This window comes from Felis catus, chromosome D4 (assembly GCF_018350175.1).
Source record: "Felis catus isolate Fca126 chromosome D4, F.catus_Fca126_mat1.0, whole genome shotgun sequence".
NCBI classification, from domain to species: Eukaryota; Metazoa; Chordata; class Mammalia; order Carnivora; family Felidae; genus Felis; species Felis catus.
In genome coordinates, this window is record NC_058380.1 from 25,164,588 (window position 1) to 25,308,766 (window position 144,179).

General features: G+C 39.0%; 2 protein-coding genes, 1 non-coding gene and 1 pseudogene across 16 annotated transcripts; 1 reads left to right on the forward strand and 3 right to left on the reverse strand.

Moving 5' to 3' along the window:
- Window positions 1-461: 461 nt before the first annotated feature.
- On the reverse strand, window positions 462-12,032 carry HNRNPK (heterogeneous nuclear ribonucleoprotein K). 10 transcript variants are annotated; one of them, XM_011288260.4, is made up of 17 exons: window positions 11,894-11,959; window positions 9,829-9,905; window positions 9,637-9,721; window positions 9,100-9,197; window positions 8,381-8,437; window positions 6,883-6,926; window positions 5,931-6,003; window positions 5,337-5,408; window positions 4,724-4,837; window positions 4,221-4,349; window positions 3,296-3,603; window positions 3,129-3,183; window positions 2,733-2,816; window positions 2,453-2,468; window positions 2,293-2,375; window positions 1,719-1,888; window positions 462-1,003 (listed from the first exon to the last, which is right to left on the reverse strand). In XM_011288260.4, the coding sequence occupies exons 3-17, from the start codon at window positions 9,692-9,694 to the stop codon at window positions 970-972; spliced, it is 1,395 nt and encodes a 464-aa protein (XP_011286562.1). In that variant the 5' UTR covers window positions 9,695-9,721; window positions 9,829-9,905; window positions 11,894-11,959; the 3' UTR covers window positions 462-969. The 10 variants fall into 10 exon arrangements, with proteins under 10 accessions (XP_011286562.1, XP_044898944.1, XP_011286563.1 ...); XM_045043009.1 differs by lacking the exon at window positions 11,894-11,959 and adding an exon at window positions 11,536-11,653 and having other exon boundaries at window positions 462-943; XM_011288261.4 differs by lacking the exon at window positions 11,894-11,959 and adding an exon at window positions 11,536-11,653.
- Window positions 12,033-12,134: 102 nt separating this feature from the next.
- Window positions 12,135-66,726, forward strand: RMI1 (RecQ mediated genome instability 1). Of its 5 annotated transcripts, none has more exons than XM_023242216.2 (4): window positions 12,135-12,278; window positions 17,858-17,918; window positions 29,319-29,410; window positions 30,466-33,083. In XM_023242216.2, exon 4 carries the CDS (start codon window positions 30,473-30,475, stop codon window positions 32,378-32,380), a length of 1,908 nt encoding a protein of 635 aa, XP_023097984.2. In that variant the 5' UTR covers window positions 12,135-12,278; window positions 17,858-17,918; window positions 29,319-29,410; window positions 30,466-30,472; the 3' UTR covers window positions 32,381-33,083. The 5 variants fall into 5 exon arrangements, 3 of the variants coding, with proteins under 3 accessions (XP_023097984.2, XP_044898942.1, XP_023097985.2); XR_006588696.1 differs by lacking the exon at window positions 30,466-33,083 and adding an exon at window positions 66,479-66,726; XR_002148124.3 differs by lacking the exon at window positions 30,466-33,083 and adding an exon at window positions 41,610-41,761.
- LOC111557646 lies at window positions 24,086-24,188 on the reverse strand. Its single transcript, XR_002737882.1, has one exon. It is a non-coding gene; the product is annotated as a U6 spliceosomal RNA (small nuclear RNA).
- On the reverse strand, window positions 65,511-65,821 carry LOC109493765 (annotated as a pseudogene).
- Window positions 66,727-144,179: the final 77,453 nt, after the last annotated feature.

The window sequence follows — 144,179 nt, forward strand, 5'->3', positions numbered from 1 at the left end:
TATCTAATAAAAAATAATAAGAATTTATTTAGCATCAGTCACTTCCATAACCAAGTATTATTCTGATTAATAAAACTTGTTGCCATTAGGCTTCTGGCATATATTTAAACCATTACTGAATTTGTAGTATTGCTCCCCACCTCGGTTCTCCTTCACAATTACTAACATAGAAAACTGTTGCAGAGTAGGGGCAAGCATTTGCAAAAACAAACAAAAAATCCCCAGCTTATTATAAGCATGAATGTGTATGACAAAATTTCTTTCCAAGCAATGGACTTTCAAATCATCAAGAAATCACCAGAATGGAATTTGCCAAGATATTATGCCTAAGTCCAAGAAGAGATGCATTTATTTATATCCAACAGAGGAGCTGAAAATCAAACTTAGTGTTTAGTTTGGGGTGGGTTTGGGAATCCAGCCATTTGAAAAATGACTGTCTTAAAAAAAATGACCACCAAAAATAGGTTCACTAAATTTATTTTAAAAATCATAAAACGTTTCTTACAAAAGAGCATTACATTCTGCACACTGCTCTGAATAGATGCCAGGGACATATGGACTATTATTGTTACTTTTCCTCCCTGTCCCACCCCCCAAAATGTTACAGTGACCACAAAGCAAAGTGTTCACAATAATTACATGGGGGGAATATTTTTCCTTTAAACCACCAACAATGAACAAAAATTAAAATTCACTCACTCTGCTGCTGTTTCAAAATTTCAATGTTAGTTTTTGCACGCCCTTCCCCCCCCCACCCTGTTTGTAAGGAACTAAAACATTACATCTGGTGAACAGCAAAGATTTCACTACACCTCAAATGCAGAACACCTATGAAGCAGAGGAATGTTGGCTTTTTAAACAGAAGCAGATAAAAAAAAAAAGATGCAGGACTCCTTCAGTTCTTCACTAGTCTTAGAAAAACTTTCCAGAATACTGCTTCACACTATAAAAAAGAAAAAATATCTTGCATTAGAATCCTTCAACATCTGCATACTGCTTCACACTATAAAAGAAAAGAAAAAAAAGTACGAATTAGAATTTTTGTTCGTAACATCTTAATCAACATTAAGACAATTTCAATGCTAAATTAAAATGATAAACATGTCCATTACAATTAGAAGAATTAAAACATTAGCAATTACAAAATTAGAGCAATGTAAAATTCAAGAAAAATGATTAATAGTAAATCAGACATTAGTAGAGCAGAATTAGGAAAATGAAATTAAAAGTTGTTAATATTTGGTAGAGAAGACAAAGAAATGCCAGTAAGGTGTGAAATGCTGCGTTTTACAGCACCAATCATTTGTCCTGTAGAGGCATGGCCTGTGCCATATGGCAGACTGTGATTTGTTGTCGATTTAGTTATCTAAAAACAACAAAATCACTAGTCTTCCACACAGAACTAGACCAACATCCACTGAATCTTCTACATTTTCTACAGGCTCTGTATAATTTATAACAAGTGGTTTTGGCAGCAGTTTTCACCAGAGAAATGAGAAGTTTGCTTGGTTAAGGCTTCTTCCAGCAAGATTAGTATTGAATGTCTTCGTTTTTAGTAAGAAAGCAGAAGAAAATTAAAGCAAAGCTATTAGAATGTTTAGAAGTTAGGTCCCCAAAAGGTTGAGACACCATGGCTTCTAAAAGAAAAATCGATTGAGAAGAAGACTTTTTCAAGTTTTAGTATGTATAGGCTAGCACAAAGCTAAACTCAAACTGACCTGTTCTGCAGCAAATACTGTGCATTCTGTATCTGGTCCTGTGTTCCTGTAATGGTAATGATCCGATCTTCGGACCCTTCTAAAGGTTCATCAATTTTGATCGAAGCTCCTGACTCATGACGGATTTGTTTAATCCGCTGACCACCTTTGCCAATAATAGATCCAGCCAACTGAAAAGATTTTAAAAACAAGTGTTTATGATATACTTTCAAAGTAACCATATTACCTGTATTTTCAATGAATATCAAGAGTACTAACTTTGCACAGTTTATTCTAAGATTACTTAAGGCCCTCTAACCAATCAAGGTTTGAATTATAATGTTATTTACACAGCACACATCAACACTTCCTTTAATAAACAAATCAAGGGCTTCAAAACCCTCAGCTTTTAAAAACAGTGCAAGACTCAAGCCGGAGAAAAACACCTCACTAAAGTCTGTAAAACACAATTTTAATCCTAAAATACAGTATTTTTATTAAGACCTTTTATTAAAAGTCAGGACACTAAAGAAAAAGACTCATTAAACGTTCCTTGTTAACATTACAAGAATGTAAGAATTCAAAGAATACTCACATCTTTGGGAATAGTTACTTGTGTAGTAATAATAGGTCCACCAAGATCACCATATGAGCCACGACCCCCTGCATAGGAATAATCTGATTTAAATAATGAGCATTAAGTTCATTTAGAAAGCATGAAATAATGTTTTGATTTCACAAAGGAAAAAACTTACCATATCCGGAGCCACCCTAAAAATGGAAAGAAAAAATAAAAAATTACTTTGCCTTCAAAACTACCCTTCAGGTATTTTAATATTCCTAAAATCTTAGTTTAGGAAACTAGAGTCCTCCCATATTCTCCCTAGGTTTTAGAAGACAATCCTTGGGGAAGAAAACACTTCAGGTACATAGCACAAAAACAAACACATTACAGGAGGGAAAAACACTTACTGGCAAGGAGGTAAACATTTTAAGTTATTATTGACATGAATGCAAACACCCATGATACTCAACCTGTGGTTCATATGCCATTTGCCATTCTGATGGGCTCCATGTATCTATCGCAGAGTCCCAAGTTTCATCAGCACTGAAACCAACCTGTGTCAGAGATAGAACTTGTTAACATAACCTGGACTATATATTTCAGCCATTTTATAAGGTTCATTTCTATTTCACTTCACTCAAATATTTATTAGCACCAATCATACATTGTGGGGAAACAAAAATGGCTCAAAAAAGTCTTAATATTTCAACAAACAACTGACAATGATTTAACTAGTTATCTACCAAGTCCACTGATAAAGCAAGCTTTTCAATTAACAATCATCTTCAACAAACTGTCAACTACTTGACTTTAAAACCCTTTACAGGCCCTCACATATACATTGATGATAAATGAAGAGTTCTTACCATGCCGTCATAGCGGTCTCCAGGTCTTCCTCTTCTGTCATAGGCCATTAGATCTCTGCAAGCACAGTACGTGTTGTAATCTCAGTACATGTCACACACAACAAAAATCTATCTACCCATCAAATGTAGCCGGTTGTAAGTTAACTGCGTAGATGTAATAAACTTACCCTCCTCTAGGTGGTGGTGGAGGAGGAAGAGGAAGATTCCGAGCTCTGCTACCACCCCGGCCACCTCGTCCAGGAGGCGGTGGAGGAGGTCCTCGACGAGGGCTCATGTCGTCATAATCTCTTCTAGATGGAGGCATAGGACGCCCACCCCGACCAGGAGGCATTCTATCAAAACCGCCTCTCCCCCGCATGGGAAATCCCACAGGACGTCCACGGCGGTCATCAAACATCATTGTAAAACCACCATAATCGTAGGTTTCATCGTAAAAATTGGGATCGTAAGGCTGTGCACGTCCTTTGATGGGAGACTAAAACAAAAATGTAGCAACGTTAGAGAAAAGAACAAGGAAAAGAGACTTGTTTCATACTAAGTGTTAACAAGCCAAACATTTCAAGTCCCTTATTTCTCCGGGGAGGTACTTGGGACAGGAGAAAGCAATCAGGCAAAAGGTTAATAGGAGGAAAGAAAGTATTTAAAAAAAAAGCAGTATTTTTGGTGAGTCTGAAAATTTTACTGGCTTGTGGGGGAAGAAGCAGCAGCCTTTTACCCTCAGATCTCAAGGAAGAGAACACAAAACCCCACCCACACATTTCACAATGGGGGTCTTTAAAGGAAAAAAAAATCTCAAGTGCTGAAGGGATCAGTATCCTGGGTAAGCCTCTAACTCATGCTGAAGGACGTCAGTTGGGAAGCTATGCAACGCAGTACTAGTACTATTAAAACTACTTGAAGGACCAAAAATTATTAAAATTCTCACCAATAATCAAATAACCACCATCTCAAAAAACTTTTAAATTAAAATATCCAAAAAACAAGAAAACCCCAACGGGTAAAGGCATAAGACAAAAAAGCCATTTGTCTAAACATTGTGACACTACTTTAGAATAAAAATTTGTTGCACAGAATTGAATGTAAATGAAGTACCTCCGAAATAAGATCAAGGATGATCTTGATGCACTCTACAACCCTATCAGGTTTTCCTCCAATAAGAACGACTCTGTCAGTGGAATGAGGACAGCATTCCTGGAAAAGCTTGATTGTTGTCTGTGTGTTCTGTAATAAGTATATAGTAAAGGGAAGCATTAATTAGAAGACATTTAAAAATACATGAAATACACACACACACACAAAAATCCTAGGTTCAAAGAAATTTACATTCATATTCAGTACCCCCCCCCCCCACCTGACCATATAAAAACCCTGTCAAATAGCTCTAGGACCTTGCCAGTGTATAAAAATTTTGGCAAAAAACTCGCCCAAGCATGTCCAGGCTGTTGTATTTTAAAAGCAAACTACATGAACAAAGAAGTGATAAGGAATCTTAGGGAGGGAGGTCAAGTGGGGGAAGGAGAGAAGTCCATTGATCCAACTGTGTATGAACAACTATTCTCTAGTATACAGTAGAAGAAAACAAACAGTGCCTTTACCTCTCGAAGTTCTTTGATTTTAGCACCTTTGACCCCAATAATGCCTCCTGCCAGACTCTGATGAATCAACAGTCTCAACTCGCAGTCAAAGTCGCTTCCTTTATAGTGTTGGTACTGCAGAGGGAGAGTTATAAGATTTTAGTCCCAAATCAAAGAATCCCCAATACACACTTATCTGCTATAAGCATGACAATATACTGTTGCAGTGAGCAACCTGAATTTATATTTCAATAACTTTACCAGTTATGTGCTTATTATCCTCAATAGCCAGGCCCAAAAAGGACATTCTGCACCACCTTAAAAAACTATTTTATTTTCAGGTCCTGCAACACCATACCCACACTGCAGCCATTTAGCATGTCGCTGTTACCACAAAATTATTATTAACATTCAAATAACACCATAATAAAAATGACTGCAAAGCACTTTGCAAATGTAGTTAATTCCCACTGCAGCATGGAGCAGGGTCAACAGTGAGTTGTAAGACCATTCATTTCTCTTGTTTTTAAGCCTTTTTCTATAGAGACGGGATAAGTACACTATGTTAAAAATAAAATTGATCCTATGGGCCAGGCTCCATACTTCAGTGGGGTTCAATGGCACTATGACATACATTTAAGCATTCCACAGCATCAGATTCGAGCGGGAGCTGGCTGGTTGCAGTGGGTGATGGCAACTGCAGGCCCTGAAAGTAGAAAAATAAGAGTAATAGGTTAAGTGTCTAGTGTGATCAGGCTATTGTCGCATATATTGGTAAAGCTACTACAACATATTTCATATCTATACCATTAAATTCTTAAGAATCAAAGAATTACTTTTTTTCTATATATCCAATAAACAAACACATGAATATATAAAATCAAAAAAATCTAACAGAGTCCTTTCCAACACAGTCCCCACAATCAATATTCTACCTTAAAAAACACCTCTTCTAGGACTAGAGCCCATAAAATATATGCTACACCCATATGCAAGACCACAGGTAGTTCGTATTTACTCTGGAGTGGCCAGACTACATTTTTTTTTCCAGATTACATTTTAAAACACATACATGGAGTAGTAACCATGCACATTATGTAGCAGTTTATATGTCGCTGCTACAAACTGTCACAGCCACTGTCTCTCCACCTCCCCTATTAAGCCCCAATAAAACATTTTAAATATTCCCCCCTCAATTGCCAAATACATTAAAAAAAAGAGAGCCTACCTCTTCCAAGGTAGGGATGATTTTCTTCAGAATTTCTCCAATTGTTTCAATATCAGCACTGATACTCAATATGCTGTCAAACATCACAAATACCAGATAGTACAAAAAAGGTGGAAAAGAAAAAATGAGTTTTGTGTTCATCATCAGTAGTCATACAAACTTTCACAGAGAAGTAACATACAATTATTTAATCTCCCCATTTAAAGTAGCCTATTTATAGGTTTTTCACATGCATTTTGTTTTATGCCCAATACAGACATGATAACAATATTAGGAGACTTGCAGAGAGACAGAGAGAATGGGCTCTTGGAAGGGCTCAGATTAAGTGGGCAATAAATTGACCAGAACTGAAGCAGAGTTGAATATTTATGTTCCCCGCCACCACTAAGTTAATTAAGGATACCCTCGCTGTTACATTGGTAAAACTGGCACACCTTCTCTTAGGCAAAAGTGGGGGAATATGCAAGTGGTGAACATTATATCTGGAGTAAGGTTATGGATACCAGTTAGAAATTAGATCACTAATGGGCTCTGCAAGAAAACAAATACAAATGCGAGACAAAACAAAGACAACACAAATGAGAAGTGAAGGAAAGTGAACCAGAGTTAGCATTTCATCAGAAAAAATTATGAACAGGCAATGTTGGGAAGCAAGGTGGGCCACAAAGACAGAGCGAGAGACTATTTTGGTAACAATTTGATTTACAATGCAGCAAATATGCAACACTTGAAGCTGTGCTCCTTCCATCGAAATAAAATTAGTGGATCGTTTGGGTGGGCAACTCACGGTAAAAGTTCAGTGACAAAAAGACTTAATGGGGAAAATAAGACAGAAACTTGAAAAACAATACACCGTCTAAAGGGGATACTATTTAATTATATAAAAGGCAGGTAATAAAATACATTTCTCTCTTTCTAATCAGGCAGTGAGGCATAAACTGTTGGGACATACCGCTCGGGGCCACTGCTGTCTGGGACTGAAACACTGGCATTGTACTGCATTGGTCATTGGCGTTCGTGGATGTTGGCATTGGGCATGGGCATTCAATCAGAAGTTGTCAAGTATGGTACCCGTTTGGCAACGAGCACATTTTTGGGCATAGCCAACCAGGGTTTTCACATGGGCGTTCAGGGGCGGATGGGCCAACGTCATGGTGGGCAACGCAGGGGTAAGTCGATCCAGTACATGGGCAACGGAGATATATGGCCAAAAAAACAAGGAGAGGGAAAAGGGGGAAAAGCAATAAATTTTAATTTAATACAAACTATACTCATACTCTCAATTAATGAAACAAGCTTAAGTTGTTCTGAAGACTAACACAATAATGGACTTCTCTAAATCTGACTGTGGCTTAACATTTAAGGACCTTAAATGATGGTACTAGCTATTTTTTTTTTCTTTTTAACAAACGATGTTTCAGTAGCAGGCTGGCTCATGAGGGTAGACACAAAACCTGTCATGACTCAGTTTACTAAAATTCTTGAGGAAATGGGGAAATTGATAACCCAGATAATTATATAGAACATCTGGATTAAGAGGAGAGAGGTTTGTAAAAGACAAAACAAAAATTCCCACACCACCAAAAACCCTATCTCTTAAAAGACCAGTTTGGTTTCCTGGAGGTTTAAAACGCATTCCTAGATCCTAGCAGGCAAGTTTGTAAAATTTAAAACAAATTTTCAAGTTCAGTTTACAGGAGGAACATACAAAGATCTGCGACCAAGAGAGAAATGAAAATACTATCAAATAAGTATTCAACACAAAGTTATTATTTGCCTCAACTTTAGCAAAGAAACATTAAGAGTGTGTACACTATGAGAAAAAAATTTAGGAATTTTGGTGTAGCCAAGTCCTATAAATATGCTCGCTTCTGGTGATACCAACATTTAATGTGTCTAATCACAAGAGTCAACCCACTATAAAATATGAAGACTCAAACAAATCATTGGCATTGACAAATGGTTTCCCAATTATAAGATTAAGCGTCTATTCTTTACCCATATTTAAATCATGCAACCTCAACATTAATCTCTTTGTGCTCCATGTGCAAGCTGTTAAACAGATGGACGATTAAAAAATAAAAATTTCGGAGTTTAATCAGCCACCTGCAATGGTTTTTGTAATACTGTAATTGATTCACACACGGTAACTAGTGCAATTAAGGGTTTTTACACTGTCGTTATTTCTAATTAAAATGTTATCTTGAAGTGAATAATTTGGTGTAAAGTTATCAGAAAGGGAAGAGGTTTAATACAGATCCCCCCCCTCCCCAAACTCAATCTGTGCTTTGTTAAATCAGGAATGGCAAACCTTGAAATCAACTATGTATTCAATTATTACAAATGGCTTGTATCTAGACTATTGAATGATTTCTATGATGCAAATCTTTAAATTCCTACAAACACATAAATTGAAGCTGCTTGTGTAGTTTAAACTCTTTAATACTTACGTCTGTACGGAGAGCCTTAATATTCTTGCCTCCTTTTCCAATCACTGCCCCAGCATTCTGGAGAAGATATAAACACAAGAAATTTACTTTCCCTTATATCAACAGGTCTTCCTATGCTTTTAAAACTGCAACCAAACCCTTCCACCCCCCCAAAAAACAAAAACCCTAACAAAACTCTAACCTCCCCTTTTTGGTTATAGAGCTGAAAATCTATCTGGGTATCAAAATCAAAATCATGAAGTTAAAAAAAAAAAAAAAATCGAGTCTATTGAGTTTTGGGGATGAAAACACCAAGACAGCTTTGCAATATTAAGCATGCCAAAAATACAGAGCGTGAAAATTATGTACTGATTAACTTTATGGTATCATTCCGAAAAAGGTAATTTAAATACACTAAGTACCTTCACATTGTGATGTGATAATGCCCATCAAGTCAACTGCCAGCTAGGATATTTTCCCCACAATGCAATCAAGGTATAATCTTTAATCCATTAATGCTTTAATCATCACCTATACCCTTTCTCCTACTTTTACTCATAGCGTCCCTGTATTAAGGGCTTTCATTTTAATTCTCATCCAAATAACACGGTTTACCACACATCTTTTACATTCCTTAATCTGTAAGGCTCAGGATGCTTCCCAGAGGGCCAAACCAGAACTTATTTTAATTTCTACTTTAGTAAGAACTACTTTAAGATTTTCAAGAGTAAAATTTATACCTTGCTCTGAAGCAGAATGCGTAGTTCAACCATCTCATCAGTGTTTCTAGATCTTTTAAAAGCTTGCTCCTCTTCCATATCTTCTGCAGGGCGTTTACCTAGAAATTAACAGTTCAGATGTCAAAAAAAGCACCAGTTATCAACAAGAAAAAGCCCCTTTAATTCAAGTACATTTTAGTTTTAACCCACAGGACAGAGAAAGCAACTCCGTTCTGTTTGGAGATTTGTTGCTAACTGAAAAGGCCAAAGCCGCTCAGATTCTAACTTTTAATTATGAATCAAAGCACGTTCCCTTCCAAAAAACTCTTTCTAAACACAAAACAATGAAAGGGACAAAATGATTCAAGGGATTAAAAGTTGTAAAACGCAAAGAAAAATATTTTTTGTTGTCTTTATCTTAAGTTTACCGTCAACAACACAAAAGACAGTTGCATATAGTTCCTAAGTAGAAGAAAACTGACAGGGATGTCACACTAAACCGTTCTAAATAATGGAACAGAATAGAAAACACAAAAATTGCTAAAAATGTGTTCTCACCAAATTCACCATTGGTTTCAGTGTTGGGGAAGGTTTCCTCTGGCTGTTCAGTTTCCATTTTCTTGAATTAAATGGACACACCAATCTGTTGAAAAATAAAGAGGCTAGTACATTTGGTTTATTGGAAAATAAGCTTTGTGTCTCGCTAAATAAAAGAAAAGGCAAAGAAATGACTCTGCTTCTAGAACGTACCAGGTATTATATATCCTTGCAGAGCAGAACTGAAGTGTTCTGGGCGGGACCAACTGACACCCTAGTGCTGCAGTAGCCTATAAAAACCAACATAAATCAGTTTTGCTTTTTGGTTGCTCATTACTAAATACTAATGAACAGTGATCTGAATACAAATAAACTAAAGAGCTCTTTCTATAACTTGTTTTAGGGTCTTACACTCTCAAGTGAGTGTAAGCCTTAGGAAAAAAAAGTAACCAAAGGACTCTGATTTTTTTGCAAAAGGGAAACCACGAATTTTTAGCCATTGGACTGAGTCCCACCACGGCAACTAATGGTTTTATACAATAAATACAGAAACGACAAAGACCTGTAATAAGCTCAGAGTCTCAATTTTGTCCCCAAAGGTATAAATTTATAGGTACACAAAATTGATTATACTGGAATTTTAAATTGCTCGTGGGTCTCTTCCCATTGCTGACTTGAAAGGCCATTCTCTGAACTCTCTAAAGTTTACAAGCGAAGGCAAATTCAAGCTATATCCAACAATCAGGTCAAAGTACCGGAAAATTAAATCTTAAAAAAAAAAAACCTTATAGGGAGCAGACCCAAACCGCCAGCACTGCTCTATTACTCAAATACAGCTAATGGAATCCCAGAACGCTAATACTGGCCCCATAGAAATAATTGAAGTTAGGTTAAAACTCTCTGCATCGTAACAATTATTTCTTTAATGTCAGCGTGATAGGACCGCAAGTCGCCTTTCACCAGCCCTCACAGGACTAGCAGAAAAGAAATAGTCAAGTGGCTTCTGCCAGACAGCCTAAAGCTAAAACTCGAGGATACGTTTTATGCCTTTCATTCTTTCATAACATTTGTCGATAAGCTTCTCTTTTAACGACTAACTGAAACGCTATCCTTACGGCCCATCCTTCAGCTAAGCGTTGGAGTATGCTGGAAAATTTAGATAAAAACGTTGCCGCGGTTCATCGTTCAAGTCTTTCAGTCACCGTTCCTCAGACCGTGAAAACCACTAATTACGGGCGCGACTAGCCGAACGCAAACATGCACCCCCCCGCCGCCCCGCACGATACCGGGGATCCGCAACGGCCGAGTAACAGGAGTTGAATAAGCCGAAGGCGAGACCAGAAGCGCCGCGCCGCTCCTCACCCGGACCCGACAGGAAATGGCGGCCCGCGTAATGGCGACTACGTGCTACTAGGCGGAGCCGAGCGCGGACCCCCTCCCCCACCCACCACGCGGTCCCGAGATCTCATCCCCCGCACCCTCCCCCCACCGCGGGAGAGACAAAGCAACGGAGGCAGCCTCGACCGTTCCATCTCCCCCGCTCCAGCTCCAAGCCTGGGGCCGGGAGGGCCGGAGTGCGGGGGGCCCACACAAAGAGAGCGGCGGCATTCTCCACCGCCCTCAGGTCCCGCCCGCCGGCCGCCTCTTCCTACACAAGATGCCTGATTTCAAGCCTGCAAAACTACAGATCATCCTACAGGCAGTTGCCTCGCAATTCCCCCCCGCAGCCTCTAGCACCACGACGCGGACTGCGGATACACGCTCAGGGAAATGGCGGAGGTGGGGGGGAGGGGAAAGCGGGCAACGTTCCCTTCTGAGAAGCGGCCAACCACCAAGCAGCCCCCAAACGCCTCCCTCAAGCGGCAAACTTGGTCTCCGACCCTCGCCCCCACGCACCGTTCGCCCTGCCCCGTTCCTCACCGCGCGAGGCCGCCGTCCCTGTGCCGCCGCGCCGCCTCAGCCGGTCACAGCTAGACAGAGAACGAGCGCAGGCCCCCGCCGCCTTCCCCCGCCTCCCCGCGCTCTCCTACCCCGCCGCCGAGCCCAATTGGTTGCCCGGGCTTCAGCGGTGGCGCGAGGGCAAAGCGATTGGCTCAAGGCCGCGTCAATCAAGGCGCCGAAGGAGGCGACGCCACGCCTCGCGCCGGCGCCTCCCTTCAGGTTGTGAGGCCGCTAAGGGCCCGAGAAAAGCCGGGCTTGGGAGAAGTCAACGCAATCTTTAGGGAGGCCAAACCCCTGCCTGAATCTATAATACCCTAGCGCCGAAAACCCCAATTACCTATAGGCCGCAAAAAAGCGGGACGTAGGCAAGACGTCGAGGTTGCAGCAGCAGAGAAACAGGGAATAATGGCGTCTGCAGTGCTTTCGCCTGGAGCGCCCTCCTCCTTTCTCGTTCGCGCACTCACTAGAGGCAGAGGAGAGGGAGGGGGGAAAACCTCTCGCGAGAACTGAAGGCTACCTCGTTCACGCGCACAGGGAGGGGGCGGGGAAGGGGCGTTTTCGGGGCCTACGGAGTCTTTTAGGTTTGGAGGAGGGGTGTGAGCGCGCGGCAAATCGGGCGGGAAGAGGCAAAAAAGGATTAGGGCGCGCGCCGTAGCGGTTCCTGTTCTCACAGTCGTGCGGCCCAGGGACCGCTGTTGCGCGAGAGGAAGGCGGACGCCCAGGTCGGTGCTAGGCCCAGACGAATGCCCCCGTTTCCACAGTCCACACTCGCGTCTCCCTCCCACCCAGCACCCCCGTTCTCGCCCGGGCTGCGGGCTGCCGGGCGGGCTGCGCGGCGGTGAGTGCAGCCCGCCCGCCGCCGGCCCCCGCGGCGGAAACCCGCTGTTTGTAACGGGCCGGAGCGGCCCGGGTCGGGGGCCTGCTGGCGGTTCGCGGCCCGCTGTCGGCTCGGACGGGAACCCAGGAAACGCGTGCCGGTCCGCTTGCCTGCGGCCGGGCGGCCTCGGAGTCCCGGAGAACTGGTCCTCCTTGCTTCCGACTCCCCGCCAGCGCTCCCGGAGATCCCAGGCGTCTTCACAGGCTTTCTGACGAGACCATTCTTTTTTCCCCGCTCTGTTCTTCCTTTCCCCCCCATTTTTGTTAAATGGGACCTGTGAGAAAAGTATTCGGTAGTGTCGTCGCTGCAGTTTATCTGTGGAAAATTTGCTGGAAGTATTACATTCTATCCCCTAAAATGAATGCGATTGGCACAATAAGTTGTAGACGTCCGCGTTCTGTTTCTTGCAGCTGTTTAAAGCTCCGACCGAGTGAGTGGCGGTGTTCCGCAGTGATTAAAACCCCCCAAACCTCCTCCTCAAATATGTCACAGATCTGGCGTATTCAAGTTTGCGCTTGCTTTGTGTTCGGTTACTTCTAAGGCCCTTGTGCCAAGCTTTGATGACTGCTTTTGTTAAGGCTCTTAAGGTCATTTCGAATCGGTGACGACCCTGGGAAATCGCCTGGCCTGGTAGTAGCCAGTCGCCACATCCTCACTCTTCTACTCTCCAGCCTTCACCCACAACCCCAAATAGGCGTCGAAGCATAAAGATGTTGTGATTTACATATAATTTTAACTCCACCATTTGCAGAATACATATATGTGTATTTTGTCGTGATGAAATGTGCCGTTCCATCTTACTGTAACTTGATTTCCCTCTTGAATAATTTGCAGAATGGATGTAACCAGCACCTTTTTTGGTATGATTGCATTCATCCATGATCTTTCACTCGCCTAATGAGGAAGAAACTCTTGCTGGAGGAGCCGAGGACTTCATGAAACCTGAACATTTACTGGCTAGGAGGATAGTTAAATACTGTTAAAAGCATAGTGTCTGCGATTGTGGAGTTTATAGAGAAGGTCTCTTTCAGTGGCCATGTAATTTTTTTAAACGCCTTCCTCCATGATGAATGTATCTTCACGAAGAGCCTTGTTGGGAGGGTAAAACTTAGTTCACATTTTGGTTTTATATTATATGGTTCACATCTTTATTAAATATTCAACCATGAATTGATGCATGTATGTAGGGGTTGAGAACACTTGTTTTATAGAGATTTCATCTGCCAGTCAGAATTTGCAGTATTTAATTGACTGCCTTAAAACCTGGGACATTTCACTAACACTTAAAGGGACATATAGGGGTACTGTACTAACGATACTTTCTTTCAAGCTAGTATTTCTGGTGTAATTATCAGTTTCTACCCTGATAACGTGAAGAGTGGTGAGCAGGAATGCAAATTAAACAGCCCTATCTAAGAACTTCCTTCTCCCAGTTTCACTGTCTTCTGACTGGACCTTAACTGGTGAAAGCTGTTACTTATCTTTCCTAGATAGTATTGCCCGAAAGGAGTTTTTTTCTTCTTTTTCCATGTGTTTCCTCTTTATCTGTTTTAACTATTAGTTTGCTCTTGAACAGGAAAGTCTCTTTCCACCAGTTTTTCATCCTCTATTGTTTTCAACCAAACTACTGTGTTGTACTTTTGCTCATTAAAGGACTTTAGCAAGTCCTTGCCAAAGTACCCATCAAGTTGGATACATCACTGGCCCCTATCTTGTATAATTTTATGGTCATTTTGAACTCCCAGTGAATTCAGAGCTAGTATTACTTAGCCTTGGGGTTTACTTTAGATGAACTCATATAATTCAGATTGTACACTAGCCAGCTGGATGATTATTTAAAATATAAGTACTATTTCCTAAGGTTCCCAACTATGTGCCCTACCTTGTGCTGGCAGTTTAAAGCTTACTACAGTCCTGCGAGTAAGTTGTGGTTATCTGTTTTATGGATAAGAAAACTTAAGACTGAGAAGTTAAGGAATATGTCTGAGGTCACATAGCAGAGGTGGAATTCTCTTTTCCTATTCTCTTTTCCTTACAGTAGGTTATGGAAGATCCACAAACAGCTCCACTGATAACTTCTTCTGATTTCAGTCATTAAATATAATTTCCCCCCCTAATTTTCAGAGAATATCTTCTCAGAATTTTAAAGTTACCCTTAATGAGTTTTAAGACACTTTTATTTTTTAGATGAAGCTAGTGTAAACATGGAGTAGTTATGATTTCAACATTTGTTAGTGCTTGTAAGTCTGAGCTGTTGGTTAAATGCCACATGTGTCCAAAAGGATGGTACTTCTGCCGTTTGTTATCTTTTTTTAAAAAAGGGGAATAGGTGAGGCTGACTGAAAATTAACTTATACATCAAAGATGCCTAAGTCTTTGTGATGTATGATAGGATTTTCCTACTCTGTTCTTTCCTGGTCAGTTCCTGCAGTCAAGAACTTGAATGTAGATTATTGTGTTTAGTCAAGTTCAGAGAGTATAAAGTCAGCTTTTTAGAAAACATTTTTTCATGATTATAAAATTAACAGGGATTAAGATATATATATATGTGTGTATGTATATATATATATATATAATTTTATATCTGGCCTTTTTCTTAATAAAATATGAACATATTTTCATGTTATTAAACAGACCTGTAGAAATTTTTTTAAAGACTATAACCTATTTCATGGATCCAGTGTAGTGTATTTAATCCCTGCTTCTCCCCCCCCCCAATGTTGAACATTTAGATTATTTCTGTTTTTTTCCACCCTATACAAATACAATGAATGATAAACACTCTAGCACTTAAGTCTGTCCTTTCTGATTGCTTTCTTAAGATTCATTTTGGAGAGAAAAAGAAGTGATCATATGGTATGCACATTCTTAATGTACAATTTAAGAAACATACCTTTCCATGTTTTTCTTTTCTTGGACAGTGATGTTCATGAGGATCACGGGCTGTTCTTTTGTGTCTGAGTGGTTGGGAAATTGTGCTCCCTAGCTCACACCTCCCCTCTAAGTTGTTTCTACCTGCAGTGACTGTGATTACTCAATTTCTCCAGAGAGGAAGGAAAACCTTAAGAATTTTCTAAAGAAGCAGATGCAAGTAATACAATTTATTAAATTATGAAGAGGCTCAGTTATTGAAACCCAGTGTAAACTTCATCATGTAGATTCCACATGATAATACTTTTTCCATTTAATTAAATTTTTAAATAAAAATTTCTAACATGTAGGAAAAAATCCTATTATATATAGAATCCTCTTCTTATTACAATTATGATAATATGCATTTGGGGGGGGGGAAACTACATCCATGTTTCTGATTAGTATACCTTACACTTACTTTGCTTTTAAATGAATTCTGTGTAACAAATGTTTATTTAGCAGTCAGTTTTTCCCCAAAGTTCTTGACTTTTTGGTAAAATATTGGAATTTAGCTATGTTTGAATGCTTGCACAGGGTTAAGTATCTCATCACATTTACTTGCGTTTTATATATGTCTTGGTTATCTTTTAGGGTTTTAATCAGAATTTTTTTCTTTGCCTAGTATGGTAACATTATTATAAAATTATAGTATGTCAATTAGCTTGAGAAGTGGAGATTTAAATCCTAGAGGATAGTACTTGGAGAGAATTATTAATTAGGACTGTCACACATTAATAGAACAATTTAGTTGTGGTTCACTGAGCTGTGTTTCGCAGAATTTGTCCCAACTGTCATTTAAAAGGAGTTTGTCGCTTGCCATGTTCAACAACACTAACAAGGAGGTACATGTTTGAAATAAGGAAAAAAATGAAAAAAATAAATGGATACATAAGACTTAAAATATCAGTTTGTAATTTTAAAAATTTTGAAATTGTTTTATGTGGTATTTTAGTAGTTATAGCAAAGGAAAAGTATTACTTAACCATGGCACTGTTGTTTTAAAGCTGTCATAAAGATAGATGCAGTGGGTGATGTTAAGTTTTTCTTTCACTTGACTTTGTACGTGAAATAATTTATAATGCACTAGAGGAACTTATACTTAAATGCGATCTGAAAAAAGTCTGTTCATTATAACAGCAGTATAGTGCTCTTATAGAATGACTTTTTTATGTGTTTTATTTGTAAGTGGGATTTTGTATATAAATGAGGGACTGGCTATACTTTCCCTTTTCACATAAATCAACAGGGTCTAGCAAAAGGCATAAGAACGGAAATTAGAAGAACTTATGTTCTAGTTCTGGGCCTGCTTTGATACATGATCTTAATATGTCTTAATCTTCAAGCTTCAGTTTTATTCACTTAAGTAGATGACAGAACTTACTCTATCATGTTATTTTGAGGTTTAGGTAATACTACAGATGTAAAAGTATTTTGAAAAAAGCTAAACCTCTTACAGATAGGTTTTAACTTTTATTTTCAGCAAACCTTTATCTTTATCTCTGTTTATATAGTTGTACCTACTGAGATCCAGGATTGATGTCTCTGAAATTCATCCTTGTTCATTTCATTTCCTGTCCAGCCTTGACCTTTTCAATTCACAGCCAGGCCATCTTTCTTCCTTTCCCATTTTTTCCTTCCTTCTCCTAGAAGTAGCCATAAAATTATCTCCTGTTATTTAACAGGTTCAGCTAGAACGTGCCATTTGTGTTATATGGCTGCACGTACTGTAATAATTTTAGGGATGTATACTGTACCCAGAGTGATTTATAGTACAAAACATTCTGCAAACAACTTAATTGTAATTGTGGCATTTATGCTTGATAATTCACTTAATTTATAACTCAACTGAAAGTACTCTTTGTCCTGATTTCCGTTTACTTAATGACTATCATTACATTAATACAACACCTTTGCAAATTATACTAGGCCCATCTGCCAGTGCTGTCGTGTTTAAATTTTAGTGGAGGAAATAGGTAACTTACTGAATGAGCATACCTAAGACCCATGGATCTGGCTTAATTTTTGAGGTTAAAAAATATGACAACAGATGCAATCAAATGGCACTTTGGAATCAGGTTATGTAAGTACAATTGACTCCTGAACAGAGCTGGGATTAGGGATGCTGACCCCCACCTAGTTGAAAATCTGCTTGTAACTTTTGACTCCCCTATAATTAGCTACCATTAACTTACTGCTGACCACAAGCTTTGCCAATAACAGAAGTAGTCAGTTAGCACATATTTTGTGTACTGTATATACTGTATTTTTATAGTAAAGGAAGCTGGAGAAAATATTAAGAAAGTTTAAGAGAAAATACATTTACAGTTCTATAATTATTGGAAGAAATCTGCATAAAAATGGGCCTGCGTAGTTGGAACCTGTGTTCAAGGGTCAGCTGTACAGATCTCTCTGTCTTGAAGATGTCCCTAAGCTATGGCTTCATGAAATCATGCTTGGTTTTAACATGCCTTTATTTTAATTAATTTTATATTCGATGTTATTTTGTTTTAGGTCTGTCTTTTAAGCATACAACTGGATTTGGCTTATTCATTTTGAGAGTATCTTTTAACAGGTGAGTTCATCTATATTCGTTACGATTGCTGGTATATTTAGACATGTTTCTACCATTTTATTGTTTCTATTTATGGTGGTTGGCTGTTTGTGCCTTCTGTTAGTTTTCTTTGTTTTCCTCAGCTTGTTTGAAAGTTGTATTTCTAGTTTTTTGGTATTTACCTTCAGTTTTTCTTATTGAGGTAAGTTAAAAAAATTTTTTTTAATGTTTATTCTTAGAGAAAGAGAACGCGAGTGGGGGAGGGGCAGAGAGAGAGAGAGAGAGAGAGACAGACAGACAGACAGACAGAGACACGCACAGAATCTGAAGCAGGTTTCAGGCTCCGAGCTATCAGCACAGAGCCCAATATGGGGTTCAAACTTATGGAACTGCGAGATCATGACCCGAGCTGAAGTCAGACGCTTAACTGACTGAGCCACCCAGGCACCCTGAGATAATTTACATACAGTAACATTTATGTTTTTCTTGGGGTGTATCTCTGTGTGTTTTAACAAACATAGGCATATCACCATCACTACCAAGATCATGATATAGAACAGCTTCATCACCGCCCACATTTCTTTATGCCCTTGTAGTCAGTCTTGGGCAACCATTGAACTGTTTTTTATTGCTAGTGTTGCTTTTTCCAGAATGCCATATAAATGGAATTGTACAGTCTTTGTCTGGCTTCTTTCACTTCACATACTGCATTTGACATTTGTCCTAGTCTGTTCAGGCTGCTCTAACAAAAATACCATAAACTGGGTGGCTTGGAAACAACAGAAATTTACTTCTGTGGAGGCTGGGAAGTAAGTCCAAGATCAAGGTGTCAGCAGTTTTGGTGTCTGGTGAGGACGCACTTCTGTGTTCATGGACAGCCATCTTTTCGCTGTAACTTCCCATGGTGAAAGGGGCAAGGTAGCTCTGTGGTGGTGATAGGGTGGGGAGCTCTTATAAAAGCCATAATCTCTTTCATGAGTGTTCTATCCTATGACCTAAATGCATCTCAAAGGCCCTATGCCTAATACCTTCACATTGGGCATTAGAGTTTCAGCATATGAGTTTTGGTGGGGACACAGTCTATAAATAGCAACATTTGTCCATGATAGTGCATCTATTAGTAGCTTATTCATTTTTATTACTGAATAGTATTCCATTGCAATTATGTACCATAATTTATTGATCCATTCACCAGTTGAAGGACATGTGGGTTTTAAAGCTACTATGCAGTCACATATGCTACCGTTGGGCCATGAGGCCATAAAGCTACTGTGAACATTCACATAGAGATTTTTAATTAATGTAAGTTTTCATTGCTCTTGAGTAGATACCTAATAATGTGATTGTTGGGTTATATGGTAAGTGTGTGTTTTTGTAAGAAATTGCTTATCTGTTTCCCAAAGTGGCTGTGCTATTTTGTATTCCCACTGGCAATGTATGGAAATTTCTAATTTTTGGTATGCTCAGTTATTTTTTACTTTAGCATTGCTAATAGATGTGTAGTATCAGCTGTGATTTTACTTTTCCATTTCCCTAATGTCTAATAATATTGAGCATCTTTTAATGTGTTTATTTGCTATCTGCATATTTTCTTTGGTGAAGTGTCTATTCAGATGTTTTATTCATGTTTGTTTTCTTTTTATTCTTTTTTTTTAATGTTTAATTTTGAGAGAGAGAGAGTGCATGAGTGCATACGCATGAGCAGGGGAGGGACAGAGAGAGTGGGGGACAGAGTTTCTGAAGTGGGCTCTGTGCTGACTCAGCAGAGAGCCTGCTGCAGGGCTCAAACTAACAAACCATGAGATCATGACCTGAGCCAAAGTTGGAAATGTAACTGACTGAGCCACCCAGATGCCCCAAATAAGTTTGTTTTCTTGCTAAATTTTAAGTATAAGTTCTTCTGTATTCTGGGTACAACTCTTTTGTCAGTTATTTCTCTCAGTCTGTGGTTTGTCGCATGTGTGTGGCTTTATATTCTTTTTTTTTTTTAATTTCTTATTTTTTAAAATTTACATCCAAATTAGTTAGCATATAGTGCAACAATGATTTCAGGAGTAGATTCCTTAATGCCCCTTCCCCATTTAGCCCATAACCCCCTCCCACAGCCCTTCCAGTAACCCTCAATTTGTTCTCCATATTTATGAGTCTCTTCTGTTTTGTCCCCCTCCCTGTTTTTATATTATTTTTGTTTCTCTTCCTTTTTGTTCAACTGTTTTGTCTCTTAAAGTCCTCATATGAGTGAATTCATATGATTTTTGTCTTTTTCTGACTGATTACTTTCACTTAGCATAATACCCTCCGGTTCCATCCACGTAGTTGCAAACGGCAAGATTTCATTCTTTTTGATCGCAGAGTAATACTCTATATATCGATATATATATATATATATATATATATATCACCATATCTTCTTTATCCATTCATCCATCAATGGACATTTGGGCTCTTTCCATACTTTGGCTATTGTCGATAGTGCTGCTATAAACATGGGGGTGCATGTGTCCCTTCGAAACAGCACACCTGTATCCCTGTGGATAAATGCCTAGTAGTGCAATTGCTGGGTTGTAGGGTAGTTCTATTTTTAGTTTTTTGAGGAACCTCCATACTGTTTTCCAGAGTGGCTGCACCAGCTTGCATTCCCACCAGCAATGCAAAAGAGATCCTCTTTCTCCGCATCCTCGCCAACATCTGTTGTTGCCTGAGTTGTTAATGTTAGCCATTCTGACAGGTGTAAGGTGGTATCTCATTGTAGTTTTGATTTGTATTTTCCTGATGATGAGTGATGTGAGCATTTTTTCATGTGTTGGTTGGCCATCTGGATGTCTTTGGAGAAGTGTCTATTCATGTCTTTTGCCCATTTCTTCACTGGATTATTTGTTTTTTGGGTATTGAGTTTGATAAGGCTTTTTATTCCTTTTTTTATTAAAAAATTTTTTTAAATGTTTTTATTTATTTTTGAAGGAGAGAGAGAGAGACAGAGCATGAGTGGGGGAGGAGTAGAGAGAGAGGGAGACACAGAATCCAAAGCAGGCTCCAGGCTCTGAGCTGTCAGCACAGAGCCCAATGTGGGGCTTGAACTCATGAACCATGAGATCATGACCTGAGCTGAAGTCAGATGCTCAATCGGCTGAGCCACCCAGGTACCCCGATAAGGCTTTATATTCCTTACGGTGTTTTTCACAGAGCAGAATTTTAAAATTTTGATAAAGCCCAATTCATTAATTTCTTTTATGAATTATAGTTTTGTTGTCCCCAAGAAAACTTTTTTAAAAGTTTACTTATTTACTCTAAGAAAGAGAGCACAAGTGGGGAAGGGGCAGAAAGAGAGGTAAAGAGAATCCCAAGCAGGCTCTGCACTGACAGTGCAAAGCCCAATGCGGGGCTTGAACTCACAAGTCGTGAGATCATGACCTGTGCAGAAGACACTTGCTTAACTGACTGAGCCACCCAGCCACCCCTCCCTAAGAAAACTTCTAAGAAACCAAGGTCACAAAGATTTTGTCTTAACTTTTCTCATAGCTTTTCTATAGTTTTAGTTTTCATATTTAGGTCAATGATTCATTTAGAGTTAATTTTTATATATAGTGTGAGGTGTTGGTTGAGGTTCATATTTTTGCATATGAATTGTCCAGTTGTTTCATCACCAGTTGTTCAAAAGACTATCCTGTTTCCATTGAATTGTCACTGCAACTTTGTAGAAAACCAATTGACCATATTATGTGTGGGTCTATATCTAGACTGTCTTGTCTTTCCATTAATTTCTGTGTTAATCCTTTTGTGAATACCTTCCTGTCTTGATTATGAAGTTTTATACCGAGTCTTGAGATCAGATAGTGCGAGTCCTTCAACTTCGTTTTTTGTTTTCAAAATTATCTTGACTATTCCAGTTCCTTTGCCTTTCCTTAGGAATTTTAGACTTAGCTTGTCATTTTTTACAAAAAACAGATGTTGGGATTTTGAATGGAATTGCACTGAATCAATCTCTAGATCAGTTGGGGAGAACTGAAACCTTAAGATAGAGTCTTCAACACAGCTGGTCTCTTCATTTGTTTTGGTCGTCTTTGATTTCTTTCATCAGTAATTTGTAGTTTTCAGGGTAAATATCCTACATGTATTTTTGTTAGATTCATTTTTTTCCATATGACACATTGCAGCTTTGATGCATTTATGAACACTAGACAGCACTTCAGCACTATGCTGGGGACCATTTTAAACAGTGAAATCGTCAACAAAAAGCACAAAAGTGTGAAAAATGGAGCAGGAAAAAGATGTATCTTGCTAACTCATTTATTAGGCGATGTAGCTATTTTGTAGATTCTTTGGTGCTTTCTTGATAAATATTCATATTATCTTTATTTTAGGAGTAATTTTCTTTTTTTCCTCTTCCTTCTTGATTTCCCTCTCTTTTTCTTATTGTGGAAAACACCTACCCTCTAAGCAATTAAAAAAAATTTTTAACATTTATTTTTGAGAGAGAGAGAGTGGGGGGAGGGGCGGAGAGAGAGGGAGACACAGAATCCAAAGCAGGCTCCAGGTCCAAGCTGTCAGCACAGAGCCTGACGTGGGGCTCGAACTCATGAACTGTGAGATCATGACTTGAGCCAAAGTTGGGCGCTTAACTGACTGAGCCACCCAGGCGCCCCATCCTCTAAGCAATTTTTATTTTAACAATTATGATATTGTTAACTATATACACGTTGTTGTACAACAGATCTCTGTAACTTTTTCATCTTGCATGAATGAGATCCCATATCCATTTTTCCTTCCCCTGTCTCTGGCAGCCACAGTTCTACTTTCTATTTTTATGAGTTTGATTACGTTAGATACTTCATGTAAGTGGAGTCTTGCAGTATTTGTCCCTTGTGATTAGATTATTTCACTTAGCATAATTCCCTTAAGGTTAATGTACGTTATTCAATATGACATGATTTTCTTCCTTTTTCTTAAAGGCTAGATAATATTCCTTCTTATCTATATACCACGTTTTCTTTACCCATTCATCCGTTGTTGAACAATTAGATTGTTTCTATACCTTGTCAGTTGTGAATAATGCCACGGTGAATGTGAGTATGCAAATATCTATTTAAGATTATTTTTGATTCTTTTGGATATATACCTGGAAGTGGGATTGCTGGACATATGGTAGTTCTATTTTTCGTTTTTTGAGGTACCTCCATACTGTTTTCCATAGCTGCTGTGCCATTTTTCAATCCCACCAATAGTGGGTAAGTGTTCCAATTTGTCCACATCTTCACCAACGCTTGTTATTTTCTGTGGTTTTATTTTGGCTAGTTGCCATTCTGAGGTGTGTGATGTGATATCTCATTGCAGTTTTGATTTGCATTTCCCTTATGATGGTGTGCATCTTTTTATATGCTTGTTGGCCATTTGTATATCTTTGGGAAAATGTGTTTTTTGCCCATTTAAATTTTTTTTTGTTATTGTTATTGGCTTCTTTATATATTCTGGGTATTAACCCCTTATCAGATCATGGTTTCCAAATGTTTCTCCTATTCTGTAGCTTGCTTTTTTATTCTATTGTTTCTCTTGCTGCACAGGTTTTGAGTTTGATGTAGTCCTATTTGTCTGTTTTTGATTTTACTTGTTCTTTTAGTGATATATCCAAGAAATCATTGCCTGTTCCAGTGTCTTGAAGTTTTTCCTCCAATATTTTCTCTAATAGTTTTATAATTTTACGTCTTATGTTTGATCTCCATTTTACCTCTGTGCTGACAGTTCAGAGCCTGGAGCCTGCTGTGAATTGTGTTTTGCTGTCTGTCTGCCCCTCCACTATTCATACTCTGTCTCTTTCAAAAATAAACATTAGATCTCCATTTTAATTTTTGACTATGGTATAAGGGTCCATTTTTATTCTTTTGCATGTGTATATTCAGTTTTTCCAGCACCATTTACTGAGGACCTTATCCTTTCTTTGTTGTGTAATCTTGGCACCCTTGTTGAAGATTATTTGACTGTATTTATGAGAGTTTATTTCTGGGTTCTGTATTCTGTTCTATTGGTCTGTATGTCTTTCTGCATGCTATTTTTTTTTTTCTGTTTTAACTTATAAACCTTTTATTTCTTTATTGCACTCACATGGGCCTCCTGTAAATGTTAAAATGTTGAGAGTAGACATCTGCGTGTGTGTATTGTTGTTTAGTTTTTATTTCATAAAATTTACATTTATTTCATAAAATTTACATTTCACAAATTTACATGTCATACTTGCACAGAGGCCCCTGCTAATATTCTGTATCATTCCAATTTTATTATATGTGCTGAAGTGAGTTCGATGTCTGCCTTCTTCTTCTTCTTTTTTTAATGTTTATTTATTTATTTTGAGAGAGAGTGTACAAGCAGGGTCAGAGAGAGAGGGAGAAAGAGAATCCCAAGCAGGCTCTGTGCTGTTAACGCAGAGCCTGGTGTAGGGCTTGATCCTATGAACCGTGAGATTGTGACCTGAGCTGGAATCAAGAGTCGGACACTTAACTGACTGAGCCACTCAGGTGCCCCCATCTGCTTTATTCTTGATCTCAGGGGGACAGTATTTTGTCTTTCATACCATTAGTTTTTTTTCTGTTTTAATTTGAGTATAGTTGACACACAATATTATATTAGTTTCAGGTGTACAACACCTCTCTCTGCCCCTCTTCTGCTTATGCTTGCTCGCTCTCTCAAAATAAATAAATAAATAAACTTTTTAAAAAAATTAAAAAAATCTGTATAGCTAAGTTAAAATTTTTGTCAGGTTAGTATTTAGAGGGTCTGTTATGAACACATACGTTATTTATAACTAAGCTTAGTAGTATACTAGTACTGCTTTATCTTTCCAGTACAACATTTTCTTTTCTCTTGAATGGCCTTGTTTTGTTTTCTCTATATTTTTATCAGTTTAACCCCTAACTCCTACAGTTACTTTTATCTCTCCCCTATATTGAGATATACTGATGCTCTAAGAGAAGTGTAAACCAAGAAAAAGACATGAGATCCTGTAAATAGTGGTCTTACAGGATTTATCTTCTTGAAAAATAATTTCTCTTTGGACCTTCTGGGCTGTTTGCCTTTACATCGCGCACATACTTTTTGCTATAATGCCTTTCCTCTCATTTCTTCCTCTTTCTTGGTTTATTTCTGTTATAATAGTGCAGTGCACATCCTCCTTTACAAAAATTGTTTTAGACAATGCTGATCTGTAAATGTTTAATTTCACTGTCATACTTGATTGATAGTCTGCCTAGGTAGAAGGTTGGAAATAATTTTCATTAAGAAATTTGAAGGAATTGCTCATTTACCTTCTAGCTTCTATTGAGAAATCTAAAACCATTTGCTTTCATTGATATTTGTCATCCTTTTCTGGACGCTTGCAGCATCTTTGTCCCTGTCTAAAATTTCATAAAGATAATGCCTTGTTACGTGTCTGTTTTATTCACTGTATTGGGCTCTTTCCATCTGGAAGCTCTTTTCTTTAAGTCCTGGAAATTGTAAATTTATTTCTTTGATTAATCCTTCCTTCTCCCTCCTTTGTTTTCTCTTTTTCTTCTTTCTAGAACTTCTAGTCTGTTAGACTTACGGGACTTTTTTTTTTTTTTTCCTTGTGTTTCGTTGATTTCTTTGGAAATCAGTGGTTTACTTTTGGAAGAGATTTTATTAACTTTATCTTCCATTCAGTGTACTGTGTTTCATTTCTGCTATCATTTTAAATTTCTAAGAGTTGTTTTTGTCCTATGAATATTTCTTGTTACAGAATCCGATTTTTATTACCTGGATATTATTATCTTTCTGATGATATTAAAAATAGCTTTTTTGGAGTTTTTGTCTCTCTTCATAGTCATTTCATTGCATTTTTTATTTAATGTGCCTATTGTTACAAGATTGTTCTAGAGGGGCGCCTCAATGGCTCAGTCTGTTAAGTGTTCCACTTTGGCTCAGGTCATGATCTCACAGCTCCTGAGTTCGAGCCCTGTGTCAGGCTCTGTGCTGAAGCTCAGAGCCTGGAGCCTGCTTCAAATTTTGTGTCTCTCTCTCTCTCTCTCTCTCTCTCTCTTTATCTGCCCCTCCCCCACTCACACTCTGTGTCTCTCTCTCAAAAAAAAACCAAATATTAAAAAAAAAAAAAGAAATGCTTAAAAAAGATTGTCTCAGATGTCTTGTTGCAGTTAAGGGAAGGGAACTAGAAGGCTGGTTGGAACTCTGAGTCTGGGGGTACCTGGGTGGCTCAGTTTGTTAAGCGTCCAACTCTTGATTTCGGCTTAGGTCATGATCTCATGGTTTGTGGGTTTGAGCCCCACATTGGCCTCTGTTATGACAGTGGGGTGCCTGCTTGAGATTCTCTCTCTCTTTGCCCCCTTTCCCTGCTTGCACTCTCTCCCTCTCTCTCAAAAATAAATAAACACTAAAAAAAAAGAAAAGAAACTCTGAGTCTGTAGATGCATTCTCAAAATGGGCTGTTTAATTGGAGAACATTTAGGTCTTTTCTTTTAGGGTAGTAAGATTGCCCAGAGAAAGATTTTCTAGTCTTTCTAGGAGAGTATAGTTGCTGGTATTTCTGGGTGCTTTGTAGGGTAGAGAGTAGTGTGTGTTCAGTATTTAGGATTTAAGAATTTATTTGTCCCCCTTATTTTCAGCATGGTTCCTCCACTTCAGAGGTACTCTGGTGTCCCTCAGCCCAGAGGTACTCATGGTTCCTCCACCAGAGGTACTCTGGTGTCCCTCAGCCCAGAAGCAGTCTCTGTGACTTATGATAAGGATACCATAGTTTTTTCTTTTTTCTTTTATATATATATATATATATATATATATATATATATATATATAAATGTTTGTTTATTTTTGGGAGAGAGAGAGAGAGCATGAGCAGGGGAGGGGCAGAGAGAGAGGGAGACACAGAATCTGAAGCAGGCTCCAGGCTCTGAGCTGTCAGCACAGAGCCTGACGAGGGGCTCGAACTCACTGCGAAATCATGACCTGAGCCAAAGTCGGATGCTTAACGGACTGAGCCACCCAGGAGCCCCGGGGATGCCATAGTCTTAAATATCTTTATTAAAGAGTCTTCTAATCAGTCTTTACATGGTCTATTTTTATCACAATAATTAAAAAAATATGTATATATTCTCATTTTCTTCACTGTAAAGATTCACTAGTTCTGTAATGATAATGACCTTTTTTAGCTCCTTCTCTAAAATGTTATTTATGTAATCCTCACAACTATAACTCCTTTAAATTTTAACCATTTGCTAATAACATGACGACTTGTTTAGGGTCACAGAGTTTATAAGTGTAATTTGGCTCCAGAGTTGTATTCTGAACCACTAGATTATATAGTGGCTCTTCCATCTGTTTTGTTTTGTTTTGTTTATTTATTTATTTTGCACGATAGTCTTTACTTTTAAATGATTATCAGCATACCAAGAAATAACGGGTAGCCAGTTCTTGAATTCTGTCGTCTAGTAATTTTGATTAAGAGAAACTAAAAGCAGCCCAAACAATTATGCTAGTATTTATTGTTCTAACTCTTAGGTGGAAAAGACTATTTTTTTTTTAATTTTTTTTTTTCAACGTTTTTATTTATTTTTGGCACAGAGAGAGACAGAGCATGAACGGGGGAGGGGCAGAGAGAGAGGGAGACACAGAATCGGAAACAGGCTCCAGGCTCTGAGCCATCAGCCCAGAGCCTGACGTGGGGCTCGAACTCACGGACCGCGAGATCGTGACCTGGCTGAAGTCGGACGCTTAACCGACTGCGCCACCCAGGCGCCACAAGGAAAAGACTATTTTAAGGCTGTCTGCTGCTTAACACAGGTTACAAATAACTATTTACTACTTTCTCATAGATAAAGCCCCTGACCCTTAAGAAAAACTTTTGGGGGAAAAAACATTAAACCCTTTTCTTTTTTAAAAACATTTTTTTTAAAACTACATCTAATAAAGAACAAGTCAGTATTGATATATGTTGCTTAAGCTAAAAGACATAGGGGACCAGACAATGTATACTCATTAAATTTCTAAGAGACATGAGGTAAAAAAATGAAGTCTTTCAGTAAGCTTTTGTGGTGTCTTTTAAAAATTGAAGTGTAATTGATACAAACATTGTATTAGTTTCAATGGTTCAACAATGATTTGATATTTGTGTACATTGCAAAATGATCACCATAGTAAGTCTAGTTAATAGTTAGCATTCATCACCTTATATAGTTACAGATTTTTTTTTTTTTCTTGTCATGAGAACTTTTAAGATTTACTTTCTTGGGGCGCCTGGGTGGCTCAGTCGGTTGAGCTTCCAACTTCGGCTCAGGTCATGATCTCACAGTTTGTGAGTTCGAGCCCTGCATCGGGCTCTGTGCTGACAGCTCGGAGCCTGGAGCCTGCTTCAGATTCTGTGTCTCCCTCTCTCTGACCCTTCCCTGTTCATGCTCTAACTCTCTGTCTCAAAAATAAATAAACATTAAAAAAATAAAAAAAAAAAAGATTTACTCTCTTAGCAGCTTTCGAATACAGATAGTATTATTAGCTATAGTCACCATGTTGTACATTAGGGTAAGCTTTAAGTTCACATAAAGAAGCTAGATTTGTTATTCTCCAAAAACTGAAAGGACCTACTGTATAATATACAGAAATAATTTAATGCCTTTTCATGAGAATATAATTCAAGCTTTGCTAAAATTTCATATTCCATGAAGGCATGTAAAATTCCAATCTTTTGAATAGGCACTTCTTTCTTATTCTCCTGTCCATTTATGTGGTAGTTTTCATGGATTTCTGCTTGATGTCTTAAAGTCTAAGAGGTTATCTAGGACTTCATCCCTGTTTTGCTGGAATTAGGTCTAGAGGATGGTCATCATCTCCTGGGCCGTCTCCACTGCTGCAACTACCATGGGATCCCAGAGCCTCGGCCTTGGACACTTTTCTCTCTCTGTAGGCTGTACTGTTCTGTTTCAGCTTGAGTTGGTTTTGCCTGCTTCAGCTTTCATTTCTTTTGCATGTGGACCTTGGACACTTTCTGGGCACCCACTTCTCAGCCTACAGAAGCTGCTGTAAACCCTGTGACTGACAGGTCATGGTGGTAGGGATGCGGAGTTCAGCTGGATCTTCCCTTTGGGTCAGTTGACCCAGCTGCCTAAGATACGTGCCTGTGCCAGTGCCCTGTGGGCCATCCTCTCCTATCTTTAATTTTTACAGTAGCCCTGTGAGGTTAAGCATATAGATAAAGAAATACACTAAGAGGGAGTGTGTAAATTTCTCATAGTCACTTGCTTCTATTTAGCTCACTCAAAATCTCATGTTTTTATTATTTTACCTCTACTCTGCCCTGATTGATAATAGGAACCCCCAAAACCATACCACCAAACTCTTAACACTCATACAGATAGACCAGTGATTCTTTCTGTGGCTTTGCCTTATAACCCTTACCACTTCTTGTCCCAGGGCCATTTCTGAACAGTAGAGGTTACAATTACTCCACTGAACAACCAGTTCCAAATCCTATCATCAAATCCTATATGTTCCTGTTCCAAATGGTAAGTTTTCTTGTGGACATGTTGAAACTTTTATAAATTTTAACTCTTAGATATTTTGATCTGTGGGAGAAAAATATACTTTTGTGAACAGTGTTAATTGGTGTTTAATAGTGTTTTGCTACTGCTTTTATATTGAGAAATCAGAAGTACGTTTATCTGTTTATCGTGTATCTCGTAGGAAGGACCGTTGAGTTTTATTTAGTGAAACAAATAAGATACTTTACATCAGCACAGAGTCTATTGTTACTATATTTTTATGCATAGACCACATATTTAAGTGCTAAATGGGCAAACAGAATGGTAAAGTGTTTTTTTTTTTTAATTTTTAAAAAATGTTTATTTATTTTTGAGAGAGGGAGATAGATTGTGAGCAGGGGAGGGGCAGAGAGAGAGGGAGACACAGAATCTGAAGCAGGCTCCAGGCTCTGAGCTGTTATTACAGAGCCTGACGCAGTCTTGATTGAACTCACAAACTCTGAGATCATGTTCTGAACCGAAGTTGGGTGCTTGACTGACTGAGCCACCCAGGCACCCTAATGGTAAACATTTTAATAGAACATGAATTATACATAGGAAAACAACCTTAGCGACTATTGTTTCTTGACTAAATTTTAAATGATTAGAATCTGGTTATTAATATAATAACTACCATTTACTGAGTGTCTTTCATAGGTCTGACATTATGCTTTACAAATGTTAATTGTATAATCTTCACAACAACCCTGGAAGATAAATGGTGGTATTGACATTTTACAGATGAAAAAACTGGGTTAGAGAAGTTAAGAAATTTGTATTAGGCCACAGAACTTGTAACTTGACAGACCTAGCTTTCAAATCGGAATATATCTGTCTCAAACCTTTTGCTTTTCTCATTATATAATCGGATTACTTGTGGTATTTGAATTTTGGCCGTGTAGAAAGTCATCAAAGAATTTTAAGATGTTGAAGAGAGAAAAATCTAAAGGGTGTGGTTATACCTGTGCATTGTAGAGAATTGTAGAAACTGTATGTAAATATACTGAATTATCATAATTTTTTTTGTTTTTTGTTTTCAGGTAATACATGCATAATATTTCTTTTATTTTAAAAGAAATGAGTGTAACTAATATTGCATTAAGAGTTGAAACCTGGCTTTTAGCTACGTGGCATGTTAAAGTACCTCTAATGTGGTTGGAAGCTTGTATTAACTGGATCCAAGAAGAAAACGATAATGTTAATTTGAGTCAGGCACAAATGAATAAACAAGTGTTTGAGCAGTGGCTCCTTACTGACCTGAGAGATTTGGAACATCCTGTTTTACCTGACGGCATTTTAGAAGTTCCAAAAGGAGAACTGAATGGATTTTTTGCTTTGCAGATTAATTCATTGGTTGATGTAAGTCAACCTGCATATTCCCAGATACAAAAGTTGAGAGGAAAGAATACAACGAATGACTTAGTTACAGCTGAAACACAAGTAACCCTAAAACCTTGGGAAGCAAAGCCTTCACGAATGTTGATGTTACAACTAACTGATGGAGTTGTACAAATGCAGGGAATGGAATATCAGTCTATTCCAGCTCTTCATAGTGATCTTGCCCCAGGTACAAAAATTTTGATTTATGGAAACATTGCTTTCCGTCTTGGTGTTCTTTTATTGAAACCAGAAAATGTGAAGATTTTGGGAGGAGAAGTAGATGCCCTTTCAGAGGAATATGCCCAAGAAAAAGTACTTGCAAGATTAATTGGGGAACCTGATCCTGTAGTTTCAGTCATACCAAATAATTGTAACCAGACCATCCCTGGAATTACAGATGTTCTGGATCCTGCATTAGGACCTTCTGATGAAGAACTCTTGGCAAGTCTTGATGAAAATGAGCTTGCAGCAAATAATGACACCTCCTTAGAAAGAAGATGCTTCAGCACAGGTAGTTCCTCAAATACTGTTCCCACAAGACAGTCAAGTTTTGAATCACGACATATTATTTCTCCAAAACCAAAGGAGAAACAACCAAATCAACCTATGCATTTCACTGATGGGGAATTAGATGACTTTTCATTGGAGGAGGCCTTGCTTTTAGAAGAAACTGTCCAGAAAGAACAAATGAAGACTAAAGAATTACAGCCATTGACTTTGAACAGAACCCCAGATGAAAGCATAGAGAGATTTTTACATAAACCTAATACTCCAAATAATTTTTCTTTGATTTACAAAAGTGGAAACCGTAATTGGAATGAAAAAAATGTATCCGAACAAGTGACTAATGAAGACAAATTATTTAGTTGTCCATCTGTTGAAGACAAAAACAGTAGCGTTTTTTCAGTTCATAGTAATGTACCCCTACCCTATGATTTTACAAATAAAGATAAGGACTCAGAGACAGGTAATAAAGTAAAACAAACCTTCAGCAGTGCAGATGGACATTCCTTAAATAAAATATCAAAGGGAGAGCTGGTAAATTATGTACCAAAAAGGAGTTCACACATTTCTAATGAAAATGATCATCATTTACAGTCTTGTTCTTTAAGACCATCAGAGAACAACACTAATCTTTCTATTGCCATGGATTTGTATTCTCCGCCCTTTATCTATTTGTCTGTCCTAATGGCCAGCAAACCAAAGGAAGTTACAACAGTGAAGGTCAAAGCATTTATTGTAACCTTAACTGGAAATCTTTCAAGTTCTGGTGGCATTTGGAGTATAACAGCAAAGATTTCTGATGGTACTGGATATCTAGATGTAGACTTTGTGGATGAGATACTTACTAGTCTGATAGGGTTTTCAGTACCAGAAATGAAACAGTTAAAAAAGGATCCTCTTCAATACCAAAAGTTCCTGGAAGGTTTGCAGAAGTGTCAGAGAGATTTAATAGATTTGTGTTGTCTAATGACGATTTCATTTAATCCCTCCTTGTCTAAAGCAATAGTACTGGCATTACAGGATGTTGAAATGGAACACCTTGAGAACCTAAAGAAGCGGCTGAATAAATAATTTACTAAGATAGTATCAGAAAACAATTCCAAAAAAAAAAAAAAAAAGAAATATTTAACATTAAATTTAACCTTTTATGTTTGAGACTTTGTTTTGTAAAAGAGAAAAAGGAAATTTTATAACATTTTAGTTTAATTTTAAAATGTTTAATCATGAATGTGTATTTAGGTTTCTTAAATAAATTTTTTTTATAATAACTGTTAGACGAAAGAATTTGGTGACCCATCGTTATTGAGAGTTTTGTTTCTCACTTGTCATTTCACATAATGATTGCTAAAGTATTGTGTTGGTGTTTACTGATGTGTCATATTGTTGGAAGTTGGCAATTATAAATAGATAGTTGTACTTCTAATGTGTTGAGTACCCAAAGAGATTTTTTTATATTACTATACTTAGGAAACAATGTTAATCCAGTGGATTAGAATGTCAGGCTCTCAGATACAAAAATACTTCTGCTGGTTTTTATTTTGTAAATATTTGTCTGGTATACTTAAGGCAAATATTATATTAACTAGGTACACTTGCAGAGATTATGTTGCATGGTTTAAACATCTTATTTTCAAGGATAATTTATTTCGAATTGTATATGGAAAACTTGAATATAAGATTCAGTAAATACTTTTTTTGGGGGGGGTTAAAATAAGGTGGTTGTCCATGTCTTTATGTACTATCTGAATTAGCTCAACATGTAAGCTTACCTTTAGTTTTGTTGGGAGTATTGTTTTTTTGTTTGTTTTGTTTTGTTTTTTTAATGGAGACGGTTTACCACTTTTCTATTTTGCTGTTAAAAAGTCACATTTGAGGGGTGCCTGGGTGGCTCAGTCGATTGAGCATCCAACTTCGGCTCAGGTCATGATCTCGCAGTTCGTGAGTTCAAGCCCCTCGTGGGGCTGTGTGCTGACGGCTCGGAGCCTGGGAGCCTGCTCCGGATTCTGTGTCTCCTTCTGTCTGCCCCTTCCTGCTCATCATGCTCTGTCTCTCTCTGTCTCTCAAAAATGAATAAACATTAAAAAAAAAATTTTAAAGTCACATTTGAAAGGTAAAGTTACTTTTATTAATCTTTTGTCTTTGCAAACTTAAAACATTCTCAGTTTTTTTCTTTTAAATGTTTTTTCTGAGAGAGAGAGAGCATGAGCTGGTCAGGGGCACAGACAGAGGATCGGAAGCAGGCTCCATGTTGACAATAGAGCCTGATATGGGGTTAGAACTCATGAACCACAAGGTCATGACCTGGCCAAAGTCAGATTCTTAACTGAGCCACCCAGGTGCCCCAGTTTTTGTTTTGTTTTGTTTTGTTTTGTTTTGTTTTGTTTTGTTTTGTTTTGTTTTGTTTTGTTTTAAATAAGATCTACACCCAGTGTAGGGCTTGGGCTCCCTACCTTGAGATCAAGAATTGCATGCTTTACCAACTGAGCCAAATAAGTACCCCTAAAGTGTCTTGAGTTTTAAAACCTTAATCAAATACTTAAGAGAAAACATGGTTTTGTTTTAATTAAAATAACATAATAGGAAAATATCTAGAAGTTAAGGTAAATACTTATATGTAAATATGGTATAGATGTAATAAAAAATATTTTAAAAATCTTTGCCATTATATTTGAAGGATGATAATCAGAGTTCAAGGTACAACACAGATTTTACTGATATGTGCTCTAATAGTAACCTCTTCTGTATACTTGCATAGCCTTTTTACTAGAAGAGATCTAAATGAGATGGCATTATCCTACACTATCTTTCTTCTAAATGTTCTGTGGTACTCTTATCTCTGACTAGTGCTTGAAAGCTGGGATTAGACCTTATTTCCTTTTCATATTCAGTCCCTGAAGACTGGGTACAGTACTTTACCATATTAGTCCATCCTTCTGTATTGGTGCTGTGATTCTGGCTCTGGTCTTCTCTGGCTTTGATATTCCAGTAGATTTACTAATTGATTTGTGCCTTATTTTGTCCTCATACCTTTTCCCATAAGTCTGCCTGAATGACCTTTCTAGAATAAATTTACCATTTTTTTCTTTGTTAACCTTATAGGGTGAGGTATAAACTCTTCATCTAGTATGTAAGGTCTTCTGTGATCTGGCCCTTGCCTTCTTTTTAGTCTTCCTCCATTATTCTCCACCTACCTAGTCTGCCCCTAAATTTTAGTCATATCAATTTCTAATTCCCCAAACATGTGGGGGAATATACTTCATGTTTTCATACTCAAGCTCAGAGTGATCTCCCTTCTCAAACTGTTTCATACGATTTCCAACTTAACTTAAGCTTTAGGTGTCCATTGAAGTGTTAATTCCCCTGCCTACTTTCATGCCATCCTGTACATTGTACAGACTAATATTATGTATGTTTTGCTGTACTTATTGCTTCTCTCTTATTCTGTTAAATTCTGGATAAAATTCAGTATAGAATTAGGAATTTAAAAAATAAAAACAAAGCTAAAATTAAGAATTTAGTGAGCGAGTTTAACACCAGATGAAATATAGCTGAAGGAATTGTGAATTAAGTTTGGTCAGAAGAAAAAAAAATCAGAATAATGTATAGAGAGTCCAAAGGATGGGAGAGAACCAGAAAAGAATATAACACAGAGATGGGCCAACATTAATGTAATTGTAGTTCCAGAAAGACAAGAAACAATATTTGAAGTTAATTCTTTTTTAAAAAAAAATTTTTTTTTTTCAACATTTATTTATTTTTGGGACAGAGAGAGACAGAGCATGAACGGGGGAGGGGCAGAGAGAGAGGGAGACACAGAATCGGAAACAGGCTCCAGGCTCTGAGCCATCAGCCCAGAGCCCGACGCGGGGCTTGAACTCACGGGCCGCGAGATCGTGACCTGGCTGAAGTCGGACGCTTAACCAACTGCGCCAGCCAGGCGCCCCTGAAGTTAATTCTTAAGAAACCTTTAAATTTTATGAAAATCATCAAGCTGTAGTGTTGCGACCGGCACAACAAACACCGAGATCAGGGTCCTGAGGGTAGGGGAATGTAAGAAAAAAAAAAGAGAAGAGAAGCCAGTTTGGGAATAGGAGGGTCCCCTGGGCTGATGGCCCAAGTGACGGCTTTATTGTTGCTGTACACAATCTTTTATAAGACTCTTATGGATCAGGTCATTCTAAGAACAGGTTTCATATGATCGCTGCCAGCCAAACCATTTAGTTCTGTGTACCTTGTGAACTTTCTAAACGGGTCACAACAAGACCTTGTTGATAGATTGCTAGCAAAACACAGTTCCCATGTTTGTTTCTATTTGACCTGGGGTAGAAAAGGGGGGTAACATTACTGCCAACACCCACAGACCACAGGCTTCAGGAATTAACTTTCTCAGCCTTGACAAGGCTTTCGTATGCCTTTGCAAATGGGGGAATGGGAGGGGGAACCACCAGGTTGGTTGAGTCAACAGGGAGCTGTTGTTCCACCCGGTCTCAGCCTGGCACCGGGGTCCGGCCTCCTACACTGTAGGTTCTGGAAGTGCCACAAGCCTCAAGCAAGATACATTCAGGGAAAGTCATAATTATGTAAATATTACCATTTTTTTTTTTAATTTTTATTTTTGGGACAGAGAGACAGAGCATGAACGGGGGAGGGGCAGAGAGAGAGGGAGACACAGAATCGGAAACAGGCTCCAGGCTCTGAGCCATCAGCCCAGAGCCCGACGCGGGGCTCGAACTCACAGACCGCAAGATCCTGACCTGGCTGAAGTCGGACGCTTAACCGACTGCGCCACGCAGGCGCCCCAAAATATTACCATTTTTAAGAACTAGGGAAAAAAGTCTAGAGCAGTGGAAGAAATGAGGCATGTTCCAAAGGAGCAAATATATGATAACAGACTGTAAAACCAGTGGCAATCAGAAGACAATGGAATGGCATCTTCAAAGTGATGGAATTAAAATAACTGCAAATCTAGATTTCTATACCAAGCAAAAGTGTTAATAATAAGAGTGTGAAAGGTAAAATTAATATTCCTACTCTCCGCACTGAGCATGGAGCCCACTTGAGATTCTCTCTCTCTCTCTCTCTCTCTCTCTCTCTCTCTCTCTCTCTCTCTGTCTCTGTCTGTCTCCCTCCTCCCCATCTCCTGCTTGCATGCATGCTCTTTTTCTCTAAAATTAAAAAAATAACATATCACACAAAAAGTGAGAAATTTTTCCTAACCACAAAAATGATGTCATTAAGTAGAAGGAAAATGATGCCAGATAGAAGATTGGAGATGAAAAAAGGAATGAGGAATAACAGAAAGGGTAAATATGGGGGTTTAAGTTAATAGTGATTTTAAAACGGGCGCCTGGGTGGCTCAGGTGTTGATCCATGCAGAGCATGGAGCTTAAAATTCGTTTTCCCTCTGCCCCTCCCCAACTTTCATGCATTCTCTTTTTCTCTTAAAAAAAATTTTTTATATATATATATAGTGATATTAAACCTAAAGTAGTATCTTTAGCATTAAAAAGAAAATAGGACTAAAGTACATGAAAACAATGTTATGTAAATTGAGAGGAGGATAAATGGAAAAGTTTTAAAGTCATTATGTCTGAGGAAAGGTTTAAGCCATCATTTTATATTAGACTTGAATATTCAGAGTTGCATGTTGTAATATTTAGGGTAACCACATTAAAAGATTTGTAAAGGTATATTACTATATACTAGTGGGATAAAATAGAACAACGGGAAAAAAAAGTACTCAACCTAAAAAGAAAGCAAGACTGAAAACCCGGGAAAAGTGACAAGGAAAACAATTGTTAAGGTGGTATGTTTAAATCCCAATATATCAGAAATTGCAGTAAGTGTAAATGGAGTAAAATCCTCCAGTTACAGACATTTTCAGATAACGATACAACCCAGTTATATACAAAAGCGACCCAAAATGTCTACAGAAAGGTGAAAAGTGAAAGGATGTAGACATATAAACACTAAATGGAAGCTGCTGTGGCTATATTAATATCATAATTTCAGGCAAAAAACTCAGAAACTGTTGATCATGCGAGGACTAATTCGCCAGAATGGTTTAGCAATTTTAAATTTATAGAATTCAATAGCTTCTAAATTTATCACAAGAAATAAGAGAAATCCACAGTCATAGATTACACAGTCATAGAAAAAAGGTTGGCATGGTTATAGAAAATACAGGAGCCCTAACCACCATGTGTAGGCTACTGTATTTGACAAATGTATAATACATGTTTTTTTCATGTACATGTGGGACATTTACAAAAGTTGACCACCTGCTTAACAGAAGGGAAGTCTAAAGAATCAAAAAATTATCAATCTTAGTACATTCTCTGACCATAAATAAAATAAGGAGGAGACACCTGGCTGACTCAGTCAGTGAAACATGCAACTCCTGATCTCAGGGTCGTGAGCCTCATGTGGTCATAAGGATTACTTAAAAAAGGAAAATGAGCTAGGGGGAAAAAGGCTAGAAAATACCATATTTAGAAACGACAAAACATACTCCAAAATCATCTTGAGTTAAGGAAAAAATCACAGAAGTTAGAAAAATTTTTACTATAAAAATAAAACATCAACATTCATGATGTATAGATGAAGCTGTGCTTAGAGGGGACTATTTATTACAAGGGAATAAAAGCTAAAAGTCAATGAATGGCTTCAAGTTATTAAAAACTAAAGCACAAAGAGGGAAGAAGGAGCTTAATTTATTGGAATAGAAAGTGAACATATTAGAATTAACAAAGTTGAGTCATGTTGAGAAGATATCCACAGCAAGACAAATGAGAAAAGTGTGAAGGAACAAATATCAGAAATGAAATGGAGGGGTGCTGGCTGACTCAGAAGAACATGTGACTCTTGATCTTGGGGTTGTGTTGAGTATAGAGATTACTTAAATAAAACTTAAAAAAAAATGAAATGGAGACATCACTCACTGCTTCTGCATTCATTAAAAATCTTTCAAGAAGGTATGAATAAATGCATGTTGCTGCATTTAAAATTTTAGATGAAGTGGTCAAGTACCTGAAAAAATACAGATAAGAAAATCTAGGGGGTGCCTGGCTGGTTCAGTCAGAAGAGTATGTGACTTGATCTCAGGGTTGTGAGTTCAAATCCCACTCTGTGTATGGAGATTTCTTTCTTTCTTCCTTTTTTTAAAAAAAAAAAATTAAAAAAAAAGTTTTATGTATTTATTTTGAGAGAGAACACGTGAGCAGGAGAGGGAGAGAGAGAATGCCAGGCAGGCTCTGCACCATCAGCGCAGAGTCCAATGTGGGGCTCAAACTCACGAACCGTGAGATCATGACCTGCGCCAAAACCAGGAGTCGGACAGTTAACTGAGCCACCCAGGTGCCCCTGTGTGTAGACATTTCTAAAAAAATAAAAATCTGAATAGCTCTGTATTTGTTAAAATAGTTGAATCTATTTGATGAACAGAACTAATAGTCTTTTCAACAAATGATGTTGAGACAACTGCATAGCCTTATGCCAGGGAATGAAGTTGAATCTCTCCCTCACACTATCCCAAAATTAACTCAAAATGCATCAGATACCTAAATTTAAATGCTATAACTATAGAACTCTTTGGTAGAAAACATAGCTGTCTCTGTGACCTTGCATGAGGCAGTCATTTCTTACATATGTGAAGCACAAGCAACCAAATGAAAAATAGATAAATTGGACTTCATCAAAATTAAAGAACACTGTGCTTTAAAAGACACTCAAGAAAGTCAAAAGACAACTCCTAGAATGTGAGAATGAAAGAATGGAGCAATGGGAGCAAATCACATATTTGTAAGAGACTAATATCTAGAATATATGAACAATTCTGCAACTCAACAGTAAAAAGACAACTCAGTAAAAATGGGCAAAGTATATGAATAGATATCTTTCCAAAGAAGATAATAAATTGCCAATAAATACGTGAGATGATGCTCAACATCATTAGTCATTAGGGAGATCTAAATGAAACCACAATGAGACACTATTTCATACCTACTAGGATAGCTATAATTGAAAAGACAGGCAACAATTGAAAAGACAGGCAACGGCAGTTGTTGGCAAGGATGTGGGGAAACTGGAACCCTCCTATGTTGCTGATGGGCTATAAAATGGTACAGTCACTTTGTAAAACAGTCTGGCAGTTCTTCAGAAAGTTAAACATAGTTGCCATATGACTTAGCAATCTTCCATTCTTACCCAAGAAAATTGAAAGCATATCCTCACACAAAAACTTGCATGTCAGTGTTCATAACAGCATTAGTAATAACCCCCAAATTGAAACAAGCCATATGTATATCAACTGATGAATGGATAAACAAAATGTATGTATGTATGATGGAATGGTATTCATTCATCCAACAACATGGATGAATCTTGAAAAACATTATTCTAAGTAGAAGCAATGTAAAAGACTTCGTAGAGTATGGTCCCACTTATATGAAATAATTCATAATAGTTCACTCCAGCAGGAGGGAGGATGATTGGTGAGTGACTGCTAATGGATGTGGAGTTTCTTTTTGGGATGATTTAACTGCTCTGGACTTAGTGGTGATGATTGCACAATTTAATGAATACACTAAGTGCCACTCAATTTTATACTTTAAAAGGGTGAGTTTTATGGTATGTAAATATATACCTAAATAAAAAAGTAATCATATCTGTTACTTAAAATCTTCCCACCAATTCCAGGCCTTGATGGCATCCCCACTGAATTCTTTCAAATATTATATCAAGTCTACATAAATTCTGGGGATTAGACAATGAGAGAACATTTCCGAACTTTTTTTACCAAGCTGACATATCTTTGAACATACGTAGGAGATTAAAAGAAAGAATTACAGACAACTCTTTCATGAATATAATTCCAAAATACAAGTTCAACCTAAGTACAATATTAGCAAATTAAATATTAAAATATGAAAAAGAGAATACATGACAAAGTGGGTTTCTTTTTTTTCAGGAATGCAGAGATAATTTAACCAATGTACTTCACATTGAAAAAAACTGTAAGGTCATTTCAATAGGTGCAGAAAAAGCATTTGATATTCATATTAAAAACTCACCAAACTAGGAAGAGGGAACCTTCTTTTTTTAATGTTTGTTTATTTTGAGAGTTAGCATGAGTGGGGGAGGGGCAGAGGGCAAGACAGGGAGAGAGAAGCCCAAGCAGGCTCCACCTGTCTGCCCAGAGCCCAACCTGGGGCTTGATCTTAAGAACAGTGAGATCATGACCTGAGCTGAAATTGAGTAAGACACTTAACCAACTGAGCCACCCAGGTGTCCCAAGAGGGAACTTTCTTATTTTGATAAAAAATATTGAGGCACCTGGGTGGCTCAGTTGCTTAAACTTCTGACTCTTGATTTTGGCTCAAGTCATGATCTTATGGTTTGTGACACGAAGCCCTGCCTCAGGCTCTGTGCTGACAAGCGGAGCCTGCTTGGGATTCTCTCCCTCTCTCTCTGCCCCTCTCCTGCTCACGTGCACATGCTTGCTCTCTCAAAATAAATAAACATAAAAAAAAAGATCTCTGTAAAATCTACAGCAGACATCATACTTGAGATTGGGAATAAGATGAGGATGTCTGTTATTCAACATTGTTCTGAAGGTCCTAGTCATAGTAATAAGGCAAGAAAAAACAAAAACAAAAAACGTGTCGGAGAGGAAGAAATAAGCCTCATTATTTGTAAATGACAGAGTGTGTATGTAGAAAATCCAAAATCTATAAACTATTAGAAGTAGTAAGTGTACTTGGCAAGGTTCCTATTACATATAGAACAATATTAAAAAAATGTTTTAAAAAAGTTCTATTTTCATATGCCAACATAAAAAAGAAACGAGAAATTGTTATTTATAGCAGCATAAAAAATCTGAATCTTTGGAATAGATATAGGGAGAGCTATGCAAGACTTGTCCACTAAAAACTACAAAATACTGAAAAACGCTAAAGAAGATCAAAGCAAATTCAGTTATTAACTGAATACTCAATTGGAGTACTTAATATTTTAGAGATATCCACTCTCTTCAAATTGATCTATGGACTGAATGCAATATCATCCTCAGCAGGATTATTTTAGTGTGCATCAAGCTGATTCTAAAATTTATATGGGAATGCAAATTCAAGTCATATTACCTCCAAAGAGTTGAGCAACACTTCCCATAAACAGTTATAATAAATGAATATAATCAGAGTAGCACCATCAAATTCAGGAAATATTATGTTACTACCATCTAACTCTTAGACTTCATTCCAGTTTTTCCAGATGTTTCAATAATTTTTTTTTTTTTTTATAGCAAATGGATCCATCCCTATTTAAGCCCAGAGACAAGCCCTGGCTAGCACCTTGATTGTAGTCTTGCCACCCCAAGTATGGAACCCCCTAATCTGCGCCTGACTCTTCACCCGCAGAAATTGTGGCATAATAAATGTGTGTTGTTTTAAGCTACTAAGTTTGGGTTAATTTGTTACACAATAGAAAATTAATACTCATCCCTTTCCAATTGCTTTTAGTTGGGTTATTTCTTTTTAAGTGTATGTATGTATGTATGTATGTATGTATGTATGTATCTCCTACACCCAACGTCTGGTTCAAACTCATAACCCTGAGATCAAGAGTTGCGTGCCCTTCCAACGGAGCCAGCTGGGCACTCTGATTTTAGTTGGGTTGTTACCTCCTGTCTCGATCCCTCTAGCCCTAGAGGTTAGCACCTTCCTGCTTTCTTTGCTCATCTCTGCATTGTCTCATGATTCCCTCAGGCTTGTCAGTATTTTCAACTCCTTTGTAACTAGTTCTCCATATTAATTATATTAATACTTGTGGTTAAGAATTGCTATTCTCGGGGCGCCTGGTTGGCTCAGTCAGTTAAGCGTCCGACTTCGGCTCAGGTCATGATCTCGCGGTCCATGAGTTCGAGCCCCGCGTCGGGCTCTGTGCTGACCACTCAGAGCCTGGACCCTGTTTCAGATTCTGTGTCTCCCTCTCTCTTTGACCTCCCCCGTTCATGCTCTGTCTCTCTCTGTCTCAAAAATAAATTAAAAAAAAAAAGTAAAAAAATTAAAAAAAAGAATTGCTATTCTCTTACCACATTAAAAAATTTTTAAAGCGGGAGGGGAGGGAAGAATAGCTATTATCTATATATCTATAGCAGTGGTTTGATAATAGGCAATATTCTTTAAGTATTACCTCCAGAACATAGCTCCAATATATTTACTCTTCCCCATCACATTGGAATTTTTAAGTTTATTATTTTGAGAGAGAGAGAGAGTTAGCATGAGCAGGGGAGGGGCAAAGAGAAAGGGAAAGAGAGGATCCCAAGCAGACTCCCTGCTGTCAGCATGCAGCCTGAAGCGAGGCTCAAAACCACAAACTGAGATCATGATCTGAGCCAAAATCCAGAGTTGGGTGCTTAACCAACTGAGCCACCCAGGTGCCTCCATGTTGGGATCATTCTAACCATAAGCCACCTTTATCTCTTGATTAAGGATGCTCAGGTAATAGGTTTTCTAACAGATTTTCTCTTTCCCTTGCCCTTTGTGCCTCTTGATAGTAGCATGGAAGTAGTTGGAGAGATAGATGCAGAATTTTAGATATTCTGTGTTGGATATGCTTCATTTAATGCAGAGTTACTGGTATAGACCTATCTTTCTATAATAGGTTAAAATACTTTTTGACTTTGTTGCTAAACAGTGCATTTCAATTATCTAGTGAGTATGAACTATAATATCAATGGATTTCCAAGATCAATTGTAGCTCAGAGAAGAAATTAAAGTAGGATACAGACTGAACTGTATCCTAAAGAGGTAAAAGAATGAGTAAGGACAACCTGTGATTCTATTCTCCAGTGTTGATTACCTTAAGTCATTTTCAGTTAGCTCTTTCTAGGGCTTATTTAGTTATATGTTTGTTGTGGATATGAATCTTTATAAACTCAGAGATATGAGAAATCTTACATTTATTACCTTCTGTGAAAAGATACTTTTATTTATTTATTTATTTAATTTTTTTTTTTCAACGTTTATTTATTTTTGGGACAGAGAGAGACAGCATGAACGGGGGAGGGGCAGAGAGAGAGGGAGACACGGAATCGGGAAACAGGCTCCAGGCTCTGAGCCATCAGCCTAGAGCCCGACGCGGGGCTCGAACTCACGGACCGCGAGATCGTGACCTGGCTGAAGTCAGACGCTTAACCGACTGCGCCACCCAGGCGCCCCAAGATACTTTTAAAAAAAGTAAATTCATGGGTACCTGAATGGCTCAGTTGGTTTAGCCTCTGACTTTGGCTCAGGTCATGATCTCGCAGTTCGTGGGTTCGAGCCCCGTGTCGGGCTCTGTGCTGACAGCTTGGAGCCTAGAGCCTGCTTTGGATTCTGTGTCTCCCTCTCTCTCTCTGCCCCTCCCCTGTTGTGCTCTGTCTCTCTCTTGCTCTCTCAAAAATAAATACACATTAAAGAAAAATTTTAAAATAAAAAATAAAAAAGTAAATTCAGGCTCTCAGGTATAAAATTGAACAAACTTTATAGATGTTATTTAACTTAAGCAACGAAGGAACAGGCAGATGTTATAACTGGTTGAGAGGAAATACTTAAAAAAACCCCACAAATGTTTATGTAGTAAAGGAATGTTGAAATTAATGTATAAATGGAGGCAAAACTTGTCTTTGCACAGTGGCGGGATGGGTGAATGCATCTGTCAGATAGGGCAGAATTCGCATGTCTGTAGACAAGAATTATTTTGCACTATCAGTTATCTACAATTTACAGACTTGTAAAACAGCTCCCATATGATCATTATAACCAGGAGGGGTGTTCTCTAGACAAGACAATTTTCTGTTGCAGCACACATTTTCTCCTATATTTTTAATTTGACTGGACTGATAGAAAACTCAACCACAGATAATAGTTTGCTTTCCATTCCTTAAATTCATGTGACACTCCCAGAGGGCTTTGGAAAGAGTTGAACGCTTGGTGAGGCCCCACTGATCCCTCACACTGTTTACCTGCTGATATATTTATGGCATTAGCCCCAAATGATTCTTTTTGTGCTATGCGAGGTACATCCAGGTTTGCCAAGGATAGAAGCTCTAGAAATAGCCTAGGGAGTATAAATGGTGCAGGAAGATGAAGAATAATGTAGTGTTTTTTTGTTCTCACTGGAATTTTCAAAGACTTGCTTCTTTTCAGCTTTCCCATAAATTGGCCGTAAGGCTGTTTGACTCCCTTTACTCTGGTTTCTTTAGGTGTTTGATCCCTGACTGCAGTGTCAAGCCTAAGTTTCCTGGGTGCATCCGGCAGCCATTCCTTTTGAGTCCTGTCACCTCTTGGGGCACTGGCAGGAAGGGGGACATGGGTCTCATTCTGTGGGGTCCCATACCCCACCGTTTGCTTGGGGGAATTCTCCTCCTCCCCTTTCCGGTTTCTTATCTTTCTCCTCTACCTCCCTCTAGCCTAATTCCTTGAATGCTTTCAGGCACACTCTTAACAAAAACTAGGAAGGGAAGCTGAAGCAAGGGAAGGCTTTCCTGGGTACTTAGGGGATTTAAAAGGGGAAAAATCCAGAGAACAAAAAATGCTTATGTCATTTATTTTTTGTTCTTTTACACTGTAAACAAATTAATGTTTCATTAAATGTTCTTGCTACTGTATTTCCTCATTCATTCTCTCAAACATTTAACATTTATTCAGGATTTCTGGTATTAGGAGCTGGAATTATAACAAATTCTTCATCTCCAGGATCTTATAGTCAGGGAGATAGTCAAAGGAGTAATCAAAATGACAGCACAATATTTTAAAATAAACAGAGCAAGATCATCGTAAGGAAATTTAGCTCTTTAAGAGTTAAAAAGTGTAATTACAACATTACAAAGTCAGTTTGTATCACAGAATCTCCGCTCTCTTGGTAGGTTATAAATAAGTTCAAACCTGATTCCGAAGACCAATTTGTCATTTAAGTGACAACCCAAATTCTAGTTTTGTATTAATATAATTTCGGACAAAACTCCTACTTGTTGCAGGTATGAATCTTAGTTCACACACTTGAAGGTGTGAGAAATGTTACTTTTTTTGTGTGTTCTTAAAATCAAATTAAATTTGGCTATGAACCTAGCAAAGTCACCTATATGGGTGTGTGACCTGTGTCGTCTTGGCTGCATACCCAGCAGGGCTCCCTTCACTTGGTTCAATGCTCTATGTTGCTGTCTTGAAATTCTTGATAATTTTATCTTTGTTTGGACTTGTGTTTGTAATTGAAGTCCAATAGGACTGCAGAGTATGCACTTGAACACAGGGAAAAGGCACCATATGTGTATCTGATGCTGTTTCTTCCTACCCTGCTGGCATGTAGCATTTGAGGTTCCCTGTGATTTCAGAGTTCCAGTGGACACACAATGCATGAGTCAGCAAGTCTCAAAGGAGTACAAAGTTAGAGTGTTAAGTCTATCACTGAGTAAGGTGGAGCCATGCTCTCTTTTTGAACCAGAACTTCCTTTGCAGAAAGAAGGCAATGACCTATTAAACAACCAAGGAATGCTATCATATTCTTTCTTACTTGTGTTACTTCCCTGTGTTAGCCAACCACTTACCCTGAAAATGGTGACACAGACGGAGAGGCAATGATAGTGCAACCCATAGATCTTTTTTCCATCCTTTCTTCCTTATTCATCAGTAAGCTAAAGGTAGAGTATTAATAGAATGTGTGCATATTAAGTGAAATAAAAACAGTTGGCTTTTGCACAGTGTTTTCACTGTTCTGGTAAGAATAAGATACATAAACATGTATGAGCTACAAAATAAGAATTAGGTAATTTTGGTGATTCCACATAAAGCTACATGTTCTTGTATTTGCATTTAAGACCGTCATTGCACAATATAAAGGTGAATGGTAAAATCCATGCTAATAGTTTAAATTTTTTCTTTACTTGCAATGACATTAAGTGGCTCAGGTGGTTGAGTGTTCGACTCTTGATTTCAGCTCAGGTCACGATCTTGAGGTTTGTGAGATCGAGCCCTGACTTGGGCTCTGTGCTGACAGCACAGAGCCTGCTTGAGATTCTCTCTCTCTCTCTCTCTCTCTCTCTCTCTCTCTCTCGGCCTCTTCCCTGCTTGTGCACACTTTCTCTTTCTCAAAATAAATAAGTAAATAAACTTAAAAAGAAGGACAAGTAAAAAATACCATGACAAGTTTAGAGATAGGAAACAGCTTTGTATTTTAGTACCTTTAACAGTATTTAAAAGCATTTAAGTAGTGCTCAGTAACTTTACCAGTATTTAAAAGTGAACAGCACTTTTTCTCCTGCATTTTCATTTCTTACTAAGCCCCAGTGAAAGGTCCTGAGAAGTCTTACTTTGAGCAGACTAGTTGGACATCTGGTCAACTAGTACACTCTATTGTCCCGACCTGGAAGTAGGTAGGCTTTGAAGATTTTGTGCCATACATAGATGAATAATATGTACATACAAGAATCTTTGCCTAAGTGTAAGCTCCTTGCTGAATGCCAGGCACTGTGCTAAAATGCTTTACAAAGATTATTACGTTAAAAGCTTTTCAGAACATTACCAAGTCTTTTATCAAGGTAGCACATAAATATATTTAACAAAATTGCATGGTATGGAACGACCCATAATGAAAAGTAGCAGTCCTCTTTCCATTCTTTTCCAACCCTGCACCCTTCTACTCCCTAACTCCTAACTCCTACACTTTGTTTTTAGTGTATCTGTTGATTTTTCCCTACTGTCTAATTAATTTGAGAATTTCCATTATTTAGATACCTGTCTATGAAGTTCCAGCCCTGATAAAGTTTTTTAGCTTATTTGATTTCCCCATCTCTCTTGCTCTCCCTACGCTCTGGGTAATTATATCACTCTTTTTAGTTTCTCTATTTGTCATAGGAGGAGAGGAAAAACTTCTCCCCTCCTAGGTTATGTGGTTGGGCCGCAGAATTAAACTGATGTAAGACAGATAAACAGGAGAAAAGCATACAAATTTTGTATAAAATTTTTAGGTTGCACACAGGAGTCTTCAAAAGGAAGACTTTTAAAACAAAGATTAATGAATTGTGAGGAGGTGACAAGACAGGGACTTGGGCTAGGGGCTAGTAAATTGTGGAACAGTGACTAGGAAATATATGGGAGAAAGTAATGGAAAGTAAGGGTTATTTTAGTAGGTTTGTTTGTGCAGGTCCATTTTGGAGTTGACTGTCATGGTGTTAACAAAGTACTCTTCCTGGTACAGGGAGGGCACCTTTCTTGTGGGAAATTTCAAGACTTGCTTTTAGGTAAAAAAGGGGAGTTAGGGAATCTTTCCTGCATCTCCTGTTTCTCAAATGCTTTCAGGTCAAAATAATATGCCAAAGTGGCATATTTTGGGGTGACATGTTCTGAATCCCTTTGTTATCCTTAAAACGTGAAACAATGGGGTGCTTGGGTGGCTCAGTTGGTTAAGCGTTGGACTCTTGCTTTTGGCTCAGGTCATGATCTCACAGTTTCGTGAATTTGAGCCCCCATGTCAGGCTCTGTGCTGGCAGTGCAGAGCCTGCTTGGGATTCTCTCTCCCTCTCTCCCTGCCCTTTCCCCACTTGTACTGTCTCTGTCTCTCTCAAATAAATAAATAAATTAAAAAAAAAAAGAAATGATGAACTTACTCCTTGATTTCTTCTATCAACTATAAAATTTTTTTTATGTTTATTCATTTTTGAGAGAGAGAGAGAGAGAGAGAGAGAGAGAGAGAGAGAGAGAGAGAGAGAATGAGTTGGGGAGGGGCAGAGAGAGAGGGAGACACAGAATCCAAAGCAGGCCCCAGGCTCTGAGCTGTCAACACAGAGCCCAATGCGGCGCTCCAACCACAAGCCTCAGATCAGTTGGACGTTCAACCGACTGAGCCACTCAGGCGCCCCTCTTCTTTCAACTATAGACCATTTCTTCTAACTGCCCATTACGCAGGAGGATCATTAGTAGTCATAACTTTCCCTTCCATTCATATCTCCCCATTGCACCTCTCAGCTTTGTGCAGTTATACTTTTACTTAACATTATCATACCATTACCATTTGCATTCTGTTAATCAGATTTATGACATCTGTTTTTTTCTATAAGCTTACTATAAAACTTGAAAATGAGCAGTGATCACATTGTTACAACTATTTAAGTATTGTCATTGCATGAGTATATGTAGTATATTGGGATTGCCAATCTTTTTATAGAGTGTGTGTGTGTGTGTGTGTGTGTGTGTGTGTGTGTGTGTGTTTAGGAGAGTTTTAATTGTCTTTCCACTTTTAGGGAAGTTTTCCACCTTTATTTCATTATTAACTTCTTCCAACTTATTAGGGACACTGTCTAATCTTTTGAATCTCCCCCTTTCCTAGATACCTCTTTTTTTTTAATAATAAACATTTTAGATTTACAGAAGAATTGAGAAGATAGTACAGAGTTCTTAAACATCTTACACTCAGTGTCCCCTATTATTAACCTCTTACATTATTAGTATGATAAATTTGTTACAATTAATGGAACAATATTATTACATTTTATTAACTAAAATCCATATTTTATTCAGACTTTTCAGTTTTACCTTACATCTTTCCTCCTCCAGAATGCCACATTACATTTAGTTGTCATGTCTCCTTAGGCGTTCCTTGATTTCTTCCTTCCTTCCTTTCTTTCTTTCTTTCTTTCTTTCTTTCTTTCTTTCTTTCTTTCTTTCTTTCTTATTAAAACTTTTTAAAAATGTTTTTTTTATTTTTGAGAGAGAGGGAGAGACAAGAGCACGAGTGGGGGAGGGGCAGAGAGAGAGGGAGACACAGAATCCGAAGCAGGTTCCAGGCTCTGAGCTGTCATCACAGAGCCTGACAGGGGGCTCAAACCCATAAACCATGAGATCATGACCTGAACCACCCAGGTGCCCCTAGGCTTTCCTTGATTGTAAGTTTCTCATACTTTCCTTGTTTTTGATGACTTTGACAGTTTTGCTGAGTGTTGCTCAAGTGTTTTGTAGGATGATCTTCTGTTGGAGTTTTTGTAATGTTTTTTTTTTTTTTTTTTTTTTTTTTTGCCTGATTATACTGAGCCTCTGGGTGTTGGGGAGAAAGACCATAGAGGTAAATGACATTTTCAACACATCATATTAAGGATACACACTGTCAGCATGATTCATCACTGCTCACATTCACCTTGATCATCTGGCTGAGATAAAATTTGTCTGCTTCTCCACTGTAAAGGTACTCTTCCACTCTCCCCACAACTTTCCATACTGTATGCTTTGGAGAGAAGTCCACTATGTGTAACCTACACTTAAGGAGTGGGGATTTATGACCCTACTCTGCATAAATTATTCAGAATTCTTCTGCATGAAGATTTATCTCTTCTCTCTCGTTCATTAATTTATTCAATCATATCAATATGAACTCATGGATATTCATTTTATACTGTGGGTTATAATTCAACATTATTTTGTTGTTCAAATTGTTCCAGCTTTGGCTATTAGGAACTCTTTGTCTTGACTCCTGTGACATTTTGACACATCCTTTTTTTTTTTTTAAACACTTCTTTACTTTCTGGTGCTGTGAGATGCTCTATAGTTCCTGCTAGAGCATAGGGTCAGCCATTTCTCAAAAAGCCCAGTTTCCTTTTATTAGAGAATGGTATTAGAAACAAAGATCTAGATACGTGTTAGATAGCTCTTTTGAGAGTCATTACTTCAATTTACTCAGTATTTTCTAAGCCTGCCTTTCAGCTTTCATCCTAGATTATTGGCCTTTTTTCTTCTGACTTGGATCTGTAGTTTCTGAGATTTGGTTTTATATGCTCTAATTTTTGTGGGAGTGAATCCTCAAGTAACTTTCTAAAAATGGGGCATTGGAGGTAAATTTTCTAAGTCTGGCATGTTTTAAAACTTCTTTATTCTACACTTACAATTGATGGAAAGTATGGCTGCCTAGATTGAAATAATTTTCCTTCAGACCTTTGGTGCTGCTCTGACTTCTAGCATTTAGTGTGATTGATGAGAAACATGCTGTCTTTGTAAATGACCTGCATTTTTCTCTCTGGAAGGTTTTAGAATTTTATCTTTATCCTTGGTGTTCTAGTATTTCACTTTGTTGAATCTAGGTGTAGTTATTTCTTCATTCATTAAGCTAGTCTTTTCATTCATTAGTAGTTGTTTTCATTCTGAAGACTCATTCAGTTCTGGAAATTTCTCTGGTATAATGTATTTAAAGATTTTTTCCTTTCCTTTTTCTTAAAACAGCCTACTAGTTGAATATTAGCGTCCTAGATTGGCCTTAGTTAGTGCCTATTAACTTTCTCTTGAGATTGTCTGTTTTTCTTTTTTCTTTTTTTTTTCTTTTTGTCTTTTGGTTCCTTCTGAAAAATATTCTTGAACTTCTAACTTTATGCATGTGGTTTTTTTGTTTTTTTGTTTTTTTGGTGGTCTAATTGTTTATCTACAAAACTCTTTCTTGTTGTTTAAGTGAATTTTTACTTTATTTCCTAGCAGTCTATTGTTGTTTTATAAATGTGGTGTGTCCCATGTATCTCTGGTAATATCTACTAGTATTTTAAAAATAGTTTTCTTATATTTTCTGAATTGTCTTATGTCTTTGTTTCTCTTAATTCATTTCCCTGTTTACTTTTATATTTCTCATTCACATTACAGATTTTCTTCAAAAGTCTAGCAATCCTTGAGCCCATTTACTTTTAAGAATGAGGCGGTAGAGGGGCACCTGGGTGGCTCAGTCGGCTAAGCATCCAACTCTTGGTTTTGGCTCAGGTTATGACTCATGGTTCGTGGGTTTAAACCCTGAATCCAACTATGTGCTGACAGTGCTGAGCCTGCTTGTGATTCTTTCTTTCTCCCTCCCTCTCTGTGCCTCCCTGCTTCTCTCTCTCTGTAAATAAATAAATAAACTTAAAAAAAAAGCTTAAAAAAAAAAAAGAATGAGGCAGTGGAAAGACTTTGAACTTGGTATACCTGGGTGGACTTCTAGGGCAACAATGCCCAGTTTAGTTGCCCTAATTCTTCTTAGATGGTCTGATACATTTCTTTATAGAAACTGCTTGTTAATTTATTATCCTTTTTTCCCCTAGAAGATAGCCACCTGCCTGATAAATATTTTGCTCTCTGGATTTTGAGGGGAGAGTGAGTGCTTTCTATATGCAGGCTTTAAATAATACTGCTGCTTTCAGACCCAGCTCTCACTTGTGTTGTCCCTCCTAACTGGAGTTTCCTAGTTCTAAGGAGTTTGGGATTCTCTGGATAAGATTGCTGCCCTCCCCCATGGCCATCTTCTGTACTCAGAATGTACTGTAAGTAGTGGCTCCTCCTGCCCTCCTCATCAGTCATTACTTCTCCATCCTCTTTCCGTTTCCCAGAAATTTGTTAAAATCAGTTTGCTGATGGCTTTCCTTCCTCTCTCTTCAATGTTGTGGATTTATATCCCAAACCTAACCTTTTCTATTATTTAAATACAGTCTTAGGAGGGACTAGTAAGCACATAGTTCATCATCTTGGAAAGGAACAAATTATCTAATTCTTAGAACAATCCTATACCCTTCTATTTTACAGATTTGGAAACATTGGTACGGGAGGTTAAATACATTTCTCTCAACCAAATAAGCTGTTTAGTGATGGATTGGGGATTAAATCCCAGGAGATCCACTCCAAAACTTCCTGTTCTTGTTTTCTCTTGAAATTTACTACAGTGAAATCCTAAGGCATTTGGTAATATCCTAGGAAATAACAGAAATATTGTATTTTGGACTGTTTCATTTTCAAAGACCCAGAAGATATCTGGTTAAGTATATGACTCCTAATTAATTAAGTTTGGCAGAGAATTCTAAAATGAATCAGGTTATCTTTGCTCTGGATTATTCCACTTTGTATCCATCATTAATTGCTACATATTACTTGATTTATTTAGGAACTGTTTTTTATCTGTTTTAAAAATGTTTTTAATCATGGAAGTGTAATGGAAAAGAACAGAATATCATTTGGAGAAAAAAACAATAACAGGAAAGTGAGGTGATTCTAAGTGCCATCATAAAATATAAGTTTGTTCTTATATCCTTTCCCCTGGCAGGATTATTCTTAAGGGACTTCTATAAAACAGAATGCATCAGATGGCAATGCTGAGAGCTGATTAACACTTTCCGGCAAATACTTCTTTGTAAACTCTAGCAGAGACCTGTATGTTTGAATATAGTAATCTATATATTGAATACCAGAAACCTGATTTTGAATATTCAGTATATATCCCGGCAAATGACCACTGAGTAAACTCCTTGATTTTCTCCTCAGTTTTGCCACTGAAAACGAGCAAGTCATGTTTCTCAGAACCTCAGTTTCCTTATTTTATACGGTGAAGAGGCTGGACCAGATGATCTCAAACAGCTTATCCTTCCATGAAATTTTGGTTTATCATCCAGCCCTTCTTATTTTTTTCTAGTAGTTCTTAATATGCCTTTTAATCAATATTTTATTGCTATGTAACTTACATATGGTTAAAGACACAAATTTTAAATATATTGCTTATGACAACCCAGCTTTTTTGAGATATAATTATCATACCATGAAATTCACCTGTTAATGTGTATAATTCAATGTTTCTTGTCTATTTACAGATTTTGTAACTGTTAACCATAATCCAGTTTTAGAAAATTTCCATCCTCCCCCCAAAAGAAACCTTATATCTATTAGCAGCCACTCCCCGTTCTCTTCCTCCCTCCTTCCCTCTCAGCCCTTGACAACCACTAGTCTACTTTCTATCTTTATGTATTTGTTTATTCTGGATGTTTTATATAAATGGAATCTCACAATATGTAGTCTTTTGTGACTGGCTTTTTTCATGTAGTACAATGTTTTTGAGGTTCAGACATGTTATAGAAAGTGCCAACACTTTATTCAATACTTTATTCCTTTTTGTTGCCAAATAGTATTCCATATATTTTTTATTTTTTAACCCATTCATTAGTTGATGGGCATTTAGGCTGATTCCATTTTTAGTTATTATGAATAATGCTGCCATGAAAATTTATGAAGACGTGTTTATATTTTTCTTGGGTAGATACCTAAAAATTGGAGTGTCATAATGGTAGGTTTGTTTAACATTTTGAGGCATTGTCAAACTATTTTCCAAAGTAGTTGTAGTATTTTGCATTTCCACCAGCAATGTATGAGGGTTTACAGTTCTCTACTTCTTTGCTAATAACACTTAGTGTATTTTTAATCCATTTTTATTATTTATTTATTTATTTATTTATTTATTTATTTATTTGAGAGAGAGAGTGCACACCAGCTGAGGGGAGGGGCAGGGAGAGGGAGAGAGAATCTTAAGCAGGTTCCACATTCAGCACAGAGCCCGCTGAGGAACTTGATCTCATTACCCTGAGATCATGACCTGAACCAAAATCAAGAGTTGGACGCTTAACCTACTGGGCCACTCCGGACTCCTTATTAATGCATTTTTTAAAATGTTTACTTAAAATGAGCACAAGTTGGGTCGGCTTTAGCTCAAGCAGTTACTTCGCATGTGGTTACTTAAAATGAGCACAAGTGGAAGTGGGGCAGAGAGAGAGGGAGACAGACTCCCAAGCAGGCTCCACGCTGTCAGTGTAGAACCTGACATGGGGCTCCATCTCAAAAATCTCATGAACTGTGAGATCATGACCTGAGCTGAAATCAAGAGTCAGATGCTTAACCAACTGAGCCACCCAGGTACTCCCTTTAAAAAAAGAAAATGTTTATTTATTTATTTTGAGAGAGAGTGAGAGAGACAGAGCCATTTTGGAGTATATTCTTCTTGTCTTTTTAAATACCTATATGGTTTTTAATAAAAGTTATACTATATACACTACTGTATATCTAGCTTTTCCCGCTTAACATGGGACTAGCTTTTTATTTTAATAAGTATAGAGTTATACCGTCATTTAAAATAGCTGAATAGTGTTCTGTTGCCTAGGTGCACAGTGCACCGAAACTAGCCATTTAGCTGTTTTTGAACCTTTAGTTTGTTTCCACTTGTCCTTTTTGTGATTAATTAATATTACAGTGGACATCATTGTACAGATATAATTATATATTTATTTATTTGTGATAAACTCTAGGGATAATTGCTGGCTCAAAAAAATAAATTTTAAAGACTTCTGATATTTGTTGCCAAATTGCATTCTAGCTCTGTTTTTTGTTTGTTTGTTTTACTAGCTTTGTGTCCTTGGGCATGTTACATAACCTTTTTGAGTCTCAGTTTCCTCATTCATTAAATTGAGATAATGTGAAAATATATTATTAAAAATTTTTTTTTAATATTTATTCACTTTTGAGAGACAGAGTGCAAGTGGGGGAAGGTCAGAGGGAGAGGGAGACACAGAATCTGAAGCAGGCTCCAGGCTCTGAGCTGTCAGCGCAGAGCCCGATATGGGGCTCAAACCCACAAACCCTGAGATCATGACCAGAGCCGAAGCTGGACGCTGAACTGACTGAGCCACTCAGGTGCCCCCAAAATATATTATCTTAAAGCATTTAGTACAGTGCCTAACAACACATGGTAATGACTCAGTGGTAGCTATTATTAACTTAAAAAAAAAAAGTTCTTCCAGTTAGTATTCCTGCCTGGAGTGTTTAAGAGTTCGTGGCTTCTCAACCTCTCAAATACTTATATTAAAAAAAGTCCTTTGCCAGGGTGCCTGGGTGGCTCAGTCAGTTAAGCATCTGACTTTGGGTCAGGTCTTGATCTCACAGTTCGTGGGTTTGATCTCTGCATTGGGCTCCTTGCTGACAGCTCGGAGCCTGGTGTGACTCCCTCTGTGTCCCTGTCTCTCCCTAGCTTGTGCTCTTTTTCTCTTTCTCTCTCAAATATAAATAACTAGGGGCGCCTGGGTGGCTCAGTTGTGTCTGACTTCAACTCAGGTCATGATCTCGTGGTTCGTGGGTTCAAGCCCGGTGTCCAGGTCTGTGCTGACAGCTCGGAGCATGGAGCCTGCTTCAGATTCTCTCTCTCCCTCTCTCTCTGCCCCTCTAACCACTCATGCTCTCTCTCTGTCTCTCAAAATTTTGAATTTAATTTTTAATTTAATTTTTAATTTTGAATTAATTTAATTTTAATTTTTTAAAGGCGCTTATATCATTAAGTACAAAAAGATGGATGACATCATTTCTTGGTAGATAGTATTTTCAAATTATTATGCTATGGCTCTTTTTGTTATGCTTAATGCTTCTTGCTTTGCATTTTATTTTGTCTGACATTAATAGTGCTATATCTGCTTTCTCTTTGGTAGTATTTTATTCTCTAATCCCTTGAAAACATTTATTTTGAAATATTTTTGGACTTACAGATAAGTTGTAAAAATAGTGCAGAAAATTCCCATACAGTTGGCCCTTGAACAATAATGGGTTTGAACTGCTTTGGTCCACTTACATGTGACTTCTAAAAAAATATATATACAGTACACTACTGTAAATGTATTTTCTCTTCTCTATGATTTTCTTAATAATATTTTCTTTTCTATAGCTTACTTTATTATAAGAATACAGTATATAACACGTATAATGTACAAAACACATATAATGTGTTAATCAACTGCTTATGTTATTGGTGAGGTCTGGTCAACACAGGCTATTAGTAGTTAAGTCTTTGGGGAGTCAAAAGTTATACATGGATTTTCAACTACACAGGGGGGGTCAGTGACCCTAACCCCTGAGTTGTTCAAGAGTCAACTGTATACTCTTTACCCAGCATCCTCAACTGTTAGCATTTTACCATTGCTTAATCATTGTATGTGTGGGATAAAGATAAACACTTTTTCCCCCCTGAAATTTGAAAGAGTTAAGTTCCACAACTTAACTGACATGATGCCCTTTTATTCCTAAATCATTCTATATTTCTTTCTTTTTTTTTTTTTTCAACGTTTATTTATTTTTGGGACAGAGAGAGACAGAGTATGAACGGGGGAGGGGCAGAGAGAGAGGGAGACACAGAATCGGAAACAGGCTCCAGGCTCTGAGCCATCAGCCCAGAGCCTGACGCGGGGCTCGAACTCATGGACTGCGAGATCGTGACCTGGCTGAAGTCGGACGCTTAACCGACTGCGCCACCCAGGCGCCCCTATATTTATTTCTTAAAAACAAAGGCAAAAAGTATCAAAATTAGGAAATTAGTATTGAGATAAAATTATTCTCTAATCTACAGATTTTATTGAAGTCTTGCCAGTGTTTCCACTAATGTTATTTAGCAAAGAAAAATAATGTTTTCTCTGGTGACAGATTAGTTTAGGATCACATGCTATAGTCGGTTGTCATTTCCATTCCTTTTTGTCTTTTTATATGATTTTATTTTAGGTGTGTCTCCTGTGAATAGAGTATAGCTGGATTGATTTTTTTTTAACTCACCCTAAAATTCCTTGAATTTTATTAAGGTAATCTAGCCCATTCATATTATTGTTATTACTAATTGATTTAGAGTTTCCTCTGTCATCATTTATATTTTCTGCTTATTTAATGTTATCTCATTGTTTCTTCTTTTCCTCTCTCTCTTTTTTAATAATCGCTTCTTAAAAATGTCTATTTATTGAGAGAGAGAGAAAGAGAGAGAGAGAGAGAGAGAGAGAGAGAGAGAGAGAGAACAAGTAGGGAAGGGGCAGAGAGAGGGAGAGAGGAATCCCAAGCAGGTTCCGCACCCATCACAGAGCCCAATGTGGGGCTCGATTCCAAGAACCGCAAGATCATGACCTGAGCCAATATCAAGAAATCAAGAGTCAGGTGCTCAACTGACTGAGCCACCCTGATAGCTCCCGCCGCTTTTTTTCTTTTTGTCTCTTATTAAGTTAATGTGTTTTCTTTGTTTATTTATTTATTTTTTTTAGTGCCTTGAAGATTGAACATTCTATTTCTATTCTTATAATGGTTAGTTACTCTTAATTCTTTAACATACATACTTAAGTATTTTTTTTCTTGAAATCCAGGATTAATAATTATCTACATTTCTCCTTTAATAAGATAATAGTCTTAGCAAGCTCTATCTTGCTTTTCCTACCCTTTTGGCTAGGTCTGATATTGAATTCACTTAAGATTTTTAGTTCCAGATTGTCATTTAAGAAGCAATTAATAATAAATCAGTAAGTTTATACTTTTTAATATTTTTACTTTTTTTTTCTTTTGGTCACCATTGTTTCACATATACATCTTTGTATTTTTCATTTTGTTAGATGAGATCTATAATTCATTCTGAAATAATCTGATGTAGTTAACTTTCTAAGTTCCTGAATATGTGAAAATAGTTCTCATTTCCCCTTATATTGAATGCTAATTTTGTTGGATATATAATTTTAGAGTAAAAATCTAAAGAAGTCTATCTTCTAGCATCCAGATTGCTAATGAGAGGTCTGACTTCATTCTGATTCTTCCTCCTTTGTAAGTGAAATATTTTTTTTTCTCTTTTCATTGGTGTTATAAAATTTCACCATAATGAGTTTGAATATGGGTCTTAAAGAAATCATCTTGTTGGGCATTTGTCAGTTTCAGTTTCAAGACTCATATCTCTTTAATTCAAGCCATCATGAATTTCCTTTTAGTTAGAATATCATAAATATGTAGTCTTCTAACTAGTTTCTCTCAATCTCTTTATGTCCTTCTCAAATCTATTCTCCACAAAACAGCTACACTGCCTTTGAAAAAACTCTTTATTATGGAAAATTTCAAACACATAAAAGTGGAGAGAATGGTATAATCAACCCCTATGATCCCATTATCCAGTTTCAACAGTTATCAACTCAGAATGGTTTTCTTTCACCTTTACCTTCCCTACTTACCCATCTGATTATTGTGAAGCAAATCCCAGATATCACATCATTTCATCTGTAAATATTTCTGTTTTGAAAAACATAATCAGAATGCCATTAATACATTTAAAAACAATATAATAAGATATCCAGCTAGTAGTTAAATTTTTCTCATTGTCTCATTTTAGAATATGTATTCAAATCAGGATCCAAAGAAGAGCCATACTTAACAAATGATCAATATGTCCCTTTGTTTTCTTTAATCTATATGACTGGATCCCCTCCTCCCCAATTTTTTTGCAGTTTGTTTATTGAATGAACCAGGTTATTTATTATGTAGAGTGTCCTATAGAATATGTCTGTATTTAATGATAATTGTAGATCCATTAATTAATTAGGAGTTGCAAAAATGATATATTAATTTTATAATTCCTCTTTATTTGTTAGCCAGAGATTTCTGTAAGAGGAACTTATTTTGCTCATTAACTATTTAGTTACCTGAGATACAAATTTTATAGGAAAGACAGGATAAATGATTGATTTTTCCCTTTTATTTTTCTATCAGTTTCAAAATAATGAGCTTCCTAGCATCTTTCAGTAACCAGTGAGTTATTTTCACTTTTAAATTATTTTTTGTTATCATTATAAACTTATGGATTTGAAATGTGCAATGTAATTTCAATCCATGGTAGTTATTCTTATTGAAACTCAAATTGTTCCATCTTTGACCAAAACCCTTCGTTTCACAATGGTTCTTGAGCCCTTTTAATAGGACTCTGTTCGTCTTTGAAAACAGGATATTCCAGGCTTGTCTTGTACATTTATTGCTCTAGACATGGATAACCATTATTACCAGAAGCCCTTGCTTCTTGTAGTGGAAAATGGTATTTAGAGACTATAATCTGGGTATCAGGGATACTCTGCTATAGGGATTATTATTTTTACAGGTATTTTCTTTTTTTTTTTTTAATTTTTTTTCAACGTTTATTTATTTTTGGGACAGAGAGAGACAGAGCATGAACGGGGGAGGGTCAGAGAGAGAGGGAGACACAGAATCGGAAACAGGCTCCAGGCTCTGAGCCATCAGCCCAGAGCCTGACGCTGGGCTCAAACTCACGGACCATGAGATCGTGACCTGGCTGAAGTTGGACACTTAACCAACTGCGCCACCCAGGCGCCCCAATTTTTACAGGTATTTTCAAATTCAAGAGCAAGAACATTTAATATCTTTTTTTGTAATATAAAATACATTGTGAGATTATGCTGATGTTTCCAATTTAAATTTAGGACACAGGCTTTTAATTAATCTCATGTGGTTTACTTTCGTATATATTTTCTCCCATGCCAAAAAATCTCAGTTCTCATTGGCACCACACCAACATAATAATTCAGTTACTTTATTCCACAACATACACACATTAGTATTAATGTAACAATACCAAAAACTATCACTAATGAAATGATTACTGAAAACAGTTTAAGATTTTTAATTTTAATTCTGTTTTTCTTAGGGTATATTACACTAATGATATACAGTCAAAATAATATTTAAAAGCACTTGAAAACATTCTTTTCTGTGTGGTCATGCCCCAAACTTAGCACACAGATAAATTTATTTTACTTTGCTTTCTTTTTTTTATTTAAAACAATTTTTTTTTTCTTAATGTTTTTATTTATTTTTGAGACAGAGAGAGACAGAGCATGAGCAGGGAAGGGGCAGAGAGAGAGGGAGACACAGAATCGGAAGCAGGCTCCAGGCTCTGAGCCATCAGCACAGAGCCTGATGTGGGGCTCTAACTCACAGACTGTGAGATCATGACCTGAGCCGAAGTCGGAGGCACAACCGACTGAGCCACCCAGGTGCCCCTATTTTACTTTCAATTTTTAGAGATTGAGAGAGAGAGAGAGACAGACAGAGAGACAGAGTGTGAATGGGGGAGGGTGAGAGAGAGTGAGGAAGGCAAAGAATCCAAAGTAGGCTCCAAGCTGTCAGCACAGAGCCCAACACGGGTTTTGAACTTACTAACTGCGACATCATGACCTGAGTCGAAGTTGAATGCTTGACCACTTGAGTCACCCAGGTGCCCCTGTTTTTTTTTTTTTTTTTTTTTTAATGTTTATTTTGAGAGAGCACCAGTGGGGGAGAGGCAGAGAGAGAGAGAGAGAGAGAGAGATAGAGAGGAAGAGAGAGAGAGAATCCAAGCAGGCTCCATGCTCTCAGCACACAGCCCAATGTGGGGCTCAATCTCATGAACCATGAGATCATGACCTGAATGGAAATCCAGAGCCAAAAACTTAACCGACTGAGCCACCCAGGCGTCCTAGAGATTTTTTAAAATTAATTTTACTTTATAGTTATGAAATACATTTACACAATATTTAGTTTAAATTAATAAAATGAGTTGTATTTAAAAAGTCTTAGTTTCGGGGCACCTGGGTGGCTCAGTTGGTTAAGCGTCCGACTTCGGCTCAGGTCATGATCTCACGGTCCATGAGTTCGAGCCCCGCGTTAGGCTCTGTGCTGACAACTCAGAGCCTGGAGCCTGCTTTGGATTCTGTGTCTCCCTCTCTCTCTGACCCTCCCCCATTCATGCTCTGTCTCTCTCTGTCTCAAAAATAAATAAACATTAAAAAAATTAAAAATAAATAAATAAATAAAAAGTATTAGTTTCTAAACTTGTTTCCTCTATCACACTGTTCTCTTCCTCTCCATGTAGTTAACCATTTTTTAAAATTTATACTTCCCTTAAAAAATAAATATGTATTATATACATTTAGCTTCACAATAATATGTATACTGACACATATATGTATATATGCATGTGTGTGTGTGTATACAGATAAGATTTCTAGGTTCATCTATTAGATAAGTAGTAACATATATACACATACATTGATCTTCTAAAAGTGTCAATAGAGTCATGATATAGTCCTTGGTCTAGAACTTTTCAATAAATTTCCATTGTTCTTAGGATTAAAAAAAATCTTGTAATGGTCTTTGTGGCCTGGCCTCTGTCTACTTGTCTATTTTATTTTATTTATTTATTTAACTTTATTTATTTATTTATTTATTTATTTATTTATTTAGTGAGAGAGAGTGAGTGAGCAAGCTGGGGAGGGGCAGAGAGAGGGAGAGAGAGTCCTAAGCAGGCTCCACACTGCCAAATCAGAACCTGATACAGGGCTTGAACCCAGGAACCGTGAGATCATGATCTGAACCAAAATCAAGAGACCAATGCTCAACTGACTAAGCCACCCAGGCGGCCCTTGACTATTTCATTTTAAACCAAGCAAATCTCTTTTACCCTGTAAACTGCAGCCACTTAAGACTTCTTTCAATTCCTTGAAAATTCTCTGTTCCTTTCTACATTGGTATGTTTTCACATGCTGTTCCCCTTGTTTAGAAGGCTTTCTCCTCTCATTCAAGTTAGATAATTTCTACTTATTTTTCAGTTTTAAACTTAAAAGTCACTTTCTCAGAGGAACTTTTGATGCCTCATCAGATTAGGTTAGGTATTCATTGCTATAAATTTTCTTAATATTTCATACTTTCTCACAGTATTTATCATAATTATAATTTAAATGTCTTAATGGAAAATTTCAAACTTAGAAAAATGTTGAGAGAATAGTATAATAAATCCCTGCATTTCTTTTTTTTAATGTTTATTTTTGAGAGAGAGAGCATGAATAGTGAGTGGCAGAGAGAGAGGGAGACAGAAAAATCCGAAGCAGGCTCCACGCTGTCAGCACGAAGCCGCACATGGGGCTTGAACTCACGAATCGTGAGATCATGACCTGAGATGAAGTTGGATGCTCAATTGACTGAGCCACCCAGGCTCCCCTAAATCCCTGCATTTCTATCACCCAATTTTATTTTATTTTTATTTTTTTATTTTTTATTTATTTTTTTTCAACGTTTATTTATTTTTGGAACAGAGAGAGACAGAGCATGAACGGGGGAGGGGCAGAGAGAGAGGGAGACACAGAATCGGAAACAGGCTCCAGGCTCTGAGCCATCAGCCCAGAGACCGACGCAGGGCTCGAACTCACGGACCGTGAGATCGTGACCTGGCTGAAGTCGGACGCTTAACCGACTGCGCCACCCAGGCGCCCTTCTATCACCCAATTTTAACAAAGAACTCAATTTCAGTCTTATTTGAACTATATACTGTCTCTCCTCTGATTATTTTGATGGAAATCTTAGACATCATATAATTTGATTACTAGTATTTTGGTATTATAATTATTATTTGATAATTAATTGTGAACTCTATTGTTCACTGACTATTTCTACTGCAGAACGTAAATTCCCTGAGCTCAGGGATTTGGCTGTTTATTCTAGCTCAGTGCTGTGAATGAATGGAATGTTACAGATTACTGGAGAAAACAGGAATATGCATTTAGCATACATAGCACTCAGCACAGCATTTGTCATGTTCTCCTATAGAATGGTATGGTCTAGAGTTAAAAACAATTAAAGGGATCCATTTCTTGTTGATTGATTGCAGCCAAATGGATTAATGAGATTGTAGTTTTTAGTGGTGTGTCAGAGGATTCTCCCCATGGTCTACTCTTGTTCTGTATATATATATCTTTAAAATCAGTGACTTGGTTAGTAGAGAGGACAATTTTCTCAAATATGGGAGGCATTTTTCAATATTGGAAGATTGGAAGACAGAATCAGAACTTAGAGATGATTTTGACAGCTTGAGGTGACAGAAACCAGTAAGATAAATTTAATAATAACTTAAAAGTCTTATACTTGGAGCCAAAAGACACAATTGCAGGAGTTTATAATGGGGGGACACGTGGCCTAGCAGCAGCATGTATTTAAAATTACATGGTGTCCATAATGTAGTCACTTCAGTGAGAAGATAATTCAAACTGGATTTTCAGCATTATAAGGGTAGTGTGACAATTCCAGCCTTCCTATTTCCGCTGGGTGCTGTGCTGACATTGCCTGGGACCTTGTAAAGTGGCTAGGTCCCCATCTGGCTCAGCAAATCAATGCTCTTGTTACTCTTGCTTTATTTTTTAACCGCCCCCCCCCCCCAAAACAGGACAATCAAATGATGAGTTGAAGGCCCATAAAAATTAGATCCCATTTGTTGAGTACAGTACTAAACGCTGTATACACATTCTGCATGATCATGAAAATGAAAGGAAATGAAGGGCTTTAACATTTTATTTATTTTATTATTTATTTATTTAATTTATTTATTCTTTTGAGAGAGAGTGTGTGAGCAGGGGAGAGGGGTAAAGGAAGAGAGGGAGGGAGGGAGGGAGGGAGAGAGAGAGAGAGAGAGAGAGAGAGAGAGAGAGAATTTTAAGCAGACTCCAGGCTAAATAGAGAGCCAATGTAGGGCTTGATCTCATGGCTGTGAGATCATGACCTGAGCTGAAATCAGAATCAGAACATACAACATATATTTATATATGCTTGCAAATGCATAGGATATTTCTGGATAGATATATAGCAAACTGACAACACTCGTAGCTTCTGAGAAAGGGAACTGTAGGTGTAGTCAGGGATGGGAGGATAAACTACCTTTTGCTGTATATAATATACTATTTTGTATTTTTGGATTCTTTTTACTGTGTGCATTACTTTAGAAAAAATGCATTAATTTTGAAAAAAAAATTTTAAACAAAATAAGTCCTATTAGATATTACACCTCCCATGATTAATATTTGGTTTCTGTAGCATTGGACCTTTGCAAATTTAACTTGTGACTTTTTTCCCCACAATGATCGAGAGGATAGTAATTACAATATAGTAAATGGATATGGATGAAAAGGAAAGATGATTACATTTTGAGCATACTGAGTTTGGGATGTCAGTAGGACACTCAGATGGGAATGTCCACGAGGCAGTTGGAAATGTGGACTGGTGCACGTCAGGACTGAAGATTGGTAGAAAAGATTAGTAAAATTCCCAAAGGAGAGAGGGTAGAGAGAAGTAAGCAGTGGGCATAACCAAAGGGAGTCCTTACGTTTGGGGTCAGAAGGAGAAAGAGAACCAGAGAATGAGAGGTGGATGTGAGAGTGAACAACATTGTAAAACATCAAGGGAGAAGGTCATATGAAGCAATAGGAGTTGTTGATAGTGGCTTGCTGCAGAAGGGCTGAGGGGGATGGAAAGTGAGAAAAGGCTGTTAGACATGCAGGCTGTGAGAAAGAAACTCGATAGTGAAGAGAAGGAGGGAGGAACAGGAATGTAGTTCAAGGAGTAGCCTGGTGAGTGGAGGTGGGGCATATGTGATGTATTTTAAGATGAGAAGCACCTCACAACATTTATTTCATTGGCAGGAAGCAGTCACCTAAGAAAGAATGAATATGTAATGGAATGTCATCAGGTTTGGGGGAAATTATTGATGGAGTAAGGCCCTGGAGAATGGATGAGAATGAGGGCCACAAAGGGAAACAGAGAACGGTCACCTCTTTTTTTTTTTTTTTTTTATACCAATCACTTTTATCTATTTCAAGACATAAGATACTATTTAGACTCATAGATGGTATTAAATTACAACCCTGTGTAAATATCTATAGGATATTTTATTTTTCAAAGATAAGTTCTAAAAATCATAAAACTGGACAGATTAATAATATAACACATATCAAACAGACTTAAATGTAGGTCTTGGCTTTCATTCACTCAGTCCTACTGTTAGAGATGTTACAAAGATGTTTTTCTCTTGAGAAAGCTCTATTCAAGTAGATAAGAAGTACCTCAATAATTGTAGACATAACTGTTATCCACAGGATCTTTCACTGATTTTAGCAAAGAGGAACAGTCCAAATTTTATTTTTTTTGACTACTGACATGATTTAACTATATCATTTTAGCACATAGTCTTACTATTTCTCCTGCTATGGCAAGTTCTAGTTTTCTCAAGTCTTTTGCCTCAATTTTTCTGGAAATAAAGCTTAAATATCATATATTTTAAACCTTCAAACTAAAATGTTATCTTTATTTATTCATGTATTAGGTTGATATATTTGCATATATCCTTTCCAATTTCAAGCTAAACAAAGACATGCATTTAGAGCTATATTAATGTATCATAGGAAAGGACAACCCAAGTTAATATCAAAAGAAATTGTGACCCCCATTGTAATGTTTAATAGAAAAAGCATAGATTTTTTAAAAAAGTTTATTTTTGAGAGGGGTTAGGGGCAGAAAGAGAGGGGGACAGAGAATCTGAAGTGGGCTCTGTGCTGACAGCAGCAAGCCTGATATGGGGCTCAAACTCATGAACTGTGAGATCATGACCCAAGCCAAAGTTGGATACTCAACCTACTGAGCCACTCAGGCACCCCAAGAAAACATTGATTTTGAACCATTATTTTATTTTATTCAAATAGTGGTCTGGTCACACCCGGTTCAAGAACACTCAAATAATAAATCATGTATAATCAGATGTTCATGATTGGGCTTCAAACATTATAGCCAATGATGCCAAGAATGCCTATGATCTTGCCAACATAAAACCACATCCATACCTCAGAGGCCACCAAACCAGTCAGCACAGCTTCCTTAACTGTGAACTGTTTGAAGCTGCCAGTTTGAGCACTAGTGACTATTTTTTACAGGTCTAAATATTCATAGGGATCTCAGTAGAAATTGGAGGAACCAGAGTAACCCTAGTCTAGTGCCAAAATATGGCCAGTGTAGGCTTCAAGAGAGTCACAGCAGCTTTTCCCAGGGATGGAGGCTTCTCCATGAGGTAATGGACAAATTGGATCATGGTTCCAGGATGGCAAATTTGTCACCTGGAACCGGAGGGTTACTTCTCTCTGTGTGACTATAGTGAAGGAAGGGAGGATGGGGAAGAGACAAAGAAGTGATGTTAATGAGGAATCACCTCTTCTTTTAGTAAAAGAATGCGATCATCTGCAGGGGATAAGACAATGGAATGGAAGGGGTTTTACATTTATAGAACAGTCTTGTAAATTTTTATAATTAGAATAGATACAGGAGGGTTCTTCTTAAATTAGCAAAGCAGGTGGTGTGCAGCAGCATGATGTAATGGAAAGAACATTAATTTTGTGGCCAGAAAGACCTGAGTTTGAGTCCTGGCTTTATTCCTTCTTAACCTGTTACCAAACTTTTCTTTCTCAGTTTCTTCATAGTAAAATGGGGACAAGAGTACTTACTTTGTCAGGTGGTTATACACGTTCAATGATGGGACATGTAAGTTGATTTCAGTTCCAACATACATTTATTGATCTTTTATTATATGCCAATATTCCATTATATCTTTATTCTCAAGGAGTTTGATGTCTAGGAAGGAATTATCTTCTCCTTCGTTCTCTTTTGGGACAATAAACTGCCCCCCAAACACCCAACTTTTGCAGAATTGTAAGAGGACTTGCTGACTACTTTCCTGTCTGTGTGCTTTTAGATACTAGACCAGATCTCATGTGCAAATGTTATTCCGGTCTGCCTGGATTTAGCCACTAATGCTGGGCGAGCCACTTCTCCAAGGCAGTGTGCCACGATTGTGACCTCTTGACCACTGGCCAGTAGGCTTGGCAGAGGGAACCCTTCGCAGCTGCCAGTCATGAGGCATGAGTGGCCTTGGACTCCTGACTCCAACAGTGATTCAGCCTGTCTCATCCTTATCTCTGTAATAAACTTGATGTGTGTTTATTTTCAGTCTTCTTTTTGTTATTATTGTTTTAGCAGCTAAACATAGGGTTGTTTAGCTTTCAAATAGTCTCTCAGAGGGAAATGGTCCAAGACCGATGACCTGAGAGCCACTGACCACAATCATGAACTGTAATGACATTCATCTGTTTATTACCTCCATTACTTTTAGGGAGAATAAGTAAAGACATGCATCCTTGATTAGGGAGATTGGAATTAATTATAATGACTGGACTTGGAGTGTGAGTCTAGAGAAATATTAAATTAAATTCTAACAGAAATGCTTTGGCAGAAAGATTATAAATTAAAGCTTTAATGTGTGTATTCTAGTTGCTTAAGTGATTGTAACATCATCTAAGCATTTAACGGCAGTGAAATTGTTCCAATGTCATCTACGATTTGTGATGAAGATCAGCACGTCCAGATCAGAATTGGGTTAATTGAAGCTCATCACCAAGGAAAGGACAAAACATTCTGACCAATACCTGAATTGTGTAATAGACCTCATTCCCTTCTTCAGTCTTTTTTCTTTTTTTTCTTTTTTTTATTAAAAAAAATTTTTTTAATGTTTATTTATTTTTGAGACAGAGAGAGACAGAGCATTAACGGGGGAGGGTCAGAGAGAGAGGGAGACACAGAATCGGAAGCAGGCTCCAGGCTACAAGCTGTCAGCACAGAGCCCGACGCGGGGCTCGAACTCACGGACCGTGAGATCATGACCTGAGCCGAAGTCGGACGCTCAACCGACTGAGCCACCCAGGTGCCCCTTCAGTCTTTTTTCAATGCAGCAGAACATTTAGAAGGACTGACAGGGATCATTAGGTTGGCTCCATTTTTAGGACCCCATAAATATGAACCTTTCAAAGTTGGTGATTGACAGTTTACAGATTTATCTATTTCATACATGTGACCTCTCAGTTTTCCAGGCAGGCCTGTCTGTTTTCTGCAGGACTGATCTACTTGTTCTCGTTGTCGGCCTTGCATGAGAATTATCACAGTGTCACAGGCATCCATAGAATGTTGCAGCTGACCTCAGTTAGGCCTTTGAGAAAAGATGGAAAACAAAAACAAAACAAAAACTGACAAGTGCCAAGGTACCTTCAGTGATTAACAATTTTCTTTAAACACTTTGTGATTCTGTTAAAATAGAAGCAGAACGGAGAATGGCTTGCTTTGAGTGAGATAAGGCATGAAAGAAAGGCACTCGCTGAGCACAGGACCAGTGCTTAATAAAATGCAAACTCTTAATACCATTCTCTTTACTATTTGGAATGAATGTTGCCTAATCCCGTGCCTTCTCCCACTTTGGTCCTCACAAGCATCTTCCCTTTTCCTCTGAACTCCAGTGGTGTGAAGGTAAAAAACATTTATTTTCTTTCTAAGGACATGCTGCCCTGGTGTTGAAGGTGATAGGACAGTCAGTGACTCTGGTAGCCCTACTCTAGATTCCAGGTAATTTTGCTGGGTCAGCACAGCCTGCAAACTGGCAGCTCCCTGGAAGATTGAGGTCATGTTCTCCATTGGCTGACACAGGGGAATTGCTGTGTATAGCCAACAGTCTTCCCTGTCAGTAAGGAGTGAAGAGCAGCCCTGGACCCCACTTCACAGCATTCCTTTAAATGATACACCCATAAACCAGCACTCAAATGCTGTACTAACAGGGGAACCAGGTTTTGGAGAGTCAAAGGCATTCTGTCATAGAATCATTATTCAGGCCAAGCTAGAATTGCTATATATATGGTTCTGTTCAACTCACTTTATAGACAGAAGAGGAGAATTTGGAACGTCTATAGCTTCTGAAGCAACTTTTATTTCAATGCAGATGGCTCCTTGTCCTAAATAATATCCTTTATATTCTATGCTTCAGACTTGACATTTGTAACTTTTTAATTTTATTTTTATTTATTTATTCAATTTTTTTTAAATGTTTATTTACTTTTGAGAGAGAGAGAGAAACAGAGCACAAGCAGGAGAGAGGCAGAGAGAGAGAGGGAGACATAGAATCTGGAGCAGGTTCCAGGCTCTGAGCTGTCAGCACAGAGCCTGACGTGGGGCTCGAACTCACTGCGAGATCATGACCTGAGCTGAAGTCGGATGCTTAACCGACTGAGCCACCCAGGTGCCCCAGAGATGCCATAGCCTTAAATGTTTTTATTAAAGAGACTTCTAATCTAGCTATGTGACCTTAGATAAAGACTTTGTTTTTCTCATCTGAAACATATGATAAGGCTTACTGTAATGTTTAAATGAGCACATAGATCATGAAACAGAGACTATTGTTTTTATTTAAAAATTTTTATTAAAATTTTTTTTTGCGTGTTTATTTATTTTTGAGAGATAGAGAGACAGAGTGTGAGCAGGGGAGGGAGACACAGAATCCGAAGCAGGCTCCAGGCTCTGAGCTGTCAGCACAGAGCCCAATTCAGGGCTTGAACTCATGAACTGTGAGATCAGGACCTAAGCTGAAATCAGGCCCTTAACTGACAGAGTCACCCAGGTACCCTCTATTTAAAACTTTTCAAATGAGGAAACTGAACCATGAGGGAGGTGAAACACCTTGTTCAAGCATAGCCAGGGCTGAGCTCCCCAGTAGTCCATCCCCATCCATGCTTTTCATTGTGACTCTCTCCCTATTGCCTCCTGGAAGTGGGGACCTGTGGTCTGGGGAGACGGTAGGACCTCAGAGGGCAATGGCTTCATACATCTGCAAGACTGGATCCTGGGTACTAAGGACCCTGGAATCTTTTTTTTTTTTTTAACGGTTTATTTTTAAAATTATTTTTAAAAATATAATTTATTGACAAGTTGGTTTCCGTACAACACCCAGTGCTCATCCCCACAAGTGCCCTCCTCAGTGCCCATCACCCACTTTCGCCTCTCCCCCAACCCCATCAACACTCAGTTTGTTCTCAGTATTGAAGAATCTCTTATGGTTTGCCTCCCTCCCTCTCTGTAACTTTTTTTTTCCTGCCTTCCCCTCCCCCATGGTCTCCTGTTAAATATTTCAAGATCCACATTGGGTGAAAACATATGGTATCTGTCTTTCTCTGACTGACTTATTTCACTTATTTTACCTTCCAGTTCCATCCACATTGCTGCAAATGGCCAGGTTTCATTCTTTCTCATTGCCAAGTAGCATTCCATTGTATATATAAACCACAGCTTCTTCATCCATTCGTAAGGACCCCAGAATATAGTGTCCCAAGACTAGCATGCAAGCTGTTCATCTTTGAGCAGCTGGACCTGGAGCTATAAACAAATGACCCCAATGGACTGAAGGTGAGGCCTGTTCATGTTTTCTTGGCATCTCATAGGTCTCTATGATCTTTGGGTGACCCAAGAAAAAGAGTCTAGGATCGATGGAGATTGCATTTTCTAGCACATGGGTTCTCACTGAAATTGAGTTAAAGAAAATAAGGAAATCGGTGTTTGCTTTATACTTTAGTTTGTCACTGTAGCATCATTTCTACTACACATAGAAAAAGAGCCTGAAAGGCATACACAATAGGTTTTTTTGGTTGTTGTTGTTTTCTCTCTTATTTTTTTCTTTTCTTTCTAAAAAATTTTTTTTTGAATGTTTACTTATTTTTGAAAGAGAGAGAGAGACAGACAGAGCTTGAGCAGGGGAGGGGCAGAGAGAGAGTGGGAGACACAGAATCCGAAGCAACCAGGTGCCCCTCTCTTAGCTTTTTCCTTTGGAGAAGTTTGGAGTTGGATCGGAGGAGCTCATACATTTTAACTTCATACACTTACTCATCTTTTTGGCCTGATAATAGTGGGTTGTTACGGACTAAATTGTATCTCACCATCCCCCCCCCCCCCCCCCCATATGTTGAAGCCTCAACCCCTGGTAATCTCAGAATGTGACTGTTGGAGACAAGGCCTTTAAAGAGGTAATTAAGTTAAATGGGGTCCTTTGGGCGGGCAGACCCTAATCCCATATCCTTTAAGAATCGGAGATAAGAAAAAAAAAAAGAAGCGATAAGGACCCAGAGAAGAATGACCATTTGAAGACACAGGAGAAGATGGCCCTCTCTAAGCCAAGGAGAGAGGCTTCAGAAGAAACCAATGCTGCCGACACTTTGATCTCAGACTTCTTGACTCCAGAACTGTGAGAAGACAAATTTCTGTAGTTCAGGCCCCCCAGTTTGTGGTACTTTGCTATGGCAGTCTGAGCTAATACATGGGCATTAGCTTAGGTTAGGTTTCCCCAGAAGCATAGAGGGATTTACACACCAGTAGCTTATTTGCGAGGTGATTGCAGGAAGCCGCGAATGGGAGACAGGACATGAGAAGAAAGGGAAGGAAACCCATCCAGAGCTGCTGGGGACAAGTGGGGCTAAGTTCCACGGCAGGCCTCTGAAGACTGTGGAGAACATACCTCAGATTGTGCCCCAGGAGGCCTCAGGATCTGGGTTGTTCGCTCCCTGTTTGGGGCTGTGGTTGGCTGACTCCCTGGCAGCTCTGGCCTGCCTAATGCAGAGAAGCCCCAAGGCAGAGGTCTGGAGGAGTTTGAAACAGGAAGCTGCAGGCATGCGCAGTGAGTGCACACTTTATTTGCTTTTGCAATAAAAATCAAGATTTAAAAAACAGGAAAGTGGTTGTATGAGTTGGAGAAGTTGTATTTAATTTTAACATTATAATGAAGCAAGTGCCAAGTCCAGAGTCTGGAACTTGGCCTTGAGAGAAGAGTTGCCTTCTCCAGGCAGGGTGTGAAATGTAACATGAACCATCTGCTTTTAGTGCCCCGTGGCATCATTCATCAGGCCACAGTGCCAGCCTTGCTGTCATTCCTGAATTCCTAGGAATTGAGCTTTGTTGGTGCTAATGGTCTCTGTATGGTTCCTTTAAATCAGTGACATACTGATTGAAATAAGCAGTCAGACTCTCCCTTTCTTACTTAAGCTAGCTGAAGGCAAACAGCAAAAATTTTTTTCTTGTCTCAAAGTCAAAACAGTGCTCAGTGTCCTGTGCCATCTAGAAATTGGAACTTCCTACCTTTCCCTCAGGAACTTCCTACCTTTTCCCATTGGTAAAAGAGATAGTAACTACTCAGTACCTTCACCTGTGAGGACTAAAATCAGTAATGCAGGTCAAGTTCTCAGCAAAGGGTCTGGCTAATAACCACAAACATCAAAGCAAATTGATAACACTGGTAATTTGTGGATACATGTCTGGTAGCCAGAAATCTCTGTGTTACATTAAAAAAACCAAACAAACAAGAAAGAAACCTGGCACTCAGATGCTATTTCACGTGTGACTGGGGCAGAATTATGACTGTGGATCTTTTGTCCTCACTTAACTATCTCCAGGTTGAATTTTGGGAAGCTTTTAGTTAAAATGGACTACCTGGGGATCCTGGCTGGCTCAGTTGGTAGTGTGTGTGACCCTTGGTCTTGGGGTTGTGAGTTTGAGCCCCATGTTGGGTGTAGAGATTACTTAAAGATAAAATCTTAAAAAAAAAATTCTAGGACTGGCCCTGGAGGAATGGAGAGGAAGAGGGAGGGGGAAGCAGGCAGCCAGGTCCCCAGCCAGGGGTTGGGAGGGGCTGGCTGCCTCCCTCCTTGCGTCACTTTCCCCAAGTCCCCCTCCCACACTCTGCCAATTGTCCTAGTGACTTTGACAGATTGGTGAGGCAAATATAAATGACTAATGATATGACAAAAGTTGCTTGCCCTCATTATAAGGCAGAACATGGGAATTGAAGCAATAGATAATTGACTGGGGGCCTTAAGTAGGGGAAGGATATGGTTAGAAAACTTTATAAATGAATGCTTCATGACTGGAGGCATTATATGCAGCATATAATTCTTTGGATAAATCTCCAAATGAGATTTCAGATTAGGAAAAAACACTAAAATAACTTTATAGCAATAGAATGTGTTTCAGGCCAAAAAAAGAGAACTTAGTGTATAATGCTAAAAACCCGTGATATAGCCCAATGTCTGGCACAAGCCACATAGTTCATAGGTGTTAGTGACAATTATGATTATTGCCACTTCCAATAGGCATCTTTCCCGTGCAGTGTATCACCCTGCACTGCAGAAAATTCAACCAGCGTGGGAGGGTAATGAGTGGTGGAGACTCTGAAGCGAAGCGGGGATTGTGGTCAGGCTCACAACACACACCCACATCAAATGACTCCAGTTACCTGGTGGACAAGTGTGTTCTCCAAAAGCCCTTTCTCTTCCAGGCTCTCTCTGGCTCTCCACTTCTGTTCTGCAAACATAACTTTGCTGTCGCCTGGCTTAGGGTTTTCCCCCTGTGCCCTCTTTAAATTCCTTTCTGTGAAGACCACAAACATTCACCTCAGCCCATTACAGTGTAGCAGAGGAGATATAAACAAAAATTCATTGGGTTATAAGAGGTCGGTCACTGTGATATACCAGAGGTATGAACAACAGGGGTTCGGGGGGGGGGGGCAGGGGATGGCCTCCTGGGGGAGTGGTGTAGGCACTGGCCTTAAAGGGTGGATTGGATTTTGACTGAGAGCAATGGAAAAGGATTTTCTTGTTGGAAGAACAACTTGAACAAAGTCACAAATGTGGCCCAGCCCCAGCTCTGATCCTCTCAGCTAAGGAAAGTAGTGGGCTAGGGAGTTGGGGGTGCTGATCCAGATTTAGAGGATCTTGAATACCAAACTAAGGGATTTAGGCTTTATTCCATAGGTCATATTTTTGAGCAGCTCATCCAGGCAGCACTCTATTAGTCTTAGAGTGGTTGCCGTGAGTAGATGGAAAAGGGTAGAGACTGAAGGCAGGAAGTCGATGAAGGGGGTCTTCCCACCAGTCTTCAGCTCTCAGGTAATCAGATATAAACGTGATTCTTGTCACCTCAGAAACCTTTACTGCTTTTCCACTGCCCACAAAGTAATGAACAAACCTCTAAAAGTGGCCTTCAAGTCCTCTGTGTTAGCCAGCTTAGGCTGCCATGACAAAATCGACAGGGTGTCTTAAATAACAGAAATCTGTTTTCTTACAATTCTGAAGTCTGGAAGACCAAGTTCAAGGTTGTAGCCGGTTCAGTTTCTGGCAAGCGCTCTCCTGCTTGCTTGCAGATAGCCACCTTCTCTCTTTGTCCTAACATGGCCTCTCCTTGGTGCAGAGGAGTGGGCAAGTTCTTCAGTGCCTCCTCTTATAAGGACTCTCATTCTGTCAGATTAGGGACCCACACTTTTTTTTTAAATGTTTTTATTTATTTTTGAGAGACCAAGAGAGAGCGTGAGTAGAGGAGGGGCAGCGAGAGAGAGAGGGAGACACAGAATCTGAAACAGGCTATAGGCTCTGAGCTGTCAGTGCAGAGCCCAACATGGGGCTCGAACCCATGAACTGTGAGGTCATGACCTGACCTGAAGTCAGATGCTTAACCAACTGAGCCACCCAGGCACCCCAGGACCACACTTTTGACAGCATTTAATCTTAATTACTTCTTTAAAAGCCCATCTCCAAACATAGCAGCATTGCATGTTAGAGCTTTACCATATGAATCTTCGGGGTTTACAAATATTCAGTCCATAACAGTCTCCTATGATAACAATAACTACCGTCCATGAAGTGCCTGCTATATTGGAGGTTGTGCAAAGTCTCTACATGTATTATTTCATTTAATCCTCATGAAAACTGTGTGAAGTAGATGTTTTGTTGTCTATATCTTACAAATGAGGAAACCGAGTCTCAGGGAAGATAAATAATTTGTTCATGGCCACATGACCTTTAGGAGTGGAGGCAGAATTTGAAGAAGAGCTATGTGACACCCCTGCTCTTGCCTCTTGAAAGACCTCCTCACCCTCTCCATCCCCCAGTGCTTCCATCTTTAGCTGCTGCTCTGTCCTTCCCACCCCATCCTCCAGTCCCACAGGGCAGCTCATTGTGCTCCCCACGTGACGTATGTCCTAATCCCTTGCATTTGCTCGTGCTGTTTTCTCAGATGAAAATGCATTTTTTCTTTCTTTCTTTTTTTATTCATTGTTTAAGTTTCACCTCAAGAGCCAATGCCTCCATGAAACCTTCCTGTATATCTTATTTTTTTGTTGAATCATATATGTGTGAAGCCTTCCTATATATTCTATTCTGTGTCATTTCATTGCATTCTAGTTACCTTCTAAATGTCTGTATTTCCCTACCCTGCTACCAGATGATAAATATTTGGAGTATTTTGCAGTATTACACATGTCTGTATTTTCCACCATGCCCAGCACATAGTGGCTGCTTTAACAAACACTGAGTGTCCATATGAGAGGTAATGAGGGCATGAACTAGAGAAGTGACAATGGAAATGTAAAGGGGAGGATAGATGTGGGGACTGAGGGAGGGCAAGAGGCAGGGATATCTTGAAGTTTGTATGTATGTATGTATGTATGTATGTATGTATGTATGTATTTATTTTAGAGATAGAAAGTGCGAGTGGGGGAGAGGGGCAGAGGAAGAGAGAGAAAATCTTAAGCAGGTTCCGTGCTCAGTGTAGAGCCTGAGGTGGGGCTTGATCCCACAACGCTGGGATCACGTCCTGAGCCGAAATCAAGAGTCAGACACTCAACAAACTGAGCTCCTTCAAGTTAGTTTCAGGAAGAACGGCATTGTGATTATTGTAGCCAGGAGGTGTTGCTACTTGTGGGGAGAGAGAGCGTTCTAGGGGCAGTAGTATTTTTGTGTGTGTAGTGCTCCTCACAGGTACGTTTATACATGCCACAAAGGCAACAGCACATCTGCAGGTGCACAGCGACACTCCATGTTCCCATCTAACAGCTGGCTGAAACTTACAGCCAGACTGACGGCCCATCTGATGTGTACTCCAGGTAAAGCTGGTTAATGATGACCATGAACAGGTGTCGGACTCGAAGATTTCCAAACTTTACTTCTTTTATCAGCACAACTGACTGAACGATTTGGGGTTCCACATGATTGTGTTTTAAGATTTTATATCCCCGAAGGCATTAATTAGGCATAGAGTAGAAGAAGCAATAGAATGGCTTGGGGTAGAAATGTGAGGAGAAGCTATAGCAGATTGCAGCAAGCAGTGAGGGGAGAGTTAGGGGATAGGTTTTTTCCAAAAAGGTAATAGATTGGACCTGTTCATTCTGACAATGGAGTGGGAGAAGGGAGGATTGTGTATATTAATATTATATTCCTGTGATATGAAGAGAGGTAACAGATTTCTACCACTTTACCATGATCACTAGGTCAGTATCAAAGGGATTTCATAAGTGCTCAGAACGACTTAGCACGGGTAAAGGCGGTACAACAATAGAACATGGCAGATTTTTAAAGAATAGGGTAAATGGAAGGCCGTGTTTCCTAGATTGCATGGTGAATTTTCTTTTAGCTTTGTGACTTTATCGAAGGTGTGGATGTTCTTAGGTTAACACGTGTCAGTCCCATGTTCAGAAGAAGATAGGTTTAACTTCTGTATTGGAGAATAATTTACCCTTTCCCCCCATCTAAAGTGAAATGTAAGTTTTCAAAAATATCCTGCCCTGCAGTTGTTATAGCATTTTGATGTGCTTTTATATTTTAATACTTTTCAATGTAGTATATTCATTTTGATTATAAATGTTCCCACACACATGCCCACTGGTGGTAATATTATATGTTTACCTTCTCATTTGTACAGTTTTTGGAATGCATTCTGATAACTTATTAGGATACATGGCTGGAAAATTCTCATTTTAAAGTAGAATAGTTGTTAAGCAACATTAAAATTTAATTAGAACTGTTCACTGCATTTCATTATGAGGTTAGTCTGTAATTACTAAGCAAGTCCTGGTGTTTACTAATACAGAAGTGACAGCACATAATACTGCTAAATTATTGCCACATCGCTAGAGAAGACAACTGGAAAATGAGGAACAGATAAAGGCATTGTTTAAAGAGCCCCAGGAGGAAAAATACAGCCTCAGAGCATAATCCTTATTTCTTTTCAACTACCTTTTCCCTTGTCCATCTAGGCCAACATATGCATGTACTCCTCTTCTATCATAGATTAAGTAGCCTACATATCATGCCTCTAGTCACAATTTTCACGTTGTGCACAAAACCTTTGTCTTGCAAGAGTAGGTATGAAGTGGGGCTTGGTAGATATAGTTCTAAACCACTCAGATGCATTATTTGTGGGGAGAAAATAAATCTCCAAATAACTGCCATCAACTGAGGTTTCTAAGAAGGTTTATACTTTTTTAAATAATCACATTTTATTCCTCATTAGCTAAGACATAAATATTACATTATGACCAGAGTAATGGTGTTAGAAAGTTCCATCAAGTGTAACCTGACCCTCTACAACATGGCCAGGGATGTGTGGGTTGCAGTTTTCATATATGGGCACATGGAAAAATTTTTTTGAATTTTCCTTTGTGCAGACCTCATAATCTTTATTTATTTATTTATTAAAATTTTTTTTTTCAACGTTTATTTATTTTTGGGACAGAGAGAGACAGAGCATGAACGGGGGAGGGGCAAAGAGAGAGGGAGACACAGAATCGGAAACAGGCTCCAGGATCCGAGCCATCAGCCCAGAGCCTGATGCAGGTCTTGAACTCCCGGACCGCGAGATCGTGACCTGGCTGAAGTCGGACGCTTAACCGACTGCGCCACCCAGGCGCCCTAGCAGACCTCATAATCTTGCTGTTAATTTGGTTCCCTGCTTTCTTCCTTCCTTATGCCCAATACTGTCTCTTTACATTTAAAGAGAGTTGAGGCAACTATTTTGATAATTTGGATGAAAATTAGTTTTAATGAAGACATTTAGGTAATAGGTATGACTTGTGTGTGTGTGTGTAAGTGAGGTTCGTGTTGGAGTTGGTCTGGTGCTGAGTACTGAGGTGAGGGGATGAGATAACATCTACGGAATGGATTATCTTTATAAATTACTGAACTGTCCTCTTTGTGTGCCTTTTCACACTAGAATGAGAGAGCAGACATTGTTGCCATGTTTTTGACCTTGGAATGGGGGTGGTCAAGCACTCAGTCTTTCACCCTTAACGATGATGTTAGCTGTAGTTACCTATATTATTTTGTAGGTATTTGTATCAGTTTGCTAGGGTCACCATGACAAAGTACCATAGACTTTGTGGCTTAAACAACAGAAATTTATTTCTCACACTTCTGGAAGCTGGAAGAGGGAGATGAAGGTGTCAGCTGGATGGTTTCTTGTGAAGCCTCACCCTTTGGCTCGTACGCATTGACCTTCTTCTCCGTGTCCTTATGTGTTTTTTCTCCCCTGTGTGCATATCCCTAGTGTCTCTCTGTATGTCCAAATTTTCTCTTCCTATAAGGACACCATTACAATTGGATTAGAGTCCATGCTTATGGCCTCATTTTAATTTAATCACCTTCATTTTATGCATGTATGTATGTACGTATGTATGTATGTATGTATGTATGTATGTATGTATGTATTTATTTATTTAGAAAGAGAATGTGCACTCCAAAAAGAGAGAGAGGGGAGGGGCAGAGAGAGAGAGAGAGAGAACGCGCGTGAATCCCCAGCAGGCTCCACACTGTCATAGTGCGGCAAGACTATCCCACAAACTGTGGGATCATGACTTGAACTGAAATCAAAAGTTGGTCACTTAACTGACTGAGCCACCAAGGTGCCCCAATTTAATCACCATTATAAAGGGCCCTATCTCCAAATACAGTTACGGCATCAACATAAGAATTTGCGGGGGAACACAATTCAGCTCATAATAGTAACTTTTATCAGGTTAAGGAAGTTCTATTTCAGTTTGTGGAGACTTTCTTGTAATGAATGAGTACTGAATTTTATCAAGTGATTTTTTTGTACATAGATTGATAGGTTTGTGTGTGTGTGTGTGTGTGTGTGTGTGTTTTCTTTTACTTTAGACTGTTATCATGATTACCCTTATTTTTGTATATTGAACTAGTTGTAGTATATTATTCTTTTTATATATTGCTGGATTTTATTTTGTAATGTTTTATAGTTTTGAAAAAATACTTATTAAGGAATATTGTTTTCTTTTCTTGTAATGTTTTTGTCTGGCTTTGATATCAGGGCAATACTGACCTCATAAATGAGCTGAGAAGTATTCCCTCTCTTTTCTGCAAAAAATTGTGTGGAATTTCTGTTATTTCCTCTTCAATTGTTTGGTAGAATTCATCAGCGAAATACTCCGAGCTTGGAGATTTATTTTTCAGAAGGTTTTTAACTACAAATTCAATTTCTTTTAATAGTTATAGGATTATTCAGGTTATCTATTTTACCTTGAGTGGATTTTGGTAGTTTATGGTTTTTGCAGAAGTGCTCATTTCATCTAAATTATTGAATATATGTGTGTAGAGTTGTTTGTAGTCTCTTATTATACTTCTGATTTTTCCAGTTTGTAGTAATATCCCCTTTCTCATTCCTGATATTGGTAATTTGTAAATTCTTTTTTCTTTGTTGATATTATTGGAGATTTATCAATTTTACTGATCTTTTAAAAGAACCACCTTTGTTTCATTGATTTCCCTTATTGTTTTTCTGTTTTATATTTCATTGATTACTGCCCTTATATTTATTATTTCCTTCCCTGTGCTTACATTGGATTTATTTTTCTCCAGGGGGAAGCTTAGATTACTAATTAGAGACTTCTTTTCTAATTTGAGTATGGAACCCTTTAAATTTTTAAGTACTGCTTTAGCTTCATCTCACAGTGTTTGATGTCTTTTCATTCAGTTGAAAATATTTTTAAATTTCCTTTGAGGCTTCCTCTTCCACCTATGGATTATTTAGAAGCGTATTGTTTCATTTCCAAGTGTTTGTAGATTTTACTGTTATCTTTGTTATTGATTTCTGGCATAATTCCATTATGATCAGAGAACATATTTTGTATAATTCAATTCTTTGAAATTTATTAAGGTTTGTTTTATGATCCAGGATATGCTCTATCTTGATAAATGTTCAATAAGTATGTGCATGGAATTATAATCTGTTTAGGATGGAGTGTTCCATAAATGTCAGTTAGATTTAGTTGTTTGATGTTGTTGCTCACTTCTTTTATATCCTTGCTGATTTTCTGTCTACTAGTTCTATTGATTACTGAGAGAGTAGTGTTGAAGTCTCCAACTATAATTTTGGATTTGTCTATTTCTCCTTTCAATTCATTCGTTTTTGTTTCATGAAGTACTATTCGGTACATACATATTTATTACTATTATGTGTTCTTGGTGAATTGATCTTTTTATCATTGTGTAATGTCTCTCTTTATCCCTGGTAATTTTCTTTGTTCTGAAGTTTACTTTCTTATTAATATAGCTATGCTAGCTTTCTTTTGATTAGTGTTTGCATGGTATAGTCTTTCTATCCCTTTACTTTATCCTGTCTATATCATTGTATTTGAGGTGAATTTGTTGTAGACAGCATGTACTCTCATGGTTTGATTATTTCTAAATCCATTTATATCCTTCTAGAAATCTCTGTCTTTTAATTGGTATATTTAGAACATTTGTGCTTATTGTAATTATTGATACATTTGGATTTGGGCCTGCCATTTTATTATTTGTGTTCTGTGTTTTCCCTCTGATTTTATTTCTCCGTTTCCCCTTCCCTTCTTCTTTTGGGTTAATTGAACATATTTTAGTATTCTTTGTAATTTACACATTGTGTTTCTCACTATGTATTTTATGTAATTGATCTCAGAATAATAAAACATATACATAACCTGCCACATCAGACATTATTATAGTTTTTGATTTTGGCTGTCATACATATTTTTTTTATCTTTTTAAAAATGTTTTAATTTACTTTTAAGAGAGAGAGAGAGAGGGAGAGACAGAAAATGAGTGGAGGAGGGGCAGAGAGAGAGGGAGACAGAGAATCCGAAGCAGGCTCTGTGCTGACAGCTGAGAGCCTGATACAGGGCTTGAACTCATGAACTATAAGATCATGACCTGAGCCGAAGCTGGATGCTTAACTGACTGAGCCCCCAGGTGCCCCTGGCTGTGATACATATTTTAAAGAACTCAAGAGAAGAATTATCTATATTTGCTTTGCTCTTTCTTCATTCTTACTATGTAAATTTTTTTTCTGGTATCATTCCCCTTTGGGAACTTCTTTTAACAATTCTTCTAGAGTAGGTCTGTTGACAATGAATTCTCATAATTTTTTTTATCTAAGGTATCTTTTTATTTATTTTTTATTTATTTTTATTTTTGTTTAACTTTATTTTTTAAATTTACATCCAAATTACTTAGCATATAATGCAACAATGATTTCAGGAGTAGATTCCTTAGTGCCCCTTCCCCATTTAGCCCATCCCCCCTCCCACAACCCCTCCAGTAACCCTCAGTTTGTTCTCCATATTTATGAGTCTCTTATGTTTTGCCCCCCTCCCTGTTTTTATATTATTTTTGCTTCCCTTCCCTTATGTTCATCTGTTCTGTGTCTTAAAGTCCTCATATGAGTGAAGTCATATGATATTTGTCTTTCTCTGACTGACTAATTTCGCTTAGCATAATACCCTCTAGCTCCATCCACATACTTGCAAATGGCAAGATCTCATTCTTTTTGATTGCCGAATAATACTCCATTGTGTATATATATACCACATCTTCTTTATCCATTCACCCATCGATGAACATACTTTGGCTGTTGTTGATAGTGTTGCTATAAACATTGGGGTGCATGTGTCCCTTTGAAACAGTGTAATGAGGTGTCTTTTTAAAAACAAATTATATGTTGTTTGCCAAATTTGGGAGGTTGTTAGCCACTATATGTTTTTAAGTTTATTTATTTATTTTGAGAGAAAGAGAGAGAGAGGCAGAAAGAGGGAGAGAGAGAATCCCAAGCAGGCTCCCAACTGTCAGTGCAGAGCCTCACAAGGGGCTTGAACCCACAAACTGTGAGATCATGACCTGAGCTGAAACCAAGAGTCAGATGCTCAACTGACTGAGCCACACAGGTGCCCCTAGCTACTATTTTTTAAAATGTTTTTTTTGGGCACTTGGGTGGCTCAGTTGGCTAAGCTTATCCAACTGTTGATTTGGGCTCCGGTCATGATCTCATGGTTTGTGAGACCAAGCCCTGTGTTGGGCTCTGTGCTGACGATGCAGAGCTTGCTTGGGGGTCTCTCTCCCTCTCTCTGCCCCTTCCACCCCCAAATAAATAAATAAACATTTAAAAAATGTTTTTTTTTCCAGTTCTGCATGTTTTTTCTTTTTGAGATTCTTATGACATAAATGTTAGAAGTTTTGGTATTGTCCCACAGGTCCTGGAGGCTCTATTCACTATACTTTTAATATTTTTTTCTATTGTGCAGGTTGGATAATTTCTACTGATCTACTTTCAAGTTTACCAACTCTTTCTTCTGTCATTTTCATTTTGCTATTTAGATCATTCAGTGTGTTCTCAATTTTAGTTTTTGTATTTTTTAGTTCTAAAATTTCTATTTGGTTCTCTTATATTTTCAATTTCTTTGCTGAAACTTTCTTTCCATCTTTTTTTTAAGTTTATTTATTTATTTTGAGAGAGAGAGGGAAAGAGAGACAGAGAGAGACAGAGAGAGGCAGAGAGAGGCAGAGGGAGAGAGAGAGAATCCCAAGCAGGCTCCTCACTGTAAATGCAGAGGCAGATACGGGACTCAGACTCATGAACCATGAGATCATGACCTGAGCTGAAATCAAGAGTCAAGCACTTAACCATTGTACCACCCAGGCACCCCTAATCTTTCCATCTTTTTAAAGAATATTTGCCATTATTTCTTCAAGCACTTTTTTCTTTTTATTTTATTTTATTTTTTATTTTTTAAAATTTATATCCAAATTAGTTAGCATATAGTGCAACAATGATTTCAGGAGTAGATTCCTTAATGCCCCTTCCCCATTTAGCCCATAACCCCCTCCTACAACCTCTCCAGTAACCCTCAGTTTGTTCTCCATATTTATGAGTCTCTTCTGTTTTGTCCCCTTCCCTGTTTTTATATTATTTTTGTTTCCCTTCCCTTATGTTCATCTCTTTTGTCTCTTAAAGTCCTCATATGAGTGAAGTCATGTGATTTTTGTCTTTCCCTGACTGACTACTTTCACTTAGCATAATACCCTCTAGTTCTATCCACGTAGTTGCAAATGGCAAGATTTCATTCTTTTTGATTGCCCATTAATTCTCCATTGTATATATATACCACATCTTTAGCCATTCATCCATTGATGGACATTTGGGCTCTTTCCATACTTTGGCTATTGTCGATAGTGCTGCTATAAACATGGGGGTGCATGTGTCCCTTCGAAAAAGCACACCTGTGTCCCATGGATAAATGCCTAGTAGTGCAATTGCTGGGTCGGAGGGTAGTTCTATTTTTAGTTTTTTGAGGAACCTCCATACTGTTTTCCAGAGTGGCTGCACCAGCTTGCATTCCCACCAACAATGCAAAGGAGATCCTCTTTCTCTGCATCCTCGCCAACATCTGTTGTTGCCTGAGTTGTTAACGTTAGCCATTCTGACAGGTGTAAGGTGGTATCTCATTGTGGTTTTGACTTGTATTTTCCTGATGATGAGTGATGTTGAGCATTTTTTCATGTGTCAGTTGTCCATCTGGATGTCTTCCTTGGAGAAGTGTCTATTCATGTCTTTTGCCCATTTTTTCACTGGATTATTTGTTTTTTGAGTGTTGAGTTTGATAAGTTCTTTATAGATTTTGGATACTAATCCTTTATCTGATATGTCATTTGCAAAAATCTTCTCCCATTCTGTTGGTTGCCTTTTAGTTTTGCTGATTGTTTCCTTCACTGTGCAGAAGCTTTTTATTTTGATGAGGTCCCAGGAGTTCATCACTTTTGTAATAGCTACTTTTAAGTCTTTCTCAGATAATTCCAATATCTGTGTCATCTTAAGATTGCTGTTTGTTGATTATGTCTTCCTTTAAAAAATTTTTTTTTAATTTTTTTTTCAACGTTTATTTATTTTTGGGACAGAGAGAGACAGAGCATGAATGGGGGAGGGGCAGAGAGAGGGAGACACAGAATCGGAAACAGGCTCCAGGCTCCCAGCCATCAGCCCAGAGCCTGGCGCGGGCTCAAACTCACGGACCGCGAGATCGTGACCTGGCTGAAGTCGGATGCTTAACCGACTGCGCCACCCAGGCGCCCCTAAACAATTTTTTTTAATGTTTATTTATCTTTGAGAGAGACAGAGAGAGAGAGAGAGATAGAGAGTTCAAGCAGGGGAGGGGCAGAGAGAGAGAGACACAGAATCTGAAGCAGGCTCCAGGTTCTGAGCTTTCAGCACAGAGCCCGACTCAGGGCTCAAACCCACAAACCACGAGATCATGACCTGAGCCACCCAGGTACCCCATTATGGTTTCTTATGTGAGTTGAGACTTTCCTGATTCTTTGTATGTCAAGTAATTTTGGATTGCATTTTGGAAAATTAGAATGTTATATTGTGAGACTCTAGGTCTTTAAATCTTATGGAGAATGTGAGTGTTTTTGTTTTGGTTGGCTATTGACACACTTGGGTTCTTTTTTTTTTTTAATTTTTTTTTCAACGTTTATTTATTTATTTTGGGACAGAGAGAGACAGAGCATGAACGGGGGAGGGGCAGAGAGAGAGGGAGACACAGAATCGGAAACAGGCTCCAGGCTCTGAGCCATCAGCCCAGAGCCTGACGCGGGGCTCGAACTCACGGACCGTGAGATTGTGACCTGGCTGAAGTCGGACGCTTAACCGACTGCGCCACCCAGGCGCCCCCACACTTGGGTTCTGGTTGTAAGTTCTGCTCTGTCTTCTGTGGGTTATGGTTTTAATCTCAGTTCTGTTTTCAAAGGCTTTGAAGTGCTAATTGAATCAATTTTATGCATGCACCATCCAGTGGCCAATCTGGGAGCTGGGCAGTGGTCTATCCCAAAGTCTATGATATGCTGCATGTGTTGTTTGGAGGTGAGTCCAGGAGTTTGTAAACAGCTCTACATGATCATTTTCCTGAGCTCCTTCCCTCCTGCAGTCTCCTTTGTCCTTTCCAGTTCTCTGGCTTCCTTTTTGTTTTTCTAGTCAAAAATCTGGGGCTTTAGTTATCACACAGTCTGCCACATAATTCTCATAATCACGCCCATATCTAGGGCCAAGTGGCAGGAGGACAGAGAGAAAAACCTAACAAGGTTTATCCATCTTCTTGGGTCCATAGCTCCTCTGATGGGAGAGGAACATTTCCATTCTACAGAGTTGCAGGTGCCTGTGGGCCCTGCAGCTGCCCCTGTCACCATCAGACTGGGATTGCCTGGGGTTGGGACATGATGGAGCTGAGATTAAAAAAGATAAAAAGAAAAATAGGGGATTTCTCTTCCACTCCCTGAGTATTAGGAGTCCCCTATTTAATTCCTGGAGCCAAAACTAGAGGGCTTTTCTTAGAGTTGTCCTTGTTTATTCTCTAGCGCCCATCTTACTGGGCTGGTGGTCCTTCAAATTCTGCTCTTTCTCAATCTGCCTGCTACTATTGACTTTTCAGAGTCCTGAAATGGCTGCTTCATGCATTCTCTCCAGGTTTTATATGTCCATTCTGTGGCTGAGAGGGAGTGAACTTATTCTATTTTATTCAGAACTGGAGCTCTTGCAACTTTTCAGTTTGACCTACAAGGTCTCAGGGAAGGTAATTTACTACCACAGCAGTCTTTGTGGTAAATATATGAAATACATTTGACCTACCGGTTCTATTCCAGTGGTAATAGAAGCCTGGGCTGTTCCAGAAGCAACTCAGGAGACAACACTTAGTCTCCCTCCACTATATTCGTACTTTGACAACTACCAATGATGCCTTTGGTGAGCAGTGTAATGAGTCTTAGGGTAACTAATCCTGGGTAAACTTGGGAAGTTGGTTAAAGATGTCACATACATTCCAGCCTCTCCTCTCCACAGCCTTTGCCAACCTCAGTGGCCTCATGACACTCACTTCTTTATAGAAGAGTTCCTACATTTTTTAATTTCTGGGATGGGTAAATCAGGTCCAATCACACATGTATCAATTCTTGTAGTGTGCTATGTTGAGAGTAATTGTTCCGGTTCTGTTAGTCATGTCTGTTATGGTCTTTGAAAGGGCAGTGGGAGCAGACGTTCTGCTGTGTTATTTGCCAACCTTCCTCTTCTCACATAAAAGTCTTAACTGCAAAAAGATGTGCTATTGTCAGTTTTTTTTTTTTTTTGTATACATTTGGGATGATTTACTTCCCTTACCTCACATCTTTTCTACCATTATTCTGCTCTCTAATTGTGAACTTCAGGCCTGGTCATCTGTTTAAGGAATTTCCAGGACCAGTGAGCAGTTGTAGGCAACTTTGGAGGAGAGGACATTAGTGCATCCTGGTTGGCAGATTTCCCTTGAATCCTGTCATGATTCCATGTATATCCAGTAAGAGCAATCATGTCCATCTGTGTGTAATAGCATGGGAACCTTCCCTGATTGGCAGAGGGGATGGACAGGCTCAGAGGGCAGGTCAGGCAAATGATAACGGTGTTAGCTATTTCTTAGCAGTATCAGTGGCTCCTGTTCCTTTCTTGCTCCAAAAGTTACTCCATTAAAAAAAACCCCACAACTTGCAAATGCAGCCCAAGGAGTCTTGCCTTTGTGGAGGCAGGGTAAAAGCATCTGACTGGGAAGGGCCTACATGACCTGCACAAATGTGAGTCAGCTTAGAAGAGTGGTTTAAACTATAGCTTTGGCATAACACACATTTGGCGTTGAATCCTGGATTTACAACTCACTAAAGGTGAGGCTGAGACTCAGCTGCTACTTCTCTGAACCTCAATTTCCTCCTCTGTAAAATAGGATAATAATGTTTACTCACTTCCTTTTCTGGGTGATTGTAGAGACCAACTGATGTAATCTGAAGGAAAAAAAATGCCTGGTACAGGCAGTAGGTACACAGCAAATGCTAGCTTTTTATTATTCTCAGATTGTGTTGTGGGTGTCAAAAGAGTGCTCGCCTTGGTTCTGTCTAATGGGGCGCAAGCAGGGACAAAATCATGAGCATTACCTTTCTTGGATGGGCAAAGGAGTCATCATGTTTTTCCTGTTGAAACTAAATCAGTCCCTTAATTCAAATGTTACCAGAACTAACAATGATCTACTTTTTTAGTAACTGCCATGACATTCAGAATAACTTTTAATTGTCTCTTTCTTTAAAACAAAAAATTCACATAAGCAAATGCTCCTATTTCAAGGAAATCCTTCAAGGGACTTTAATTGACACATGTAAATGCTGTAGTTCAATTTGCATTTAAATAGGCATTCTTAATATTTCTTTTTAAATGGGCTTTATTTCTGTCTTATAAAACTAAAAATTGATTTCTTCTTTTTAGCAAAATGGGTGCTTACTAGGGTTCATGGTTAAGAGATGTGGTGCAGCTGTTCTTTTATTTTTCCCACTCAGTGTGGAAATAGCCTTACCAGAGCAAGGCAGAGAGAACAATAGAAATAGTATTTTTTTAAAATGTGCTTCTGCAAGGGATTGATCAGTGGTTTAGCAAAAATTGACATCAGCATGACATTCTCTCCATAAATGCACAAGGCTGCACAGAAAAATCTACCCTATTTAACAAGTACAGTCAATCTTCCCTCCCTGATTTCTCCTTGATGTCACAGTGACTCTCTTAAAATGCACTGCAGGGATAATCTTTCTTTGCCTTTCCTCCCTCTAAACGGGGATGGGAGTGTTCCCTGAAAAAGACTTCGGTAATGGAGTTTGGGAGGTAGAATTCTCATCTGGAACTTATTACTAAAGTAACTCTTGAACAGGTGTTTGGCACATGTTCCCAGGCTCCTAAGAAGGGAATTAAAGTGTGGAGTTTGGAATTTATTGAGTTCCCTTATTCAAGTGTGACCCAACTATTAGGTCTGTGGCAGGAAATACTAGGGGCTCGCCCAAATCCACGTTTTCCTTTCCATTCTGGGCACATAGCTGGTCTACATTTCCCTGCCTGCCTTGTAGTTGGGTGTGGTCACATTACCCAAAACTGATATGTCCTATTTCCAGATTTAGTCCACGTAAGCTTCCCACAGGGTCTTTGCTCTTTTCTCCTACTGGCTGGTTAGAGCTAGGTGACTCCTAGGGCAACCTTGGAAGCCATGTGTTCAAGATGGCAGTGTCTCCATCAGCTTGGGTTCTCTGAATGACTGTTATGCCAACCTGTTCACTTGCTCAGTACTGTTTTGTGAGCAAGAAATAAACTTCTGTTGACGTTGAGGCATTATACACTTAAGGGTTTATTTGCCACAGCAGTTAACCCATCATAACTATAACTTACTCTTTTTCTACAGTTTAAGTTCTTGTGTACATTTTAACAGGGTATGAGGTATGAGTTCTGCTGACAACGAACCAGGACTCCTTAAGCATCTGGCGTAACTCTTAGTCCTCACACATCCCCTTTCTTGGGAAGGTGAAGTCTAGATTATTGTCCAGAAATGCTAAAATAGTTCTCTCTCAGAATGTCTGGCATTCCCATCCCACCAAATCACTTTAAGGACTTTTCTCTGCTTGAAAATAGTTGCAATTTATTCAACCACCCATTCATTTTACCACTTGATGAATAAATCACCCATTCGTTTGATTATCTGTTCTCAAAAATGTTCCAGACAGGGAAGGCAATTTACAAGATGAATAAAATGCAACAAAATGGCCTACCCAAACCAGGAGTGAAATAAGAGAGGAAAATAAAGGTAGAATCAACAAAGTAGAGCCAGGAATATAGCTAACATACTTAACAAACATGAACATAGTTCATCTTGTTAGCCCCTGCCCTCTCTGCCACCTTCCTCCTGAAGCTGCTCCTGGCTGGTTTCTCTTACCTCCTTCTCATAAATCCTCATTTCTTGGGAGACCATTTCTTTAAACATTTCCTGGTGGCCCCAAGTTTCCATCTGCTCCTATGGGATCTTTGATGACTTCTTATTCCCTTAAATTTCGTTTAGGCAGTCAATTTGATGTGGGAAGACTTAACTTGGGAAGTCATTCTTATCACTTATGAGGCTGAGTATTTTTTCATATAATGTACTTATTTTCCATTTACATTTTTTCCTTTTGTGAGTTTTTAAAAAAAGTTTGTTTGTTTGTTTGTTTATTTATTTATTTAGAGAGTGAGAGCATGAGTGGAGTAGGGGCAGAGAGAGAGAGAGAGAGAGAGAGAGAGAGGGAGAGAGAATTCCAAGCAGGCTTCGTGCTGTCAATGAAAAGCCACATGTGGGGCTCAAACTCATGAACTGTGAGATCATGGCCAAGCCAAGATCAAGAGTCAGACACTTAACTGACTGAGCCACCCAGACACCCCCTGTTGTGAGTTTTTAATTCTATTACTGATTTTTCTATTGGGTTTCCTTTTTTTAAAATTGATGTTTAAGAGTTCTTTGTATGTGAACAATATTAATCACATTTTTAATATTTATGTTATGAATATTTTCCCCAGTCTGCTTTTTGTCTTGAAAAATATGTATGCAAATTATATATTTTGAATTTGTTCCCTTTTCTTTAAGTCTTTAGTTTTTTGAGCATTTATAGATTAACTGCAAAACTGAGGGGAAGATACAGAGGTTTCCCATAAGTCCCCTACTCCCCATACATGCATTGTCTCCACCATTACCAAAGTGGTACATTTATTACACTGATGAGCCTACACAATGATGAGTGACACATCATTATCACCCAAAGTCCATGGCTTACATTAAGGTTTACTCTTGGTGTTGTACATTCTATGGGTTTTGATAAATGTGTAATGACATGTATCCATCATTTTATTATCATAGAGTATTTTCACTGCCCTAAAAATTCTCTGTGCTCTGCCTAGTCATCCCACCTCTCTTGATGCCTTGCAACCACTGAGCTTTTTACTGCCTCCACAGTTTTGCCTTTTCTAGAATGTCAAATAGTTGGAATCATACAACGTGTAGCCTTCTCAGACTGGCTTCTGTCTCTTATGAATATGCATTTAAAATTCCTCCATGTCTTTTCATGGCTTGGTAGCTCACTTCTTTTAGTCCTGAGTAATATTCTGCTGTCTGGATGTACCAGTTTATTTATCCACTCACCTACTGAAGGACGTCTTGGTTGCTTCCAAGTTTTGGCAATTAAGAATAAAGCTGCTATAAACATCCATGTGCTGATTTTTGTGTGAACATATTTTCAGCACTTTTGGGTAAACACCAAGGAGAATGATTGCTAGATCATATGGTAAAAGTATGTTTAGTTTTATAAGAAACTGCCGAACTGTCTTCCAAAGTGACTGTACCATTTTGCATTTTCACCAGCAATGTATGAGAGTTTCTGTACTCTAATCCTTGCCAGCATTTGGTGTTGTCAGTATTCTGGACTTTGTCCATTCTAATAGATATGTAGTGGTATCTCACTGTTTTAAATTTGCATTTCCCTAATGTCATCTTTTCATATGCTTATTTGTCATCTATGTATTTTCTTTGGTGAGACGTCTGTTAAAGTCTTTGGCCCATTTTTTAATTGGGTTGTTTGTTTTATGCTACTGAATTTTAAATGTTCTTTGTATATTTGGGTAAATCCTTTATCAGATGTATCTTTTGCAAATATTTTCTCCAGACTGTAGCTTGTCTTTTCATTTTCTTGACATTGTCTTTTGCAGAACAGACGTTTTCAATTTTAAAGAAATCCAGCTATCCATTATTTCTTTCACAGATTGTGCCTTTGGTGTTGTATCTGAAAAGGCATCATTGTATCCAAGGTCATCTAGGTTTTCTCCTCTGTTATCTTCTTGGGGTATTATAATTTTGCATTTCACATTTAGGTTTCTGACCTGTTTTAAGTTAATTTTTGAGCAGCGTGCAAAGTCTGTGTGTAGGTTCATTTTTTGTTTGTTTGGTTTGCAAGTGGATATCCAGTTTTTCTAGCACCATTTGTTGAAAAGCCTATCTTTGCTTCATTGTATTGCTTTCTCTCTTTCTCAAAGATCAGTTGAGTATAGTTATGTGGCCTATTTCTGGGCCTCTATTCTGTTTCATTAATCGATTTGTCTATTCCTTTGCCAATACCACACTGTTTTGATTACTGTAGCTTTATAGTCAGTCTTGAAGTTGGGTAGTGTCCGTTCTTTAACTTTTCTTTTCTATATTGAGTTGGCTATTCTGAATCTTTTGCCTTTCAATATAAAATTTGGAATTTTTTTCTTTTGCCCTCTATAGGTAGGATATTTTTGTTCCCTCTGGCTTCTTTCAGGACTCTTTTTTTTTTCTTTTACGATTTTAGTTTTAAGTAATCTCTACACCCAACGTGGGACTCAAACTCATGACCCAGAGATCAAGAGTTGCATGCTCCACAGACTGAGCCAGCCAGGTGCCCCTTAGGTCTTTTTCTTTAACTTTGATTTTCTGTAGTTTGATTTGGGCTGGGGCTGAATATTTCTCTTTCCCCAGGAAAGAGATGATAATACTACAGACTAGATTCTGGTTAAGTTTGTCCTGGTTAAGCGGGCCTTGTTGAGAAAAATAGAGTATTCCCATCTGTTTCAAAATGGTTTCTTTTTCCTTTCCCCTACCGGAAGCATGAGGAGATTTCTCTTTGATATTTACTGTGAGAATCTGGTCGAACTCCTGGAGGTAAATCTCACAAAACCGTGGGAGTAACTCCTATGACTGTCCCCTGGTATTTTACCCTTGCACACTGAATATGCAGCAATTTGCCAATCGCAGTTCAGATTTTCTTACTTTGGCACTGTTTCCTGGGATGATTTCCCCTTGTAAGCCTGCTCTGTTAAGCCATGACTCCTTGTGTTCACCTGCTTGGGTCTCCAATCTTGCGGACAGTGGTTTGCTCTTTGTCATCACCTCTCTTAGGGATCTTATAAGAGTTATTATTCTTTCAGTTTGTTGTGCTTTTTACTTGTTAAGATAGAGTGGTGACTTCCGAATGCCTTACATGCAGAACTAAAAACCAGAAGTCAAGTTATTATTTTTTACTTTCTAAAAAATTCCATCACCATTCTTATTTGTACAGGTGATGCATTATATATACCTATGGAAATTAAAAGAATACAATTATATAAGGAAAATACTCCCTTTTAACCTTCTTTCCTGTGTTGTCATTTCACTTCCCTCCTTGGAAGGAGAAACACTTATCTCACAGGTTGGCATGTATCTATTGAGATATTTAATTTTTGTCTATGGCCATACCACCCTGAACGCGCCCGATCTCGTCTGATCTCGGAAGCTAAGCAGGGTCGGGCCTGGTTAGTACTTGGATGGGAGATATTTAATTTTCTATCCATTTACATGTATTTATTTATTAATTTACTTATTATTTTAGAGAGAGCACACACAAGTGGAAGAGAGGGCCATGGGGCAGAGAGAGAGAGAGAGAGAGAGAGAGAGAGAGAGAATCTTTAGCTGGCTCAATACTCAGGGTGGGCCCCGATGTGGGGCTCAATCCCATGACCCTGGGATCATGACCTGAGCCGAAATCAAATGTTGGATGTTCAACTGACTGAGCCACTCAGGCACCCCATCTCTACACTTACAATAGGAATTACATATTTATATGTGCAAAAAGAGGATCGTGCTGTATATGTTATCCTGTGACTTACTTTTTCATTTAATATATGTTTGGAGAGCTTTCCATGTTGTATATCTAGATCGCCCTAAAAAATTGCTGCACAATATTCCATTACACTTATCCTTTTATCTGTTGCTACTTATGTTGTTTTTAATCTGTTGTTATTATAAGTGATACTACAAAACATTCTTCATTCTACTTTGAACATTTTGGGAAGCATTTCTATAAGGTAGACATCAAGAAGAAAAATTGATGGGTATTTTAAACATTAAAAATTTTTTTTTTTACAAATCTGATGGGTAAAAAAGTGTCCACTTGTTGTTTTAACATACATTTCATTGATTCCTAGTGAGATTGAGCATTTTTCATATATTTATTGGCCATTTGTAACTTTTGTTATTCTGGAATATTGATCTCTTGCACTATATGTTGTAAATATTTTCTTTCTGTTTCTTTGCTTATGGCGTCTTTTATGCTTAGGTTTTTCTGTTTTATGAAGTCAAGTCTGACAATTTTTCTTTTTTTCCACTTTTTTGGCTTAAGAAAATTTTCCTTGCCATAAGATTCCAAATATACCCTCCTAGTTTTCTTCTGAATAAAAATGTATAAACGAGGCAGAAATGGCTTAGCTGTTCAGCAAACTCTTTTCCTTTTCCTCCTGGGCACCCAGCCAGACTATATCCCAACCTTCCTTATGACTGGGTGTGGCCATGCTATTGAGATCTGAGATCTGACTAATGGAATGTGGACAGAGACAAATTACCATCTTCTGGGACTTACCTGTGTGATCTTTTATGCTCTTTTTATCTTTTGGTTGACTGTAATGGATACAACCCCCAGGGAGAAATGGGGAGCTGTGTATTGAAGGCAGTGGAACCACAATATGGAAGGTGCCTGGAACTGAATCACTCCTTGAAAAAGAGCTATTTGATCAAAAACACTTGTTCTGATTTTTACGTGAATTTCAACCACTGAGATTGGGAATTTTTCTGTCACAGCCACTAATTACCTGAACTAATATATGTTTTTACATATTTCTAATGTTTACTTCTTTTTTTTTTTTTTTTTAAATTTTTTTTTTAATGTTTATTTATTTTTGGGACAGAGAGAGACAGAGCATGAACGGGGGAGGGGCAGAGAGAGGGGGAGGCACAGAATTGGAAACAGGCTCCAGGCTCTGAGCCATCAGCCCAGAGCCCGACGCGGGGCTCGAACTCACGGACCGCGAGATCGTGACCTGGCTGAAGTCGGACGCTTAACCGACTGCGCCACCCAGGCGCCCCTAATGTTTACTTCTTTAATACACTTGATAAGTAACTTATTTTTATGTTTGGTACAAGATAAGGATCTAATTGAGTTTCTCTTCCCCCAAACAGGTAGCCAATATTTATAGATAATTTGTCTTTTTTTTTTTTTTTTACCTATTTGAAATGTTACCCTTATCTTGACTGCATCGTATACAATTGTCAATTTTCAACCATTTTGATCTCTAAAAATAGCAATTTCCATGAGTCAGTTTAATAATAAATTCCCTTATCTATTCTCACCCATCAATCTAGGTCTCTTTTCTAGTAGCACACTGTTTTAATTAGTGTAGCTTTATAGTGTATTTTACATCAGGTAGGGCAATATGGACTTCAAATCATTTGGTCAAGATCTATGAAATGTTTGTTTTATAGATCTTGTTGGGTTTTGAGTGGACTTGCATTAGATTCGTATAGATTAATTTTTTCAAGACTCAGCATCTCTACATTACAGAGTTTTCTCAATTGGGAGTGTGAACGTAAACAGGCAAGATAAAACTTGTTCACAAATAATTAGAAATGTGTGAGTCACAGCTCTGGGGAAGCAAGAGATTTAATGGCCACTGTTTATATCTTTCTAAATTATGGGCATTAAGGGCAATTTACCTACCATGGCATCCTAAACTTTAAGCTGTACCTGATCTCCTATGGTTTCTGTAAGGGAGAAAGAGATGCTGTGGTATATTTATTTATTAATTTTCTGTGTCTCTCCACTAGGGTGTAAGCACCATAAAATTAGGACTTTGCCTTCTTTATTCATTGCAGTTTTTCCCATGCATAGGACAGACCCTGACCTATCACAGACCCTTAATAAATATTTATTGAAAAAAGGAAAGAATGAATATGAGGGCTCTAGCCCTTAATGAAGGTGGTGGTTTACATTTAGCACGTGATACATAAGGTGTATGTCATGGCATAAGGGCGCTTATTTTTTCTGGCCCTTTCTGTGTTTTCATAGCTGTGTCTACTGAGCCATGCTGATTTGTTATGGAAAAATGGCATATACATACATGGCAGTGATGATTAAAGTGTTCACAAGCATGGCCTTAGAATAAATATTGCAACAAGCGCACAAGGTTACTCATTTCAGCATTGTTTGCAGTAGCGAAAGACTGGAAACAGCCTAAATGTAAATTAGTAGGGAAGTGGTTAAAAAACCCAAACAACTATGGCATATTTATACAATAGAATACCATACAGCTGTTTAAAAAGCAAAAACAAGAGAAGAATCAATATGGAAAGATCTCTAGGATAAACTGCGTTGTTAAGTAAAAAAAAAGTGTAGAGCAGACTATATAATACACAACCTTTTGTGGACAAAAGGGGAAGAAATAAAAATACATATTCATGTTTGCTTCCAGATGCAGAAAGAAACTCTAAAGGGATGAAAAGAAATTAATAAAAGGAATTACCTGTTGGAGTGGTGGTAGGAACTGGGGTGAGTGTGACACTTTTCACTGTTTTTATATATTGCTTGATTCTGAAACCATGTGAATATATTACCACTTAAAAATGAAATAAATATAGGATATAAAAAAATAAATGATGAAGATAATGATTATATTTCATCTAAGAAATTCTACCCACTTGTTGGTACAACAAAGAAATGAAAATTATTTTGGATTTGTACATAGAGGAATCGTACTTAGAGGAATTGGTGTCTCTGGCATAGCCGTTAAGTGTTTGCAGAAATAACACATTAGGCAGTGGTGGCACCATCAGTGGCCACAGCAGCCATATCACGTGTAGATTTCCCTTGTTGGGACCTTCTCATTGAGGAAGTTTTTCTCAATCTGTCAGCTCAGGTTAAAGTGCTTTTGTTCCTCATTTCAGACTATAAAGTTCATTGCCCATCAAATCATTTTAGCAAAGTTTCTGTTTTGATGCAAAGTTTTCAACCTTCTCCCCTTGGTCCAAGTTGGATCAACTAAATATCTCTTAATAATTTCAAGGCAATAATAATAATAATTTCCAGAAGAACTAATGTGCGACTTGCCCAAGGCTCACTCATTCGCCCAAATAATTAAATTTGTTAACGAATATGTGGAATTGCAAATATTGGACAGTCTCACTGTCTTGGATGGGTTCAGTCATCTTTCTCATTAATATTAAACATTCTTTCCTATGCGATTGTAAGCGTCATTGTCTTTTAAATTCATATGGTGAATGGAGTTGATAAGGCTTGCTTATGGTGCTTGCTTATTTTAAAAAACCAGCTTCATCATTATAAAAAAAAAGCCATCCTTATCAGAAAGTATTATTCATTATGAACTGTATCAAGAGAATTTATATAAATTCAGCAATACCTTCTAAATCACAGTGAAAGATTTTAATTTAAAATTGAGGCTACATAATATAGATTCAATAATAATTGTGAAAGTTCTCTGTGAAATGCATCATACAAATGTATGGTATTGTTATTTTTTTGGCATGCATTGTAAAACATTTTTTTTAAAAAGGTAAAAAATGACATGGAAGGTGAATGGGTAATTCAGGCTGGGGAAGATGGATGAAACTAGTTCTAATAAAACACAATCAGCTTTCAGCTAGGCAGAAAGGCTCCACAAATGTTCAGGTTATTAGCTGATACTCACCAACCACTTGGTAATCATGCTTCTAATGAGAGTGAGCACTAATGGCTCAAGGAAATGTGAGTCAAATTATGAAGTTTTATTAAAATGTTTTCTCCATTTGTCTTCAATTATTTAGATCCAATCTAATTTTCCTTCAAAATTAAAGTCTGGGGCTCAAGCTAATTTATGTGACTGAACATTTAAAAATAGATGTCCTCTCTACCTGAATGTAACATCACCGAGAAAGAGTACGGTACGTTTCCACAGCACTGTTGTTGAAACACAACCATTTTTCCCCCCTAAACTTATTCAAATAATGTGCAACGGAACAAGCATAACCAAAGCTTTGTCCCTGAACGCCAAAATGTGGAGAGCCTGCAAATGACCCTTTTCTCACCTGCCCCACTTGCTACTACTCTAATTACTTCTCAGTAGCTGTGGCAAGCTCCCTTGCACTTTTACTCTAACCCTTTGGCAGTTGGACACAGACAAAGCCAAGAACCAAGGTCAGAGTCTAGGTGAGTGAAACATTCAGTGTCCAGGGGAACAATACAAATTCAGCTTTTTGGATAATCATCACCGAACTGTCCCTAAAGCTGGACTCTCAGAGACCATTCAAGAAATAACCCCTTCCCGGTGTCTGGATGTCAGGGACTTATTTTATTTTGATGTGCAGCCCCTGGATGTCATTCAGCATTGGTCAGGAACTGGTATGGCTACTTGTGGAAGGATGTGTGTGTGGCGAATAGCTTGCTGTCTTTCCTGGTTGAGGTACCTAATGACCAGCTAGCCTTCCTCACCTTCTCCTTCGTCTTCTGTTCCTTTTCTCTATGGCTCTGATCTTCCTTCCCTCTTTGTCTTTATTTTTCTATACAAAATTTACCTTTCCTTTAAGGCCCCAGTTGTATAGCAACTTGTTCAGAGGGGGAAAAAACGCCATTTTGATAGAACTGGCAAGAACTGGTAAGAATTTAATAACTTACTAATGTGAGTGTCCCAGGTTAAAGTAGTTATGAGTGTTTCAGGTGGAGTGACTTTTTCCTCAAGGGTAGGTATTGTCTCATTTGATTGGACAGTAGACATATTTTAAGTCCTAAATGTCTACACTTCTACAGTATGCAGTGATTTCTCAGTTATCTGCATAAGAACGTTGACCAAATGTATCATTTGAAAATATTTGACATTGGAGTCCATGATACATTTTTTTTCTCCCAAGAGATTAGTTTCCTAATTACTTAATAATAATTTTACTTACTATTACTAATTTGGTTTGGACTTGTATTAAAAAAAATACTTCTCTAGAATACACACCAAACTGCTTCAAAGGAGAGGCAATCTAGAAATAGTTGGGACATAGGCAGTGGCCAAAGGGAAATGAAAAATGTTCAGAATCAGAAGACTCAACATTTAGTCAAATATTTATTTGTACCTTGCTATATTCCAAAAAAGATGTTGAGATAGAATAGCAGCCATGCTTCATACTGGGGCATTACACCTTCTGAAGCCCAAATGCAAGATTCCAGCTCTTTGTCCAGTGTAGGATTTTGCTGTCTGATAATAACAACAGTAATCATTGCTCAACAGTCTACAGTGTCAAGTACTGTGCTGAATACTTGATATGGTTTATCTTAATTAATCTTCAAATTACTTGCTGCATCATTTTACAGATGAGACTCAGAGAAGTTAATTACTGTGCCCAAAGTCACACAGCTAGTACCTGGCAGAAGCATCAGTTGGAACCCAGATTGTGTGGCTCCGATGCCAGTGTTCCTAACACATTTGCCCTACTGCCTCTGTTTGTGTTGATGAAGATAGCTGTGCAGCTTTTTAGGAAAAAACAACCAGGCATTTTTAAAGTGGATCTCGGAGCCTGAAACACTGTCCACACTGTGAAGGAAGTAGGTTTTGTTAGTGTCCAAGTATCCTATCTGAGAAAGGGGCTGTATTCATCTTACTAGGACAGTTCTGAGAAAACAAGTAGAACCCCAAACTTTTAATAATTGTCCAGATTCACTAGTTCCAGACAGGTGTAAGTCTTGAGATCTCTTTATGGCCACATGGTTTGGGCTTGACCAAAGGACCTGGCTGTGGAACTCCTCACCCTGAGTTGTACCTTCTTATTTGCCATTAACATTTCTTGTTGTATTACCCCTGCTAAACGTTCTCCCTCGAATGCAGGTCTTTCATCTACCATGGGCTGTGCCCTAGCCCTAGGGTGGGAAGTACCAGTTGGTGGGCCTTAAACCCCACACTCTCCATAGGCTCTGCTGTCCAGGTGGTAGCCATTGTCACTGTCCTCTTAGTTCAACATCCTGGCCTTACCTGCCACTTATCCTCCCCAGTTACGGTTGCTGAGAATTTAGTGGTGTTTGAGCCCATCTGTCATCTTTGGCGCAATCTCAACTTAGTGTACCCTCCTAGAGGAAGACTCCTCCACAGGTTCTTTATCTACATCTCTCTTTCCCATCCTGCTGTCTACCCTCCACCACTTTCTTATATCTTAATACAGCCAGAATCAAAGAGCAATGAATATTAAGTTTTAGCTTTTAGCAGCTAATATCAATACTTCCTATAGTGGTAAAGTTACTCAACTTTAGTTACTCAAAATTGTTAGATTCAATTATACGCAGTTTTGTTTTTTTAATGGGAGAGAAAAAAAACCAGAACCTATAGTAACATGAATCTTGCTAAGCATGCACTCACCCGCCTCATGAAAATTACTTTGCAGAAACAATGCACAGTACCTAAATCATGTCAGTGCAAATCATTACTTTGTCAAGAAGTGGGGACTTAATGCTTGTGTTATTTTAAAATTGTTTTCAGCCTGAGATTGGCATACCTAATTGCTTTTTAAATACACTTGTTAAAGCATCAAGGATATTGCTGATGGTATTTAAACGCCTTTGGGTGGGCTGCTGTCATTAAGAAGCAAGGTTGGCATTTTCTTCTCTAACCTCGAACTTGATGGTTTTAATATCTAGGCTATTAAATTTACACCAGGAGGAACTCTGGCAGATAAATCTTTTACCAAAGCAATTTAAGTAAACAACAAAAATAAAGAAAAGGGTAAAGCATTTAGCTTTCAGATAACATATTCTCCAAGGACAGCCCTCTATTTTTGTGGCATTGTACAGATTTGTTTGAGAGGGAAGATGCTACATTTGGGGTTGACTTTTTGTGGAATCAGCTTCTGAATTCAACCCTGAAGCAAATGTTTTGGCTTCAAGTGTGGTGTTAATGAATCACTGGAGAAATTTCAATGGAGGTAAAGAGCCTAAATTCTCTTTAATTATTTCTTTTTTGAAGGTCAAAAGTTAACTCCTTTGGGGAAAAAAGAAAACAATATAAGACTGATTTACTTTGCTTCATTTAAAAATATTGCTTTGGTCTTCTCCTATCCCCAAAATCCAAGGGTCCTTCATTCAGCAAGTATTTATGGGCCATGTATGACATTCTCTGCACCAGGAAGTATAGTGACCATACCCCAGAAAGACACATCCCTGGGAGCTTCTCTGTACCAGTTTGATGATAAGTTAACCAGGAGAAACTTGGGCTGAGACTAACATGTCTTAGGAGAGTTGTGGAAAATAAAAGTATAGAGTTTTTGTTTTCTCTTCTGATATGCATTTCCATATGGATTCTATTTGCAAATGGTTTCTCATTTCTTTCTGGTAAGATATGCAACAAAGGAGCCCAGGCTGTTTTTAGAGAACTTGCTTGCTTTCTGTTGTTGAAAGAGTCTTATGTGAAGTAAAAGCACTATGCAAGACTAGGACTATTGGTGACAAACAGTGTTATTTGGATAGAGGAAATATGCTATTTTCCCCCTCCGCTGGTATGATGTGCATTTATTAGAGCATGTATCAAATAATTTGGTTTTCCAATACATTATCAGGAATTAGTGAGATTGGTTATGGACTTAATTATGCTTTTCTCAAAAATGTTTTTAGTGTGCTCTCAAACATTTTGAAGTGGACCTTTATTATAGTTACCAAATTGTATGAAAGCGCATTGCCCTCATCACATAAGGGTCACAGGTGGAACATAGCAGGGCTGAAATGAAGGGTAATGGAAAAATCCAGTACTTGTGTTTGCTACTTAAATGTCATGGCTGGGTAAATGGATTTCTGTACTTCCTAGGACTCGGCTTCTAGTACATTAGCCTGGCAAATTAGGGAGGAGAGGTTGCTCTGCAAATTGGCTTGGCGAACCATGTAGTTCATCTTTTTATTGTGCAAAACAGAAAAAATTGCTTCTAATCAATCCACTTCAACTTTTAGTCTAAAAATTATTTACCATCCCATCAGCTGAAAGTACCTATGAAATGGTCTATTTGAATTAACTGAAGGGAAGAGGTATTTGTATCAATAAGCTGATTACAATTATGGGGGCACAGTCTTACTATGGAAGCAATAAAGAGACTGCATGATTATTGAGGTGTCCTTGCCAAATTGATTAATGCTTTTAGGAGAATTAATCTACATTTCAAATATAATTGGACTCTTATTAACTAAATCAGAAATGTACCATTTCATGACTGTTATGCTCAAAAGAGATACGTTTTCCTCCCAAATAGAACATGATTAATTTTGCACTTTTTGTAATCTTTGCATTTGATTCACATGATTGATCAATCTCTCTGCTTTGTAATAGGATGTGACATTTGGGGGTGCTTAGATGAAAGTTTATTATTCTTAATTTTTTCAAAGCATAAATTAAGAGAACTGATGTGAGGTACAGGGAAATTTCCACTTGGCCACTTACCACCCTCAATGATTTAAAAAAGTGAATGAAAGAATTACACTTCTAAATGAAGTGTAATAATGAGTTTGGGGTAGTGCAAATTACAGGAGTAGACACTTTTAAGCTGTGCCTTAGCACAGCTGGCTTTGTTAGGAAAACACCAAGGACCAGGAGGCAGGGTTGCCCGGAAGGAGAGGGAAGGTGGGATGAGCAGGATGGGCAGAGGGGCAGAGGGGCAGAGGGGCAGAAGGGCAGAGGGGCAGGTTGATGGCAAGGGATTTGTGAGATTCAAGCAGTCTGTGCTGGGTGGGAACTAGGGGACTATAGGCTGAGAAACCTCGGCCTCATTTGAGAAGAAACTTCACTCACAGCTCCAAATCAGGTGAATTTTGTTTGGCTTCTCAAAAGTCAAAGATTTCTTATGCAGCAGGAGTCCAAATTTCTGAACAAAAAAAAATCTTAGGAGAGAAGAACAAAAAGTGTTGAAACAAAAAAAAATTTTTTGATGAGTTCTAATTCTTCTGATAGGTTAGATGAAAATCATCTAAAAATTTTTTAAAGTTTTTTGTTTTTTTTAAGAGTTGATTCTTTAAAGAAAAAACTCCCCTCTTTTAGAGGAATGTTAATTATACAATGGCGGATTAGGTAATATCTACAGATAATGTCATGTCTTAATTCGGATAGAGGTTCAAATTGTAAGCTCCCATTTCAAAAGAATCTCTTTAACCTTTCTATATATATATATATATAAAATAGAGCTCCATCAGAGAAGCCTCCCCTTTTGTGTTTTCTCCCTGACTTCCTCGCCTGCCTCCAAATGGGGCCGCTCATGTGCTGGCTTATGCCTACAGAGAGAGGGGAAGGGGCAGCTGGCTTTTGCTTTGATTTGAGCTCCATTCCCCTTTGTCACTCTCCCTCTCGTTACCAGGGCCACATATGTTATTAACACTCATCTAAAGCTTCCTACCTCTTGCAAGTGAGGAGGGTTTAGCTGAAATGGACATTTGTACATTTGGTGCATATGGGGCTGCCCGAGGGGCAGGCAGCCTATTGCTTTAGTTCACCACTCTCCCCAGACGTGCCTCATTAGAAAACTGAAGGGCTAGTATTCAAGAAGAGGGAGAGAAGAAAGGAAAAGGGAGGGATTCCCAGATGCACTGCTTTATGCACCAGACTTAGGGCTCTTGGGTAACCGCAACAGTCTCTGTGAAGGACAGCTAGCTGCCTAGAAACTTCTACATGGCGGTTCTGCTACTTGCTGGTTAGACCTGAATGTAGGCTTCCAGGCTTTACTTGGTTCAAGGGCTGTTTATATCTTTAGAATTTAGTTCCAAGTGACAACCTTTCAGGGCTCTGTTCCCTGATTGCAAAGATGAGAAGGCTGACTGGATGGATGACTTCTTGGGTCCCTTCTAGACCTAACACTTAATGAAGTAATCTTGCAAATATCCCCCACCAATGTATTCAACATACTGAGAAAACATAATCAGGAATAAAAAGGTTGTGAGTTCATATAGAATGGAATAGTACATTTTTTTTTCTTTAACGTTCTCTTTCTAAGCCTATGTACACACTGAGTTAAAATTTTATTTGTATCCACTTCAGGCCTGCCCAAAGATCTGGTTATCTTTCATCAAACATTTCAGACTTAGGCATCCCTCAGGCCAAGGATGTTCTGAGCACGTTCATAAATAAACCTGTTTCCCTGTTTTCCACATTAAGAAATGACTGTTCATTCTCATATCCTTGCTCAAATGTTTTGTTTACTGAGAAGTGGGTGGTGGGGTGGGTGGGTGGATGGTGGAGTGGTATATAGTGTTTCATGGGCAAATGTGTAAAAATATAAAACAAAGATCTTTGTGCTATTCATCTTCTAAGAGGGACTACAGCTAACTTCTGTTTGTTGTGTGAGTTTCTTCTTCCCTTTTTTTTTCCAGAAACAACCTCTGGGGGCAAATGCTCAGGCACTTGTAGAGGTCAGAACCTTGGTGCAGATCATTGAAGAAAGAGTCTAATAATATTTGCCTTGAGAATTAACTCCCCCTCCCACCCCAAGGTTTACATTATTTTGAGCTTATCCTGGGTTAGTTAATTAAAAAAATTAGAGGGGCACCTGGGTGGCCTAGTAGGTTAAGCATCCTATTTTGGCTCAGGTCATGATTTTAGGGTTATGGGGCTCTCTGCTGTCAGCATAGGGCCCGCTTGGGATTGATCCTCTGTCCCCCTCTCTCTTTGCCCCTCCCCTACTCATTCTTTTTTTTTTTTCTCCCTCTCTGTCTCTCAAAAATAAATAAACATTTAGGGGTGCCTGGGTGGCTCAGTCGGTTAAGCGTGGGACTTGGGCTCAGGTCATGATCTCCCAGTTCGTGAGTTTGAGTGCTGCATGGGGCTCTGTGCTGACAGCTCAGAGCCTGGAGCCTGCTCTCTCTCCCTCTCTCTCTGTCTGGCCCTCCACCGCTCTGTCTCTCTTTTTCTGAAAAATGAATAAACTTTAAAAAATTAAAAAAATAAATAAACATTAAAAAAAAATTAGAGTAGTTACTAAAATTATTTTCTACCTCAAGCTCCCACACTCACTCCATCAAGAGGGAGCCAGGTGGTGGGAGCGTGGTTGATTTGACATTACAGTTGGCCCCAGAGCGCAGAAACTTAGGAGGCAAACTGAAAGTGTCTCTTGGCCGGTGAGATGTGTAAACCTTTAACTAGACAGGAAGCGCAGTGACCTGGGAAATTGACAGCTTGGTTCCCAAGGCGCCCGCACTGGGCAGGTTCCCTGTAAACCCCTCCAAGGAGGGCGACATTCTCTGAGCTTGGAAACCTCCGACCCCTGGATATCACTGGGATCGTGCCGTGCAGTTTCAGGTTCCTGAGGGCAATACAACATCTTGAGTCGACCAGTTAGCTTGTATTTTCCTGCCCTTTCTGAATCCAGGTCAAGGCGCCAGCTCTGCCGGCGCACGATTCAGGTGACTCTGGGATGACGCCCGACGGACACTTTCCACCGTGATACTCAGCTGCCGCGGCCCAAAAAGAGAAGTGGCCGGGACGGCATGCACGATGGGGACCCTTGTACGATTCCCCTCCCCGCCTTCTTCTGACGTTTGGGACAGGGAAGAAGGAGGGAGAAGCGTCCGCCTACCCAGCCCCTTTCTTAGGTTAAAAAAAATGCTTTTGTATAGCGAATGAAGACCGGGTGTGGGGTTGGGTTTGCGGCGGCGGGGAGGAAGGGGATCGGGCTTGTTTAGGAAGCTATGACAACCCGAGATTTCCCGAAGAGCGCTCTTGGCGCGCCTTTTTGGAAATCCCGTCCGGAGCCCTCCTCTGTTGACACAGTTTTAGATGTTTTTTGTGTGGTTTTAGAAGAGGGACAAAACCACAGCAAAACCCACGTATAAAGTATAAGTACATACATCACACGGCATGTTAAATTGAGTTAAAAACGGGATAAATATTTCAAGTTTCACGATGGCAGCACTTGCGGGATTTTAACCTAGTATTTATCCTAACAAAATGCTGTGATGCTCCCTGGGGGTGGTTTCGCTTTTGAAAAAATTCCTTTTTCCATTTGGTAGGAGCTTTCTCAGTGTTTATGAATGAGCTGGATGCTGAGGTTGGAAAACTATGGTGAATTTTAAATAATGCAGCATTTTATCATATGTTTGGAACTAATGAAAACTTATAGTATACGTATATGTATATGTGCATCTATCCGTATGAATAAATAAAATCTTAGAATTCTAGACTATTAGGACTAACAGTGGCCTTTGTCCCCAAAGAGCAGCCCGATTCACTCACTTGACAGATGGGCTGATCTCACAGAGCAATTCTTTGTCTTCTTGCGGAGAAGTAGTGCATTTCTGTTCCTTTGCAGTGGAGTGTTTTCTTAGAATTATTTCATGTCAGATTACTTTGATGACATGCCATATAGTGCTTAACTATATGCTTCAACTCATATTTTTTGAGAACTGAGAATTACTTTTAACCTCCACATTTCTGTTTTCCAAAGACAGACAAACACACACACACACACACACACACACGCCCCAAACAGAATCCTGGGCTCAGATTTTGTTTACGGGCACTGTTAGTGAAACAGGTGCAATGAATTTTCTAGTTTAGGTGTTCTTTTATTCCTGTCCTTACCCTGTATCCCAAGACAGGAGACACTGAGCTGGGTCGGCTACCGGCTCTTTCCCTATGTCTATGAGGCATTCCAGAATATATGGGTTTGTGATGGTGGCAGTGGGAAGGGGCGATTTAATGAGAGGAAATCCAGAGTGAGTGGAAAGCCTTTCTGAGAAGGTTTCTCATTTCTCTGCAATTGCTGAGCAAGCACTGGCTTCCATTTCTGCCTCAGACTCTGGGGACCACAAAGAGCTTTTTTGGGAACGGCATCTCTAGTGCATGCACTCATATTTCTGCAGGTATTATAAAGATATGGTCGTGCTGAGATTTATACACATGTCAGGGGAGACAGTGAGCACTCAGAATTCCTAAATAGGATTAAATTTTTAAAATACCATTCATCTCCTCTTTTTTTTTTTTTTTTTTAAACTCTTATGCCAGTGGATATAGCTGTAGTGTCAAGTACTCCTTGCTTTCTGGTGCAACTCCTGTGACTGACTGTCAGGAATAATGATGGTGCAACTTACTGAGTATATGTTCTGTTCTGGACATGGTCCTAAGTCCTTTATATACATTATTTCATTTAATATTTACAACAATCCTCTGAGGCAGGTAACTTTATTTACAAATGAACAAACCAAGGTTCAGAGAGGTGAAAAAGTTGCCCAAATCCCATGGGAAATAAGAATCAGAACTGGGAATCAGATGTGTTTCTGACTCCTGAAACTGAGTTCTCAATCTTTGTGGAATCATTCAATTCCAGCTTTCATTTACTTTGTCATTTTAGAGCAATAGCTGTTAGTTCTCAATTGTGTTCTAAGACGATTTCTTCTTATTTTGAGATGGCTCTAACATTCGAAGAAAAACGATTTCTTTTCATAATAATAACAGACATGTGCTTAGTACTTAGTTTCCAAAACCCTGTTCCACACTTGTTTTCAGTAATTCTGATGTCCGTCCTGCGAGGCCATGTGTAAAAAAGATGATCCTTGGACTACCAGCATCAGGTTTAGAATTTAGAAGCAGGGTGGTAGTTTAAAATGCAGATTTCTGGATTCCTTGTGGACTGGGATGAGAAATCGGTACTCAGATGAGATTCGGGAAACTGCCTTTTAATAAGCTCTTCAAGCATACGAATAATTAGAGAAACATGAATTTTGGAAGGAAACCTTGATTTCTATCCCAGTTTTAAGTCTTTTTAATTGTATGACCCTTAGGCAAGCTGTTTATAGAGCTGTAGTGAAGATTAAATTAGATTGTGTGTGTCGAAACAGTAATGTTTAAGAGCGCTAATAGTGATAAAAGCTAAGAGTGTTTTTGAGCACTTGCTATGTGCCACATGCTGAACTGGAAACTTTGCACATATCAGCACCCACATTAGGGTGTCATTATTCCTGATTTACAGAAGAGGAGGCAGAAGCCTGAGCCAGGATTTGGTGTCAGGAGATCTGGCCCTGGGGCTTTGCCCTTAACCTCTGTACCTGCTGTCTCTCATAGTAGGTATTTAATGACTATAACTTCCCTTTGGACCATCTTATAAAGGCAACAGCAACAAAAGCTGATAAAAATACTGGAGGGGAAACAATAAGAGGCTTTTTCTTTTGACCCAGAACATGTAAGTAAACAGTATATGGTACATTTCTCTTTAAGATTATTCGTTCATGGGGTGCCTGGGTGGCTCAAACAGATACCTCTGATCCTGGACTGAACTGAAGGAATAATCTTTTTTTTTTTTTTTAAAGCTTATTTATTTATTTTGAGAGAGAGAAAGAGAGACGGAGGCAATGTGAGCTGGGGAGGGGCAGAGAGAGAGGGACAATCCCAAGCAGGCTCTGCACTGTCAGCACACAGCCCCATGCAGGGCTCAAACTCATGAAACTATGAAATCATGACCTGAGCTGAAACCAAGAGTCAGATGCTTAACTGACTGAGCCACCCAGGTGCCCCATATTAAATTATTTTTTTAGCCAATATTTTTGCAAAGCACTGGGAGACAGCTGGTCTCTTCTCTACCAGGTAAGGTGCTGGAAAAACTTTACTCTTGCCCCCACGGGTGTGTCAGGAAAAGAGGTTCTCACCTCCCTTTGTGTCCAGAAGGATGGCTGTGTGTTGTGGCAATCACAAGGTGAGAATCCAGGGGTGTGAGTGCTGGAGTGGCTTCCATAAATGAAGATGCTCTGCTATTCATTTTCTCTGTGGGGGATGAGAAATGGCAGACTTGCTCCACTGAAAACAGCTTTGATCAAACCCACTTGGGCATTCTTTCATATTAAGAGCCACACATTCTGGGAAGTAGAACGGATACAGATTTAAATATAAATCTCATCTAAAAGCTATTTCAGGAGAACTGTGTCACAAATATTTCTATTTATTTCCCTATATGTGTCTCTTTTCTTAGAACCAGAACTTTCAGCTAGGTTTTATAGGCAATGCTCCAGGTGCCCCAAAAAGAACACTGGAGCCTTGGCAATTGGATAATTTCCTCTGCCTTCCTTCTCCTGTTGGAGATTTATTTTATAAATCTGAGTGAGAGAGCAGAAGCAGCAGGAGAGGCTATGAGATTTATATTAGACAAGCTTCAAAAAGGAGAAGTTTTTGTTTGGGATTTGAGAGCTGCCATTTATGGGGAGGATATGACAGAAATGGGGAGAACAGATATTAAAGATGTTTTGCTATGTGTAAGAATTTACTCTCCTTCATTCCTGGGACCTTTAGTCTTTTGGATAAAAACCATCAAGATTTTAGTTTTTTTTTGTTTTGTTTGTTTTTGTTTTTTGTTTGTTTTTTTGTTTTTAATGAACTGTGTTTCTGAGAAAGTGTCTCTATGAAGCACTGAATGGGGACCCAGAGTGTCCTTGGGTTGTACGAGCATAATTTTACTTGAGCTTCGGAAAAGGGAGCATTTATCAGTCTTTTAGAATTCAATAAGGTCACTGATGAGGTTTAAAAGAGGTGGTTGTGCAAAAGAGAAGGGGAAAGGACATAATCCAGAAGCTTGTAGGAAAGAATGAACCATCATTTCCTGGTAGTAGTGAAATAAATGAGAGAGGAAGTTTCTAGAATAACTTTAAATTCTTGCCATTAAGTTAGACTATAAAATGGTTGAGGATGATAAGATGTATTCTATTTCGTTCTATGTAACTAGAAGTTGGTATCAGAGTAGAGATCTCTTCTGAGGAATTGAGGACAAAGTCTTGATATGAGGTTAAGCATGGGTGAGAAGGAAATGAGAAGATTGAAAGGAGAGTAAATGTAAAAAAAATTTTTTTTTAATGTTTATTATTTATTTTTTGAGAGAGAGAGAAACAGAGCAAAAGAGGGGGAGGGCAGAGAGAAAGGGAGACACAGAATCTGAAGCAGGCTCCAGGCCCTGAGCTGTTAGCACAGAGCCTGACACAGGGCTTGAACCCATGAGCCGTGAGATCATGACCTGAGCCAAAGTCGGACACTTAACTGACTGGCACCCTACAGAAAGCAAACTTTTAAAAAAGTGATGGCAACATATACATAGCATAAAATTTACAATTTTAACCAATTAAGCATACAATTTAGTAGTGTTAAGGACATTCATGTTGTGCAACCAATTTCCAGAACTCTTGTCACCTTGCTAAGCTGAAACTCTATACCTCTTAACAACTCCCCATTTCCCCGTCCCTCCAGCCCCTGGCAGCCACACTTCCATTTTCTGTCTCTATGGACTTGACTACTCTAGTTAACTCATATAAGTGGAATTATGTAGTATTTATCTTTTCGTGATTGCCTTATTTCACTTAATGTAATGTCCTCATGTTACATATTGTAACATGTATCAAAATTTCCTTCCTTTTTAGGGCTGAATAATATTCCATTGTATGTACACCCTATTTTGTGTATCCATTCATCTGTCGATGGACACTTGGGTTGCTTCCAACTTTTGGCTACTGTGAATAATGCTGCTATGAGCATATGTGTACAAATATCTCTTCTGAACCCTGCTTTAAGTTCTTTTGGATGCATACTCAGATGTAGAATTGCTAGACTATATGATAACTCTATTTTTAATATTTTGAAGAACTGCCACATTGTTTTCCACAGCAGCCATACCATTTTACAATGCCACCAATATTGCACAGGGGTACAAATTTCTCCACATCTTTGTCAACACTTGTTCTTTTCTTTTTTTCTTTCCTTCCCTTTTTAAAAATGGTAGCCATTCTAGGGGCACCTGGGTGGCTCAGTTTAAGTGTCCGACTTTGGCTCAGGTCATGAGCAGTTTGTGGGTTCGAGCCTGACTTCAGGCTCTGTGCTGACAGCTCAGAGCCTGAAGTCTGTTTCGGAGTCTGTGTCTCCCTCTCTTTCTGCCCCTCCCCCCCTTTCTAAAATAAATAAATGTTGAAAAAAATTAAAAAACGGTAGCCATTCTAACATCTGTAAGGTTGTATTTGTAAGCTGTAGCTGCAAAACACAACTTAATGGGTTAAAACAACAAACATGTATTATTGCTCATGAATCTGCAGGGTGGCATCTTGGATTAGGATCAGCTGGGTGGTTCTCTGGTCTTGGCTGGGTTCACTCACATGTCTGTGGCCAATAGCTAGATTGGCTGTTGAGGGAGGGCCTAGCCATGTGGCTCATCCCAGTCACCCAAGTAGGTGAGCTTGGGCTTGTTCACATGGTGGTAGCAGATTTCAGAAAGCGACAGTGGAGATATCATGAATTTTTGAGACCCACGCTCAGAAATTGCTCATCCCTTACCTTAGATCACATTCACTGGAAGACATAAGATCCCAGATTCATAGGGTAGATTCATAGGGTAGAGAGACAGATTTTTTTTTTGATGTTTATTTATTTTTGAGAGAGAGAGACAGAGTGTGAGTAGGAGAGGAGCAAATAGAGAGGGAGACACAGAATCTGAAGCAGGCTCCAGGCTCTGAGCTGTCAGCACAGAGCCCAATGCAGGGCTCGAACTCATGGATTGCGAGATCGCGACCTGAGCCGAAGTTGAACGCTTAACGACTGAGCCATCCAGGTGCCCTGAGAGACAGATTTTTAATCATAGGAGCTGCTATGTCACCCTGCCAAGAGCTGTGGAAACAGGGAGGAGTGAAGAACTGTGGCCATTTTTGCAGTGTGCATCAGGATTCTAGAATTTTGGTGGGAGTAGTAGAGGTAAGAAATTTGCCAGAAGATTATTAAAGATTCTTATAATAAATGGTTCATTTTGTCTGTCTAGTACAGATATTCCAGAACCTTTTAAAATATGGAAGGTAAGAACTGGGAAGTTATAAATGAATTTGGAATTTTTTCAGATAACCTTGGTATTTAGCAGAAAAGTACCATGTATTAAGTTTTAAAAATAAACTTTGTAATTTTGGAATAATTTTAGATTTATAGTAAAGCTCCAAAGATAGTACAGAGAGTTCCTGACTATCCTTTACTCAGCTTCTACTGTTAACATCTTATTATCATGATACGTATATCAAAAGTAAGAAACCAACATTGGTACGTTACTATTAACTAAACACCAGATTTGATGTGGATTTCACCAGTTTTTTCATTAATGTTTCTTTGCTGTCCCAGGATACAATCTAGGAAACCACATTTCATTTAGGCAATTATTACTTAAAAAAAGAGACTTTATTTTTAGGGCACTTTTAGGTTCACAGCAAAAGTGAGGTGAATGTACAGAGATTTCCCATATATCCCTGTATCTGCACATGCATAGCCTTCCCCATTATCAGCATCCTCCACCAGAGTAGTAATTTGTTACAAATGAGGAAACTAATTGACAGACCATAATCACCCCAAATCCATGATTAACCTTAGGGTTCACTCTCAGTATTGCACATTCTATAGGTTTGGACAAATGTATAATGACATGTATCCATCATTATAGTATCATACGGAATAATTTCACTGCCCTAAAAAATCTGCTGTGCTCCACCTATTCATTCCTCTCTCCTACTCCTCAACCCCTGGAAGATACTGATCTTTTGATTAGCTCTATAGTTTTGCCTTTTCCAGAATGTCATACAGTTGGAATCATTCAGCATGTAGCCTTTTCAGACTGGCTTCGATTACTTAGTAATAGGCATTTAAATTTCCTCCATGTCTTTTCATGGTGTGATAGTTCAATTCTTCTTAATGCTGAATAATATTCCATTGTCTGAATGTACCATGGTTTGTTTGTTTGTTTATTTATTTATTTATTATATATACATATATATATTTTTTAATTTTATTTTTTATTTTTTAAAATTTACATACAAATTAGTTAGCATATAGTGCAACAATGATTTCAGGAGTAGATTCCTTAGTGCCCCTTCCCCATTTAGCCCATCCCCCCCTCCCACAATCCCTCCAGTAACCCTCAGTTTGTTCTCCATATTTATGAGTCTCTTCTGTTTTGTCCCCCTCCCTGTTTTTATATTATTTTTGTTTCCCTTCCCTTATGTTCATCCCTTTTGCCCCTTAAAGTCCTCTTATGAGTGAAGTCATATGATTTTTGTCTTTCTCTGACTGACTAATTTCACTTAGCATACTACCCCCCCAGTTCCATCCATGTAGTTGCAAATGGCAAGATCTCATTATTTTTGATTGCCGAGTAATACTCCATTGTATATATATGCCACATCTTCTTTATCCATTCATCCATCAATAGACATTTGGGCTCTTTCCATACTTTGGCTATTGTTGATAGTGCTGCTATAAACATGGGGGTGCATGTGTCCCTTCGAAACAGCACACCCGTGGATAAATGCCTAGTAGTGCAATTGCTGGGTTGTAGGGTAGTTCTATTTTTAGTTTTTTGAGGAACCTCCATACTGTTTTCCAGAGTGGCTGCACCAGCTTGCATTCCCATACCATGGTTTATTTATAAATGCACTTACTGAAGCACATCTTTGTTGCTTCCAAGTTTGGGCAGTTGTAAATAAAGCTACTATAAACATCCATGTGAACGTTTTTGTGGGGAAATAAGTTTTCAGCTCCTTCTGGTAAGTATCAGAGAGCATGATTACTAGGTCATACGTTAAGAGTGTGTTTAGTTTTGTAGGAAACTGACAAGCACTTCGAAAGTGGCTTACCATTTTGCATTTCCATCAGCAATGAATGAGAGTTCCTGTTGATCCTCATCCTCACCAGCACTTGGTGTTGTCAGTGCTCTGGATTTTGGCCAGTGTAATGGGTGTGTAGTGCTATCTCGTTGTTTTACTTTGCAGTTCCCTAATGACATGTGGTGTTGGGCATCTTTTCATATGTTTATTTGCCATCTGTATGTCTTCTTTGATGATGTGTCCGTTAAGGTTGTTGACCCATTTTTTAATCAGGTTGTTTGTTTTCTTACTGATGAGCTTTTTTTTTTTTTTTTTAAAGCCTATTTATTTATTTTGAGAGGGAGAGAACATGTGCACGTGAGCCGGGGAAGGGGGGAGAGAGAGAGAGAGAGAGAGAGAGGGAGAGACAGCATCCCAAGCTGATAGCACAGAGCACAACGCGGGGCTTGAACTCACGAACCTCGAGATCATGACCTAAGCTGAAATCAAGAGTTGGAGGCTTAACTTACTGAACCACCCAGGTACCCCTCTTATTGATGAGTTTTAAGAGTTCTTTGCATAGTTTGGATAATAGTCCTTCATCAGACGTGTCTTTTGCAAATATTTTCTCCCTGTCCGTGTCTTCTTGTTATCTTGGCTTTGTCTTTTATAGAGCAAAAGCTTTTAGTTTCAACCAACTTTAATTTTAACTGGTAAAAATTCTCAAACTGAGTAGACACATCGTAACGAAGCTGCTCTTGACGAAAGACACATTGGTTGTTCGGTGGGCAGTCTGCTGCTTGGAGTGGTACACCTTCTCAGGGCCTACCTAAGTAACTGGCCACGTCTTACATTAGCCCAGTCAGGCTCCACCTCTTGGCTTCCTAATGTGTTGTAGCACTGAGATTATTTCCTTCTTTCCAAGCTTCAAAAAGCCTCTCTCTTTCCTGAGCTTCTTACAGACTCTGACCTTCCCTCTCTCAGGGGCCCTCCGGCTATTTCCTCACATCCCCAGCCGAGCTGTTTCTCAACCCCTTCTCAGGCCTCTCTTAAATGCCTAGAATTATGTGTATGTGACGGTTGGAGCTGGACCCCCCCTGGATGGACAGTTTCCTTAGGAAAAGTTTAATGCTCTTGGTTTACAGCTGTGAGTCTCAGTGGTGAGGAGGGGCCGCAAGGGAAAGGTTCTTCCACACGCTACTTGTCTTCCCTGCTCGCTTTAGTACTACTGTTATCGATGGGAATATGATATATCTTTTATTAGGTCCAAAAAAACAAAAGAAAAAAGAAAAAAGACCAACGAAACAAACAAAACACTCATTTAGGGAGAGTTGCTGACATAGTTATCCTTCTGGTCTTTCTACAAATACAACAAATTTGTTCTAAAAGACAGAGATAGCAGGTTCCTATTGTACCCCTGGTTTGTTCTATTTTTTTCTGCAGGTCAGTTGGAGACTTTCCCCCTATTTCGACTTCAGGGCCTTCTCGAGAGCCATAACTTTGTCAGGGCTGGGCTGTGCATGCCAGACCTGAGCTTTGGGGAGTGGAGCCAACAGAGGGCTGGTCCCAAAGGCCCTGGAACTTGTTTTCTTGACCAGTTCCTGATGTCAACCAGCCTTGTGGTCATTTGCTGCCTCCTCAGAAGGTAGAATGAGGCACGCACAGCTGCCCGACCCCTGGGTGGGATAATGTGCCTCCCTTTCTAGTGAACTAATCAGCAAGGCAAAGGCAGAAGCAGTTTTTTCCCCTGAGTGATTTTTTGCCTCCAGATAGTTATTATCTTCCCGGGTGTATTCAGTGACTCATGGCTTGTCAGCACCATTCAAAACATTATTATTTCTGTCCACATGACGCTATGCATGTGCCCTCACTTAGAGTTCACATTTTCATCGCACGCACACCCAATACCACCCAGTCAATGGCTCATCCCTACATGCATAATCATACTCGAGGTGCGCAAGTTGGTAAGACAGGCTTGGATTTATATATTTCTGTAATAAACAACACAGTGTTCTTTGGGGTCACGAGAAGATCTCATATGAAAGCAAATTATTGCGTTGCTCAAAACACAACAGAGATTTACAAAGCAGCTGAAAGAAACCTTTAGAACTCACTATAGAGGTCTCTAATTAACTTGTGTGAAAAATGAAGTGGGCGTGCCAATCCTTTTTTCCCCCCAAACTGGTGTTTTCAAGCCTGGAGGGTTAGGTGTGCCCCAGCCCATTTTCCTCTTTTTGTATGCATTGAATTTTCTTCCTAAATATTTCATGTTGTCCTCTGTGTTCTGCAAGCCCAGCTGTCTGCTCTCTCTGTTAATTTGTGCAGTTAAACAGTCTGCAAGGTCTTTCTTTCCAAGTACCTCAATGTCAAGCTACTTCTATTATTCCTAAGACTTGCTGTCCTTGCTCCCATACCTTATAAGCTCATTGTCTCTCTTTTCTGTTTGGTTTTTCTCTATTTTCCATTCAACTGAGTTTTTCAACTCAGGATGGCCAGCACAGAAACACAAAACAAGCTGCTAGCAAATTTTGCTGAATAAATGCATTGAATGAATGCTCTCTTATTATCTCTCTGCTTGGTCTTTTTCTCGAGTACCTAATCCTTCAGTGAAAGTCAGGTTACCAGACTGCTTCAACAAAAATACCAGATCCTCTTGATACAAATTGCCCCCCAAATCCAAGATATTAGGGGTTTATAGAGGACAATGTATATCACGTTTTTCTATTATAACAGGTTGTATAACTTAGTATTTTTGTTTTTTTTCCCCAAACATTTGTCTTTTGCTTTTGAACCATTGTGAGCCTTGTTATTTAAAACACATGCAAACACGGTTAAATCTCACAAGGTGATCATACCCAATGGCCTTTGATGTTTTAGAGTAAATGCCCAATTTAATCAGCAAAGGATTATCACTCTTCTTAGAAGTAAGGCCATCATGTTGGGTGAGATCAGATGCAGTGGACCTCAGCATGGCTTCCCTTGGGCCCCAAAGCCCCCAGTTGGGTGGGTCGGTTGAGGGACGCACCTGGATGTCAGGCATAGGGCTCCTTCCTATGAGGTACTGTCCTTACCAAGCCTGGGAAACTTGATTCTTATTTTGCCACTGCCCTTTTATCTTCACTCCCAATCTTTTGTCTTTTATCTCCCTTTTATCCTATATTCCCAATTTATGTGCTTCTGTTTCCATTGCATTTACAAACATCAGTTTCTCCTAGTTCTTAATCCAGATGCAGAAACCAGAAGCCCACATCCTCACCTGAGGATGGAAAGCAGAGCCCAGGGGCTTCTGTAGTATGTTTCAACCTCCAAGACCTAGTGTCCTGAGAAACCCACTTTCCTGAGACTTTTTACTTATTTGACAATCTCTCATGATCAAAATCTTATTGGTTATCTGTCGTAATCACAGATTCTCTCCTGTGCTTGCTCTTGACAAAGGGATTCAGACAGTGTATTAGTTTATTAGGCCTGCCATAAGAAAATACCAGAGACTAGGTGGCTTAAACAACAGAAGTGCATTTTCTCACAGTTCTGGAGGCTGGGAGTCCGAGATCAAGGTGTCAGCGGTTTGGTTTCTCCCGAGGTCTATGTCTTTGGCTTGCAGATGGCCACCTTCTTTCTGTGTCCCCACAGAAACGTGGGGACGTGTGTTCACGTCCCTAGAGTCTCTGCTTCTTCTTGTAAGGGCACTGCTCCTATTGGATTAGGGCCTCATTCTTTTTTTTTTTTTTTTTATCTTCTTAAAAATTTTATTTTTAGGGAGAGAGAGAACACGAGCAGAGAAGGGGCAGAGGGAGAGAGAAAGAATCTTAAGCAGTCTTCACGCTCAGTGCGGAGACAGACATGGGGCACGATCCCATGACCCTGGGATCATGACCTGAGCCGAAATCAAGAGTTTGACGCTCAACTGACTGAGCCACCCAGACGCCTCTAGGGTCTCATTCTTATGACCTCATTTGATCTTAATTACCCCTGTAAAGGCCTTTTCTCCAAATATAGCCACATTACAGGGTGAGGACTTCAACATATGAATTTAGGGGAACACAAGTGGGTCTATAATGGGTAGAATATTGGACAATAGTTAACCAGTTTGGAGTAACAGATCCTCTGCTAAAAACATCCTCTGCAAGATCCTCATGATCTCGCAGCCCATGAGTTTGAGCCCTGAGTCGGGCTCTGTGCTGACAGCTCAGAGCCTGGAACCTGCGTCGGATTCTGTGTCTCCCTCTCTCTCTGCTCCTCCCCCACACATGCTCTGTCTCTCTTTGTGTCTCCAAAATGAATAAACGTTAAAAAAAATTTTAAAAATGAGTGATCTCATGAACACTCAGGGAATGGTACTGTGAGTTTTAAAAGGGAATCAATTCCTCCTATTGAGGGTACTTTTGTTACATATTTATGTTCTTAGGAGGAGAGTGTTGGATTACTTGCTTGATAATCCTTCTGAGATGCAGATATGACTCTGGTAACATATATCACACATTCTCAGTCTTTTTCAGAACGAAAAGCATTTCTTTTCGTTTTGTTTTAAGACCGTTGACTTAAACTTTTTCTTTTTTTTGTTAAACATTTCTTATGTTTAGAAGAGTGCTTCTAGTTAGAGAAGCATTAAAGGGAAGCACAGGACACATTGCCTTGAATAGCACAGCTATGCAGTGAGTGCTCCCTGGCTGGTCACGATGGACAAAATAACAGTAGCCAGGACTCCAGCATTCAAGCTGTTCTTGATTTCATAGCAGCGACCAAGTCAGGCTCATGTTGCTACAGTGGCCTCACAACACCGTCTGGAGAGCGAGTAAGGATATGTGTATACGTGTCATATCGTTCCACACTAATGAGCCTTACTTAGGGGAGAATTTGTATCTGATAGTTTTCCTGTTTCTTGAACATGCCCAAGACTGAACCTCTAACAGACAACTCTAAGTGAGAGTCATGTTTACCTTTGAGAAACTTCTGTCATCATGAGGAGAAAATATTGTTTTTGGCAGTGTAACCAGGGAGATAGACTCCTCCACTCAGAGAATAAAACAAACCTTTTCTTTATGATGCTCCCTTTTTTGGCCCCATTGAATTAGGTGTTGCAAACTGGTAGCCCACAGGCCAAATTTCGTTCACAGATGGGTTCCATTTGACCTGCATGGAATTTGCGCAGGTTTTAAATTTGAGCATGTTTAGACAGAGCGTGCGCTCTCTATTTGGCCCGATGGCCTGCACTTGCTGTTGTCTTACATTGCCACATGCTGGTTCCCGCTCATTTATGTGACTGGCCTGGCTCCTAGATGCATTTAGCTTGCAGCCCTTGTTAAATCGTTCCCTGGACACAGTGAGAGACTCCTCAGTGCGGAAACAGGTTTTTCCTTTCTTTCTTTTTCTTTCTTTTCTTCCTTCCTTCCTTCCTTCCTTCCTTCCTTCCTTCCTTCCTTCTTTCTTTCTTTCTTTCTTTCTTTCTTTCTTTCTTTCTTTCTTTCTTTCTTTCTTTCTCTCTCTCTCTCTCTCTCTCTCTCTCTCTTTCTTTCTTTCTTTCTTTCTTTCTTTCTTTCTTTCTTTCTTTCTAAAGCTTTTGTTGCTTATTACATATGAATCAGAGAATACTTACATCTGCATCTAAGATATTTGAGGGATTTGAAATAGTGCTACCAATGCAAATCCTACTGTAGTCAGCAGGAAATGGGCTCCCAACTCCTTGATTTCTTCTACAACCTAAGAAGTGAGTTTGAGTGTTACAATTCACGCAGAGGTTATTCTTACTTCTGATGCTGGACCCGAGCTGTCCAGTATGGAACTGCTGGCCGCGTGTGGATACTGGGCCCTTGGAATGTGGCTGCTCTGAACTGAGATGTGCTACCTATGGGTGCAAAGTGCACACTGGGTTTCAAACACCGAGCACAAAAATAATGGAAGACAACATCTTTTTATATTAATACTTTAACAAAATAACATTTTTGAGATACGGGGTTAAAAGTTAATTTCATCTGTTTCTTTTTATCTTTTAAAATGTGTTTATTAGAACATTTAGGCTTGCATATGTGGCTCCCACTGTATTTTTACTGGACAGTGCTAGACGGGAAGCTGACCAAAATGAGTTCTTAACTACATCAGGTTTATTAAGTCCACAGTACCAGATGCTGAGTTTATTTATAACAATCCTTCTATAAAACCAGTAATGAATGACTATTTTCAGTTTCCAGAAGAAAGCCCCTCTCCAGGTTGGGGCATTAAAGATGAATGGCCTTGCCGTCAGGGAAAAGGTGTGCTGGGAAGATTCTATATTCAGGCATCAGGTGAACACAACAGAGGAGTTTGGGTTGGAAATTTGTTGTTGCTTTGATTGTGACATGATTTATCAACTTTGTTACTCATATATCTCTATCAGGCAGCTGCTGGGCTTGTTTTAATGTACTTGATCGCACACACACATGTGTGCACACATGTGCTCCCACACACACAAAACTGTGGCCAGGAGCCCCTCTTAGGGGTTCTCTTGGCATGTAATAAAAACACGTTACTGGTGGGATGTGACCTTGGAATTCTTTTAAAACCCTAGTGGCTACTGGAAATCATTCGTGGACTCTTTCTTGGTGCAAAAATTAAAGAGACAAGGAAGTACTGAAATTAATATTGAATAGTGTATGAGCAGGTAGGAGGCAGATGGTATACTGGAAAGAGACTAGAAGCTGGAGGAGGGAGACAGAGCAGTTTGAGGGCTGGTTCTACCACTCTCCAGGCTGTACCCTCTGGGGTTTGCTGCTTCTCCTGTAAAAGGTGGTGCCAATGATAAGTCACATGCAAAGTTACTGTGCAGATCTAGGCACATAGCAAATGTGAGTGCTTTTTATTTATTATTTTTATTATCTTAATTTGAGGAAGAGGTGAGGAGCAGAGGGAGAGAAGGAGAGAGAAAGAGAGAGAGAGAGAGAGAGAGAGAGAGAATCCAAAGCAGGCTCCACACTGAGTCCCGCTGCAGGCTCAGTCCCATGACCTTGGAATTGTAACCTGAGCTGAAATCAAGAGTCTGTCACTCAACCTACTGAGCCACCCAGATGTCCTGTGAATGGTTTTTAAACTCAAAGATTCCCAGGTGCCTGGGTAGCTCAGTCGGTTAAGCATCTGACTTCGACTCAGGTCGTGATCTCACCATTCGTGGGTTTAAGCCCTGCGTCAGGCTCTGTGTTGACAGCTCAGAGCCTGGAGCCTGCTTCAGATTCTGTGTCTCCCTCTCTCTGTCCTTCCCCTGCTGACACTTTGTCTCTTTGTCTCTCTCAAAAATAAATAATAAGAACATGAAAGAAAAACCTCTAAGATTCCCAAACTAGTACTTTTATTAGGGAGTATAAGTATTTATTCTGTAATCACTGTTGTCAACAAACATTTGGGTAACTATATGCAAGTTACTGTTCCAAGAGCAGTGCTTAGATTTGGAACAGGCTAAAGCAAAAGCTGTGTTCAGTTTTTGTATCTCCTGTGGCATCCACTGTGGCAGAGAAGGAATCTACTGTTACAAGTATGTTTCATTTTACAAGACCTTTAACCCACATTTTGCCATTTTGAGAATGGTGAATTTAACCTTGGTCCTGTTTGTTGTGCCTGATAGATTATTTAAAAATTGCTTTGCTATCCTTTTACTCAAGATAGGAACAGTTATGTCCTTTTTTTAAAAAAAATTTTAATGTTTATTCTTGAGAGAGAGAGAGAGAGAGAGAGAGAGAGAGAGAGACAGAGCATGAGTGGGGGAGGGGCAGAACGAGAGAGGGACACGGAATCAGAAGCAGGCTCCAGGCTCTGAGCTGTCAGCACAGAGCCCAACACAGGGCTCGAACTCACAAGCCGTGAGATCATGACCTGAGCTGAAGTCAGACACTTAACCAACAGAGCCACCCAACGGAGCCACCCCCTGGCGCCCCCAGTTGTGTCCTTTTGATTGAAGCTCTAGAATGGACTTTTCTCAAGGATTGAACATATGTCACTGATGACTTCAGGAGCTGATTAATTTGGTTAGGGCTTCAAGCATTTGGGTTTTCTCCCCTCTACTCTTTTATGTTGTAAATTCTTCTTTATACTCTTTTTAAAATAAATACCTTTTAGCTCTTCTGATGCTCTGTGCCATCAGAGTAACTTTTCATTATTTCAAAGATCACGTTTCTAAAAACTTTAGAAGAAAAAATGTCCAGTGAGGGAGAAACGCAGCACAGAACGTAAACTGCCTTCTCCACGTACTGGGTGATTTTTTAACTTTTGTTTTAATCGGCCAACTCTATTCCAGTCTCGTTGGTTTTTAGCAGAAACATAAATCTTGGTGAGAGGAAAGAAGATGGGTAAAAGAGATGAGGTAGAAAATAAACCTTACTAGGAAAGAGGAAATGTCACTGTGGATAAGGAGATTAAAAGGCAGAGTGAAAGGTCAATGTGGTGAGCTGACCAAGGGTGTCTCCTTGACCTAACTCCAGCCAGGCTCCTCTGAGCCCTCCTCTCAACTAGGCCTCAACCTTGGTCTATAAAAACTACAGACTGTCGGCACAAATGATGCCATCCACCTCACTGTGCCTCTTCTGATAGCTCAAGTCCACATTCCTAGGATGACCTTCACACTGCTTAAAGTACCTGCCTGAGAAAGTTCCAGGTGCCCAAAGAATTTATTGTTTGTTCTAGTCAACACTTGATAGTGGGCCCCTGACTATTCTTTTCTCTAGGGAATTTACTAAAAATGGCCTACATTGTGAATCTTTTGAGATGTAGATGTATATCCTATGACTCAAGAGTGTCTTTCTCAAGGACCCAAAAGCCACCCTTTCCTTTAAATGTAATCTTTTCAAATGTAATCCCCAGCAAGGATAGGACCTCTGTCTCCTAGTCTCTGGGAGGTCAGAATCCTAACTTTGATACTTAGCAGCTAACAGATACAGCTGGCCAAACTGCAGCTACACTGACCACCCTTTATAATTTTTCGTGTCCCTGAGTCTACAGAGTCCCTGCTTGCCCACCTTTTTATTTCCTCTTTCTCCTTTAAAACTCCCAGTCACCTCTGATCAAGTTGAAGTTCAGTTCAGTTCATCCTGGGTCCTCTCTCCTATTGCAACAGCATATTACTGTTACTTTTTTAAAAATAATTTTTTTAATGTTTTATTTATTTTTGAGAGAGAATATGAGGCAGGGAGAGGCAGAGAGAGAGGGGAACAGAGGATCTGAAGCAGGCTCTGTGCTGACAGCAGCAAGCCCAATGTGGGGCTTGAACTCACGAACCATGAGATCATGACCTTCACCCAAAGTCAGACACTCAACTGACCGAGCAATCCCAGCACCCGCAATAGCATATTGTTAATTAAAAATCTGTCCTTATCCCTTTAACTAGCATCTGGTTTTGTTTATCTTCAGCAGAATGTACTCTAAGTTGACTCGCGATGAGTCCTGCCCTTGTATAATTCCCTCCTCTTGAGTGTAACCAATGGAATATGGCAGAGGTGATCCAATTGTCACTCCCTTGATTAGGTTACATTGTGTAAGACTCCATATTAGCAGATGAGAGAGATCCTTCTATTGGCCTTGAAGAACAGTCTATGGAGAGGACCATGTGGGGGTCAGGGAACTGTGGGGGGCCTTAGGAGCTGAGGATGGCCTCTGGCATCTAGCTAGTTGAAGCTAGTAGGAAGCCAGGGTGCTCAGGCATACAGCCCTGAGGAGATGAATCCTGCCAACAGCCTCCAAGAGTGAACTTGGAAGTGGATTCCTCCTAAGTTGAGCCTATAGATGAGAATGTAGCCTAGGCAACACCTGGACTACAGCCTTGGGTGAACCTGAGTGGAGGACCCAGTTAATCCTTGACTGGATTCCTGATCGTGGAGGCACCTGGGTGGCTCAGTCAGTTAAGTGTCCAACTTCAGCTCAGGTCATGATGTCACAGCTCATGAGTTCAAGCCCCTTGTCAGACTCTGTGCTGACAGCTCAGAGCCTGGAGCCTGCTTCGGATTGTGTCTCTCTCTCTCTCTGCCCCTCCCCCCCTCACGCTCTCTTTCTCTCTCTCAAAAATAAATAAACATTAAAAAAAATTAAGAAACAAAATGCTAAATTTGTGGTAATTTGTTACAGAGCAGTAGAAAATGAAAAAAAATTACTACAGACATTTCTATGCTAAGATTATATTTTTACTTTTAGAGATATTTTGTTTTCATTTCTTTACTATAAAATTTCAAACATAAAGTTGAAAGACTTTTACATGGATACCTGTATACCTAAAACTTAGATCCTACCATTAACATCTTACTATACTTGCTTTATCACCAATCCATCTAACCATCCTTCTATCTATCAATCTTATTTCTTGGTGCATTTCAAAGTAAAATTTGACATCAGTACCCTTTCCCCTAAACATTTCAGCATGCATACCATTAACTAGAGTTCAATATTCCTTAATAGTTTTTTCTTTTAATATACAATTTACATACAGCAATGTGTACAAATTTTAGTTGTACATTCATCTGACAAATGTATACACCTGTGTAACCCAGACCCCCATCACAATAATTAGTGGACCTTTCCATTACCCCACAGAGTTCCCTCATGTTTCTTCTCAATCACTTCCTGTTCCCACCCCATTCCCCAGAAGGAATCATTGTTCTATTTCCCCTTTATATTGCTTTTGCCTCTTCTAGAACTTCATGTAAATGCAATCATATAATATGCACTATCTTGTACAAAGTTTCCTTTATTTAACATGATGTTTTGAGATATATCTGAAAACTTGAAGGAATAGTTTCTTAGGAGATTGTTATATAATGGAATTGAAAAACTTATCAACTATTTACCTGAAAAAGGACCTGAGGGTCTAGAGGTGTTGGGGGGAAGTGATTTCAAATTGTCAACAAACATAATTTCTACATAGTTTAAATGATTTCTTAGCATAGGTATAGATAGAAAACTGTTCACTAAGCTACCAGCACCCCAATACAAAAATCAATCAATATGACACTCAAAAAAGAAGATAAATGAATTTCACTTTTCAAAAAGCCTGAATACAGTATTAAACTGGATCAATATGCCTAATAAAAAATAATGCATAATAACCAAATAGAGGTTATCCCAGGATTGTAAGGATAGCTTAATATTTTTTTTTTAAATTTTTTTTTCAACGTTTATTTATTTTTTTTTGGGACAGAGAGAGACAGAGCATGAACGGGGGAGGGGCAAAGAGAGAGGGAGACACAGAATCGGAAACAGGCTCCAGGCTCTGAGCCATCAGCCCAGAGCCTGATGCGGGGCTTGAACTCACAGACCGCGAGATCGTGACCTGGCTGAAGTCGGACGCTTAACCGACTGCGCCACCCAGGCGCCCCAATATTTTTAAGAACCTATTAATATAATGCATTATCTTAATACTAAACAACAACAAAAAACCCAAAGATTTGATTATCTTGAAAGATGTGGTAGGAGAGGCATTTGAGGACTTTTAGTTAAACATGAAAGTGGAGCATGTGTTCAAAGACTTCTAAAACTCCACTAAAATAACAGTAAGGGAAATACAAAAGGGTAGAAACTGTAAAGGAGAGAGAAAACTAGGTAAGAGACTGTAGCTGACTAGAGAAGATAATGAAATTCTGGAAGGAAGAAAACAGATGGGAAAGAAAGGAGAGATGCGAACTAGAAACAATAGTTTGCACCACCTATGCTCAGAATAGCTTAGGAATGATGATGACAGGTAAGGATATGTGTGGGCTGAAAACAAGATGTTTTGCTGAAAGTTTTTATCAAGAGGAATTAGACCCTCAGATTTCCCTCTTTACCTCCCATTGTCAAATGACTCTACCACTCTGGCCATGGAAGAAGATGGTTTATTCTCTGTCTCTCTGGGACAGAGAGATGTGGACTACCACATCAACTACCAGTGATAGTTGAAGCAGGGTGCCATGTTGGAAACAGGGTAATTAACTTAATAATGAAGAGACTCCAGGTTCCCTTTCAGTGCCCAGGACACTGATAGTTCCCTAGGAGAATAGAGCATTATTCTCTGGGGAAAAGTGAGCAGGCCAAAAGAAAAGACCTATAGAAATCGATACTTGTGTTCCCCAATGGCATGGCTGGGTCCATGCCAATTACTCTGTGGTGAAGGCCATCATTCTATAAGCCTTCTCCACAAACAAAAATACAAAGGTTTTTTTTTTTTTGTTGTTGTTTTTTACATTAAAAACATTTTTTTTTAACATTTATTCATTATTGAGAGACAGAGAGAGACAGAGCATGGGCATGGGAGGGGCAGAGAGAGGGGGAGACACAGAATCCGAAGCATGCTCCAGGCTCTGAGCTGTCAGCATAGAGCCCGACATGGGGCTTGAACCCACGAGCAGTGAGATCATGACCTGAGCTGAAGTAGGACGCCCAACTGACTGAGCCACCCAGGCACCCCATTTTGTTTTTTTTTTTTTTAGAGTAAAAAAAATAACTAAGAATAGTACATTTAAGGAACTACCTTAATGTGAGAATATTTACAACGAAAGAAAGATGTTAAAACAGATAGAAAAAGAAACTCAGAGGAAAGAGAGATAAGACAGAAAGCACACTAAAAGTTCAACAAGGCTATAATTAATATTCTCAGAGAGATAAGAAAAGATTGCGTTAATGAAATAAATGCAGGATGCTATAAGAAAGGAAAATTTGGAAACCAAGAAAAGCCTTTCAGATGTACAAAACATTAACATGAATTAAAAAAAAATGAATCAAAGGATTGGACGAGAAAGCTAATGAATCTTCTAGAAAGAAGGAGATGTTTAAAGAAGAGAAAGAGAAGCAATGAGAGGCTTCCTTAGAAACCAGGTCTGAGAGGCAACATGGAAATGCTGGTGCTTTATTTCAGTCATAAACCTAGGGAAGACATGAGGACAAAAGGGATGTGAAGCAAGGGATGTCCAGAGATGTAAAGAAGTGATGCATTACCAGCCTGGCTACCCTTTGGTGACATGCCAAAGAAACAAAAAGGTTGGTCAGTTGGTAGGTCCACTCGGCATAGGAAATTTTTTCCAGGTAGGCTGCAAGGGGCAACCATATTTTAGAGGAATTGATGGGAAAGAGAAAGGAGAGGGAGTTGTTTCTGCCCAGATCCTTCCCAAATCTTGCTTCCCATTGGTCAAAAATTACCCCATGGTAGTTAACCCTTCTGCACATCCTGTTTGTATCATTGTTTCCTCTTTGGAAGCTACCAAAGATGCCATATGTAGTGTTTAAAGCTATATAGTTTAGTGTTTCATTTAAGTCCTGAAGTGGAACAAGGAGCCAGAAACTCTGGTCTGGTTGTGCAGCTGTGGTCAGGGAAGGGTCTGATATTCCCAGGGCAAGTGACCGGTTGGCAGCAAGTAGTAGAACTGGCCATTGGTGGTAACCAAGGTGAAGAGGTGGCCAAATGCCTGAGGAGGTGTATAAAATTTATCTAAAACGGAAGAATCAAGATAAATCAAGAAAAAAATGTGTATGCTATTTAGAAATAAAGATTTACATGTTTACAGTTAAACCTTTAAACTCACAGAGGAAAAATGTAAGTGAAAACTCATGTAATTCAGGGGTATAAAATTCTTTCTAAGTATAACCCCAATGGAAGAAAGCCATTAAGGAAATGATGGATATATTTAAAACTTCTTTTTAACAACAATTAACACCACCTACTCAAAACATTTAAAATAAAATTTTGAAAGAAACAGAACTGGGTAACAATACATGGCAAATAATATTCTTAAAATATATGTAACTCACAAATAAATGATAATGTGAACATCTCAATGGGAAAATGGGAAAAAGTTATGAACATTCAATTCACAAAATAAAATAATACAAATGGCTAGTTAAGAGATGAAGAAATAGTTAACAATTTTTTAAAATTTATTTTTGAGATGAGAGAGACAGAGCATGAGTGGGGAAGGGGTAGAGAGAGAGGGAGACACAGAGTATGAAGCAGCTCCAGGCTCTGAGCTGTCAGCACAGAGCCCAATGCGGGGCTTGAACTCACGGACTGTGAGATCATGACCTGAGCTGAAGTCGGATGCCCAACCAGACTGGCCGGAGCCACCCAGGAGCCCCTAACATTTTTTTGTTGTTGTTGAGAGAGATTGTGAGTGAGAGGGAGAGAAAGAGAGAGAGAGAGAAAGAGAGAGAGAGAGAGAGAGAGAGAGAGAGAGAGAGAGAGAGAGAGAGAGAGAGACAGAAGGAGAAGGAGAGAATCTCAAGCAGACTTCACTCTCAGTGCAGAGCATTGGGCTCAGTGCTCACCAAGGGCTCAATCTCACCACTGCGAGATCATAGCCTAAGCCTTCTTGGTCAGAAATAAAACAAGCACTAATACCTACTGTTGGGGGAGGGGGCATTGAGTAAATGTTTATTTATGGGTGGTAGAAGTGTAAGTATACAATTTTTTCTAGAGAACAGTTTGGCAATATGTATTATAAACCTTAAAATACAGGTACCCTTATAGTTTGAAGTCTGATTTAAGGAATTTATCTCAGATTAGGACACAAAAATGTATGTATCAGTATGTTTATTTCAGCTTTTATTATAAAGCCAGCAACACAAAACATAAAAATCCAACAGTAGGTTACTGGTTATATAAATGACAATATATCCAAATATTGGAATGGTATGCAGTCATTAAAAAGGTACCTTTCTATTTATAGCCATAAAAAATATTCATGGTATCTTGTTAGTTGAAAAAAACCAATCATGATATATCTTCTTTTCCTAAGTATTTACATTTATTAGATGTAAATGAAAGGAAAACTAGAGAAAGAAAGATAAATTTTAGTTGCAAAATGTTTGCAAAGGAGTTTAGACTTTAGGAGAATTGGCCTACTGAATACGAGATGGGAGAGATATTTAAAGAAAATCCCCACAAGGTTGTAGATAGTCTTATCATGGTGGGAAGAGTTTTCTCACACAATGATCATATCTGCAAAGAGTATCATATATTTGTAGATGTCACCATCGTGAAAGGCAGGGATAAAGTTATTTTTGTTAGAAATCAGTAGTGACGGAGTTCAGGACATGATACCCCCAAATACTTTGGCAAAGTAAATTTATTAAGCTGAAGGAGTTTGAGAAAACAGTAGAAGGAAGGTCACTCTGACCTTTCCCCTGCTCTTCTTCCCTGAAGCAGGTCATAAAGCCCTCAGGTGAGAGATGGCCTCCCTATACCCCAAAGAAAGAGCATCCTTATCTCCGAAGACAAAGGGACAGTGAGAAGAATCTTAAGAAACAGGGCTGGCTAAATTTCCCCCAGTTGGCTATACTAGCTTCATACTCCTTAACCTGTCATATTTCCCCTCGACTGTCCACTCTTCATCAAACCTATCATAAAAATCCTAAGGTCTATTTCTTCAGGTCTTCACTTCCTTATGAAGTTTTCCGTGTCAGAAAAAACTTATGTTAAATGAATTTATGTGCTTTTCTCTTGTTAATCTGTTATAAATGTATAAAGCACTGAAAAGTGTAAGGAAGAACAATCGAAATTGTTTCTAACCACCAGAAATATCATTTTGATGTATTTGGTACACTTGCTATATTTTCTTCCAGTAATTTTTCCCTTTGTTTATTTGAATCTATAATCTGCTTTTTCCTCCTAGCAAATAAAGTACGTGCATATCCCATTGTTATTACTTTTTTTCCCATAAAATTTCAATGGCTTTATGAAATTCTACCATATGCATATATTATATTTATTAATACCTATTACATTTATAATAGGTATTATTGGGCATTTGGGTTACTTCCAATATGGGGCTATTAAATAATTTTAGCTCATAATGAACATCTTCATTACGTAAGTCATTGTATGCATTTTCGATTATTTCCTTAGCTCCTTGGAAATAGAATTACAATGTAAAAGGTGGGAATACTTTTAAGACTCTATACATGTTGTCAGGTTGGCTTCTAGAAAGGTTGGAATCAAAAGCATCCACCCCCACACAGGACTGAAACCATCTCCCATATAGTTTGCTGTCTATATTAACATGACTTTGCTCTTCTCCTGCCTTCCTTAGCATGACTTTACTATTCCAAGAGACTCTTGCCCAGAAAGATTCATCAACTGAAAGGCCATCAACTCTTCAATGGAAAGTACCCTGAGATTCTTTGAATCCTTGCTTCAAAATGCCTCACCTTGCTGTTCCCTCTGACCCTGGACTGATCATGATCCTTACTCAGTTCTAACCATGCTCTGACCCACTCAAAGCTTTAAATTTCTTATTTTCTCTAATTCCAACCTGGCCATCTCGTATCCTAGATACAAAATAGTGCCGAGCTGGTGTTCTCCCTTAACTCGTCAGGTAGTTAACTCAGCTTTGTCTTAAATAACTGAGCCCAAGCTTGTTCCGCTCACCAAACTACAGGCCATAAAGTTGAGGGGCAAGATGTTGGGGTAGGAAAGCAGCTTTATTCAGAAAGCCAGGAAAACAAGGAGATTGTGGACTATTGTGCCAAAGAACCAGCTCCCCTCAAGCATGAGCTTTGAGCTTTCTCTATGTTAGGAAGAAGAGGAATAGGGAAGGGGCTGGAGTCAAAAGGTGACTGACGTCTGTGGATCCAAAGAAGGCCATGTAACTTTTTGTCCTTTATCAGTTGATCTTGGCATACAGGAACCTAGTCATGTCGTTCCTATAAATCTTAAACATGGCATAATCATTTCTGTACATACTTCCTTATCTCCTTGGGTGAGGTAGGTTTTAGGTAAAAAAAAGTTTTTGCAAATCTTAGATGTAACAGGCAGGGCTAAGCAGAAGTTTCCTAAGCTATAGGTCACAGCAGCAAGGGAAATAGAAGCAATATGGAATCAGACATGCTAAGTTTCTCTCTGTTACATTAACAGTTTATGTTGATGATGGTCTATACATTTTTCAAGGTATAAAAGCCCATGTTGGGAAATCAGTTTTGCATCAACAGGTCCAAAGGGATAGTACACTCAGATGTTAACATAATCAAGCAGCCAGCTCCATCAGTGACCACATTACAAATGTATTTTATTAAATGTAAAGCAGGATAGGAACACCATACATTCTTTTTACCAGAGATCTCTGGTTTATGCCTGTTCTCCTGGTAAAATTATTCACAGGACCCCTTTCATTCTTAGATTGTCCTCATTAAGGCTATGCATTCTGAGGAGTTCTTTACTATCAGGCAGAGACTATTCATCAGACTTCATTATGACTCTATTAATCTAGTCCTCCGTAATATTACCAATAATATTTTATTACCAATAAATATAGCCTTAGTCATTAATTGCCTTTAGTGCCAGGCCCTGGGCTACTGGCTTCTTGTGCATTTTTTATTTCATGTAATTCTCACAAGAGTCCTCTGACTCTATTATTATCCCCATTTTATAGACCTACCCAGAATTGGAATCCCCAGACATGGTACCCAGAACTCTGTACTTTAAAAAAAATTTTTTAATGTTTATTTTTTTTGAGAGAAAGACAGGGAGAGAGAGAGAGTGAGTGAGAGTGGGGAAGGACAGAGAGAGAGAGGGAGACACAGACTCTGAAGCAGGCTCCAGGCTCTGAGCTGTCAGCACAGAGCCTGACAGGGGGCTTGAACTTGGGAATGGCAAGATCATGACCTAGGCCGAAGTCTGAGGCTTAACTGACTGAGCCACCCAGATGTCCCCAGAACTCTGTACTTTTGAAAGCTCCTAGGTAATTCCAATACATCTGTCCCTGGTTGAGAATTCCAGAACCTTTGTGCCCATTGATTTGGGAGAGGTGATGATGTGTGACGTGGACATTTTGCCCACGATGGGCTTAGAGCTAGCAAGGCCCTGAGATAAGTGTATACATGCCTCATAAAGATATATCGAATGACAAAGCTAAAACAATTTAGTAACAAGTTTAATGTCCTTTATTCAAGGGAAAACAATTTGTGGATCAGGGAAATACAGTGCCTCACAAGGGACACTCTTCCCAAGGGGCTTTGGGCAAGAGTAAGTTTTACAGAGTGTTGGAAGGGGCAATTTGGACACAGGGTCTGACTGACTAGGTCAGGGGTTTCCTTATAAGGCCAGCAGGTCCTATTTTCTAGGGTAAATGTAAGTGCCTAGTAAGTGCAAGCTGACTAGGTGTAGATTTGCCACGTGGGCCAGTGGCCTCCATTTTGTGGGTGCTGATATGAAAATTAACTTGATCAGGTATTGAACTGCTATGAAATTGACTTTTCAAGTACAGCTGTGTGTGTGGTGTCTGAGAGTTGTACTATTTGTATGGAGACGGAAAGCAGGAATTTCTGCTGTTTGGGATGGAGAAGACTTTGGTTATTAACTTTCTGGTTTGATTTTTAACACTTCTCTTACATCATAGGTCTTAACAGAAGAATGTGGAAAAAGGAAAGTATTTTAAAATATTCAAACCCAGATCCACTTTGATTTAGATCTCTTCTGGGGTGTTCTTGGGAGGAAAGAATTCAAAAAATGGATCTTAATGGAGCTGGATGTATGGAGAGAGGAAAGAGTGGGTACAATGAGTGAAATGTTTATGTAGATAACAATGAAGTACTTACCTATAGGAGCATGCTGTTTGTATGCACTCTTTACAATGTACTTGGTACTTGAAGGAAAACATGTTACCATGGCAACAGTAAAACAAGGCAGAATTGCATACAGATGAATCACGATTTCATATGCAAGACAAAGAAGCAAATGTTGGCCTATTAGGGCTGGCTTTATTAAACTTAAAAATTACAGCAAACATTTTAATGAGACTTTCTTATTGTTTCTCATAAAAAATGAGGGAAGTACACAGGAGAGTAGAAGCTGTGAATTATATTTATGTCCATAATATCGCTGCATTGTGGCGTGGATCTGTTGCCTCAGACCAATCTGCAGGAATCCCAGCCTTTTGACAGGACACATGGGGGTTGAAATTGTTCTCTTTCATATGTGTAGTTAAGGATTTCACACACACACACACACACACACACACACACACACACACACACACAGCAGATGAACATGACAAGAAGCTGTCTTCTACCAGGTTGAAAGAGCCAGGTATATTAATCATTCTCTTCAGGATCTGAGGCAGAGTGACATGCCTGTTCGTATGGGTCCAAGGGCATCCTTCCTGAAGGGCAGGAAAGCTTGAGAGGTGTCTTGCTCAATTGAGGGAGCAAATTTGAGTGTGTTTGTGATTCTTTAGAATCTTCTCTTTGCGTTCTATGAAGAGAAGCCATGTGCAGGCTTCATGTACTATGTACTCTAGATTCATTGGTTTGGGTTATGATTAGATGTCACCCCTTGCTTCAAATAGGCGTGTCCTAGGGCTAAGGAAGCATTGTGTTGTGGGCATTTTTTTTTTTTAATAAAATGCCATTCTTTGCTACAAAGCCCTGAGTACTGATAGGCTGCTCTTGGCTGTGAGTCTTAACCTTAGTGATTCCCATACTTGAGCATGCTTCAAAATCGCCTGGAGGGCTTTGCCAAAATATAGACTGCTTGTCCTGCTCCTATAAGTTTTAAATTTGCATTTCTGACAAGATTCCAAGTGATCCTGATGCTTTTGGTGTAGGGCCCACACTTTGAGAATCACTGCTTTACCCCAAAATCACTGATACAGAGTATGGGATTATGGATTAATGGTTTTACTGTGTCTTTCTCTCTTCCGACTAAGTGGCTGAGCAGGAATTCTGGAGGTCTCCAGTGGAGGAGAAAACTGAAGCTGAGACTTCATTGTTTGAGGTAGATTTGACCAAGAGATTAAGAAAAGGACTCTCTTTAAATCAATTTCTAGGCAGTGCAAGAGGGACTATTTTCTGGATTTTTCTGTAATGGAGGAATGTTGAAAATAGAGATGTCAGAATGTGCTATTTATTTATTTTTAATATAAATTTATTGTCAAATTGGTTTCCATACAACACCCAGTGCTCATCCCAACAGGTACCCTCCTTAATGCCCATTACCCACCCTCCCCTCCCTCAGTTTATTCTCAGTTTTTAAGAGTCTTTTATGGTTTGGCTCTCTCCCTCTCTAACTTTTTTTTTTCCTTCCCCTCCCCCATGGTCTTCTGTTAAGTTTCTCAGGATCCACGTAAGAGTGAAAACATATGGTATCTGTCTTTCTCTGTATGACTTATTTCACTTAGCATAACACTCTCCAGTTCCATTCACGTTGCTACAAAAGGCCATATTTCATTCTTTCTCATTGCCACGTAGTACTCCATTGTGTACATAAACCACAATTTCTTTATCCATTCATCAGCTGATGGACGTTTAGGCTCTTTCCATAATTTGGCTATTGCTGAAAGTGCTGCTATAATTGGGGTGCAAGTGCCCCTATGCATCAGCACTCCTGTATCCCTTGGGTAAATTCCTAGCAGTGCTATTGATGGGTCATAGGGTAGATCTATTTTTAATTTTTTGAGGAACCTCCACACTGTTTTCCAGAGCGGCTGCACCAGTTTGCATTCCCACCAACAGTGCAAGAGGATTCCCATTTCTCCACATCCTCTCCAGCATCTATAGTCTCCTGATTTGTTCATTTTAGCCACTCTGACTGATGTGAGGTGGTATCTGAGTGTGGTTTTGATTTGTATTTCCCTGATGAGAAGTGACGTTGAGTATCTTTTCATGTGCCTGTTGGCCATCTGGATGTCTTCTTTAGAGAAGTGTCTATTCATGTTTTCTGCCCATTTCTTCACTGGATTATTTGTTTTTTTGGGTGTGGAGTTTGGTGAGTTCTTTATAGATTTTGGATACTAGCCCTTTGTCTGATATGTCATTTGCAAATATCTTTTCTCATTCCATTGGTTGCCTTTTAGTTTTGTTGATCGTTTCCTTTGCAGTACAAGGATAAAAAGCAGAAGCTTTTTATCTTCATGAGGTCCTGATAGTTCATTTTTGCTTTTAATTCCCTTGCCTTTGGAGATGTGTCAAGTAAGGAATTGCTGTGGCTGAGGTCAGAGAGGTTATTTCCTGCTTTCTCCTCTAGGGTTTTGATGGTTTTCTGTCTCACATTCAGGTCCTTTATCCATTTTGAGTTTATTTTTGTGAATGGTGTAAGAAAGTGGTCTAGTTTCATTCTTCTGCATGTTGCTGTCCCGTTCTCCCAGCACCATTTGTTAACGAGAATGTGCTATTTAGAGAATAGTTCTTGACCAGCAACATTGACATCGAATGAAAGCTTATTAGAAATGCAAAAGTTTGGACTCTACCTCAGACCTGCTGAATCAGAATGAGCATTTAACAAGCTCCCCAGGTGATTCATATGCACATTATGAATTTGAGAAGCACTGGTGTGAGAGACAGACTACCAACACTGAGGTCAAGATGCCTGACTTTTTAGCCCAGGTTCTGCCTCTACCCAGCTCCATAGCCCTTAGTGGGCTTCAGCGGGTGGGCTAGGGGTGGGTTAGGGACCTACAGGTTTTCTGCCAGTTCTGGAGCACTATAATTGCGCATCAAAACCTGACAGGTCTGGACTTGCTCTGCCATTTCAGGAGACTTCTGAGAAGGGTGGACCCCAGGGCCTCTGAGGTCCCTTTCCCTCTACTGCCTCCCCTATGAGCTGTTGTGAACCTGGATAGGAAGAATGTGCTGTCATGTGTCAAGGATATGACTTCATTCCATATACCTGAACTCCTGGGAGCCCAGAGCATAATCTTATATTATGAATTAAACTGTGAGCAATCTGGGGAAAGTGCATCCAGTCCAACAGCACTAATAAGAAAGCCCTTCTCCTGAGTAGCCTTTAGGAAAACAGATGGGTGGGCTTCTGTGTCTTGGCTACACTCAGTAGGTCACATGATCACAATACTTACCTTTCACACAGAAAACATCCCCAAACTAGTAAAATGCTCTCTTTAAGGTATTTGGAGGTTTCTGTCATATTGAAGTGTTAAAATAAAACCATGTGCATTTTCAGGTTTGAAACATGAGATAAATTAATACAACATGGACAGGAAGGATGTCTGGTGGTCTAAATTAAGAAACAGGATTTCATATGTGAATATTTAATTTGTTTGATAGGAGAAACTCTTTAGAAAGACTTCAGGCATTCAGCTTTCATATAAAGCATATTTTCTTAAGGCCAGCTCTGTGGATGCTGCACTTACCCTAGTTGAGTGCTTTCAGAGTTACATTTTATAGTCCTTAAATAGTCTGTCCTCCTGACTTTTTAGTAATTTAAGCCCACTTTCTCCCAAATCATTTAAACATGAATTAAATTTTAAACATTTTTTGGCTGTGAGATGTTCCTATTTGCCTTTGGGAGAGTTTGATTTCTAGATGAGGTTTCTTCAGGTTGTTATTAAGAAAAACTTTTAGTCCCTTTTTGGACTTTGTCAAATATTGGCAACAGGTGATTTGACCACACATGATCCAAACCTTATACTTCCCTTCAAGAGCAGGCTTTTTCATGTTCTTTTGTCCTCTGTCAGTTTGGTTTCTACAGTCAAAAGATGTTTGTTTACAGTTCTTTTTTTTTCCTTACAATACTGATTTGCATCCTTTGCCAGGCACGTATGAGGTACATCAGAGCAGTATGCTGGGAGAAATGCTGCCTGGAATGGAGGCAGAACCCTGGTGTTTGTTGAGGGAGGAAGTGTGGCAAAAACAATGGAGATGGGTTTTCTGTGGACTGGCTCAGGGTCAGGGGCAAAGGGAAAACATATCCTTTATCGAAATCCTCTTACCCCCTGGAACCTCAATGGTTTGTCCACAAAGCCATCTGTTAGGATGGGAGCTGGGATTATGAGAAGGGAGCCAGTTCTGCAGTCAGAGTCCTGACCGTGTTATTTTCATTCTGTTAGGGGAGTAGCTACTTCTGTGAAACCAGTGTCATATTTGGGGGCACCTGGATGGCTCAGTCGGTTACATGATGACTCTTGATGTTGGCTCAGGTCATGATCTCACGGTCTGTGCTGACAGTGTGGAGTCTTCTTGGGATTCTCTCTCTGTCTCTCTCTGCTCCTCCCTGCTAGTGCTCTCTCCCTCTTTCTCTCTCTCAAAATAAATAAACATTTTTTTAAAAATGTCAAATTTGTAGGGGAGGAAAAAAATTTTCTGTGCCCTCCAAGATTCTTCCAGCTAGTTTAGGAATTGACATGAGACAGATTAACAGGAGAAAAAAAAACCCAAATTTTATTACTTGCACACAGGGGCTCAATAATGAAATTGAGACCCAAAGAAATGACCAAGGCAGGCAGTTTTTATACATTTTAAACAAAGAGACAATAAATTTGTGAGGAATTAACAGGATAAAGAGAACAAATATTTGGGGATTTAATTAATGAATTGTAAGTGCAATTTGAGCTGTAAGTAGATTAGTAAAAAGTAACAAGACTTCTTTCTGTAGATTTCTGGGCTTTAAAGTCCCTATCTCTGGGGATAAGGTGTCTTTTTACTTCTTAGTACAGAGAGAATACTTCTGATATGGGAGATTTATATCCTGCTTTCAGGGGGAGAGGGGAGGTCTGAGCATCCATGCACTGACTGTTTCCTAAGTAGCTTCAGTTCAAAATAATCAATATGCCATGGACACACTTTTGGGGCAGACCTGCCCTATAGATGCTAACAGTGATTTTGTATGTTGGAAGGGAAATTTTGTTGTTGCTTGCTCTTTTTTTGTCAGCACTGTGTATGTGTCTTTTATTTTGATTTTTTTAAAGTTTATATTTATTTTGAGAGAGAGAAAGAGGGAGAAAGCAAGTGGGGGAGGGGCAGAGAGAGAGAGAGAGAGAGGAGAGAGAGAATCCCAAGCAGGCCCTGAACTGTCAGTACTGAGCCTGATGTGGGGCTCGAACCCACGAACAGTGAGATCATGACCAAAACAGCTTAACTGACTGAACCACCTGGGGGCCCCATATATGTCTTTCTTTTAAAGAAAACTAGGATAGTCTTGCATAAAAACCTGGAGGTTATACAAAATTTATTGCCACTTTGTTTCAAATAGTAGGACCCTGGAAATACCCCCAACACACAGCAAATATGGAATTGCTCAAATTATGACATATCCATACTAGGAAATATACAACCTTAAAAATATATTGGAGGGGCGCCTGGGTGGCGCAGTCGGTTAAGCGTCCGACTTCAGCCAGGTCACGATCTTGCGGCCCGGGAGTTCGAGCCCCGCGTCAGGCTCTGGGCTGATGGCTCAGAGCCTGGAGCCTGTTTCCGATTCTGTGTCTCCCTCTCTCTCTGCCCCTCCCCCGTTCATGCTCTGTCTCTCTCTGTCCCAAAAATAAATAAACGTTGAAAAAAAAATAAAAAAAAATATATTGGATAGTGGGTGCCTTGTTGGCTCATTCAGTTGGGCATCTGACTCTGGATTTCGGCTTGGGTCATGATCTCACAGTTCATGAGTTTGAGCCCCACATCAGAGAACTTAGGATTCTCTCTCTCTCTCCATCTGCCCCTCCCCACCTTTCTTTCTCTCTCTCTCTCAAAGTAAATATATAACCTTAAATATATATATATATATATATATATATATATATATATATATATATATATGGAAAGAGAGAGAGAGAGAGAAAGAGAGATTGGATAGAAGTGCCTGGGTGGCTCAGTCAGTTAAGCGTCTGACTCTTGATTTCAGCTCAGGTCTTGAACTCAGGGTTGTGAGTTCAAGCCCCGTTTTGCCTCCACACTGGGCATGGAGCCTACTTAAAAAAATGTCTGTGTGTGTGTGTGTGTGTGTGTGTGTGTGCGCGCGCGCACACACACACACACACACACACACACACACACACACACACACACTAAAACAAGAATGCAAGGCATCCAGAGTCAGATGCCCAACCCACTGGGCCAATAAGGCACCCACTATCCAATATATTTTTAAGGTATATATACTTTCTGTATATACTGACCCATCATGATCTCCAAAATACAGTAAGAACCATGAGATGGTAAGAACAGAGTGCATGGTTAGCATTTGGAGGGAAGGGGCAGTATATGCTTGATTACCTGAATACATGTATATACACAGGTATGTAGACATGGAAATCTCTGGAAGGATGAAAACGAACCTGATAGCACAGATTGTTTCTGTGGGAGAGAGAAGCTTGGGAGAGAGATTCTATTTCCACAGACACTTTTTTGTTCTCTTTGAAATGTTTTACTTTGTGCATTACAGATTTAAATAAACAACCGAACAACCAAATTCAGAGGAAGAGCACGGTGCAGCATGGCTGCGACGTGCACCTGGGGGCTTCCAGGAAGAGGTGCGCCCTACCTGGCCCTGCTGTAGCTCCAGTGGCTGTATGGCCGCAAAGGCGAAGCAGACACCGCGCTCCCATCCCTGAGCCCTGTGCACCTGCCCCAGGCTGGCTGGCCCCACGAGGACCAGAGCCTCGCCTCTTAACTTCTCTCCTATGGCCTCCACGTGGGAGGCTGTTAATTGACTAAGGTTTGGGGAGTAGGATGGCCAAAGGCCCACAGAGGTCTGCTCTGCCAAGCGTCTTCTTCCGTCCCGCTCGATGGCGGCCCTCAAGCCATTCATTTTCCATTTATGAAAACACTGGGGTGGATTTAGCTTTTCCTTTGGGAAACACAAAACCACACAAAGAGCGTGTGTGTGTGGATCTTCTTTCAAAATAGTGGGGCATTTGAAACCGGGGCTGCAGCTGTGCGGACTGTTTCAGTCTCAAGTATTTCGATTCTGAAAGCGCTTTAAAAAGATGCTGAAGAGAAATCCCTGAGCACTTTTGGAAATGGAGGACTTTGAAAGCCTGTATTTATCTGCCCTTTGTAAAAATCGATTCCTCTCGGGCACAACTTCCCGACCTTTTTCCATCATGGCGTGCAGAAAATGACCCTATTTGAAGAACATTTGGGCTAAAACCAGAGGGAATTTGAAAACTCTTATTTTAAAAAATTAGTGTTACTTTATGTTATAGAATTATGATAAGAAAAAATATATAAAGTGATAGAGAAGGTATTATATTTCTTTAAAACTTCCATATAAAATCTATTCAAAATTTTAAGTGAAAAAAATTATACTTGTTTCTTTTTTTATGTTTATTTTTGAGAAAGAGAGAGAGAAAGAGAGACAGAAAGCACAAGTGGGGGAGAGGCAGAGAGAGGGGGACACACAGAATTCAAAGCAGGCTGCTGGCTCTGAGTTCGTCAGCACAGAGCCTGAAGTGGGGCTTGAACTCACGAACTGTGAGATCATGACCTGAGCAAAGTTGGATGCTTAACCGACTAAGCCACCCAGTTGCCCCAAGCTTGTTTCAATGAATATAACTTTTTCTTTAATGATGAAAAATTTCAAACATATACAAATAAAGGGAATAGTGTATTACTAACTCCCCTCCGTCACATATCCAGGACCTAGACTAAACATTGACATTTTTAGTTTTCATCTACTCCATCTCCCCCCCCCCTTTTTTTGCTACAATCTTGAAAAGCACATCCCAGGCATAATTTTCTTGCATGTGAAAATAGTTCAGTATAAGTCTCTATCAGGACTTAAAATAATAACCATGATACTATAATCACTTCCAGTAAGTTAAAAACAATTTCTTGGTATTATCTAATACCCAGTCCATGTTCAATTTTCTTCATTTGTTTCAAAACTGTCTTTTTATTGTTGATCTGTTTGGGTCAAGATCACAACAAAGTTTGCAATTGATTAATATGTCTTTTAGATGCCCTTACATCTATAACATGGACATCACTTTTTTGTTACATAGTAAATTTTATTTATTCATAAATTGCATCCTTCCTATTTTAAAAAATGCTTTCATTGAGATATTTCACATACTGTGATAGGCTGAAAAATGACCCTCCTCCCCCCACCAAAGTATCAGGCCCTAAACCTGTAACTGTTACTTTTTATGGAAACAGGGTTTTTATAAATTTGATAAAGTTAAGGATCTCGAGATGGAGAGATTATCCTGGATTTACTGGAGTGGGCCCTAGATGCAGTCCTATGTATCCTTGTAAGAGGGAGGCGGAGGGAGATTTGACACACACTGAGGCTATATGAAGATGGAATAGGCAGAGATTTGAAGGTGCTGGCCTACTGGAGCGGTGCAGACACTAGCCAAGGAAAGCCAGAGGCTGGAAGAGGCAGTGAGTAGATTCTTCCTAGATCCTCCAGAGGGAGCCCAGCCCTCTAACACCTTGATTTTGGCCCAGTGATACTGACTTTGGATTTCTGGCCTCCAGAATGGTGAGAGAATAATTTTTTTTTTAAGTTTATTTATTTATTTTAAGAGAGACGGAGAAAGAGCACATGGGGGAGGGGCAGAGAGAGACAGAGACAGAGAATCTCAGGCAGGCTCCGCACTGTCAGTGTGGAGCCCGACAGGGGCTTGCCCAGGAAACCATCATCATGACCTGAGCCCAAACCAGGAGTCAGATGCTTAACCGACAGAGCCACCCCCGCTCTCCTAAATTTTTGTTGCTCTAAGCCACTAAGTTTGTGGTGATTTGTTTTTCAACAGCCACAGGGGACTAATATACAGGCCATACAATTCACCCATTTTAAATTTAATAGTTTGTAGCCTATGCAGAGTTGTATACCCATCATTACAATCAATTATAGAATATTCCACCAGTCCTCAAAGAAACCTTGTACCCATTAGCAGTCACCCCCATTCTATCGAGTTTTCCTAGCCCTAGGCAACTACTAATCTACTTTTTGTCTGGCTATTCTGGACGTTTCATATAAATGGAATTATACAATATATGGTCTTTTGTGTCTGGCTTCTTTCACTTAGCTTAATGTTTTCAACGTTCATCCATGTTGGAACACGTGTCAATACCTCATTCCTTTTTATAGCTAAATAAAAACATGACTTTGTAATATCAATTTATAAGCTTAAAATGTTTGTGAGAAAATCCTGATCAAGACTTTTTTTTTAAATGGCAATCTTTTCAAAATAGTAGTAGTCACTATTGAAACTGTACAAGCTAATCTATTTTTACAGCCATTCTAAAATTTATAGTGGTTGAAATTCTACTTAAATAATTTAACATTCTAGGGGTGCCTGGGTGGCTTACTTGGTTAAGCATCCGACTTTGGCTCAAGGAATGATCTTACAGTTCATGGGTATGAGCCCCCTGTCAAGCTCTGTGCTCACAGCTCAGAGCCTGGAGCCTGCTTCCGATTCTGTGTCTCTCTGTATGCCCCTCCCCGACTCGTGATCTGTTTCTCTCTCAAAAATAAGTAAACATTAAAAAATTAAAAAAAAAAAGAATGTCACATTCTTTTTTTTTTTTAATCGAGTAGACTCCACACCCAATGTGGGGTTTGATCTCATGACCCTGAGATCAAGAGTCACGTGCTCTACTGACTGAGGCAACCAGGCACCCCAAGAATGTAACATTCTTGGCTCTCTTTGGCAAATGTGGTGTTGGAATTTCTTGTGATGACATGAAATAGCAAGTGTTTCAAGATCGTGATGAAGCTCTGTCACTGTTGGGACACCACTAGGAAGGAATAGTAGCCTCACATGGGCACAAGTACAGGATAGATGTGAAGAAAATGATGAGGGCCACACCTGAAGCTGATGTGCCAGGAGCCTCAGCTCGGCCTTCCAAGACCTCCTTCCCTAGCAGCTCAAAACCCCTGATTGTGGCAGAGGTGGGCTGCAGTGAGCCGCTGAAATACCAGATGGTTATCTCCTTGGTCTCTCTCATCCTGTCATGGTGGAAAAAGGAGTCTGGGTGTCCCGTGTGCTCCTCATTGTGCTCACTCCAGAGCCCACTCCCCTGAGGCTGCTCTTTGAGGACCTAGACCAGATTGCTCTACGTTAGAGGTCCAGCAGGATACTGTGACCCATTCATGGTTCACACTTCAGCACACCCATTGTAAGGGGTGGACATGAGCATTTGAGGCCAGTATGTGATGGGAGATGGCAGGAGGGCACATAGAGTCATCCCTAGTTTTTCAGCCTTGGTGAATTTCAATGGATCAGTAACTGCTATGGGCCTCTCATCTCTCTTCTTTCTGAACATTAGTGTCTATTATGGTTATCTTATCCTTGCATTAATATTGGGCATTTTGGAAATAGATAACTTGTTACATTAGATCATAGGTCATAGATCATAGATCATAGATCATTCCTTCTGATCAGGAGGAATCATATCCAAGGAGCTAGACCTGAGGAAGCCCATTTTCATCAAGGTTCAAGTGATGAGGTTGTTGACTTTAAGCTGATGCTATGAGATGAGATTCTGGAGGTCCTGGAAGATGGTGAGTGTATTTGCATTCTGTAGGGATACAAATTATTGTGGCTAGATGGTGGAATATCTCGAAAATAGTTGCCATCAATTCCTTCCCTGCCCGTGTGCTCAGGCCCACTCCTCCATTAAGAAGTGGGTTTGTTTTCCCTCCCTTGAAAGTGGGATGGCTCTATGACTGTGTTGGCGAATAGAAGCAAAGTGATGTTCTAAAATTTATGTAGAAATACAAAGACCTGGAATATTTAAAACAATCTTGAAGAAGTAAGTAATTAAAATAAAATAAAATAAAAAATTGGAGTTCTCACACTACCTGATTTAAAAGTGTACTTTAACTTTGTAATTAATTAACACTTAATTAGCGTTTCATGATGATTTTGAAACACTTACTATGAAAAACTTCTATTGGACTTGAAACCCATTCACATCATCACAAGAAATTCCAACATCATATTTGTCAATGAGATAGAAGAATGAGGGAGAAAGAATCCCAAGCAGGCTTTGCATTGTCCGTGCAGAGCCTGATGTGGGTCTCAAATTCACAAACTGTGAGATCATGACCTGAGCAAAAATCAAGAGTCAGACACTTAACCCACTGAGCCACCCAGGTGCCCCGAGATGTTCTTTATCTTGATGGTGATGGTTATGTAGGTGTATATATTAACAAAACTCGTTAAATTATAAACTTAAGATATGTGCATTTTACTCTGTATACAGTTTATCTCAGTTAAAACATTACAAATGTAGAAAAACTGTGTGGATTAGGGTTTCCTATGTCTCATCATTTAGGTCTTAGCTCAGATATCATCTCCTCGGAGATACCTGCCCTGACCAACTATGGTTACCCTTGCTGCTCAGGCTATATCACGTAATCCACTTTTATTTTCTTCCTACTGCCTATCTGTATCCAAAAGCACATTTAAAATGTGGGAGCTCTATCACCTCCCACTACAGTATAAGCTCTTTGAAAACAGGGACTGTGTCTGTTTTGTTCACTGCTTTATCCCCAGTGCCTGGCATGTTGGATTTGTCCAATACATATTTGTTGTTATTCAGTGAATAAGGACTACAAGGGCAGAAAAATAAACTAATATAGATTCTATTTGTAGAACGTGGGATGGGTAACATACAAGGAGGCCTAGCATCATCAAAGTTACCAACTATGCAGTTCTTCTATTCCTTCAATAAACATTTGCTAGGTGCCTCATATGCGCTGATGCTGGACTGAAGCCTTGCATACCAAGATAAATAAAACCAGATTATTAGTGGGATTGAGACAGGTGGTCCTGGAAGTGGGGCAGGCTCCTTGAATCCCCACATGTTTTGGAACATCTATCTTAAGGTCTATTTTACAGATGAATAAAACGAATCTTTGTTTCAAGAGTAGCAACTTCCTGTTAAAGCTTTAGAGCAGAAGAGATGACCAAAATCAGGGCAGGGCCTTCTAGAGACTAGTTTGGACCTCTCATCATGGGGCAACAGGGGTCTGAGCAATGGGAAGGAAGAAGAAATGATGGGTGAAAAAGAGATACTTAATCCACAATAGTAGCTTTTATTGTATGTTTTTGACATGGGAAGTCAGACCTTGGCTGCTAAGTTTTATTTTTCCTTAAAAAATATTCTTTTAAAATTATTTTGTCAGATTTATAGGATCGCCATGCAATTTGTGATGGTGGAAGAATCTTAGGCAAATGTTTTCAGATGTTAGTCATTGATTGATTAATTGCTTCCAAAAGAGTCTATTGAATAGAATGTTATCTGGAAACACCTTCCTTAGCTCTCACAGCCACTCTCCCAGAAAGAAGAACTCATCCCTTTTAGCTTGTTACAGTCACTAGACTTCTCCCCAAGCACTTCCTGATCAATGGCAGTTCACACATTTCCTTCTCAGGAGAACTTTGGAACATAAATAGACACCACCCAGCTTGGGTGACATTTTGAACAACGCTTTCAGGAAGTAAACAAACAGCTGGGCTCTGAGTCCATGAAGCAAGAGTAAGAGGAAGCAGATTTATATTTCAACAGGGATAACAGAGGCTTGACATAAATGACAACTGTCTCATTCTAGATTTCCTTAATTGGGCCTAAAAAGAGCAGTAGACTAGGCAACTATGTGTGGAATGATTTGGGTATGTTTCTGCCTAGAAGCTGAGAAGAGATTTATTACTTTAAAATTTTTTTTAAAGTTTATTTTTGGATTATGAAAGTGATACTTGCTCATTGTTTCAAATTCAGACAATGTAGAGTGACACATAGAAGATAAGTATTTCTCATCATCCCATTACCCAGTCTTCGCACTATTAACAGTTTGCTGTATTTTATTGCAGTTGTTTATATATATGTACATACAGTATATATACAATTTTGCATCTTGATTTCTTTCATTTAGCATCTTCCCACATTATTAAATATCCCCCCAAAACCAATTAAAAAAATTTTTTTAACGTTTATTTATTATTGAAAGACAGAGAGAGACAGAGCATGAGCATGGGAGGGGTGGAGAGAGCAGGAGACACAGAATCTGAAGGAGGCTTCAGGCTCTGAGCTGTTAGCACAGACTCGCTCAGACTCACAAACCCAGCGAGATCATAACCTGAGCAGAAGTCAGAAGCTCAACTGACTGAGCCACCCAGTTGCCCCTCCCCCCAAGCCAGTTTTAATGGCTATATGATAATATCTTGTAAGAATATATTGTAATTACTATTACCATTTCCTTATTTATGTTAATTTAGCTTGTCTACAATTTGTCCACATTATAAATAAGAGCTGAGATGAAAGCTTTAAATGTAAACCTTTTTGATGGCTGTCTCACAATAGATCTCTCTAGAGCAGCTCTCCTTGTGAGGTGAAATCCTAACTGCCTTCATCAGAATCTGATAGAAATGCAGATCAGGGGGTCTCACCCTGGACCTGCAGAATCTGAATCTCTGACATCAGAGCCCTGGAATCTGCCCTTTAGAGAAATGCTCCTGACACTTTTAGACACAGTAAAGGTTGAGACTCATACCTCTAAGAGGATTACTGTATGGAAGGATATGTATATTTAAATTTCAGTTTTTTGACATATATGTCAAATTGCTT

Excerpts from the sequence above, each read along its gene's own strand:
- HNRNPK (XM_006939129.5), bottom strand. The coding sequence starts at position 9,694 with ATGGAAACTGAACAGCCAGAGGAAACCTTCCCCAACACTGAAACCAAT. Across the intron at positions 3,184-3,295 it reads CCACCACCACCTAGAGGAGG|AGATCTAATGGCCTATGACA; the intron begins GTAAGTTTATTA and ends CTGTGCTTGCAG. Across the intron at positions 1,889-2,292 it reads AAGTAACTATTCCCAAAGAT|TTGGCTGGATCTATTATTGG; the intron begins GTGAGTATTCTT and ends AAATCTTTTCAG.
- RMI1 (XM_023242216.2), top strand. The coding sequence starts at position 30,473 with ATGCATAATATTTCTTTTATTTTAAAAGAAATGAGTGTAACTAATATT.